This window comes from Erithacus rubecula (genome assembly GCF_903797595.1).
Source record: "Erithacus rubecula genome assembly, chromosome: 5".
NCBI lineage: Eukaryota > Metazoa > Chordata > Aves > Passeriformes > Muscicapidae > Erithacus > Erithacus rubecula.
The window spans coordinates 23,268,966-23,413,144 of record NC_136687.1 but is presented as its reverse complement, the minus strand read 5'-3'; the positions used below and the strand labels follow the sequence as shown (position 1 = coordinate 23,413,144).

The following is a 144,179-nucleotide window of genomic DNA, read 5'->3' as shown; positions in this document are numbered from 1 at the left end:
ATTCACTTATTCACTTATATAGTCACCTAAAGATATCGTGAAAATTTTGGTGAAGAGCTATTAAACTAGTTTATAATAAACAAGAAATGGTTTTTGACATTTTTGGGTTTAGATGTATAGGATGCAAAAAATGTTTGAAATACACTGCCGTTCACGAAGGTGAAAAAATGGACCTTAAGAATATGTTTGATTTAAGGAAAAATGGCAATTACTGTGGCATGACTAGCATCACTAGTGATGTTGATTTCTGCTTGTGTGACAGCAACTAATGTTTTAAGATAGTCATGCTTAACTTTCAAGACAATTAATTGGCAAATTTTGAAATATTATTTTCAATGAAAACTAAAACCTTGGGATTAAATAGACATGGATAACTCCTTCAGTTTGAGTAGAAAAAGTTAGGGTTTTTGTAAACTTTTTTCTTGAGCTCTCTAATGGCAAATATACATTTAAATATATTTTCTGTATTTTAGCATCCATAAAGAAAAAACTGGTAGGAGACATTGATTCTGCATAGCACAACAGGCTTCTACTGCATTCAAGGCCTGATTGTGGCAAACAGTGTAACAATGCTGTCTGTCTGTATGAGATATCATCTTAAAGGAGCAAAAAAAGACTTATTTTCTTCCCCTCCTTAGCTTTGTTAGGCAAACTCATCTATTAGGCCAATGCTGATGATTTTCAGCACTTGCAGAGATAATGCTGCTCAGAGTTGTGGTGGAGTTTCCATCTTTGTGGAGATTCTCACAATTTGACAGAATATGACCTGGGCAATTTGCTGTGTCTTCAGAGATTGCTCTGCTTTGGACCTTCCAAATGCTATTTTTAAACTCAGTTGTTCTAAGATTCTTTAGCTGACCACCAGCAAGACATTGAAATAATGGCTGCAGCTTTCCATCTTACTTGGAAAAAGTGAAAAAAAAAAAAAAGATTAGTATGTTAGATCTTGAAGATATAGCTGAAGGAAAAAGTCTGTGTAAATGAAAAGTTTAAACTGCTTCAGAACAGCAGGATGCACAGTGTTGTACAACCATTGAGCATATTATTCATAAGGACCCCACTGAAAAATATAAGATTTTGGGCAGACAGGCTCTGTGAAAATGAAGAGAAAATACCTTGTTTATGGTCTTTGCCACATTTTTCCTATAATCACCTTATGCTGAAGTCCTGAGAAGGTTAAATATGTGAAAAGACAGTATTTTAAAGGACAGGCACTGTATTGAATCCTTCTCAGTTTACTTTGGCAGTGTACAGGGAACTGAGAAGCTGCACAGCACTGTGTATCCTGGAGAGCAGCACCTCCTCAGGAAGCACCCAGGAACCTCTAATCACTGCCCTTCTGCAGTGCCCTGAGACACCATCCAAAGTCCCTCATGCTTTATTCTTCTGGTTTTATATTGCCTTTTTCTTTTCTAAATACCTATTTTGTCCATTCTTATAAAAAAATGCCCAACTGTCTTTTTTGCCCAAGATTTGATGAATTTACTTTATTCCATCTAAGCACAGTGTTACTCAGGTCCAGGTGAGACCTGCCAGGTAGATGCAGCTGTGCAGGTTTTTTCTGTGGCTGGAAACCCAGCCTTGCCTTGCCCTCCTCCCAGGTACAGCTGCTGACATCCAGCTGCCTGGAAGATTTCCAGTGAAACTGGATGGAGGAGGTTGGAATGATGTGAAAGCAGACTCCCAGGTAGGTAGAAAGCAAAGATTGTCCTTTCCCCACAGATTGTGTGGCCCTCCTTTTGTGCCAGCACAGTTCTCTGGTGTTGCTGACTGGTCTGAGACAGATTTGTTCCTTCTGGCAGGAATACTGACTACAGATTCCTGTTTCTCTTTTCTTGCAATGCTACCATTTCATGACTGTCTTTAAGAATAACCTTTTCAATGCACAATCAAGTGCATCCAATTTTTATAATTAATAGTGTGAAGAGAGAGAAGTATGTAATTAGAAAGGATCATGCATAAGGACATTGCATATAAAAAACCACTTTTTTTTGGCAGTATTTTAATCTGTTTTAATTGTCAGTATTATTATTATTATTACAATTAATATCTAACAGTAGCTTCTAAATACTCCAAATAACATATATGAAGTAGAAAAAAAAGCTGTTTTTCAATGACCTAGCATTAAGGTAATACAAGCCAAGGTGAGAAACCACTATGAGCAAGAAACATGGGAAAGGGAAGGAGGACAGAATAAAAGAGATGATGAGTTAAGGAGGAGGTAAAATTATCTTACTAACCACTGACCACTTTTAAGCAACTGGCAGATTTAAACATCTGTATGATATTTTTTTCAAATGTCCTTTGGAAACTCGAAAGTAGAATAGATAATAAATTTTATCATTATGGTATATGCATACATTTACATTTCTGATATTAGTGTTGGTTCAACAATGAGTCATCTATCTCAAGAAACAGGTATAGAGGATGTGTTGCTGTACTATTCACCGAATTTCTAAATTAAAGCATCAGCAGATTTTGAATGAATACTGTCAAAAGTCTAATATATTTTAATTATAAGAATCAAAGCACTTTAATATGCCAAGATTAGTCTTTAAAAATATTTTTATATCTTTTTTTTCCATGTTAATGCTCTAATGAAATTAATCACAAGCTAAAGGAAATTTTGTTTACCACTGCCACCCTATTAATAGTTTGCTTTATCATGAAGAGTATTTCACCACTAGTTTGTGGAAATTGTGTATAAATCAGAAAAATATGATTCTGCTAACCTTCCAGAAGTGGTGTTGCTATTTGGGAACCATTTATGTGATTTCTGTGTAGCACACAGCTCCTGATTTACATTCCTTAATTCCTTGCCATATGTTGAGGGCTGTTTAATAATTAGGGCATTTAACACTGTGAAGGCGATGTAAATCAATTCCCCTCTTACCTGGGATTATTGAGCACATCAGAGGGCATTAAAGACTTTAGTGAAGTTGTGCAGCTGCAGAGATTGGATCTAGTCTGGCCAAATTGCATTCATTTTTATATGCATAGATATTCTGTCCTCCCCATGCATTTCTTTCATTGAACCAGTAGAGATCACATGTCCTTATCTGCAATTTGTTTGGGAAAACCTGGGTGTCCCATGTTCCATCTGCTTAGTCTGTGTTTTTTTACAGACTGCAAATTAAGTGTTTTTAATTGTGTACTGTTATGACTAATAGAATTGATTGAAGGTAAAATTCAGTGCTATTAACATTCACCATTCACATTCACAAATGGTTCAATAGAAATCAGTTAAAAACTGGTGTATGCTGTAAAATTTTATAGACTGCTTGCATTTATGGTCTTTGATTTGAAAGTAGTTTCCTGGAGTTACCTATCTTCATGTAGCACCTGCTTCTGTTTTAATTTTAAAAATATCATACTCTCTATCCCTTAACTACCTAGATGACATTAAAGCAATGTATCTTCTGGCTGAATGATTGCCCTGAATGCTGCTAGTTCTTCTTTGTTCATCTCAATTGTTTGGTGCTGATTCTCTCATCCAAGAGAGGTAATTGTCTTCCAACGTTCCCTTCTTTTTCTTCCTTGTATCCATTCTCAGTTGATCTAAAACAACAAGTTCCTCAGACCACTCCTATCAGGAAAGTGAGATATATTAGAGCTTATTGTTATTTCCATTCTTTCAAGTATGTAAGCCTCTCAGCACAACACCAGAGAGCAGAAAAGAAATGGAACAGGTGAGAAAGTCTGTGTTTATATTCAAGAATTTAGAGATGGTTTGAAGGGACAATTCCTACCCTTAACACACCTGTATAATGTTCTAGATATTTAATTCTGAGTGACAATCTAAAGTCTTCTGTAGATGCCTGTTTATTCTCACTAGTTGAAATAAGAATCTAAAGGCTCACTGAATGAGAAGCAGCTGAAGAGTGTTAAATTATGGTGTATTTAAATGAGAAAACCAAAGGTTTTAGCCTTTGATGCAATGCTGTGTTTATATAACCCCTCTGCTGTCCTAAGGTATTCCATAGCTGAAATGCTATGGATTGTTTGTGTCAATAGTTTTAACTGAGCATCAAACAGATCTTTTTACCAGATCTCTAAATGTGAACTTTTGGTACTGCATCATCTCATGCAGTTTTTGAAAGGAAAAGGGAAGGAACTTCCACCTGGGAAAATAAATAAACAAACAAATAAATAAACAAGTAAGTAAAGATGAGAATTGTTTGAGATAAGGAAGTGGTCATATTTTTACTAATCCCTTTCCATTTGCTGGGTGTTAAAAGAGAATTCAGAGAATTCTTTATGTTTTTACTAGACATTTTGTCTTTAGTGACAAAAACAAAAAGTGATTAAAAGAATAGTGATTAAAAGAAAAAGAAATAGGACAGATAATCTGGTTTGCTACTGTATGATATTTTCAAAATAATTGACTATTTAAAAATAATATCTGCAGTAGATATTACCTGTGTTTTTACAAAGCCATAGTTTTGGTTTAGAAGAATATGCACTTTTAGAAAATGGATTCTGATTAAACTCATATTAGGCATTATTTCAAGTTAAAAAAACCACCCTATTTTTAAATTTGTGCCTGTAAAAAGCATTTTTACATGATGTTAATTTAATATTAAAATCCCAATCTATTAATTTAGTATTAAAAAGGGATTCCAGTCCCAAATATATAGCCTTTCCACATATAGAAGCCTTGTGGATTCCTGAAGTTCCGTTGACAGCCAGAGGCAAATTCTCTTGTCACAGACAAAAATAAGACAAATTTGAGGCTGCTTAATCCAAGCTCTGGGACTATCCTGGGAGTGTGTTTCAGAGGAGATTCTGGGAAACACTGTTATCTGTAAAGCTTGGGGACATTCAAGTGACTCAGCTGTGGACTTTTGAGTGCTACAGTACACTTCCTGTAGACACTTCACACAGCCTTAGACTAAAACCTTTTTTAGTATTAACTGGATAACAGAAGAATAACTGACAACTCTATAACATGCTAAAATGGGACTTAAAAATTGCTTCATTGCTGTTCATGCCAGTATTTTTTGCTTATTTGGGAGATGCTTGTTTAAGTATTAAAATGATTCACTGTTGGATAAAGCCATGAGCTCCTTGTCTGTCAGGACTCCTGTTTAGCAGGAAGCTTATTACCCATGACCATCCCCGGAGCTGTCGTGCCAGGCAAAAAATGTTAAGAATAAAAAATAAAGGACAGTTTGCAGCCACTCTGATTTGTTCTATGTCTTGAAACTGTAACCCTGCTCCATCCTTCCCTGCGTTTCAGCAGCTGTGAGGCTCAGGAAAGTGTGAGGAAAGCATCTGTCAGCATGTTCTTAAGCATGTTAGGTATTTAGGGTTTTAACATGCACAAAACCTATGGCTGATTTTAGTAATTCCTCTGGTTAGCTTTTTTGAGAACATAGAGTAGTCTGGATAAACATTAATTTCTTGTAGTTCATAGATATTTTACCTGGCTTGAAATAGGAGCTGCTGCCTGGTTGATAGAAGGATTAGGACACTGTCTAATTTTTTTTTTAATTTTTTTTATTGTATGTCACAGTCTTCTGAAATACTATTATAGAATTGCATACAGAGTTACCTATTAAAAATGTATTTGAGGATCCTGCTGCAAAGAAATGCATTAAAAGTGCCCACTAATATGCAGCTCTATTAAATAAAGACACTACCTCCTTCTTCCATTGGTTCCTGTCATGCTTGAATGCAAAGTACAAGGCTTGCAAAAGATAAAAGAGCTGCAGTTCCATTTTTAATGACTATACAATCCAGGACTATAATACCCAGACACTAAGCCAGACATTACAAATAATCTGTCTGAAAGGATCTTAATTTTCAATGCTTTCTTATGTCTGTTGATCTGTAGAGGACCTCCACCAGCCTTTGGGCCTTTGGAACATGTGAGTTTCATACTTTGTTCTGATAGCAGCAAGCCTTGGGAAGATGCAGCTTCTGGTGATGTGAGTGCTTGCCCCAGAACAAGCAAGACAGTCTTTCCCAGAGCTTCATCACAAGTTTCTGTCAGCTCCAGGGTGGCTACTTATTGCTGTGGCTGACATCAGAGACAGACAAAATCCAAAGGCATCTGCTGAAGCTGGCAGTCACTAGGGGAAGGCTTTCTCACTGACTTCAGTGTGCTCTGGCATGCCACCCAAATTCCTCATTAAATAATTAACAAGGCTAATAAGTACTGTGACAGAGTCTGTTTTAGGTTAGAAAAAAATCATGTGTAGCCCAAGAATGCAATGCTCTATGTATATCTATGTATATCTGTGTATTAACACAGTTTCCTGGCCATCCCACTGAATACCGTGGCCATTTTACAGGTGCTTGATGCAGAAGACTTTTGATGTTCTTCCAGGAAATTGTGAGAATTCAGGGGTTAATATTTAGAATGGGGGAAGGTCCTGAAGGACAGTGTCCTTTCATAGCTTGTACTTACCCTGGCAAGTTAATATGTTGCATATTGAATACATATATGAACCAAAATGGCTTCTGAAATCTAACTTGGATAAAATCTAGGTTGAGTGATCTTGGTTAGAAAAGCAGCTGGGCCTATGTGGTGGGCAAGCAAATAAGCTCTCAACAAAAAATGAAGTTTTTGAAGAGTCAATTGCCACTGTACAATAAAAGTACTTCTTAAGAAACCCAGACTTTGGTGTGCTATGACTACAAAGACAAGCTGGAAGCTGCTACTTTTTAAAAATGATACTGCTGTTAGGAGTAGATGTGGTTTGAAATGCAGGGGGTACTGTCAGAGCGAGTGTATCAAATGGGATGATTTATAAATGCTGTGACTTGGAATAAAGCACAGAGATTAAACCTGAAATTAGACTAGAAGTGTAATGCAGCAGAATTTGCTAAGGTGTTCCATGACTCTAAGTACTGAGGTCAAAAAATTCAAACATTAAAAAAAAAAAGAAGAAGAGAGATAAAGACTTCAGAGTATAAGTTTCTACAATCTGAAATAAATTTGGGAATTTTTCTGTCATACCTGCATGTTATAGTTTTCTTTCTAATGGCACAAAACCTCTAAGCAGAGAAGACAGAAATATGGTCTCATGTGGCTAATATCTTTGCCCTCCCTACTTGTGTGATGATACCAATTCAGGTCAGTTCAAATAATTGCTGCTCTACTTTCTCAAAGCCTGCTCCCTTCCAGACTTCCAGACTTGAGTGCTCTTTTTGTCTTCCTCTTTCTCATTCTTCAGAGAGTGTTGGGGCAGTCTGGTTCATTTTAGCTCTGTCATGCTCATCCAGTTGATCTAAACAATGCTGTAGTCATATCTATTACTCAGCCTGGTGATTATAAACACTCCTCATCCTGATGGAAGCTGTAGTGTCTAAAGGGACAAGGTTTAGTGCTGATGTTCTACTTTTCATCTGTGTGATGTGGTTTTGGTTTGCTGCCAAATCTGTTATGTGTTAGCTAAGTTCCTTTTGCTCAGCATTTAAGTAGCCCATTTCAGCAAGATCACATTTCTTCCAACCAAACTCAACTACATTTTAAATTTCACATTTCTATTGAACATTTTATGCAACTTTAACTAAAAACTCCGCACATTGGTAGTTTATTTTGGAGTTGAATGCTTTAAAATTGTTTTTTTCTTTTTTTTTTCTTTTTGTTTTTCCTTCATGGTGTATGAGAATGTAATGAAAAGCAAAGAAAGGGAAATTTGGTGGATTTCATGGTAGACTTATGAAAACAAGTTTTGTGTTGCCCATGTGTTTAGATTGTCCTTCCCAATGATTTAATTTACTTCTTTTCCACATTTTGTCTCTCACTTTTTAAATTTTACCACAGTCAACACTACTGTTCATAATTACCCAGTTATCACAAGTATTTATGCAACCAAAGTGTCCATATTGTATTAATACCTTTGCAATGAACCTGTAAATTGGAGGAATTAATGCTCTGTTTAAATGATAGGGAAAAAATCCAAAAAGCTGTCTAGATAGTTAATTGCTTTCTTAATCACTTGGCAGTCAATACCTCTGAGATTGTCAAAATGTTGCCGGAGGTGACAAAAGTCTGTGAAGTCCAACAGTAATGAGTGAGAGAGTATCTAAATATCTTTTTTTTTTTTTTTTTTCCCACTGCAAGGAACCAATTAAGTTATGCACTTTTGTGTTGTTTGAAATCTCTTTCATGTTGAAGTACTGGCAGGATTCAGGCTAGACACTGGTGGTTTGATTGGCCCAGTGTGATATGAGCTGCACCAGTCAGTACAGTAGCCTTCTCATTAGGGGTAAAGTACATTCCAGCTTAAACGTATTAGTTGCTCCCTACCTGATTTGGAAAAGGGATCTGAGTTCATTATTTCACACTTTTCAAACTGTGTATGTAGACATGGGGCTTTTGATCATTCTGGGAAAGCTGCTTCTTCCACTGGAGATGTCTTACTTGTTTATTTGTAAAGAATAGCTACTTATGTGTCAGAGCATGGACTGAGATCTCCTTTTCTCTGCTGGCCTTTAGAAGCATTCATTGTCTTTAGCCAGTTGCCCCCACAAGACTGAGGACTTAGGTTTGTCAGTTCCTGTATCTCCTGGACCCCACATATTGTGGAATAAATTTCTTCCAATGGCTGGGCATCCTGTGTGGAACATGGCTAAAGCTGTTGAGAGATGTTGGCACATCTCAGAGATGGTGTGGGCAGAACTGTCTACAAATGTGGTTCTTAAAGTCGATAAACTGAGTAGGAATCTGTCAAGCTAAGTAATTAAAATGCTGAAGAGGAGCATGCAACTGAAGCCTTTCCTTACCAACAACACATGTGAAACAACCAAGTTTGGGTCTGAAAATGTTACTAGTCTCCTTTTCATCTGTTCACAGGGGTGCTCCCCCTCTAGAGCTCACGTCATTCCTCCACTCCTGAAAAGAACCATGAGAGAAGCTGATAGTCGGTTTTAATGGAAACTTCTGAAATAGAGAGCAGCTCTTGTCAAGTGCATGCTCTAATTTAAAGCAGAGACATGAACTCAGTTACTTTGTGTCAGGTTCTGTCTCGACCACAAAGGTGAATTTTCTAAGATACAGGATGCTTCCTCAGTCTTTGGAAGGAATTGTTCTACTTTGTGTAAATAATTAGATCTTGAGCAGAGGCTTCAATTTAACTCTGCTCTATCCCATGAGTACTGCAAGGCTGTGGAATCAGTCTCTTGCTTGTTTTCTTGCTTTCTCTCTCAAAATCTTTCTGGCTCAGTAAATTTGTAATTATTTATAGTTTGAGGAACTTGTTGGGACTTGGTAGAGAGCCAGTTCTTTAGGCTGCTTGGCAGCACTGGGATATTTTTGCCTTAAGGTGGAAATATAAGCAGCCAGGGAATTTTAGGTACTGACAATGTTGGACAGCAATTTAGGAATAAAGGGGATTCAGATAAATATAAGTGCAAAATTTAGTCATCATGATCTGGACCATAGAGACATTCAGATTAATTTTGATTGATTTAAATGGAAACTTGGAGCTTAAATAACTTTGTGGAGCTTGTCCAATGTACTTTAAGAGATAATTGGGCACCAAAATCAGTCTTAAGCTCTATACTTGAGCAACTGTTTCAAATTTGTGGAGAAGGCATATAATAAAGTTAAAACTGCATCTCAAATGCCACTTGTACCCAAGGTTCTGCATTCATAGGACCTTTTGAAAATGTCTTTAAATTTGTGACCTAAAGTAATAAGGTTTGCAAATTAAAGGTCTCTTGAGAGAGAGGGAAGAAAAAGTAGTAAATATGTTTGTATGTGGATCTGCATTCTTCTTTTTGACTGAGAGTTAAGCCTCAAATTTGTTATATACATCTGAAAATTATCTTAGTAATGTGTAAATGTTCTGTCAGCACAGAATTTTTTTTTTTTTTCATTTGATATCTGGTAATGGTGCTAAAGCAGTTTGCACCAGTATCTTCAACTTATGGGACAAAGAGTAAATACTGACTATGATAATATATCACATTATTTGTGTTGCAGATGTCCCTACATATCATTTGCTGCACATTCTGTGGGTAACCTACACCTAAAAAAAACCTGTTAGTTTAGCTAAAAACATATCTGAGAATGTTTTCCCAAGTCATGTTTTTTTGCTACAGTAGAGAGAGCTGTTGACAGTTAAGCTAAGTTCTTTTTTCCAGGTTAGTGTGTTTTACTGATGGTCAAAAACTCTCACTCATCTCTAAAGAAACACTAATATTTAACTGAATTATTTTATTACAGCAAATTTCTGTTATTTTGAAACAGTTTCAGTTATTTCAGAATAATGAATAATACTTAGTTGAAATAAAATAACTTATATGCAGCCCAAGTATTGTTTTAGTATAAATGACATATTAGTCTTTATGGTACTGCTTTACAGGGCTGCTGAATTTCATAAGTTCTCAATATGCCTTTGGAGAGCCCCTGGTAGACTCTACATAGAGCTGTCAATTTAATAAGTGATATAATATCTGTTAATAGATATCAGCTCTTCAGAGGTAAATCAGCTGGGGTCTCATCCTACTGTCTTTCAATTCCTGTATCTTCCTCCAGACATTTTCTCCAGAATATATCCTTATTCAGTCAACACCATGAGAAATTAAATACAGTGTCTGATTCTGGTTTTATTGACACCAGTGAATCAATAGTGCAATATAATACAATATAATTATCAGAGATATTAGTAGCTCTTACTGGTAAGCTTACTCTACATATACTTTGTTAAAGATGGACATTTGAAAGAGAATCATGGTCCATATGAAGAAATTTTCTTGCTGGTAGTTCATGGATAAAGTTAGGCCATTGGGAGTGAACTGCTTATGTCAAGGGGAGAAATGAATTTTTTTCTTCTCACAGATGACTTCAATTTACAAATTGGAAGTGGTTTTATGTAGGACATATGAGACTGTTGTAATTTAATAGTGGATAATGAAAGAAGATGCTGAAGTGGGATAAAGAAAATTGTTGCATAAACGTAGACCAAAAATAAAAACGGCAGAACATGATTTTGAAATATCTGCGTTCCCATGGATTTTGCTGCTTTTACAGCTCCGTGTTGCATGACCTCCTCTGACCCCCATTCCCTGCCAGCCAGTCAGTGTCTTGAGCTGTCAACAGAACACTAAGGAGCTTGTCAGATAAGGGCAGCATGTTGAGTTGGAGCAGTGTTTGATGGATTAAGACCCTGGCTGTTTCACCTGTGCAATTTCTGACTTGTATTATGAATGACATTTTCAAGGCCTTTGGGCAACATTGCCAAGCATGCCCCTGGATACCATATTACAATGTCAGAACAATGTCAATTCCAGTTAAATAATTTTTATAGAAAAATAATTAAATTAACATCAAGCTTTTGACAGCATTTCCACAAAAACTCAGAAATCTTCAGTTAGGTTTTTTATACCACTGCAACTTGACCTCCTTTTCTGTTGTTGTTGCTATTGACATAATTAAAGAGCATATTTTATTTTTGCTTCTGTCTCTTATTTTTTTTTTGTATGCTTTAGCAGCCTTTAAGTTACAGCCTTGCAGTGTTCTTATAGGCACTGTTAATTGTACATTTAAGATAATGTTTGTCTGATTTTTTTTTTTTTATAGCATGCATTAGAACTGCATATGTATACTTTAAAGGATCTATCCCACCAAGAACACTTTTGTTGGGTTTTGGTTATCTCAGAGATTGTCTTCTATTTTAGCTGCCCAAAATTGTATTTACAGTATTTATTGTATTAAAAAGAATTAAAGGTCCAACACAATCTACTATGCCTTTTTTCTTGTGAAAACAGCCCTGACACATTAATCAATAATGTATCCAGTTTCATGCAAACAAACCTGTGATACCTTTCTGAAGATTTTCAGTGATCATACTCCTTCCCTTCTTTTAAACACACATAGAATGAGCCATGCATATTTTATCCCTACTCTGTGAAAAAAGGACTCTAGATTATTTTGGTGAGAGGGGGAATGAATAATATCCAGGTCATTCTCAAATATGAAAAATACTCTGAAAATTTATTTAAATAAAGACAATGCTTTCTCAGCATTTTCCAGGAAAGGGAGAGCTCTCAGGTATGCAGAATCCTGCATGTCTAGCTACCTCACATCACAGACGCTGGAACTCTGTGTACCCTGTCAAGGATGCAGGCAGTTGAGAAGGGACATATGAAAGAATTAAAAAAAAATTTGAAAACTGCTGTCAGACAGCAGACCGAAGGAACTCATTGAAAATTTAAATGCCTCTGTGGAATCTTAATATTTTGGCAAACTGGTAAAGGCTCATGAGGAACCTTTTCATCTGACTTTTCTGATCATCTCCATTACTCAGCCTGGGTTGCTTTAGACTTCAGCCACTGCAGAATCTCTGCCAAGCAGCGTGCTTCAGCTGAGCCAGCTCTTCTAGTGAGGAGCAAGTCAGCAGGATTTCAGACCATCAGAAAGGATATCCCAACAGCAGGGGAGTTACCATCAAGGGATTGGTGATGCCACTGATATCAACTCTAGCTGAGCTCTGAACCACTTTTCTAATTTTTTGACAAGTCAATGATGTTGATTTTTTCCAGTGTGGCTACTTGGTTTTGGCAAACATCTGTACTTCTGTACATCTTGTACATCTGATTGCATTACTTACACCTAATGTAATCCTTCTGCCTCAGCTTCCCAAGTATGGAAAATTGAGGATAATAAAATCGTTATCTTCATAGAGGACTTGTTATACTTAACGTTTTTTTAAAATCCTAGATGTAATTAAAGTACACAGCAAACTTCCAGCTAAGAACAGATAAGGTTGTATAAATCTTCTGCAGTAGGGTATATGTATTGTATTTTCTTACTTTCTGGGTTTTATTTTTTCCAGTAACGATACCTTGTTTGTTCAAGTAAAGAAAGTGAATCAGAAGAAACCAGTTCTTGAGAACCATGTGATCTTAATGATTCCTGCTTTTTTTTTTACTTCCATGGGATGTGCTTTTCTTCCTTCCTTTATAATTAATTTTATTGATTATATATTGTCAGTTTACCTTTGGCTTCCATCATCTGAGAAACTGGTCTCATCTAAATCAGATAGGACTTCTTTTTTTTAACATTTAAGACCACACCAAGTGAGAAAGGGTGCTGTAATAGCCTTTGCAGAATTTTAGATGTGATAGTGGCAGTTCTGTGTTATATTCTTTGCCTGAGATTTTTTCCCCTAAAAGAAGCATCTTAAATAGAAATTATATCCTTACCCTTTGCCATTCTCATTTCTTTGTATAACCTTCAAAAGCACTGATGCAGAATAACTTTAGAGCACACATATATAAATGAATCCACCACGCTTCCTCCAACGGAGTATTCTTTAAAATCTTGACTGTTTTTCAGTATGGGCCTCCATTGATTTAAGCACTTTTGAAAAACAGGCCTTTTAGTTACATGTTTACATGTCACTTGAAGAAACAGATTTTATAATCCAAATACTAAAAGATTGACCTTAACTTTTCTCAAAAAAAAAAAAGGTGAGATTTATATGCAAACATATGTTGCATTGAACATCTTTTAGCTGAGTATATTCCTTGGCTTTTCCACAAGAGCTGATGATCCAGAGCTGTTTGAATCTCTGGGGGGCTAAGTCTGATGACTTATGCTGTTCTTGACAGAATATGAGTTATAAAAACCTGTGATGCCTGCTGGATGAATTTTGATTCTAGAGTCTATTTAAAACTCCTTGTGCTTTTGAATTGTTTGTGTGACAAGCATATACTCCTTCAAAGCAATAGCTACAAGATTTGCTATAAAAAAGGATGATGTATTTTTTCTTTTTGTAGGCATTGATTCTGAACCCTCAAGTTCAAATTTTTAATTCAGAGGAACCTTTATTGTAGCACCACGTAACAAGAAAGAAACAAAGACGAGACTCAGGCTGCTAACACAGATGGTAACAGGAAAAATTCAAGATTTATTACCTTTCAGCTTCTTTTGTCTTTAAGAACTTGTTATCTTAACGATAGGGTATGCATAGAAACTTTTTAACAATGCAGAATTTGGAAAATAGGAGGAAAAAAAAAAATCGGCTATTTTCTCCTTAGTGTACTTTTCTCTTTCTTAACACAAACCAACAGACTGTTCTAATAGCAAAAGTTGTGGTCAATAAGTTTGTTCTCCTCTCTGTTTTCTCTGCTCATTTCTGATGGAAGAGTAGATCCAGAATAGTTTAGAAACCGAATAACAGAATATGTTTTTTTTTTTTTTTAATTAAAACTTGGAATGAAAGGCAAGCTTGAAGATTCCATGTCCTGTAGTGTATTATATGCAAATATTAAAATCATTCCTCTCTGTCAAATAATAAATGAGATAAAATAGCTGATAACAATAGAGTGAGGATCATGTTACAGGAGGATCATGTTTCCAAGCATTCAGTCAGTGGGGATTGTGCAGGTAAAGATGTGACTTTGTTGCCTATAGTACTGCTCCTTCAAGTTATACAAATATATTTGAAGTTAGCTTTGATACTCTGTTGTTAGAAGGCTTGATTGTCAGTCATATTTTTGTAATAGAGTGCTTTTAAGGGAATTATAATTAATATTTTGTATTGTCATCGCAGTACAGGCCAAATTTCACAGTTAGTCTGTGCAGCAACATTTTACCTCCTGAAGAGTGGCTCTCTTGTCACCCTCCCATTTCATTCCAGTCTGTGCCAAGTAACCATTTGGAGATAATAATCTGGGGGTTTCTTTTGGGTTTTTTTTCTTTTTCTGGAAACTCTCCCACGGGCAGCATGAAGTCTCTAGTCCTCTGGAATGTACTTGTGGCTTCTATAGGATACTTCAGCCAGATCTGGACTTTATCCTTGTTGAATACCAAAAAGAGTGCAGACTCAGCACTCTTGTTTGTAAGATGTTTGGAGTAAAAACCAACTCACCTTGTGTAAGGATGCTTCATAAGAGATTCCAGAAGTCTCCATCATACAAATAAACATATCTCAGGAAATACAGAGGAATTGTAGGAGTCAGTCTTTATTTATTTCCTTAAAAGAAGACATGATCCTGGAAATAAAGATCTTTTTTGGTAGGAAGGGCTTTATGAAGTCCTGTATTCTAGTGTTTGGCTGAAGAAGGAAGTTTCCTTATAGATGAGAACAGATGAATATGCTCCAGAAGTTGTCTGACAGCACTGTATCTTTGCAGCTACATCCCTTTGAAAATGCACTGCTCCCATGCAGCTGCTTGTGGATCAGTCCTGGCCTTTTCCTGGTGGCTGGTAGAGACTCTGCTGTCATGACTGAGCACCACTGGTTTCTCCCAGTAAAGAACAGGGCCTCAACTGTTGGCCTCAATGTAATTAGAAGTAAAATCTGTTTATATCATGTATTTGTTAAAAGGCAGCTTTTATGAAAACAAACTATTAAGTACCCACATTTAATAATGATTAAATATGGAAATATAATATAACAGCAGGATCACTTATACAACAGTTTTATTATTTTTGGGAATGAGAAATTCTGCAATGAGTCAAATTTCACCTAGTTATATTCAATTTTTTCCAATCAGCAGCTGGCTTTAAGGCAGAGATGTTGACTGTCTAGAATGCAGACTGTGGTTGGCATCTGTAAGAAATTTCCTGTGTGTACCACCCCTCTTAGTGAATATCATTCTATTTCGAGCCTAATTGAAAACTGAAGATAGAAAACTAAGCAATTCTTTTTCCCTGCAGTACAATATCTAATATTCTGATTTCATGGCTGTCTGGCTGCAATGATTAGGAAGGACATTTTCTCAATGTTCACAGTACCGCAGCAATATATCAGGAACACTGTGTATCAAGGAAAGGAACTGTTACGTTAAAATGTGTGCTACTCAAAACACACACTCAACTGAAGTGTAGGATGCTGTTCTGTTACATTTGGTGCAGTCAATAATTGCCTTTTCTCATCTTTTTCAAAGAAAAAGCTATTAAGGATGTGGAAACCAGCCTTCAACTAGGAAGGCTTTAATAGGAGAGATCTGCAACAAGTGAGGCAACACCTCTGCAATAAAGGCATTTTGTTTAGGCATAACTGTCCTTCTGTGTTAAGTCCAAGATGCTGTGATTGGTTTTGCTAGTAGAGAAATTGGATGTATGTGTGTAGAAGCTGATGTTGATGCTACAGTTGTTCAACTATAGTTGAACAAAGTGAAACAAGCTTTTCTGTGGAAAAAATGCTTGTTCATTAGCCTCTATGTTAAATGGAAGAGAAGCCCTATGTTAAATGGAAGAGAAGCCCCTGGTGTTTACAAGAGGATACTGGTAAGGGGTAGTAAGCAAAGAGAGAAACGTGTTCAAAATGTCCCATAATCTTGCATAGAGAGTTAGAAAAAATACTATTAATTTAAAATGTTTGCTTGTTTTTTCTTTTCTTTTTATATCAGATAGTATTACGGAAGTCTTCACTAACATCTATGTGACCAGTTTTGGACCTGTGTCAGATACTGATATGGTGAGTTCCTGAATCTTTTGCATATATGGGTAAATAAATAAACTTCCTCTAAACTTGTATTCTTGTTTTACTTGTTGTGGATGAATTTGAAACAATTTCACTGAAATCAGAAACCCCATGTAGTTTGGAATTTGGAAATTGAATTAGAGACTTTACATAATAAGTGTGCTTGTGTTAGCTGTTTAGTTTAGACAAGTAAATCTTCTGATTGTCCCACTGGCTGTACTTTGGCTTATATTCTGGAGTAATCTTGTTATGGATAAACTGGATTCCTCTCAGGTAGAAATTTGCAATGAAAGGAACACTCTTAATATTGGTAATAGACTAAGGGACCTGATGGGAGTCAAATTTAAATTAAACTTGAAAGACACAGATTGGAAGATGGATCATCAACATGATTGTGGTGTTTTACAGATCTGTTGTTGATAATTTGCATTGTTTAGTAAGTGTTTAAGGAAGTTAAAAAAGAAAGAAACTTTTAGAATATTGCTCTGAATCACTGGGAAATATTTGTAGGCTCTCTGCAAATAATACAGAGATTAGGATGAATGTTTCACACTGGGTAGGAAGACTTTATGGATATAGCTTCTCTAAAAGGGAAAGGAAGAACAACCTCAAACTTACTTTAACTACCTCTTATGCTCCTGTCCACTTGCCTGGTTTAGGGTAAGGTGGTTTAATTGACTCTGGGCAATGTGTAGGAGAGATTCAACAACAAACTTTCACTTGCAAAATTTAGAACATTAAGATAGAATAAGGTACTTTACAAATTTTAAAATAACATCCAGGCAAAGTAAGTACATCAGAAGCTTTAATTTAGCAAACTTAAACTTATCCAACCTTAACAAATCCAGACACAAGGCACTTACTAAGGCATTGACAGGAATTTTTTAGTCTGGCTTACCATGTATTTTTGGAAGAAAGGGAGAAAGAAAGAGAAAGAAAGGATAAGAGTAGAATGATATAATCATCCATGGCTTTAGCAACAAGACTTGATTGTTGTAATTTTGATGTCCTGATTACTCTTGCATATCCTGCAAGAAATTATTTTTGAAGTGTTTTGAACATTCTTTATTATGTATGGATGTTATAAAATACTGCCTAGGTATACCTGTAGATTACTAAAAATTACTAATTTTAAAATCAGACAACATTTATTTTTCTATTAAAAAATTCAGGTTATGCATCATACAAAACCAGGGAACCTTATGATGTTATGAACAAGTTTATGAAGCTCAATTTTACGCGGTACATTGTGCATTTTAAAAGTTACTTGCTTACTGACTGCCAGGTAATGATAGCTTTGGAGAATATATTCTGGTGGGGTTTTGTGTTTGTTTTTTGTGTGAGATAGTTTCAGTTTTCAAGCTCTGTTTTGATAGTTATGAATGCACTAGTAAGGCTTCACATGAAAGGCCATTTCATAAAAGAAATAGACTTTTGTTTTTATTACTGTATGTGTTGTTGATTCTCTTGAGGTGGTTTTTTCTAATGATTTTAGGTTTATGAAATTGTTCTTATTTTGTTAATAATTTTATTAAAAGTACCCACAGCTATGTACAATGATGATATGAACATCTCGACCTTGTTGGTCTAGTATCTCACGACTTTAGAGTGGTAAAGTCTTGCATTTATGGCAGCCCTGTGTAACAGGAAGGTGATATTAATCCACTTTTAAAGCTGAGTACTGAGGCACAAAAAGACTTACCCAAGGCTGTGCAAGTCATCTGTGCTTAAATGGAAATATAATGAAAAGTTTCCTGAGCCTATTCCCTCACTCCCAACACACTTTTGACATCAGTGGATAAATGTATGGAGAACTCTGTGTGTTTATTTGCATAGACATAGACAGTGCAGTAAGGAGCCAGGTGCTTTGATGCTACAGCTCTTACAGATCTGTGCAGAGGTGTTAATCAAAGCAGAGTGCTGAGCATCAGAACAGCAGATGTTACTCTAATGGGTAGGTTTATTTGCAGATAAGCAGATAGATAAGTAAGAGCAGTTTAATTCTTATTACTACAAGCTTCAGGGTTAATTTAGCTTGTTCTGTTGATAATTATAAAATAATTTTGCCACGTATGAGCAGTCAATTAGAAAATTCCAACATGTGAGCTTTGAAATAATGGCTTCCAAACCATCACGTATTCTGTCGAACATGAAGGTGACATTAGAGTTTTAACCATAAGTGCTTTTTCATTTAGGAGCTGCATGACTGAATCAATAATGTAAGCTGTTATACAGAGGATTCATTGATATTTTCTTCTGTAAATGTTGAAAACTCTGGGATATTATAATTTTTAAATTTTATTCCTTAAAAGGCTTCATTAGAAGAATAAGTTTGACTCTTGCCCCTGTCCTCCAGAATTTTCAGAGGATCCCAGACTGAGATTTTTTCAGGAAAGTTGGGTCCCAGCCCCTGACTTCCTCTGCTATCACAATGTGGATGGTGAGGCCCTCAGTCATATGAAGTATTTAGTCTGAACACTGCTGTTGCCCAAAACTCTCATGATTATTGCTGCCCCTAGGATTCCTTCCACTGGGGTTTCTTACAGCAGTAAAACCATCGGGTGTGTGACTGCACCTCTATGAATGACTTATTTTCCAGTTTGTTTTTTCCTCCTTGGTTAGTATCTTGTGAAGGATAATGGAGCTTAGAAGAAAAGGAGTGCTTTTGAAAGCAGGAAAGGTTCTCACTGACAAGGGAGATGTTTGATATGCATTTAGAATATGGAAGAAGGAAGTGTGACACAGGCAGTGATGGGTGTATAGGAGCTAAGGATGCAGTTCTTACAAAATGTTAATTCACAGAGTTGATAAAAAGTACTACTAACCTTTGCTGTTGAATTGCTATGAGTTTGTGAGGTTTCTGTATTCCTCACTAGCAGTTCCCACCAATGGTAATATAGAATGGTCTTCAATCTGTGATTTGGTATGATTACTAGAATGTGGGTTTTTATTCACATTCACTCTTTCCAGTATCACAACTTTGCAAAAAAAAAAAAAAAATTATGTCCAGGGGAATTTGGTCTGTGACTGATTTTAAGATAGCTGAAGTTGCCATTGATAAATTCAGGAAGTAGAAGCTGAGGCTGAGACTTTTCTCCAAATATGTTAAGAGCCAAAAACATTTGGTGGATTAACATTTTGACTAAGTTCAAAAGATGCTACTCTCTGTTCTGACCAAAATAGTCAGAAGCCACCAAATCTGTTCACCCTTGGCCAGGAGTCTGTTGCAAACTGTGCTTCAAATGAATAAAAATATTTGGGTATTTCTATAATAAAAAAAAAAAGCTATTGTATGTCAACCACTCTGATGTCAAATATGCTGTGCCAATATATAAGAATTTTCAGCTTCCTTTTGCAAACTAGTGAGAATCAAGAAAGGCAAAGAAAAACATGAGTTTAAATAGATTTTACTTTCACTCTTCTGTCTTTTTGAGCTGTTATTTCTCAGAAATGTTCAAGTTCAGTATTGTGATGCTATGCCTTATAGGCTTCCAACCCAATCAGTGATACAAATTTATTTTGACATTAGCCCGAGAGAAGAAAAGCTGCATTGTTTAAAAAAACAAACAAATGAAAAATTGGGCAGAACAACTGAAAAACGAAGCATCTCTTAATTTTCTGAAGAGCTATAGAACTAAATTATTATTACAGAAGCTAATTAAAGCATTTATCATGAAATTGACATATTTAATATTTGAAAACTCAGAGGTAAATAATGAACTGGGTTGGATTATAATTTGTAGGATAAAAAGGATTGAACATTAAACCTGATTATTTTTCTGTTTTTAAAAATGAATTATTTGAAATCTAGTAGACTGCACCATCATTATAAATCGACATGCTGGTAACTTAAATTTCATCACTGAAAGCAATGTATTTTTACCTCTTTTTCTCAGACTTGGTATCTTTCCAGACTGTCTTGACACTTTGGCTGCTCAAATTTCCCCCATAAGCAGAGACATAGTAAGTGCTGATGTCCACAATTGAAAAAATAAATATATATGTATATAATAAATGAGACTGCTTTACCCCTCGAGCAATAGTTGTTTTATGTAAGACAGATTATGTAGGTACTGAGACCCTTTAAATAAGGTCTGCTGTGAAAAAAGCTTTGCCGAGATTTAGCAAATTTTGCCTCAGAACAGTCTTTCTGATTGTTGCTGAGAATGGTCTTTCCTGCTTTCCTACAACACATCATTAGTAGGTGGCAGGACTTGAATCAGTTTTGCTTGAATATTAAAACTAAGAAGCTTTCTGAAACTCTTGTATTTCAACTTGAAGTCTCAGATTTTCATACTTATTGGGGAGTTTTGTTTTCTGTAGTTACACCTTTGTTCCCTAGTTTCTTGATGATAGACTTCCCATTTTTCACTTTGAAGTCAAGGAACAGGGATGTTTCTCTGTAGAGATCATCATACACAGCTCGTTCATCACTACACACACTTCCATCTCATCAGTTTTCAACTGAAATGTCAATAAGTGTTCCTGATTTTTCAAATCAGAATAGAAATTTTCAGTAAAGACTGAAGTCAAATACAGAAATAATCAGAAGGGTTGTTACAGCATTTATCACTACAACTGAGGATTGTTCTTTAGAGAGAGCAACTGAACCTGGAACCTTGTTTCTTTTTTTCTGTCTGTTTTTCTGATTTCCTAATTTCACTTTGTATTTCAGATTTTGTTTGGGGTTATTTTCCTGTGCAACTTGTTTTTAGCCCTGTTTCAGAGTCTAATTATTGGCTAGAATTCCTTGACTTAAGAGAAGCTTTACAGAGCTAGTATGATATTTAAGTCTAGACAGAATAAGGGAATGCATCAAAAGATTTTTTTTCAAAAATATTAAAACAAGTACTGCAATTACTTTTATGTTGTTATTATTTGAACTCAGTAAGAGAAGATCAAAGAGTAAAAGAAATTATAAATATTCTTGGACTTTTTGGGTTTTGGGGAGCATTGGGGAACATCTAAGTTGTGTTTTTATAATTGGTTAGTTTCTGAAAAGTCAATAAAAATTGTGCTTTTTTCCCTTTTATTGTTGGCTCAGGTAATTGCCTTTGCAAGTTAAATATATACACTGAAATTTTGATGAGAATATCTCACATGATCTCTTTCAGAGTTTCTGTCCTTTTATTCTGTTAGGAAGGCTTTTTCCTCTGTGCAAAATCCTGCCAAGTGGATCAATATTGGAGATGGATTTGTTAGAGGCTGTGTCCAAGCCTGTCACTGCTGTTAGCTCTCTCTCTGCCTTTGTTTGGACTCCTATTCTTGGCACCAGGCATCCACTGTGTTTCAGGGTTGCTCCTTCTCCATGTCTGAATAAAAAAGGGATAATGACAAGTGTTTTTATTTTCAATGACAGCAGTGGGAAAGATGTCCTGTAGTCTCTTTTCTAAGTAATCCCTGTTTATATCTTTTACAGAACTCTCTTATCCCTCCTTGGTGCTTCTTTTAGACTCAGAGCTCACTCTACATCAGGTATATAGAAAAAAAGAGAGAAAATTATTCAGGGAAGGTCCTTTTCATAAATGAATAAGAATAGAAAGACATTCTCTTCCCTAGACACTTTCATTCAAACTGGTTAAACACATTTTTTTCCACAGTTTTTTAATATTTTATGTTTAGACTAAATGCTCAGACAAAAATGACTGAAGTTGACAGATTAGACAGAAATAAAAGGCTTGAAACGAGTTCTTCAAATAGAGAAAAAATGTGCTGCAATTCCCTAGAAACATTCCACATATTCTTGATAGTATTAAAGGTCATATATATCTGGTAGACATTACTTATGTATTTAAAAATGAATATATGTTCCTTTGAAATGCACTGGTGGGGTTGTGTTTCAGTTTTTAACAGGGCTGTTAAGGGTTTTGATAAAAAATAACCAACAGTGCAGTTTCAAACCACAGTCCTCCTTCATCAGAATGTTTTCAAGGATTCTATTCACTAGTATGTAGGATCCACACTCCAAACGACCTGAAGGGAATTTCTGGCTGTCTGCTGTTACCTTCTGTGTTCTGTGTTGTGTACACATCAGGAGGTAGGTTTTGGAGAAGAGGAAACAGACTCAGTTTGTTTATCTGTGCAGTGAGGTTTGATGCTGATACACAAGTGCTTGTGCAGAGCCTGAAGAGTCAGTGCTCATGACTGGAGAATTGAGGGGGTTCAGAGGAGAACTCTTGCAGTCCTCATACTGTACAACAGTTGCTTCTTTTTAGAGAATAGAAAAGTAGAAAGTGAGGTGGATTGTTTGTCCAGTCTGGTGGGAGGGCCTGGGTAAAGCCAAGCAGTACAATGATGAAGAAGCTTATGCAGGCTGTGGTGGTTGTTAGTCCTTCTGTGTGCCATCTGCACCCTGCACAGATCTGCCCACAGAGACAGCCACCAAGACAACCAACTAATGGTGTGATCCTCCTACTGTAAAGCTAATTTCAGCACTCACTGAAAATATCTAGTGTGCAAGTTTAATAAATTGAATTGCAGAAGTTGCGTCACAAAATTATATTAATCACATCAATGAATATCAGGTTATGGTAAATGTGCATATACTGGGCATATTATTTTTATTTGACTAATTGCATTTTTTGAGTCTTCTGTCTAAACTCCTTCTTGGTTTTCTTGGAAGTAATTTTGATGCTTAGATGCATACCAATCATGTTAGTATTCTACAGCACTAGTTACATACTAAGATTGGTAATATTTTTAAACAAATCCAAAAGAAAAATTACATGTTTCCTTAAGGATAAAAGATATGAAAACAAGAATGTGCATTTTAAGAATTAAAATGATACTGATTTAAAAAATAAATATTAATATGCAGTTCCTATATTAACTATGTGAGTTTTAGGTCCATGAATCTGCACTATCTCATCAACCACAGTATTTCTGACTATTTTAAGGACTCAATGAAAAGCTATATGTGCCATTTCCCCTTCGCTTGCTTTTAATTTTTTTTATTTGCCTTTTGATAGTTTTATATTTTACAGTACTTAAAATTTGTTTTTGTAGTTATATATATATGTCCCTTAATGGCTTTAAGGATGGTCAGAAAAAAGACAAATACACTTTAAATAAATGACTAAGAAAAATCTTTACAAATAGGGAATGAGGAACTCTGGCTTGAACTATTCATTAAGCAAAATGTTGTGTTCCAGAAGGTAATTAATAAAATGTTCCGTCTGCGTCAGGACAAGACTGCTTGCTAATGGGCACTTACAATTTTTGAGATATTTGGAACAAGTCCATCTTTACTCCAGATGCTAAGACTGCCAAAATCTGCCAACCACTCAACTACTTTTGGAAAGGATGAGAGTACATTTTTTGTTATTTGAACTTCTCCCATACAAATCTTGCCCTAAAAAAAAAAAAAAAAAAAAAAAAACTGCCGTGTAGTAGGGATGGATTGCTTATACTCAGGTCAGTTAAAGCTTCTGCCAGAGATACTAACATCTTTTTTTTTTGTGGTGCATAATGTTGTGCACAACAACTGCATATTAAAAGAGAAATTAAATTTCCTCACCATTTTATTCTTCTGACCATTGAACTGGCAGAGGGTCAAGAGCTTCTTAAAACCGTGGCAAGAATCTCATTGTCTGTGCCTAAAATTTCATGTAAGGTAGTAAAATACATATTTGAAAGATTATGTTTAATCATACTGCATTAGAGTCTGGCTGCATATGCACCTTTTAGACACCACACAGTAGGAAGCACTTTCGTGTCTAGAAATTACCACAGGAATACTCTGAAGACCTGGAAGTATGCTCTTGTGATTTTGTGGAAATACTGCACTATATACTGGAGAGTGGTCAGGTCATATCCAGAGAGAGCAGGGTTTTTTTATAGAAGAATATCTGCAGAATGAATGAAATTAGTATCAGGTATTAATCAGAGTATTTTTTCCTAGAGTCCAGATTTGCCTTTGTCATGGAAGATTAGTCTTGACTGAAAAATAAACATTACACAGCATTTACTACAAAGTGGAATATATCAAATATATTGAATAGGAATTAGTCTCAAAATCTTTATGTAGCATCTTTTTGTAGCTGCCTTTTTATCAAATTGATTATACTCAAATTCTTTCAATATCTTCCTGTTTCTTCATTTTTAATATGGTAAACATCAGGAGGGATATTTATCATCATAAGTAGAATAGATTTGGCACAGAAGGGAACATGGGATCAGTGAATATAGCACTGTGATGCAAAGGCAGGGGCTATATTTTGCTTTAAATAATAATTTTAAATGGACAACGACAAAGCTGAGACCCCAGTACTTCCATTGAAAAACATGCAAAGAAGTATGTAGAAAGATAAGTTGTTTAAGAACTATGTGAGATTTTACTTCTATTGTGGTAAATGGAAACAGAAGGTGTTTGTCATGATTTGCATCAAACCTTGGTTTATTCCCTGTTTCCATATTCTAAATGAGATGTTCTGAAATAAAGATCTCCAGCACAGACTGGATGGTATTACAAAGCCCCCTAAAGGTGAGAGTAACTCAGGTTTTTATTAGTTGATCCCTGGGAGTGGATTAGGGTGAAACAACACTGAACAATCAATGTTTATAAATACATTTATATATATATATAAGTTATTTTTGGTACATTTTGGTTGCAGTGGGAAGGAGGTATGTAGCCATTTTGGTTATTATTATCAATAGCAATATAGCAATACAAAAGCATAAAATTAACACTGAAGAAAATGTATAAGGAAATGAAAGAAAGAGAAAAGAGAAGAATATAAAGTTATCACCACCCATGGATTCAACAAGATTTGATGTAATTTCAGTGTTGGTTAGTCAAAGTGGTGGTCACAGTTTTGATCTGCCAGGGTTGAGGGCAGCCCATAGACACGGAGTTCAATGGGTTAATACACATTCAGGTTTGCATGGGCGAGTTTTACTCTGGCTTCTGCAACACCATGGGTCTGTTGCAACTGTGGATCATGTGCAGTCCTCTGGTGGAAGATCCCAGAAATGAGTCTGGCAGCTGTGGTCTCCCCATGCCAGACCCAGACAAGGCTTATTTTCAGCACATCTGCTGAGCTGGCTTTTCTTGTGGATACATTCCTCTCAGCATTGTTTACTTCTCCTTACATCTGAGATAATGGGACAATAGCAGCACCTTTATCTTATCTCAAATTCCCATCAGGTGGCTTAACTTACTGTCCACATTTCCAGGAATTCACAGAGACATTCTGGGGAGAGGGAGAGAGGGGAGTTCTGTGGTCTCAGATGAGCAGTTGCTTCTTTACACAGTTTGCCACGGTGGGCAAAGTCCTTCTGTGATAACATGAACAGTGTTAGAGCCATTAACCATTACCTGTGGGTCAGTCAGAGATTTCTCAGTAGGATCTCTCAAAGCTGCAGCTCATTCTCCTGCTCATCCTTTCCTGCTCATTCTGCTTCCTTAGCTGTTGCCATGCAGCAGGTGTGGGCTTTTGTGAAATGTTGCTGTTTTGATCCAGTGTCTTTTCATGTCTGCTTTCTTTTTTTTCCCTATTTTATTTCTCTTGTAATTCTTTTTATGTATGTTGGAAGACAGTAAAAAAAAGCAGGATCTTTGAAGTTCTTTATTGATGGAAACATCGCAAAAAAGTTGAGATTTCTTTTCTCATCTTTTATGTGCAGGGATGTTTATCAAAAGAACCTGTAGGACATATCACTCACTCCTGTTGAATTTCAGTGGAATTTCAAAGTCTTAGTTACCTTCAGGCTCTTCTTCCTAATTCTTTATGCCTCAAGGATGTCTTACCATAAAAATGATTCACTGGTAAAGCCCCTCAGATAACAACCATGAGGAGGATCTTAGGACAATTGTTCTCCTTTAATTACCTGGTATTTATATCCAGATTTCATATACTCTCCTGCTGCTCCTGATCCTCCATGATATTATGTATTTTGTCACTTTCCCTGGTCTGCAACTGAACTGATAGGCAACTTGTTATTTGTAAATGGTATTTTATGTCACATGGTATTTAACAAATAAAACAACATATAAATCAGCAAATGCAAGAGGAGAATTAAATGTGATCTATCATAAATAAGTGGACAAAACACTTGTTATGAGGCAGTGTCTCTGGTAGGGATGAGCTGCTGAACAAAATCAAGTATAATATCAAAGGAATACATGTCTTAAAGCTTCGTAATTTTGTATTAAACAGATGTATTTACTAAAATATTTTTAGAGAATAGAAAATGGGATTAAAGAAAACCAAGCAATTTAATTTTCAGCATACTGTTGTTAGTTTTATTTAATATTATTTTAAATATTTAAAATTTTAATTAGAAAAATGAAAAAAATATTACATTAATGTACAACCTCTTGGTATAGCTAAAAACTGAGCTTCTGATTTTTGTCAGGTTAGTTTGTAAGTATCCATAATTTCCAAAATTCTCTTTGCTTTTGTCACTGTCCATAAAGAGAACTGCTTTCTCTCCTGCCCCTGCCATGCTCCTTCATGTAACAAAACTCTTTCCTTTATTCTCCTTAGCCTCTGGCCCTGACCTGGAAAAGGTCCTCTCAGCTCTTTGACTCACAGACCAAAGGAGTTGAAGGATTCTGTCACTTGTGGCTGGCTAGTCAGCACTCTCTTTGTATTGCTGTATGATGGATGGAGAAGAACCTTAAGCCTTGTTAATCAGCACACAAGGGAGCCAGCCGAAGATGATAGAGGCTGATACGTTCCTTGAAGTCACTTTTATATTGAAATCCCTTGAAAAATTTTATATTGGTTAAATTTTATCAGGCCTTGTCCATTCAAAGTAGTTTACTTGAAAATGGTTTTTCAGAGCAGTTGCAGTACTGCAGACTGTTCCAGCATACTAATATTTTGAAGTCATGAGACCAAATTTTGTACGTGTCCAACAAAACAAAATTGCACCAAGGTAGCATTTACCAATATGCTGAACACAGTTTGTTTCCAACATAGTTTTTAAGCTCTCCCATTTATATGCTGTGCTGACAGAAGCAAAACACTAAATCCATATACAGTTCCATTTTGAAGATTGCTGATGAATTTACTTATCAATGTCTAATCATTTTTTTGTTTGTTTGTGCATCCAGTAGTAGCCAGCAGGTTGGTAGCCAGCAACCAACTGAACAGCACCAAAACCCACCAGATGGGATACCCAGCACTGGTTGACACAGGCATCTGGTCTAGGCCATCAGTCTGGTTTTGTTTGCATTGTTTTTTCCCCAGCTGTTCTGCCTTCCCAAGATTAGGCATCAGAGTAAGGTTCACCAAGGCAGTGTGTGTCATCTGTTAATCATCAGCTGTTTTTCCCTACCCATGTACTTTTGTTCATAAAAGTCACACCATTACAGAGCCTTATGTTCCTCTTTGGAAGAATCTTGTATCACTCTCTTGTGTATACTGTACCCTTTATGGATTGCCTTGTTTCTTTACTTCCAGGCTCAGCCATCCTCCATGCCCTTGAAATGCTGGGTTACTCCACAAGAGAAGATACTGAAAGAACTATTTAGTGTCCTGTGTATTTTTTCCTTACTTTCCTTCCTTTCCGTGTTTACTGAAATTACCCATGTTGCAGATACTTTGTGTATCATATACAGAAATCTAAGTATTGAAAATATTCAATACAAAAACAGCAGCTAGCAATCATGAAGAATGTCATACTTGTAATACAGAAGACTGAGTTCCAGTTTATTATTCTCAGTACTATACAACTTTTTGTGATGACTGTTTCCCCTTGACAATTTTACCAAAGGAGTTTTGCAAACAAAGCTTTTCTATTTTTGTTCTCAGAAAGCAGATTAGTGTTTCATGGTGTCAAAAACAGCATTTGTTTATTCCATTACAGGAGTACACAATAGATGTTTTCTTCCGTCAGAGATGGAAGGATGAGAGATTAAAGTTTAAAGGCCCAATGAACATCCTTCGACTGAACAACCTAATGGCCAGCAAGATCTGGACTCCAGATACATTTTTTCACAATGGGAAGAAGTCAGTGGCTCATAACATGACAATGCCAAACAAGCTTCTACGAATCCAGGATGATGGGACACTCTTGTACACGATGAGGTATGTCTGTTCATCTCTGCTCAAGCTATTTCTTGATATCCTTTTTCCACTGAATAATTAAATCAGGTTTCAGGACAACCTTCATTTGTTTTATTTCTCTCTAAGCAAAATGAAAGCTAGAAAAATGTTTTCTTTCCAGTTCTGTTAAAAGTCTCTTGGCTGATAATGAGTTAAATCTGTTTTCCTATGTGTGCCTCAGTTTTCAAATGTTTGTATTGAAGATATTTGAGACCTTCAGGTAGAGTCTACCAACTCTGTCTTGGAGTGACTGACATGGTGTAGGAGTTTAGCCTGTTGCTGCAGCTGTTGTACTGAATATGTGAGCCCCTAAGCAAATTTTCATTAAGATCAGGGGTCATATAAAAAAACAGTGCAAGAATAAAGAGGTAATAAAGTCTCAAATTCTTTCCAGCAAGAGCTAAAGGGAAAATATGTCTTACACTGTAATTAGTTTCTTTATATCTAATTAAAATATTTAACATAGAATTTTAATTTTTTCATCTTGTGCATCATTTGTAGCTAAGATAAATATTTAGCCGGTAAATGTATTAAATTTGCTTAAAAATAGAATATAGAATATGAAAAAGTATAAAAAATCATGTATACACAGATATTAGTAGCATTTTTATAAGACTGATTTCTTTTTTGGCAATTCTTTTGGCAGTATTGTTACCTATGTATGTGAATTTTTCTGAAATATTTACCTAAGTTTCCAGAAGCCCTTGACTTAGGTTTTTTTTTTTTTTTTCCTGGAGAATACTTAATAAATTCAAGTTGTGAATGTCAGCTTAAAATCCCCAGCCTCAGTAAGATAGAAACTGTGAGCTTCAAAGTTAACATGTGCTGTGGTACTTTTTCCATGCAGCCATCCAGCATCCCTGAAACCTAGTTTTACTACACAGCTCTGAAATCCTTGGAGTTTGGAGTGTTGATGGGTAGACTGCTAATGACATTGAATGATGTAGTGGTTGGAGAGATTCAGAAAAGTTTGCTTGAAGTAAATTGACACCCCTGTGTTGTATTTTTGCTTCGGTTCAAATCAATATTTGAGAATTATCTACTATATAAGCTGACTGAAATTCTCTTCCTCCAGAGGGTATAATAACCATATACTATAAATAATAAGAAATACTGTTTGAAACCATTATGGAGTATAAGCTGGGTCAGGTTAATTATAATTAACTAAACATTTTTTTTACTTGTAAGTATGTTGGTTCTCAGAGTATGGGATTAATGTGTACACTGATCTAACTGTTTTGCCTAGATTATAATGTCTACATAAAATGCTTGTGTGATTTACATCAGAGGCTCATGCAGTTCTTTCCTTTGCCTTCAGCTGTTTGCTGATTCTTATCTCTTGGTGCTCCTTGAATTCAGATAAACATTCCTGGGGAGTGGAGGAATAGAAATATGAAGTATTTTTTGGTGGAAAGCTAGGAGAAAATAAAAGAGTATACAATGACTAGGAACCACTGAGAGTACAGAAGGATGTTACTGATGTTTGGGGCTGGATGAAGAGAAAGAAAAGGCATACAGAAAAAATCTCTACCCAGAGAAAATTTGCAGAATAGGAAGGAGAAACACAGGTTTTTTTCTTGGCTTTTTTTTTTTTTTTTTTTTTTTTTTTTTTTTAATAAAAAATAATGAGGAAGTCCATTAAAAGCTTTCTTTAAATTGTTTTAAATTATTTTTTATTGTACTACTCCCCATAAATGATACTGGAATATTGCTGAGTTTTTTTCACAAAATGAGCTAAAGTGAATGCTTTGTTAACATACTGTTGCACTTTACATAAATATAAAGAATAATCACTTGTAGCATGGAGAATGAGCAGCAGCACTCTTTTAAAGAACACAAATATTTTTGCTCTGTATTTTCCATTAAAACTGTAAAAAATTAAATTCAAAAGTTTGGAGTAAGGTTTTTTGGCAAGTTAATTGAATTTTAGATGCTTTTTAAGTAGGAGCCATATTAGCACACATGTTCCTCAGAATATTATGGGAAGAAAATTACTGTTCTTAACAACCTGGCATTACTTAATTTGTATTTTCCTTTAAATGACCTTTCTTCAAGGTCAGCTTTTACAGGTTCATGATGTGATAAGTAAATGACTTTCAAAGGAGCACATAAAATGGAAGAAATAAAAGCTGATTTCAATTCTTGTTAGTTTAATATAAAATTTCAATTCAGTCTACTAAATCAGCATGAACTCAGTTCAGCTCTGTGGAACTGATTTTTTTGTCCTGCTAAATGACTTAAATGCATAGAGTTCTTTTGCCTTTTAGGCTTACAGTCCAAGCTGAATGTCCAATGCACTTGGAGGACTTCCCTATGGATGCTCACTCATGCCCACTGAAATTTGGCAGCTGTAAGTATATAATGTGAAGTACAGCCTTTGGTTAGTGAATATCTAACATTTCTCAGCACAATTTTGTTTCAGTAAATTGCTACATGAGAAATGTAAACCGAAAAATGGGACTTAAAAAAAAAAAAAAAAGTAACCTGACCCATCAAAATCTCTTATCTCTACTCAAGTGTTGTGTCTTCTAGTGTATTTTAAAGATTTCATTACTCTAGTTAACATTAAAAACTTTGCCCCTGATCAACACTGCACTGGTCTGCTTTCATTGCAGTGTGCAGTTCATGCTGACAAACACAGAACTGGCTGCACACAGCCTGTGTAGTATTAGCAGAGAACAGATCAAAGGCCTCAGTGAGTGGGTTTTTCAAATTTATCCTGACAATTTAGTTCCTCTTTATTGTTAATGATATTTTTAATGTTCTTAGTCAACAAAGGCAATAACAAATAGCTTTATGTGATAAAAAATTTCATTCTTTAGTGGATCTGCATACTACAGACAGGTGAGATTTGACCTCAGTGGTATTATTTTTAACAGCAGCATTATTGCACTTTCTTAGTGAAATTGCAGCCATTCTTTTTCTTCTTCATTTTATATATTTCCTGGATTCTGTACACTAAAAGCTTTCTTGGTTTTTTTTTGTTTTTTTTTGTTTTTCATTGGCTGCAGCCTACATTCTCTGCTGGGCCCAGGAAAGGAAATTGGTTTTTTTAGAGGAAACAAGTTAAAACCTATAGATTCTGACTGACTTTACAATAATTGCAGCAACCACAGAATACAAAACAGGGGATATGCTGCCACTAAGGACATCATTAACCACATGATGCTTGTCATAGCACTGTGCCTCTCTGTAACTCTCTCCAGTATCCCTTTTCCTTGGAGTTTGTGGCAAATTAAACAAAGCTGCTCTTCTGATGATGTTTCCACACTTGAAGGAAATCTTAGCTATGGAGATAAAAGATCATTAGAATGAATACTGTTAGCAACATGGAGCCTTTTCCTGGCCCCTCAATATTATATTTGTAATACATAATGCAGCCTAAATAACTGACACCAGAGATGTCAGCCAAAATTGGGTACTGGCTAATAATATTTAGATAAATGTGCCCAGCAAGGCATGTTGGATTTATGAGGCATTGCAGAAAAAAAAAGACTCATATGTAACCTCAAAACAACTTGAAAACTCCTGTAATAGTGAAACTCATACTCAGGCCAAAAGGCTACTTTCTTCATGAGCAGTTTTAGGTTGGAATCCCTTATGACTAGGTGTATTAGACTTTGTGTGAACCACTTGCTTTTTTCTCTCTTTATTGGTCTTGATTGTTTGTTTTTCTTACCAGCTTGCTGTTTTTTCTCTCTATGGTTTTCTAATAATAAAAAGAATTCTAAATGTTTGAAATGTGATTTTTTTAAAAAGGTGTCTTTCATTTCCCTCAAAGTCATCTGTGCTCCAGCCTGTTGGCACCTTCAGTGGACTCTTATTTCTGTTCATTTTGAATGGCTTCACACACATTCTATTTCTTTACCTAGGACTCATTTTTAGACAACTGTCCATTTTTCAGCTTTTATTCTGGGATAGAATCTGAATGATGAATAGTGGTGAGAATAAGCAGGAGTCCTGAGGATTTTGGTTTAACTAAGGCAAGTTTGCCAGTGGTATATATTTGTCACAGTTCTTCATATGCTGCTAATCTTGTGTTGCTAGGAGGATCATCAGCATTTATGAATGTCTCTTTTTATACATAAGAGAAAAGCCAAACTGAATGTATGGGAGAAGCTGCAGCTTATTAGATTGCTTTTCTTTATTCTTTTCAAAAAGTCTAGCTGACAGTGAAGAGAATGGAGACAAATCAACAATTTGCCATATTGCTGGTTTGCATTAAAGCAGAGATATTTTTGTGGAAAGCTGGAAGGATAAATGGGAAGTGTTAAAAATCTACTTTCTACCCACTTGCTAGATTTTCTTAGTCATGCAATTTATGGCTAGTTGCATGAAGAAGCTACTTTCTGAGAAGCCTCTAGAGATTTCTCAAGTGAAAATGTTTGCAGACCAACAGTAATGATGCTTTACTTTTTAATTGCATAGCAATTATGGTGTAAGATTTAAAGTGTACTTGTCTTGGTCAATCAAAATGAACACACACCTTCTTCCATCAGTGATTTACCCTTTTCCTTCTATTTTCCATTTGTTAATAGATATTAGACTGGAAAAACTTTCAGGATATACTATTTTTTTTTTCTTACTTACTGGAGAAGCTTAGTGCTGTTTAAAATACAGTGTTGAATTACTTTCCTATAGTTTATTTTAAGAGACAGGCTAAATGTATATTTGATCATGAATGTACAGAGAGAGCAGCCTGTTTAATGTTGGTGTGTCCCCCCAAGTAATGTCAACTAGTGAAATTTAAGAGGGTAGGCCGGACAAGGCAGCAGGATGTTGTCACTGCTAGTCTGGATTTCAAACAATAATAAAATTTTTGTGATACATCCCCAAAGGTGAGAGTGGAGACAATGGAAGGTCAGAACTACACAGGAATGAATTTTTAAAAATGTTGTGTCCTAAATCTTGCAAATCATATCTGTTTTCATCTGCCTTATCACAAATTATAGGATACATATAGTATGTAATTTCTGGCAAGTCTTTCAACAGTGTGGAATAGATGTTGTTTGTAGTTTAATGAAATGAATTGTGGTTAGTAAGATCACAAGTGAGTGCCCTGTTCCCATGCTGCAATAGGCACTTTACAGTAAAGCTATTTTAAACAGCCAAATATACTTTTTACCACATAATTTTAAATTCTTTGGAGTGAGTTTTTATTTGAAAAATGAGTAGCTCTTATAATTCTGTGAGTTTTGATGGAAGCTGTTTAATTGAAATTGCTAACAACGTATTTCACCTTGTTTCAGATGCATACACAACTTCAGAAGTGACATACATTTGGACTTATAATGCTTCAGATTCAGTGCAAGTGGCACCAGATGGCTCAAGACTGAATCAGTATGATCTTCTAGGCCAAACAATTGGAAAAGAGACAGTTAAGTCAAGTACAGGTTAGTAAAAGATATTTTGGAGAAAAAGGCAGTTATTGTCTGTGAAAACTATATTCTGGGTGGTGTTAAAGGCTTCTGAAAAAGAATGTTGCAAGATGTGATTATTAGGCATGTACTGTACAAGTAACACAAAACAGTACTTCACTGATTCTTTCAAATTATAATTAACTGGTGATAGCAGAGGAGAACTTGCCCTCAGTTACTGTTTTTTAAAATTCTATCTGGAGCTCTGTGTTAAATCTTAACATTTGTCCCAAACCCAGGGTTGGGATATTTGTTAAATTTCATATTGTGAATGACATAGATTTTGTCTATTGAATGGTGAAGCAGACAGGTTTCAATCATGTTTTCCTTCCATCATGTTTTTGACTAGACTATTCTAGTAGTTTTTCTCTAGACTTTTCCTGCACATGCTGGGCTGTGATGGACCCCCATGGCTGCTTTATAACCATGATTAAGTTCTCAGAGAGCTCTGGTGTGAATGCAGAGTTGCTTATGAGCAGAAGCCTCCAAGGCTGAAGTACTTGTCAGAGCATACAAGGGTTCCTGGAAGTTCCTGAACACTCATCTTTCATGGAACACAGTGGGAATAAGAAATAGCTGTACTCAAAATCTTTCTTACATTCTATAGGATGTTTTCTATTACAAAGTACCTTTGGTACAATATAACCCTAGAGCATTTGGTTCTCATAAATACAGCAAACTTTCTCTAATCAAAGAAGTGGACTTTCTTGAGATGATAACCTTTTGTTTCATCGTGTTTTCCTGTCTGTGTCACCTAGGTGAATACACAGTAATGACGGCTCATTTTCACTTGAAGAGAAAAATTGGTTATTTTGTCATTCAGACTTACCTCCCCTGTATCATGACTGTCATTCTGTCTCAAGTGTCATTCTGGCTGAACAGAGAATCTGTACCTGCCAGGACAGTCTTTGGTGAGTATACTGACTAGCATCAGCTCTGTTTGCAATAGCTGAAGATGCTAGAAAGTCCTTCTGAAGTAAAGGGCTTATTCATTAAAGTTCAAGTGCTTGTGGAATGTGACATGATTTCTTGTCCAAACAGTTTTCAACTACACCTTACATATCTCCCGAGAATCCCAGAGATTCTGGAAATTTGTATGTACAAGCAAACTGTCTTCATATATCCTTGATTCTTTTAAGAGGAAAAAAAAAAATCACATAATAGAAAAACATTATAATGGCTCTATTTAAAAAGTAAATTTAGTAGACTTAGATGATTTCCTGAAATATCTTACCTTGGTATTATCCAAGTATTCTGGTACTTGGTAGATAAGCAGATTTCTAAAATTATTTGTAAATGAGGCAAATTACATTTGAATTAGTTGAATTACTTGAGTTAAAATTTCAAGTTGAAGTTCTTTTAAAGAAACCCTATTCTGGAGTTTTGGGCAAGACTTTTTCACTAACTCAAATTGGAGATTACTGTGAGGCAGCAGACAGGTTCAGCAGAGCAGTAGAAATGTGTTTCTCAAAGTTAGAAATGTCTTTCTTATTTTTGAAATAAAGTTCATATAATTTGTTTGCTTTTAAAGAAAAAGAGATTACCACAAGAAAATGAATGTCTGTGTGGAATCAGCCATCTAAAATGCTGCATAAAATTGTGTGATTAGTCATCAGTAAACATCATGTACTCTTCAAAAAATAGGCCAAACTCAAATGCATATTAAGTATGATGCACAACAAAGCATTTACTGTCACTTCTGGTAGAGAACATGCCACCCAAAGCATTGTGAAAATTGCAGGTTTGAGTATGAGTCAGATGAAACAGGTCAGTGGTTTCAGTGGGACCAGAATTCTACCATGGTTTTCCAGGCAGCTATCAGGCAGATTTTTTTCATCCTTCTTCAAAATATTCTTTGAATTTATCCATTTTTGATTATGAAAATGTGCACTCCTGTTTTCCAGCCTTGCAAGTACATTGTCAAATCCTTCAATGTCTCTGTTTTTGCCATTTTCTGTAGCCACTCCATTACACTGAGCCACTCCAGAACAGTGTGACTTAGTTTCTCCAAAAAAAAGTCTCACATCTGCTCTTCCTAAAATGCAATTTCTGTTACTGTGTCCCTTTAACAAGGCACTCCATCCATAACAAAGCCCTGGGATAATTTTCCTGAAATGTGTCCCTTCCTGCACACCCCTTTCTTTGTTCTTGATTTATTTTTTGTGTAATTTATATATATATTTGAAAGTAAGTAGTGTCTGCATGGCAGCCTGCTGCTTTGCTCTCCTGGAGTTGAGTATAACGTGGGTAATGAAGTGTCCTGCTTCAGGGTGTCTTGAGAAGAGCATAGGAGGGCTGAAAGAACAGAATCACACCACTCACTGACATGAAACCTGAAAGAACTATGGGTTTGTTGCAGACATAGCAGTTTTATGCTAGTATTTTATTCCTGCTGCACAGACATGCACCCTGTGTGCCACTCAGGGCTCTGTTCCCTCCAGCCAGGGTAGACTGGCACCCTGCACCCAGGGAAACAAGACACATCCAGGCTCTGCCTGTTGGAGAAACCTTAGCCCTAGCATGCAGCCTGTGCTCCTCAGGCTTAGCCTTTTTCATTGGGGCCATGTTACAGTAGTAATGCAACAAACTACATTAAGCAGGGAATATAAAAATTCTAGAGGAACACTTTTAGTGTTCATACTTAATTTTTGGTTTTTATATGGAGGAGTGACTTTCTAGATATCCATCTTTGCATTCGATATTAAATATATCTATATTAAAATATAATTAAACAGAAGTTATTGGTTTTGACAAAGTGTTTTTGAAAATCAATAAAAATCAGTGAGAAATTTATTTCTATGGCCTTCTTGAGAGCTGAAGATCAGCTACTGGAATACTGTTCCTTTTAAAGAAACATAACTTCTAGTTATTCAAAGCACACTTAGCATGTATTATTTCATGGGTGAAAGAAGTTACTTTTCCCTTTCTATTCTCATGCAATGTGATTTCATGTTCTAGGTTAACACTAGGGGTTGGTATAATGAGGCTTATTTTACAGTGAGCTCTTTAATCCCTTTTCTTTATGGCACCTACTTAATATTGTTGACCTACCCATCCCAAATGAATTATGGCCTAATGCTATATTACTTCAACTTTGCTTAAATTATTAGAAGAAGAAAGTTTTGTCATTGTTGATTAGATGAGTCTTGAATGTGTTTTCTCTAGCAGATAAATCTGATTGCATTCTTAATGAAAGAGAATAAGACTCGTTCATAATGCCTTCATTTACTGCAAGATTACAATCTGTTTCATTTAGTAATGTGTTTACTGTTATGTATCTAGTGTCAACAATATTAGCAAAACTAATCTTGTGCAGCTTATTGGATTCTTGCTTCATTTTTAATGGGTCATAGCATTTAGAAGCATCACATATTTGAATAGCAGCATTAAATGCAGGTGACAGAAAATCAGGAATTAGTTTTCTTAGTTCTACAGTTATCTATGTTTTAACTCACATGGAGTATCAATGATAATGATAAAATAAATGTAGTTAGGCATATATTCTTTGTTAACTGAAGCAGGAAAGAACTTAAATAGTTTTAATATTTATTATATTGTCCAAGATGAAGAATTTTAAATTCACATAGCTGTGTTCTTTTGTCAGTTCACTGTGATAATTTTATTGTTACTCTGTGTTCCTGTGTCTGTTTTCACTTGTTCTTGATGTGGGTCCTTTCCATGGGGTGCAGTCCATCAGGAACAGACTGCTCCAGCATGGGGGTCCCCTGTGGAGCTGCAGGTCCTGCTGGAAGCTTGCTCCAGCACAGGCTTACCGTGGTGTCAAAGCCTCCTCAAGGCTGTTCTTTTGTGGGGACACAGCTGCCTCACCATGGTTTTCACCACAGACTGCAGGGAGATCTCCTCTGGTGCCTGGAGCATCTCCTCCCTCTCCCCCTCCCTCTCCTCTGACCTGGGTGTCTGCAGAGTTGTTTCTGTCACATATTCTCACTTCTCTTCTCTGGCTGCAGTTTCTTCTGCTCAATATAATTTTTTTTCCATCTTAAATATGTAACCCCAGAGGCACTGCCAGTGTTGCCCTTGGGCTTGGCCTTGGTCAGCAGTGGTGGGTCCCTCTTGGAGCTGGCTGGCTTTGGATTTCCCAGGCATGGGGGAAGCTCCTGGCAGCTTCTCACAGAATCCACCACTGTAGTCCCCCCACTAGCAAAACCTTGCCATGCAAACCCAAAGCAACTTTCAAATTGTGACACTACAGAAAGTGGAACCTAAGAAAAGCTCAGATTTGTTCTCTGGTTATTTTGTACATGGGAATTGCATAATAGAGACCCATCCTTTTGAACAATTCTATAGAAAAGTACCATTTCCCATTTAATTGAAAAAAAAAAACTCAATTGACTTTATTCTTCTCTCCTTTTCCATGCTGCAGGTTATCTTTTGTGCTTTTAGAGATATCCCACCACTCATATGTTTGTGTTTATAATTTCCTAATTTGTGTTTCTTGTAAATGTGGATATAATAATACAGTGATAGGCAGTGGGTAATGGAAAACTAGCCCTGAATAAGAGACTGAGCTGGCTGCAAGCAAACTAATATGTTTCCTCAACTTATTGATGTGTGAAGACACTAGTTCATATTCCAGTGATGGCATAATTGCATGCAACTTTTCCTGGACCTTGGGTAAATAGCACTTGTCACTGGGCTTAGGGAATAAGCTTGTCTGCTGCTCAATGGGACATTGTGTTCCACTGCTCTGTATTGATGCAGTGAAGCAGCATGGTACCAACATCATATGGATGGATACCTAGCTTACTCAACTGATTGAATTCAACTTTTCTGCCTCCCAAGCTATTTAAAAAGGGTGGTTTGTGTTGTTCTTTTGGTAAAAAGTGTAGACAGAGTGCTTGAGCTATTTTCTGTAATCTTTCTCTCAATGGTTTTTCAGACTTACCTGCTGGTGTTTGATCAAAATCATGGTACATTCCTTTTGCATTGCATTCTCTAGTAACACACATACATTGAGTAAATAAAATCAAACAACATAGTGTGCAGCCAAATGTTTTGTTGCAATACTTTAATATCATGCTACATACATAATTGTTTAGCTTTTGTTTGCACTTCTAACTGTTTTGGTCTTGGAATGATAAAATGAAGTAGTAATCTGTATCTCTGAAATGGTCAACAAGTTTCTGCTTTTATTGGTGTTTATGAATCTCCTTGGGTTTTAGACTAACTTGGGATATCTAATTTCCAAAACTCACTTGCAATTGCTGTTAAAGGAATAAAACAATGAGATTAACTTCCTAAATTAAAAAAAAAAAGCTTATCAATCCTTCTGTGATACATTCTTCAGCCATTATGTGTAACTCTGCAAACTTCTGTGAAGAAAGGATAATATAGTGGGAGAAGTACCCTGAAATTACAGGATATAAAGCACATTTAAAACATTTTCTACAAAGTACTTGCAGCTTATTACAGAACTGTCCTTTGGTAACTCATTAATTAGCCTTTTCCCTTTCAAAGGAAGCATCTCCATTCTAGCACAAAAGGCTAGGATATGTTTAGTTGACTAAAGTCTCTTCAAATTTGAAAAATCAGCTAATACACAAGAAGTGAAATTAAGGTCCAAAAATTTGTCCCTGTCAAGGAGTACCCTGACTTTTGCATGTAATGTGGGCATAAAGTAGTCATCATGATAGATTTTAACTTTAATATATATGTGTTAGCTGCTGCAATTTCCACTCTGTTTCTAGTTAGATATTTCTAGTTTTTCAGGTTACCTCTTCCACTGCTACAAGCATAACAGAGCTGGTATTTTCCAGAGGTATAAGTTTTGTGCTGGTGAAAAGTGTTGAATTTGCAGCTCTGGAAAGGGATTTTCTCTCCCAGGAAGCAAATGCTGTTTCAAAAGCAGCACCATATAAAAAAGAAAAACTAAAAAATCCCAGGCAATGAAATAGCTCCAGTCTTGGCTGGAATGGATAAACTTGTAGTGATAGAAGATATTTAGCTTTATTGGCATGCACTGCTGAGAATGAACCTTGTGAGGATGTTTACTGTTAAGTAAGAAAATGCTTGGGCTTCTTTGGATAAAGGAAATGTCAATGGTTGATTTTTTGGATCTTTTTCAAAGACAAACTGATGACTGCTCATGGTCCCTTACAAAATAATATGTGACTGTTTCTTCTGGCATCAATTCAGTTGCCCCATCTGTGGGTGCTGGGCAGTAGGAGATAGTTCTTGACCTGTATGTAAACTGCATTTTTTCTACAGTATAGAAAATATGCAGTCTTTACATAGCCTTTTAAATATTTTTTTTGACACTACTTCATTGTAGGAGCTACACTCTACTCACTGTTCTTTATACCAATTTTAGTTCACTAGTGTTATGAATTGGATAAGCAATGAGGAACAGTTTTGTTCTGACCAGTGCATGGGTTTTGTGGGGTTTTAAGTTAAATATTTGTAAAAGAAATGAGTTTTGTTTCACAAGTTGACCTGTTCTTCCACATTAATAACTTTTCAATCCCCTCAGGTTTAGCACTGGCAAGGAGGCAGGTTATTTCTATTCAGTGCTTTTTCATAAAAAAAACTTGATAAAACTGGTTTTCCAAATTAACTATAATGTGCAAAATCATCTGTCTTTTCTCTGAAGAATAATAGCAATATAAAAGGACTAGAGAATCCTAAACTGACAGATATTACAGATTAAATTTTCTGTCCAATTTTTTCCCATTCACTTCAGGTTAAGTGACTGTGGAGCTTGAGCATTACTGGATTTATAAAGTGAAGGAATAAATTAAAGTATGTCAGCAATGGTCTGACAGTGTGCTGCTTGATTAGCATTTGGGTCACAAAGTGGTGTAACTTGCTGAACTTTTTAGAGAAATTGTCAAGTGGTAACAAGATATAAATTCACAATGTTTTAAGTGAGACTAGGAAAGGTCAGCAGTAAATCTTAAATCAGATTTCTGAAGAAGTCAATGTGGTTTCCAGAAGATTAATTTATTCTATAAAGTGGGATTTAAAATGAGCAGTACCTTAGCAACTGTATATATTTACATGTAGATAAGGTCACCTTATATCTGAGAAACATTCAGTTTACTGATAATTCTGTATAATTATAATGATTTATCTGCAGCTTAGGACTGGTGTTAAAGTTTACATGTGATAATTTTAAATGTAAGATAGGCTGTCTTTTCCCTGAGGTGCTGAAAATAATTATGCCATATGTTCTGTAAGTTTTAGGAGAGACTAAATTTTTACAAAATATATTTTGTCTACAGATTTTCATAGTGTACTGTATGATGGCTGCTTTCTTTTCAGTGTGTAGGCTTGTAGATACCAACAGTGTCATGGCTGATTCCAGGACAAATCCACTTATTTAATTTATGGAGGCTGAAAAAACAGCAATTAGAGATTTATATTTGCTAAAGTGTCTTGATACTGTGTGACTCAGCAGGATGTTTCTGTGTGTTGCCTTCCCTGCTGCACAGACCACAGAAAGCCCTGAGGCTGAGTCCACTTAGCTTTGCTCTGCCACCCTTTGTAGCACCTTTAGAGATGGAGTTTCTTTCCTGAAAGGATGAAAATTGTGAAGTCTGAGGAGGTCTCATATAATTGCTGCCTCTCTTTCACACGGTGGTTAAAATTGCTTCTTCTCCTGATGGAAAATCAGAGCTATGTCTGTCCTCCAGAACCCAGGTGACAGATTGCTGACAGCAGATCAGGCTTAGGGAGAGTGACTTTACTTTCTCTTGGGAAACCTCCTACAACAATTTTATGAGTGTGCATTTGTTGAAGCTGTGATGTGCTGTTACTAATATTTCTGCCATGGCATCTCCTTTGCCTGTCACAGTGAAGTGTAGGCTTGCTGATCTGTGCTAAGTTTATCACTTTGTGTCACTTTTAATTCTGGAGACGTCCTTAATGGTGTGCCACAAAGGGAATAGTTTAGTTTGTCTAAGTGTGATTCAGCCTGAGGTGGGAGAACTGATTTACTTAAGGATAAGGCTATGGATTTCTGCTTGCTAAATCTGATTCAGAAAAAAGTTCTTCTTTTCCTTTCCTCCCATGTATCTTCTTCCTGATTCTTTTGGGAGGGATTTTTTTTTTTTTTTTTTGCATTTAATGGGTCCTAATTATGTAAAAAGTACTGCAAAGTTCTTTTAGTAACTACCACAGTGAGTGCACAAGTTCTTGCATCACCAACTCTTGTCTTCTGATACATACTACAGTTACAATAATCTGTCATTTCAAATCAGTGCTGTTCTAGAAAAGAATCCAAGTTACCTGAATGAGAACTTACCTTGTTTATGTCTTTGGGTATGTCACTGAATGGTTAGTAAGACAGCTACTTTAAAAAAGAAAGAAAAGAAAAAATTCTCATAACAAAAGTATATTTGTGTGGTAATTTCAGTAAATATGGGTGCCCGACCTGCAGCACTTGCAGAGAAGCCAGCTACCAAACATTAACTTAATATTCATTATTACTGTAATGTTGCTAATTATTATGAATCTGTGAAGAAATTATTAATTTTGTTCCTTAAAATATTTATTTTTTTAAAAGAAAAATTCTGTAATCAAAATCATCAGCTCATTAAAAAGGGGAAGTTTAGACAAAAAATTGAACTGAAACAATTTCAAAGGAAAATCCAGATACAACATTTAATGTAATTTAAGCAATGTTTGTCACCAACTCAGAATAAAAATTTGCATTGTGTTTCAAAAACATACCATAATGTTTTTTGGTCTATTTTTGCTAACATTCAAAAGCCAAGTGAAATTGTTGATGTTCTGTTTTTGTGTTCCCTTGCAGGAGTAACAACTGTGTTGACAATGACAACACTAAGCATCAGTGCTCGGAATTCACTCCCCAAAGTAGCATATGCAACAGCTATGGATTGGTTTATTGCTGTTTGCTATGCATTTGTATTCTCTGCATTAATTGAATTTGCAACTGTAAATTATTTCACAAAACGAGGATGGGCCTGGGATGGAAAAAGTGTAGTGAATGATAAGGTAAGTCCTAAGGAAATAGTTCTATTTCCAGACAATTGCCTAAACCAGCTCTAATAATATTGTTTTGATATTTTGCTATATAAAAAAAAAAAGGAAGATGCTTTAAATCAAAAGAATGTAGATGTATTTTCTGTCCTGAACAGAAATATATCTGCCCTTATGTAGCTAATCTTATTTTGTCTCACTAATGCAGATTTAGTTATCAAGAACTCTTTTTTTTTTTTTATTTTGGGAACTGTCTGTCTTGATTTTTGACTCCTCAGATACAACTATTTATCTGGTAATTCATAAAATTTAATCCAGATTATATTGGTTGACCGCTTTTAATTTTTTTTTTTATTCAATTGGGTTGGAAATAAGAAAAAAAATTCAGAAATATGTATATTAGTTTTCATGGTATGTAAGTTTTTTAAAACCAAATTAAAATCCATATATGTAAGTACTATGAGTAAAAAAAATCTAGAACTTCTGAACACTTCCAGTAATCTGAAACTTATTACTAATGATAGCTAGACACTAATTTTAAAGCTGCGTTAGATAACAGATGTACAAAATTCCTCACCCATGATATATTGATGCTTTGAGAACACAGAAACAGTCATGCCTTAATTTTCTGGTTTTCATAATGGTGTAGCCATGATGGAGCAAAGGATTTTAACCTGACAGAATTTCTCATTTCACACACATAATGAGCTGGTGACACACCTAAATTTGTATGTTTGCAGTTTAGAATTGTAACAACACAGAACAATTATTAAAGCTCATTCATTTTGATTGAATATATTTCATCCTTTTTTCTATCTCAGTCCTTGATTTTGCCAATGAAAACATTTCTTCTGAGAAATGCACAATTTCTGTGATTCCTCTTAAAACAGAATTTTATTTGCTTCCCAAATGATTGTAGTAAATGTGAAGCAGGTTTCATTAACTGATTTCTAAAAATTTTGAATGCATAAAGAAGCAAAGTGTTCAGTTAATAGTAAAGGAGGATTAGAAGAAATGTTTGTTCTTTATAATTCCCTGTGACTTCTGGAAGGGCATGAGCTATCCATAACTTCAGGATCAGTTTATTCATGCTAGAGGTAAATCAGGGCAAGTTTATCAACATGTCATGAGTGAAGCTTTTCAGACTGGCACACTGCCCTGGCATTGTAGTAATGTGGGAAGCCCTTATCAACTCTGATCATCCTCTGCTTATTCCCTTCAAATACTGCAGGGTTGTTTTATGATTTTAGGAGTGGCAGTTGTTTAACAGCTAGGCAGTATTCCTTCCCTAGGAGTGACAACAGTATCCATTATATTCTAAGATTTATATACCGTCCCTATGTCCCGTTCTCTACCTTTTTCAAACTGACTTAACAAAAAACCAAGTTTTAACATAGTCATGGTTTCTCATACAAAAATATGGCTCAGCTTTATTGTGCAGGTCTCATTAATGGTATTACAGATTTTTAAGAACACACTAATTGTGCCTGAAAGGAAGGACTTATAGATGAATTAAAGTGTTCCTTTCATAATTTGATTTGGTAATTTGCTCCTGTTTTTTAGCTGAATGCATCTGTACACCTAAAGCCAGCCTTACTCTTCACCAATTAAAATGAAATATGTTTCCTCAGTGACAGTCATCTGTGTTCATATTATATGGAAATTTTTGTCTAAATGCTGTTGACATGGAATTTGCCTCAAAGAAAAGCAGGTGCAGAAAAAAGCTACATATTTGATCAACTATTTTTCTCCAGTCAATAGGGAACAATACTGAATTCCCATCTGATTCCCACATTTTCTTTTTATGTGACACCATCTTATAAAACAGGATATCTTGGGCACAACATCTAACCATGAAGATCTTAGCAAGATTTTTAGATGGCCCAGATAAACACCAAATTAAATGTAATTTAAAACCAAAATTGCAAGTGGAATAGATGCCTCCCAGTGGAAGTAAAAAATTGAAATGCAGCTATATGAGAAATGTCAAAAGAATTCTCTTACTTGTGTCACTTCCATCAGATTAAAAATCAAAACCAACCAATACAACAACTGATGAGTTCTTATATGATCCAGAAGTTAACTATTTCTTCATCTGCTTAATTCTGTGTTTTGTGGAAGAGATGGATTAAATTGAATATTTATTTGCTTGTCTCTAAATTACATACATATATTTTAAATCACATTATTTTATTTTATTATGTTTTATATATAAATGATATATGTTAGTTTATATATATGTAAACAATATATATATATTGCTTCCTGAGAAGCTGCCTTCCATTCTAGTAGGTTATTAGAGATTCCTTAGTCTGAGACTGCTGCAAAGCACTGGATCAATTCACATCATTAAAATCTTATTGCAGAGCTAGTCTGTGAACCTTTGTATTGGTCTAAAACCCCAAGCCTGAATTCATTCCCTACACATCCCTGTGCCCATGTGTGCACATGGACTCTCCATTGCTCTGCCCCCGGTTGAACTTTAGCCCTTTGAAAGCATACACAATCCCAAAACAGCACACAATCGGTGAAGTTGGAATTGACCTCTGGAGATCATTAAATTTATCTCCCCTAGTGCAAGCAGGGTCAGCTAGGGGTGGTTGCTCAGGGTCATTGTCTGGGTATTTTTTTTAATATCTTTGAAGATGAAGATTCCACAACTTCTCTAGGTAACCTGTGCCAGTGCTAGATCATGCTTATAATAAAAAATGGAGGCTTTTTAATACTAAAGTGGAATATTCTTTATTTCATTTTGTGCTCATTGCCTCTTGTCCTTCCACTGGATTTCACTGGGAAAAGTCTAATCTTCTTTATTCTCAGATATTTGCATACATTGATAAGATTTCCCCTGAGCTTCCTCTTTTCCATATTGAACAGCCCCAGCTCTCTTGGCCCTTTATATTTCAGATGCTTCAGGCTTTAAATCATCTCTGTGGTCTTTCACTAGACTAGTTTCATTATGTCCATGTCTCTCTTGAACTGGGAAGCACAGAACTGGATCCAGCACTCTAGATGTGCCTCCCAGAGCTGAGTCAAGTGGAATTATGACTTCCCTTGGCTGGCTGGCAGCACTCTGTATTGCAGCCCAGGAAGCTGCTGGCTTTTGTTTGTGCAAGGGCTCACTGCTGACTTGTGTTCAACTTGGTGGCCACCTGGACCTCCTGGCTTTTTCTACAAAGCTGCTTTCCAACCCATTAACTTCGACCTGCACTGGTGCATAGCTTATTCCTCCTCAGGTGCAAGGCTTAAATTACCCTTTTCTGAGCCTCATTAAATGAATTCCATCCCACTTTCCTTATCTTCTGACATTTTTTAGCTTCTGTTTTCATCGTTGTTAAGAGTTTTTTAACCAATAATTTATGAAAAACAGAAATAGTTTTATGACTAAATCTCAGCTCAGTTCTAAAACTACCAGTCTGGATTCCTTCTTCTACTTAATTGCCATCTCTTTTTGACCTCTCTATATGTGTGTCTATATATCTATATCTATATCTATATCTACATCTATATATATATATATATATATATATATATATATATATATATGTAAACACATTTCCCCAGAGCCTCTAAAAAATGTATACCCTTAAGTGAAACTAATTTATTTTTTAGTGGTATGTTATGATGTGCCCAAACAATAGTCATGCTAGTTTTATGGGAGAAAAGTGGCCTAATTTTAATTTTACTATAACGACATGCAATCTCCACAAAAAACATTGTAACTGACTTGCAATTCTGTTGTAAGGAGACAGATGCAAAGCCAGTGGAGAAAGGCCAACTCTTTTCCAGTTATGTTTATAATCACAGTAACAGAGACTTCCTCACGTAACTTCAGTAGGGCATTTGATGGTGCAAGAGCAATCTTATGTCACTTCAGCTTTTTTGGATAGACTGGAAATGTCTTTATATCTGAATTTATCAGCATGGTATTTATTTTGATATGCTCACTTCTTTCTTTTACTTTTGAAATTATATTTAATTAATTCTGTTCTGGCAAAGATACATGAAATATTTAACTTCCTGCTGTCTTCCAATAGAAAAAAGAAAAAGCATCTGTCATTAAGAAAAACAATGCCTATGCAGTGGCTGTTGCCAACTATGCTCCAAATATTACCAAGGACTCAGTGCTACCAACCATCTCCAAGAGTGCTACAACTGCAGAACCCAACAAGGCAAAACCAGAAGCGAAGCCACAAGAAGCAAAGAAGACATTCAACAGTGTTAGCAAAATTGACAGAATGTCTAGAATAGTGTTTCCAGTCTTATTTGGTACTTTTAATTTAGTGTATTGGGCTACATATTTAAACAGGGAGCCTGTCTTACTTGGCTTTGCACCATCAACCTAAAAGCTGACTTGCACTGAGGACTTCAAGCATCATTCTAATCAGATAGGTTGTTCGCTATGTACAGTCCGACTAATAACTGCTAATCTGTGAACCATTATGTACAGTGTGTATATAAATGTCTTGTCTGTGTGTCTCCAAAGGAGGGACACAGTGTTAGTTCATGGGTCTGTAAACAGATAGCACCCATGGCAAATACAGCCAGCTCTTTAAAAGTTTAACCCAGGGGACTTCTGTTAAACTAGAATTCAAATATACAGAATTATATTCTCTCCGTACAATGAGATGAAGATGCGATCCTACATAATTATTTAGGAGCAGTATTTTTTTAATTTAAAGTTAAAATATTTTTCTATAAAGTAACTAATTCTACTTTAGTGAAAGAAACTGTCATTTAAAAAAGTGATTTTTTTAAAAAGGTGTAATTGTTTCATACAACAGCAGTACCCATGTACATAACAGAGTACGGAGGTCGTGCAGTTCTGCTCTTCACAAACTCTCTGGATACAAGTTAGACTGAAGAGGTAGTAAACAACTACTATGTGGCAAAAGCCACAAGTTTCTTACTTCTGTCCTCTTTGAAGTTGTTAATAAATTTACCTAATTGATTGCAGGGAAAAGGGTTAATCAAATTCAATATCAACCAATTTCTGCTAGTTACATACTTATTTTTTCGCTGTTTTATTTATTTGATATTACTAAGCTGGATGTCTGGTTCAGCAAAACTGGATTTTTTTATTATTATTTTTGATTTTGTTCTTAATTGAATTATTTTCAGGTTTATAGAATGACTTAGAAATTTTTCACGTTTAAGTTTATCAGTAATATAATATTATTTTTTTTTTCTTTGCTTAATGTTTTCCTAAAGCCTGCCATTAAAATATTTACCTGTATTTGTCCCAGGAAGCACTGTTTTCAAGGGAAACAAGAACCATGATTTAAGTTCAGGAATATGTCCATATAATAAAATTTACTGCTGCTTTTGTAAATTGCAACTTTACATTTCGCTGACATAACTTTACAACAACTTTGTATACTAGAAATGATTTTGCTAAGATTTGAATGTTATTTTTTTAATAAAAGGTCATGCATCATCAGTAGGCATCAGCTGTATTTCATATAAACAAATACAACAAAATTGGATCTGCCATTGGCAATTTTATAAGAACATTTAATACTATCAGTAAAATTGTTTTTCTTCTGAGCCTTTGCAAAGATTCTTTATGCCCCTAAAGGCCTGGTAAATCATAGCATAAATAATAATTGTGTACTGTATTTAGATTTTAGTATACTTGGCCAATCAAAAATATTTTGATTCACACATACATTAGCAGTTATTAGTTGACCTTTAAAAAAGATACACCTTTATGATGATGTCTTCTAGTAGAGACATATGTAGTCGTATAGTGTCATTTATTGCAGTTTTGTACAGTAACTTGAGTATAGTGCATAAAATAGATATGTTCAGAGTTTAAAAAAAGTTGTACAAATATTTCTAAAATCAAATAAAAGAGTATCTTAAGACATGGAAATGTGCTAAAAACAACAAAGAGAAACACTGCTTTCTTTTGCTGTTTTATTTTCTTGCTTTTCCTTTGCTTTTGATGTGATTCTGTTTTGTACTTTGTGTGACAGTATAGATGCCAAGGTCACAAATGCATATTATAAATAGAATTAATAGTTAAGACAGAGTTGACATCAGTCAAATAAAGACTTTTAGTAGGTTATAAAAGAAAGGGAGAAGCATGGACAAGGTGTGTATCCCTTGAATTCCCTCTAATTAAACTGTCAGACTAAACCTTTCTCATCAACAGTAGCTTAAAAATGAGCACTTTACTCAGAACATTAAAATAAAAATATCCTTATTTTCATATATATTTATATGTAAATGTAGATCTTCCATGTAACATGGAGATGTGTGCAATAGTGTGATTATGAGCAAAAGGCTAGAAGGCAAGCAATAAAAAAGAGGTTTTTTCATGGGATAAGCATGCATTTTTAAAATGTTTTATTTGTAAATTATAAATTTTCCCTTCAACACCACATTGTCCAGGTATGAATAAATATATAAATATGTACATATGTACAAATAATTGTAAATATTAGAACTATAGAAAAATCCCTTCACTTTTAGCTCTGTTTTTGGCAAAGGGCTCTGACTGTATAGTTTAATGGAGGCCCCTGCTAAAATGCTCTTGAACTTGAATAGCTTGATTGTGTTTTCTGTGACTGAGGGCTCCTTCCTGTGACCTAGTGAGAGTTCTTACCTTCTGTTCATATGGGCAAGATCTAGGGACTCTCCAGACCTCACTGGGTATGAGAAACAGAGGTTTGTGTTTCACCCTTGGCTACATCCCAGGTACTCAAACCCTTCCCAGTGTTGAACTCTTGTGAAATTCTCCATGCACGACCCTGTATAGTCAGAATTCTCCTCGTGCCAAATATGAGTGTGCTCAGTCATGTCCAATCACCTGATAAGGAAGGATTTATCCTTATCCAAGAATGGGACCTTCTCAAAGGCTTTTAATGGTCAAGTCTTCAACAAGACTTCTCTGGAAAATAACATCTGGGTACTCAGAGCATGCAAGAAGCATATCTTCAGTTTGCACAAGAAGCCCGATGCTGTCTTATGTTAGTCAGCCCTGCTGCTACCGCTTTTGTTGGTACCAATATTTTTTCATGCACTGACTCTTTTCTCTACACTTGCTTGAGTCAGTAAAAAACCAAACAGGAGTTTATCACATGACAAAGTTACATTTATTGCCCACTTGTATAGAAAAGTAGGCATACCTTATAAACTCAGTGAAAAAAAAAAAAACCCAAAATGTTTTAAATATTTACATGCAGTTATTGTGGGCATTAGCAAGGCTTTTAAATGGGCACTCTGAAGATAATTTAGTTAGTTGGTCTACATTAAAGCACTCTCCTTCTGTGGGAAGGAGGAGTATGCTTTACTGTTTCACTGCTAAACATTTACAGGGGCCCAACATAAGTTGCAAATTTGTGAGATTATCAATTGGTTAAGTGAATATAAATGTAAAGATTTAAGTGAATGAAGCATCATGCAAGGAATACCAGAATATAAGAGTTAGGCCTTATTTTCATGTTGGGGGCGGGTCTGTGTTATTTCATTTAGTATAGAATTCACATCTGGGATTTTAAAAATAATGCCACAAATCTATGTGTCAAATATGAAGAGGTTTCCTATAATTTGAGTAAATCTTGCAGGTCTTAAATACTTAATGTGGGGAGTATGAGTGAGAAAATGTGAGTCACTTCTCTATCAAGGACTTGCACATGGAATCTGCCAGTGAATTTTTTGGTTGAAATATTAATCTAATTTACTTCTCCCATTATTCTTGGGTCAATGTGTCATATTTTATGACTTAGGAAATTAATAAAATAAATAAAAAGATAAAACACGGTGTTAAAGATAGATTGAATTACTGTAATTCTAAATGAGGTTTATGAATAGACTTCCAGTGTAGTACTGGGGCACATATTTCTGGATGCATGTGTCAGTTAATTTATAAATCAGCATGAAAAGTAGAGATCAGCACAGTTTATCAGGTAGAGTTGTCTGCTGGAGACTTCATGACAGAAGAGTAGCTTTAAAACTTCTCAGTTATGCTGTGGCCAATTAAATTACCTCCGCCTGTCATGTGTGACCTAATTCAACTTGTAACTGCTGCATTGTTGAGCATCTTTTAAAAAAATAGTATGGTAGGCATTCTGAGATATGAGCTTTAGTTTGGGAGACTACTCATACCACTAGCATTATTCTAAATTAAGAAGCCACTTTGCCCATACAGTCACAGGAAAGAGCATTTAGAGACCCATCAGGAGCCTTACTGAACCACCTTCCCCTCTCAGTGGTTACAGATAACACACAGGGTGGTGACACTTTTCAAAAGTAACCAAAAACTGTCTGCATGAAATCAGCCAGAAGCAGCAGGGAGGAGTAGGGATGTATGGGGGAGGAAAGGAGAAAAGAGAGCACACAAATGGCTTTGTTACCATGGCAGTGGAATGTGACATAATTCAGGAAGAAGTCACTGAGGGAAGTAATGTGTATTTTTGTTTCAGCTTCAAGTCTGAGCCTTCACTGCCACATGTGAGTTGTGGACAGTAACTTCTAGAGCACATAAAATGGAAATACTTGCATAAATTCTACTGAACTTGAGGGACACTAGTTGTGCCTTTGAAAGGGAGAGGCCTCTACTGACTGCTTTGTGAAAAGAGACCATGCAATGCTGTGTGTCTCCTGCTGTTTGGAACATCTTGGGTGGAAGGAGAAAAGAAGGTTCAGAAATTAAGTGGAATTTTGTTAATTCTACACTTTGTTTTCTTAAAAAGCATGGCTTTCACTTGAGCACAGAGAGTCAGCACTCATCCTCCATACCTCTCATTCCTATTCTGAAAGCTTAGTGCAAGGCTTTGCCTTGGCCTTCACAAAATAGATGAACTCTATGCTGCTGGAAGCACTCCTAAAAAATTTGTATGAAAGGTTATTTCAGTGTGGATTTGAAGCTATCATCCTCTATGCCCAATTATGTGCAGACATAATGCTAAAATTTATAAAGCCATGCAATGAGTTTTAAAGTAGAGGAAGAAAACATTTTAGTATAAACCCAGTAAGTGAAATAGTTTCATTAAAAATACAGAGTTTGACAATTATACAAATGTCTAAACACACCTAAATAGACTCCCCGAGTGTGGTGTAATTTCATGTCACATATAAAGTTTTTCTCTTACAGACATTGAAATGCTAAAATAATTATGTGAGTTTATGTAAAAGTCAGATCACCCTTCAGTCTTGAGTAAAGCAAAATGCTTCTTTTTAAGGCAGTGTTAGCATTCCTTCCATCTCATCCCAGCAATGATGGACCTTCTGCTAGAATGCTCTTAGTGTGCAATAAAAATTCAAGCTACATCTCTTTAATATCTCATATTTTTTCTTTTTAGTCAAGGAAATCTCCTTGTATTTTCTGTAGATGACCCAAACTCCCTAATAAATAGAACTTTAAATTATTTTCTAAATCAAATTATTAATTGAGGCCATCTGAGAATCAGTGTGGGACATTAGGCCTTTAGCAGGAGAAGTTAAAGGCTCAAAACTTTGTTGCAATGCATGGCATGTGTTAATCACATGAAATGTTTTTTCCCTCTACTTTATACCACTTACTTTTCCAGAGTTAGATCCTTCTAGGTGAATCTTTTAACACATGTTTTTGGGGTCTGTGACTATATCTTACTGGAAGAGGATAAATTTTGAGGGCTTGACATCTCAGATGGAGATCAGAGCAAAATTTGCACTGAATTTAAAAAAAACCTAACTTATATTCTCATCATGTTCATCTCTGTCAATGAAGTCAGGACTTTTACAGAAAAGGAGTACACCTAACTACACCTGTGCTCTGCTTTGTATTGGGTTGTCAATTCTTTAATCCATGAAAATAAGCCCTTAAAAAAAGTGTCAACCATACTGAAAGACAGGACTTACATCTATTTCTTCCTTGATATTTATTACTGTCCTTTAAGAATATTTTGAAAGTGCTATAGCTTAGGATGAGGTGATAACACTAACAAAAAGGAATTTGGAGGATACTTTAAAATATGCAAGATGATGTATACTCTTCCTCTAGTGTTGGAGTCTACATAAATATATATGATTATATTTTTATTGTTGGATAATTTAAAAGTTCTATTTTGCTTTCAAATTCTTTACATAATGTTGTGAATACTTTACTTGATAAGGTGTTCTGGAGTGTGTCCTTATGCATTCAAGGTTTTTAATGATTGCAATGAGTGCTTTTATTCATCTGATATTAAAAGGGATGAGCTTCAACAGCTTGAAGTGTTATATTTGTTTTCCAATACTTTATCCATCAAACTATGCCATTGAGGACGGATGGAAATAAGATATTACTTTGACCAACTGCTTTTGATATTCTTTATTAGATGTTCATTTTGGCTGAATTTATCAGTTTATAAGCTACTGTAGCTTAGCAATAGCACGGAATGCAATGTAGTACTTTACATCTATTAGAATACATATGCACCGTATCTATAAATTGTTTAAAAATCACTTCCTAAACTGCACCCCTTCACTCTTTCCCCTCCAAACAGCCACTTTATTAAGAAACATTGAAGGCACTCTAATTTTAATGGAAGTGATTACACTAAATGCTATTATACTTGATTAAAAAATAGTAAAAATAAAGTGGTCTCTGATTCATACATGGTTTGCAATTTCTCAGCTGGGCTGGAGTCAGAAAACATTTATGCATTGTATGACAAATCTACTTTAGTGAGTCACTTAGGTGTGAAAATGTATAGGACTTGGAAAATAGGCACTCCCAGTATATTAAAAAGAAATAAGGGAATGGGAAGAATGAAACCAATAATTTTGAAATTAAACACCAATCAAATATGCACAGCAAGAAACTGCATGATAAATGTAAGTATACTTAACCTTGAACATCAATGTCATATAAAATCTTCTGGGTGACAGTTTACTTATTTAGTAGGTTTCATAGTTATAAATAATTAAAGAAGATTATAATATTCTGTAATTTGTGACCTTGTTTTAACTGGGAAAATTGTTACTTTTCTAAAATGTAAAAGAAATAACTGGATTTATGTTTGAATGTGTCACTGCTTGCTGTTGAAGAATATTTATTAACCACATGCAAAATATTGCTTAACATTATCTTTTTGTACTTCTTATTAAAGTTAATTTAAATATAGCACATTTTGTATTTTTGTTTTTAATGCTTTGACAGCACAAATATTTAATTTCCTTCATGTCATTTCTCTTAGGACTTGTGTGGGTTTTTCATTTTCTTGTTTTAAACAACCCATTACAGCCTCTATGAAGGTGCTTTTTTATTAAAGACAGTATTTCCCAAAGGAAACAAACAATATATTGTAAAGAAAATATTCCTCAGCTTGGTGAGAGTTTAACAGATTTCCTCTTTATATGAGAATACCCTCATATATTCATATTACAAATGGCAATGTTTCATATTTTCTGAAGGTTATAAAATATGTTGCTGCTGGGTATACACTAACAACCGAATGATGTGGAGCATAAGAAACCTCCCACCAGACAGCTTAATTTGTCAGAGGGAATATATAGGGTAACAAAGCTTACTTAGAAACAAACAAAAGACTATAGTAAGATGCAGATTTGAGTTTGATTTTTTTGTTTTAAAATGAGTGTTCTGATTCCAAGTCTTTCAATAGAAAAGCTATAGATTTTTCTGGGATGACCCTTTCTTTTCCTGTAAAGTCACACGTTCTCACAAGAAACACATAAATGTTCTTCATGGGTGATGAAGAACACGACATCCTTCTGTCCAAATTGGAGAGACATGGGTTTGAGATGTGGACTGTATGATGGGTATGAATTGGCTGGATGGACACAGACAGAGGGTTGTCATATATGGCTCAATGTGCAGATGGGGGCCAGTGACAAGAAGTGTCCCTCAAGGCTCTGTTTTGGGATTGATACTCTTGTGTCTTTATCAAGGACACAGACAATGAGATCCAACTTTGCCCGTGGCACAGAGCTGAGCAGTGCAGGTGACACAGTGGAAGTAAGGGATGCCTTTCAGGGTGACCTGGACACATTTGGGAAGTGGGCCCATGGGAATCTCATGAGGTTCAGCAAGTCCAGGTGCAATGTGCTGCACCTGGTTTGGGGCCGTCCCAGACACAAGCCCAGACTGGGAGAAGAGGTCACAGGGAGCAGCCCTGCAGAGAAGGGCTTGGGGGTTCTCATGGGTGAAAATGTGGCCATGACCCACAGTGTGTGCTCACAGCCCAGATGGCTGATGGCATCAAAAACAGCTTGAGGAGGGAATTCTGCCCCTCTGCTCTGCCTGCAGAGACCCCAGCTGGAGTGCTGTGTCCAGGTCCAGAGTCCTCAGCAGAGGAAGGACATGGACATATTAGAGCAGGTGCAGAGGAGGCCATAAAGATGCTCAGAGGGCTGGGACACCTCCTGTGAATCTGGTGTTGGGAGGGAGCTGGATTGTTCATCGTGGAGAAGAGAAAGCTATGGGGAGATCTCATTGTGGCCTTTCGGTACTTGAAGGGGGCTTAGAGAAGAGGAAGGACTTTTAGAGAGGCAGGCAGTGATAGGAGAAGGGGCAATGGTTTAAAACTAAAATACAAGAGGCTTAAATTAGATATTAGGAAGAAATATTTTACTCTGAGGGTGGTGAGGAACTGGCATAAGTTGCCCAAAGTTGTGGATGCCCCATCCTTGGAAGTGTTCAAAGCCAGGTTGGATAGGACTTGGAGTAACATGGTCTAGTGGAAGGTGTCCCTGCTTATGGCAATGGAGTGCTGAGGGATTAGCAGCACTGTAATAAATATAGTATAAAATATAGCATATTTCTTCAGGATACTTTTAATCCAAAAATCAGACTGCAATGAATATGCATTTAGTTTCATCAATGTGCTTTATGTATGGATAAGAAGCAAACAGGGCCCTGAGTAATATTTGCAGAGTTCACAAGCCATATGGGAGAAAAGAACCATTTAAGTAGATCCAGCATGGAAAACATTTTGAACATTTTGTCCTGTGCATTTGTGGTGGATAGGAGTCAGAGTAAAAGTGAAAGATGAATATTCGTAACATTTTAAATATTGAAAAGCAACTCAGCTTTCAAGTTCTTTGCAGATCTTTTGAGACCCTGGTATAACTTATTAAAGAGGAAGGAATTTAATGTCTCTTTAACTTTCCAAGGTTTAGCATCACTTTTTGCTAATGCTGGACATAAGTGACAATACAATGAATGTGACAGTTTTATGAAGATTACTGTTTTTTGTAGAGCAATATATTTAACTTCTGCACTCCTCCCTCTCCCTAATCTCCCACCCCCAAATTAATTGCTAATATTGGAGGTAGTAAGAACTAGCATTAAAAATTGCCCTCAAGTTGTGACTTGACACAGTGCTCTTAAATCTTTCTGATGGAACACATTTTCCTTTCAAACACCTTTCTGTTATTCCTTTCTACCACAGCCACCTGACACTAAACAGGTTAGTGTTCTCAGAAATGACAGTGCTGGGAGTTTAGAGTCAACCATGCTTCAAGTTTCATTATAGGCAGAGTTCAGCTGTTTTACTGTGGGTTGTGTACAATAGCCAGTGTTTCTATTTTTTAAAAAGGGTTCTGACAGCATTAATACACTAGGACAAGTGTCCAGTAACGAGCCAGTGATCAGGTGATACTGAGAACATCAAAGGCTAGATCCATCTGGCAACTCTGCCACTTACCAATGGTGAGAGTAACTTCACACCTCACACGAAGACTTAGTATTAAACACCCCCCAAAAAAAGAGTTGAAAAAAACCAGGGAAATATAGGAGGCTTCTGAACTGCATTGATGACAACTTCCTGCCTTAGGTAGTATCAAGGAGCTCAGGCACCTCTGCTGCAGTTCATACTTACAAAAGGAATGTACAGGATAGTGATGTGCAACCCTTGGGTGACCATGAGATGGAGGTGGTCAGAATCCTTAGAGGAGGAAACAAGGCAAAAACCTGGATACCAGTCCTGGACTGCAAGAGAACAGATTGGCCCTGATCTCTGCACAGTACTAATTATATTCACAGCTCCAGGCAGCTGAGGGGTAGGCTTGAAAGAATCCCTTGGTAGGTGGCTCTGGAGACAAAAGAGGTCCAGAGCATCTAGTTGATTTTCAAATACATTCTTCTCCAACCTCAAGCAAAGTCAACTTGGCAAGCAACAAGTCAAGCCAAGGTGGCAGGAGGCCTGTATAGATAAGTTGGCCTTGAATAAACTCAAATATAAAACGGTGGCAGCAAGGCTGGGTGACCTGAAAGGAACAGAGACACTGAGTCTTTAGAGACAGGCATGGGAAAACACAAGTCTGAAGATGGGAAGAAAGAAAATATTATTCTTACCTTCAGAGAGAGGTAGCAGGAGGGTCTAGTGACCTACAGGTCATCTTTACTTTGATTCTTGATTGTTTTTTTATTGTAATGAAACAAATACTCCTGGAAAACACTTTCAAACATCCTAAAGACAACAGACCCATTGAACTCCATGCCTGTGACATTCCATGTGAAAATCTGGCATCAAGGCAGCAGTCCTGGTAGTATATATAGGGTGCTAGGATTTTTTCTGATTCTGCAGACACTTTTTTCCTACATTAAGGAGTTTAAGAAAAATTAGCAGTATCTCTTGTATTCCTACAACAGTCAGCACAGTAGGCAACTCTTCACCATTGTCCCCTTCCCTATCTTGTGTGCTGATGTCTCATTTTGCCTCAGAACAACAGTTTCCTTGCAGCTGCAGAAAAAGCCTCAGAAATGTATGGTCAACATCAGAAGACAGAGCACTCCCTGAATCTGCAGACAATCTGACTTAATAGATCACTTCTGAGAAGTGTCATTTTAGTGTGTTGTGGAAAAATCAGTTAATCATTTAATTGGTACTCCAATTAAGACAATTCAAGTAATTTGAGCATGGAAGAGGGTTTGTTTCCTCTGCTAGGCTACAAATACATATTTTTAACTTTAGTGCCTAGGAGATGGGAAAGAGAAAATCATAAAATAAGAGCCAACTGAAATTTAGGCAGTGCTACACTGTAATGAATCCAAAGAGTTTTGAAGGTTGTAAGGCAAGGAAGGACATGTTTAAAAGTACCTTTAAAAGTTATAAAGCTATAACTCATATTAGCAGTACAAACACCTGCTCTTTGATAAGGACTTCTTCCCATGGTAGAACACATGCTGGAATTGCAGGTCCATTTTGGTGTTGGTGAGGAGAACTCCTCTGCCCATCACAGAAAATCAGTGTTGAGAAGGCTTTTCATATGTTTCATGGCTTTAGTAACTTCTTCTGTATTGAATGACTAGATCTCTTATTAAAATTTGGTATCTTATGTTTATGTTTATGCATGAAATAGTCCTTTTAATGCTAAGATGCTGAAACTGAATCAACATTTTGCCTTCTTTCCATTCTCCATTTTCACAAAAATTTCAAAATTGTCCATTCACTTCCATAGAAAATTCATGGCAACAAGATGATTTCTGTTTATTGCGAGCTAATTGCAATGTCATAAAAAGATGACTACTTGAAATTATTGCCTCATACATCACACTTGTTGCTAAAGCCTAAGCATTTATGTTTGTAATGTAATTTCTTTGTTGACAAATAAGGGCAAAACTTTCAGAAACTTTGATCATGATGCACATACCAATATTATTGTAATTATTCCACTGTTGATGAAATAGTGATCATCAATGATAACTGAACAACCACAATGAAATGAGAATCTTCTATGAGTAATATTTTGTGAATTTTAGCAGTGTATTTGGGTTATGACAAGAAATATGCCTCAGCTTGACTTCCCTCACTAACTCCCATTGCAGATCTTATTCTTTTCCACTCAGAGTTTCTACCTGGCTTTATTGACTGGATTTTTTTTGTAAATAAAGGTGAGTAAACTGTTCCCTTTCCACATAGAAGTATTGCTTCTGACACTTATTTTCTTATGTATGTCAGCATTTCTTTTCTCACTGCGGTAAATATTCCTGAATCCCTCTCATCTGATCAAGCACCAATTGTTATATCCTTGCATCCAATTCCATTTTTCAGGACAGTTAATTTTTCTTTCCAATGTGCTAAGTGCTGCAATCATAAATGAATGTTATTTTTCAGAACATAGGTAAGTGTCCTTCATCAGAATTTATTTTGATTCATGGCAAAGGAATCTTAGAATTTTCAAATCTCTGATTAATGATAGATATATTATTCACACTGATTAATGGTTTAATTTGCAAGTTCATTTATTGATTACAATTTCTAAAATGTAGACCATATGTAAAATCTGCAACAAAAGCCTGTCTGTCTAAAGATTTCTTCAGTGGAGTAGTGTGTCATTGCATATCATAATTATGGAATAATTATGGAATTACCATGGACATGATAAAGTCTGCTTCCTGTCTAGTGCTTGAGGAAAACCATAGATTTGAGTGTGGGTAAGTGCAGCATTCTTCAAGCAAACAAGAAGGCTGGAGTGGCACAGGGCAGTAAGCATTTTTGACCTTCACACCTCTCTGTCCTACACCCTTTGGTGTTCTGGTGACCTGTGGCACTTCACTTGGTTTGATAACAGAGTAAATGAGCCCCCAAAAACTGCCCGAGGCATTAGAGCCCTGATGAGCTCCTCTCATGGGGCAGGTGCACCATGGCAGGCTCACAGCACTCTGGCCAGCTCATCCATAATCTCAGCTGCAGTCCCAAAGGAGGCACGATGGGATGCAGGGAGGATGAGGCCAGTGCTCTCTCCTCCCTGAGTAGTGCTCTGTAATGGTGTCTTGTTGCAGTAAATTGAATGACTTTCCATAGGTGTTGTACCAAGAATTGTTTTCAAACTGCCTAATCCAGATCAGTGCCAGCAGTGAAGCATAAAGGCATTGTTCAGCCTTCAAGGACTGTTATGTTTTACAGTTTGCCATTTTGCATAAAAGATTTTAAAATATAAAGAAATGTTGAGGCCATAAAATAACCTGGGTAGGAGTTTAGCAGCTTTTTGACATGGTATCTCAGTGAATTCCCCTACCCCATGCACCATTCTTCCCCCCTAAAAATGGTTTAATTTAAAGAGCAAAAAGCTGTAACACATCTGTTGTGTGGTACAGTACCACAGAGGATAAAAGAAAATGAAATATGCAAAGCATCTATGAAAATAATTACTTTAATTGAGAAATAATTGGAAGAGAAATTGTTCAAGTAGAATACTTCAGGATAATGACTCACACTATTTTCATAGCAAATTATAGAAAAAAAATCTTAGCAATTTGGCATATTATTTGTGTGTTTGAATATTTTGTAAGTATTTTAAAATTAAAATGTTAGAAAATGTTCATGTTTCTAATCTAAACTGCCTCCCAGTCTGACCTTTAAAGAATTGATGCTTATAATTTTCTTTTTCACTTCAGAAAAATCTGACTATGTTAAGGAACATGATTTATTGATACATCTTTTTTAAAAAGCAGTTCAGCACAAAGCACAACAGGCATATTTCTTGCCAAGCCAGAAATATGGTAATTTCAATAAAGTCTTAGATTAGGGTTAAAAATGTAGATTGCACAAGCTAATTGTACACAGAAGCATGAAAACTAAGTTTCTTATTCCTAGGGAGAACCTATAATAAAAATAAGTGAGATAAATCTTTCATGAAAGAGATCACTGGTTCTTTAAGGACTGCTTTTGAAGTAATCATCCTTGATATTTAGAAAATAATAAGAAAACCTGTATAAGTTTTCCATCTCACCTGCTCATGCAACTGTGCATTCTTTAAAGCACAAAAATATTTAACAGGCACTTGGATTTAAAGAATTTTTTTTTGGGATAGCAGAATGTAGTTTCATTTCATGGAATATTTCCCTTATTGTGAGTCAGAAACACAGTCTAGGTAATTGTCATTAGTTAGATAATTGGGGAGTAACTCAAAGTTATCTGACACAGAAACCATCAGTGTGTGAATATCAGTACCTGTATTATTTGTGAATAATTTAAAATTAGCATATAAGTGTATAAGAAAAGTTATTGCAATTTTCAACACACAATATTTTGAGGCAACTCACATCCTAATGCAATCACTGAATAAACAGACCCTTGACTTCCTATCTTGCCCCAAGCAGATGATGGTGCAGATGTGCAGCTCCAACCTGGGCATGGCTCCTGCTGACAGAGACATGCATAAGAAAGATGAAGTGCAGATTCTTTAAAATTACTGAAGAAAAAGTATTTTTTGTGAGTTTTTCTTCTTCTATACTGTTTCCTTCCCCAAAACATTAGTACTTAGATGTGCTTTGTATTTGGAAGCTATCCCACAGAGATTTTGGAAGAGGGGGCTGCAGCTGAATTGACTTCATACTTAACAGGGAGCTCGTGCTGCAGCTGAGTTTTAGAAAATCTTCCTCTACTTAAAATGTATCCCTTTTATTCTTGCAGTCTTCTATCAGATTACAAGAGGCTATATAACAAAGGAGAGATTATGTAATAACGTGCCTCTTCAACTCAAATGTGTTTCATATCCATTCTTCAGTACCATATATCCCTTTCATATAGTCATATTTCAATAGTCTTACTTCACAGTCACCATAAATAAATTCAGGGTTAGATTGTACCTCTCAAGGTGACTTGTTCAGGATAAAGGCAGTTGTTGTTGTTTCAGCTCTTTGTGATGCATGTACAAGGCAAGGAGGGTTTTATCAAAAGAAAAATACTTTATCTTTGCGCTTTTTTCCTCATAATAGAAAGACAAACAGAGAGCTATTGAACTTGGACTTTCTCAAAGAAAACTTGCTAAACAACTGAGGAAGAATACCGTTTTACAAAGCCAGTTTGTTTAGATTCCATTTGGTTAAGGGGGGTTGTGTTTGCTTTTGTTTTTCCTAAAACATTTCATCCCAATGAATTTTTCCTTAGTTTAGTTGAAAAGAATGGTTTTTTTAGGGTCAGAATTTTCCAGTAATTTTTCACTTTTTTTACACCTTCAAACTTTTCTGAAAATTTGTTTAAATTCCATTCATTCTGGGTTTTGGGGATTGTTTTCTATCAGATTTGATGTTGGTTGCTTTCCTGACATGTTTCATTCTAGTGAATTCCTTCTCAGCTTAGTGAAATGAATTTTCCTTTGGATTCAATACATAATGTCATATTTCTTTCTATAAAAGTATGAGAGCTTACAAGAGCATTTCTGAGTCCCCTATCTCTCCTCCAGCCCAAGAAAGATTAGATTCAATGCACCTCTTATTTGTGAGGCACAGAACTCTGGGAAAGAAACATTTTTTGTTTACAGAAACTTCTGCATGCACCGGAGAGAAGTCAGGCAAAATAACAGGCAAACCTCAACTACATAATACCCTTTGCAGCTGGTTTGAAGGTATGAAGGCATAAGCATTTATAATATATGTAAAGCCATAATCCTTTCCTCAGCTCCTCTGAATCATCTGGGAAACTCTGCCTGGTTCCTGCAGGCTGGCTCAGCCACTGGCTCGGGGAGGGGGAGACACCCAGAGGTTTTTGGAGCTGCAGATGGGTGCAAACAGCAGAGTGAGCCTCCCTTCCTGCAGGGCAGAAAGGGCAAGGGGGGAACTGCCCAGCTGCCAGGCTGTCTCCTCTTTTACCTGCAAACTGACTTTGGGCTGCACAGGGCTGCATGCAGGTTAGTGTGACCCATCCTTTTGCAGCAGGAAAAAGGGCTGGAGAAAGGTGAAACAGCAGCCACGAAAGTTATCTCAAAAATCCATGGTGAAGAATTACAGAGAGTTTGTTGGAGACAGTGGGAGAACTTATCAAGACATCAAAGAAAATATGCAGTTAAGTCAAGCAGAGGATCCATATCATTAGATGTTTTTTCCTACAGAAACAAAAATTTGCCTAGAGACAACTCAAACCTCATTAATTCCCAGAAAATCCCATGTTAGTACTCTAATAAAGATGATGGAACACATTTGTTGTCTTATAAGATAGTCAGGTGCCTTAGAAGCACTTTTGGGAATAAAATTCCCTCTAGATGCATCAGATGTAAACCTGGTGCATTGTGGCAAAGTAGCTTGCTATATTTTTTCCATTGAGAAGAAATTGAGATTGTTTAAGTATTGGAATAATGTGGGAAAAAATTAAAATTGTAGCAAATGTTAAATAGCCCTATAGGATTTCCTTGGCTCAGTAAACTCACAATATTTTTATGAGGGATATTTAACTTAAAATTATTTAAAATATTTTCTACCTCTTCCAACTTGCATAGTGTTTCAAATTATTACTGAAATGTTGTGTGGGAGTGTATATTAATTCTTGCATATTGGACTGATCTCCAGGGAATTCTCTTAAAGTAGATCACATTTTAGCTCTTGATAAAACACAGCTCAGAGTTTTACAATTTCCTTTCCTTCAGTATTTCCATTCCCAGTTCAGTTAGTATGAATTGCACGAAAAATAATTTTATCTTGTTTGCCCTTTACCTTGCCTCACAAGAATTCTTCCCACTTATTTTGCATGCACAAAGAATACAACTGTACTTTCTTGTCTGAGCAGGAAGAGTGAAATGGTCCCATCACTTCCTTCTCTAGAAATAATAGCAAAGAAAGGTCAACCTCAAAGTCTCATTTCCTCAGATACCTTTTCTTAAGTTTGATTTTGAGATTTATGAAGCTTTTGCTAACCCAAGAGGCTCTTCCCTCCAACATTATAAACCTCCTAGGAGCTTGCAATGCCCTGCTGCTTGCACTGCAGCCATGGAAGAGTAATTGCAGGAGTATTGTGCACAGATATAATTCCTCAGTTCTGTCACACATTTGTAGTACTAGTAAGTTTAACTGCATTACTAATTTTAGTTGTGTTTTCATTGGCATGAGCATTTTATGTTTATTGGTAAAAAAACACTTCTAGCTCGTTGTCTGCAAACAGTTAATTGTTTTGTTGGGATGTCAGGGCTGCTGCACAATATCCAGTCATCACAGCATCTTCAAGATGCTGTCTTTAAAGCCCATCTGGTAACTAATTTTAAGTGAGAATGGTTTGTTTTCCATTAGAGAGGCCTTTACACAGCAACAGGTAGAGTTGGGAGATGATTAAGCATTAGCTAAGCTCAGTCCTGAATACTGTAAACAATTAGGGAACACAAACAGCCTTTTTTTCTCCCAGACACTTTCATTTAGGCTATGAAAAAAGGCTGGAGACATATATTAATACCCAGGTAGTGACTTTGCTCTTCAAGAGCTGTCTTTTAAAAGACTTGTTTGTCTACCATGGTATCCAAGAGGTTTTTTTTTCCTAAAAGGACTTTTCACACTTAGATGTCATTTCAGTCTTGAAGGACTATTACTTTAATCTGCTGAATGCTGGATAGTCCCTAAGGGATTTCAGGACACCACTTAAAGTCAGCTTTTATAGGTCTTTGATGCTTTATGACTAAGACAGTTTTTTGAAGTGGAAAGAATGTCTACTAAGAAGATACAGGAGAAAAAGAAATTTTTAGGCAATTCAGAATGGGGAAAGTAACAAGCAAACATATTAATAATTTGCAATATTTAATCCCAAGCTACCATGTTACTCCTTTTAAAAGAAATTTCTTGAAGATACTCTCCTTAAAAATTAGTGATTTATGTTAGGATGCAGATTATTTAAGAACTCTGTAAGGAATCAGACACATCAGGGAGGTAAAAAGACATGGATTCTCTGGAAAGAACTTTTGCAAGGTTATGTATTCCAGGGTTTCTGCTATAGATTATTTTAAAAAGTGTTGTGGCATACAAAGTGGTTTGTTGTCTTTCAGTAACTCTGTCTCTGTCTGACTGGCCATGATTTTTATAAGGGATTCCAGCAAGTTCATTTAATGAGCATTTATCACTAATTTATGAATACTTGGTTTATGTAGTATGCCTCTACTTATGAAAAATTATAATTATACTCAAAAAAATCCTCAAAGATATAAGGAACAATTTTTAGTGTGATTTCCTCACAGAAAAGCCTTGGAAATGTAATTTTAGATAGAATTCTTCTGCAGACAGTAGGAAGTAGGACTTTCTGTGCAAAGGGAAGAGTTTGATCTCAGGTGCTTTACAGGAACATTGGAAGAGGAAAAGAAACCCTCTGGCCACACTTACACCAAGATGGGATTGCATATTCTGCATTTGCAGCAGCTATAGCATGCAGGCCTTCCAGAGATGGACAGGAAGTCAAACAGTGTCTGTATGAGTGAACTGAGGGTGCAGGTTATTTCTCTGTGTGTCACACAGGGTTCTTACTCGTGTGAGTGAGGAAGAGCCACTCAGTGCTGGCAGCTTGTGCTCCTCCCTTGCTGTAGCTTGTGCCCTTACCCTGTGCTGTCCCTGCTCCTTTCCAGAGCATCAGGGTGTTAGGACAGCCTGTGGCAGAATTCCCACTATTCTCATTTTGATTGTTGTGGCATCAAAGGTGATGAAACATTCCATTCATATGTGCACAGCCTTTTGTTAAAAGAAAAGCTGTCCTATTAATTTGTCTATCATTACATTGGATGATTATGTAGAGAAGAATAAAATACTTGAGATAGGCCACGTAACTTAAAAGAGCAGTGCATTGAAATTACAGCTAAGGCTAAGGCAGCAGACCAAATGCTTTCTGTAGTGCATCTGGGTAATGAAACACACACCTCATGCAAACTCAGGAATATACTGTTGGTCCAATTAAAGTATTAGAAATCTAATCAAAAATTTATTCCTAATCTAGCTGTGGTGCTAGCACATATAGTTGAAATTAGCCAATTGCAACAATTTCTCATTTGCAATACATTTGTTGAACACAGATTTCCTAGTCTCTTTTACACACACCTCTATTACTCTGGGTCAGTAGACAGATGGAGTTACTATTAAGCAGAATATAATAGGAGAGTGTAGCTGTATTATGGGTCCAGCAACTGAGGTGCTTCAGTGACAGGACTCATCATTTCTGTTTTCTCTTGGTATTATATTTATGTGTTTGCTAACAAACTTATTTTCTCTTTCTTCAATGGTTTGCAAATTCCGTGTTATCATTGGTTTTTATTGTATATAGTGTGTTTTCCATGTCTTAGGTACTTGACTTTTGCTGCCTTGAATATGCATCCATTACTCCCATGGTCTGGCACCCTAAAAGTTCTGATGCCATCCTTCTTTTTCACTTTCAAGGCCTGTTCTGCATCTTGTGGTGAATTTTTGGAGACCACTGTTTTTCTTTAAAAGCCTGGGGCTGTTCCTTCCCAGTAATGTAGCATTATATTAGTATGATCCAGTCAAGCACACAGCCTCATTCAAGGGTAACTCAAGGGTTCATGCCACAAGGAGGAATCCTCTATGGGCACATCTATTTGTGTACTGATATGTTTTGGCAACTATTTGTTATAATACCTATTAGTTATCACTTTTATGGAAACTGCTTTACCAGAGGAGGGATTTCAGCCACTAGAAATGGAGTAGCAATTTAAAAAAGTTTGCAGTGCATTACTTTTGGTGTTTATAACTTGTCAGTATGAGTTAGTAGCTTCTAGAGCTAAGGGCACATTTGAACAGTTGAACTCAAATCCTTAGTGCACTTTGCACATTGTCAAAACTGCCTAGGATTAACTGTGGAGTAATTCTGTTTGAGTGCACTGCGTGTGAAAAATTCATTGCTAGGTAGGACTGGGATGCTATTTCTAACTCATTGATTCCATCTTGTTGTTATTATAACGATTTAATTCTAGTCACAAACTTAGCAGTTGTTTCAATCCATTTATGTTTTGCATAGGTATTTACACCACCTCAAGCAACAGAATGAGGGCAAACAAATATATTGATTAACAAGCCCTCTCCCATTCAAGATCAGACATTTTGATAGTTGCATATTTAAAATATTATTTGGAATTTCTTAGTGAAATCCGTGGACTAGCTATATTAGAAGAAATAGCAATAAAACTAAAATTTTGGAAAGTAGTAAGACTTGTTGCAGAAAAGACAGAGAACTGGGAAAAAACTTTCCAAAAGCTGCATTAGTGGAAGATCTTCAAGGTAGTGAAGTTTGAGCTGATTTTTTCAAATGATTATTTGAATAAATCTGGCAAGGAGTTAAAAAAAAGATTAATGAAAGATTTAAAGGCATTAAAATGTACTAAAACTTACAGCAATTGATGGGAAAATAGTGTCACCAAGGCCTGGTGGCAGAACACTCCCCTGGTAATCTGAGAAATCAGCTCCAAAAAGCCAACTCTTCTTCAGACCTTCAGGCACCAATCATCAGCTGTCTTAGTCCAGCAACCAAATATTCAGGGGGCTATTCAAACCTAAAGTTCAAATTGAAATCCACATTGCAAATTGATCCTTAAATCAACATACCTCATCTCCTAACTCCTGTAGCTCTTCGTTGAACAAGTCCTAAGTGCTCTTTGCTTTCAGCTTGTCTGTTTGACAAATACAACCTTGGTAAATCCAAAGCAAGTGCACTTTATCTCCTCTTTGCTTGGAATTTTTCACAATTTTTCAGACTTGTTGAAGACATGGTATAATTCCAAGCTTTCTCCAGCTATTTTAGCTGCTCTAATAGACTATCTTACATCTATTTCACTCCAAAAGGACATAAGTTGATACAACAGATGTGTTTCTGCTATCCTGTCTGTTAGAGCTGTATGGGGATAAGGATGAAGAATCTGCATGCAGCAAAAGGTTCCAGGCCAGCAAGCCTGAGCAATAGTTTGGAATCCCACACAAAAATAGAAATGTGAAATTTAAAACAAGACTGGAAACTACTGGAAAGTCACCATTATTTAGAGATATGAGGGCCATAAATAGTTCTGTAGCCAAGGATAAAGGACTGAAATGGAAAACTTGCATGACTGAGTGCTGCAATGGATGGCTACGTGCTCTTCAGAAGGGGCAGGCAAAAAAAAAGAGAGAGCTGTTGGAATACTTTGTGTGTTAGGAAATGTTTTAATTGTGTACTATTGCAGTGATGGTGATGATAGAATTGTGTATTTATTATAAACTACCAGGGTGAAGAGACAGGTAAAGTATTCTATGGGTGGCTGGCTGATGTTTCATAATTGCTAGCCCTTGTTCTTGTGGGAAACTTTAATGTGCTGGATGTGTTCTGGAAACTCAGCTCAGAGGAGAGGAGGCAGCACAGAAGGTTCCTGGAGTGCATGGAAGGAAACTACCTGATCCAGCTGGTGAGTGAGCCTATGGGTGGGACCACATTAGATCTGCTGTTTACAAGATGAGAAGGGATGGTGGGAGATGTGGTGGTTGGGGGCTGTATTCATGAAATGAGAGAATTCTCAGTTGTTGGTGAAATAGGAAAAGTGGTCAGCAAAATCTCTGCATTGGACTTCCACAGGGTGGTCATTGGCCTGTTCAGGATTGGTTCAGAAAGTTCCTTGGGAAAGAGACCTTAACAACAAGGAGATCCAGGAAGGTGGATCAAAAGGAAACTACCGCTTACTTTCAAAAACTATGTACTACCTACTTTCAAAAGGAAATCTTAAAGGTGCAGGAGCAGGCTGTCCATATGTGCTGAAACACAAACCATCATGGAAGAAGACTGGCCTGGTTGAACAGAGGGCTTTTGCTAGAACTCAAAGGAAAAAAAGGAGAATTTATGACCTTTGGAAGAAGGGGCAGGTGACCCAGGAAGATCTGTTGCGTCTTGTTGCACGGATGTTGCTAGGTCATGAGGAGAAAATTAGAAAGGCAAAACTCAACTAGAAGTCAATCTGGTTACTGCTGTGAAAGATAATAAAAACTGATTTTGTAAATTTATTAACAACAAAAGAAGGGAAAGGAATATCTACATCTTTTATTGGATGTGGAGGGCAACATTGTCACCAAGGATAAGGCATGATGTACTTAGGTATTACATGCCTGTCACCAGGGATGAGGTACTTAATGCCTTCTTTACCTCAGTCTTCAGCAGAAAGGCCAGTTATCTTCAGGACAACCAGCCTTCAGCTGGTACACTGGGACAAGGATCTCTGCAGCCCAGGAGGAAGTTGTTAGTGACCTGTTGTTCTACTCAGACACAAATCTATGGAGCTGCAGGGAATTCACCTGTGGGTACTGAGGGTGCTGGCAATATGATTTTCCCTTACTCTGCAGGAAAATTACTGTTAAAAGTCATCACCACAATTTACAATGTAAGAGCAGTGCTTGTGTGTATAGTAGTTACTTTTTTCTGCCCCATTCATTCCAGAAGCACTCCAGCAATGCAGTCAAGACCCTTTACTTACAGATGAGAGAACAGGACCACTGCGATGGAGTGCTAAGGCATATGTGTTAACAAAGAAATGTGGTACCTTCAATAATTTAGGATAATACATCTGCATTATGTATTGCATCAATAATAATGTTTAATTTTAGATTAGATCTTGGTTACTGAAAAAAATTTAGCCTGTTCTCAGGAGCATCTTTCAGTTTGTAGGCATTGATATTACTGAGGTGAAGCTGTGTCGGCCTGATGATCTATAACTTGGATTAAGCACTTTGCTTTCCAAACACACATACCAGTAAACCATACTGATGACTTTTAAAAACTTTACTTGTTTTTCTTCCCTAGGTAGAGATGAAAAATCAAGATTGTTTCAATACAGTGATTTTTTTTTTTTTTGGTACCAGACTGTTTCTCTATGGAAAATTTGACATTATTTCAGGGAGCATTCTTACAGGATAAAAGCTTATTGTGCTATCATGAAACACCTCTAAACAATAAAAAAACCAAACATTAACAGATCTAAGGTATGATGACATTAGGCATATCTAATAACACATCCTGCCATTTTATGTTATCCAAACTCTTTTTAGATGCAATTTTATCTTCAGGTTTATTTTCAATGCATTCTTAATCATCAATAGTTTGAACAGGATTATGAACTCATGTGTCCTCAACAGATGTAGTGTATCAGGTCACAAGTCGTCACAAGTCTTGAAGAATTGTGTGCTTTTGAATAGGCAGCTTATTCTGAGTCTAAGCAAGAAATATGTGCTCCTGGCTAACACATTCACATAAGATTCCAGCCAGAATACTTGCTGCTAGCAAAAGTCTCCATCAACCTGAAAATGCAAATTGCTTTCCTTCTTAAAGACAATTGCTATTTACTCACCATGACAAAATTGTTCTGTGATACCAAATTTGACTGGGGACTACACCACTGCTATTCAAGGGTATCTTGAATTTGCAGAAGGCTCTGGCTATCCCTGTTTTTTGTACAGTTATGATTCATTCTATCTGGGCTCACACATGGACTACTGCTTGGAACAATGTGACTGTGACCCAAAGCCAAGAGGCAGCAGGAATGTGTCTTTCCATTGGTGTGACATTCCTGCCTTGATTCTGAGCAAGATGGGGTCAATTTTTTGCTGTAGCTGTGAGAGGGTACCCATACCAGGGGAAAGGGACTCTCTCTCTTCCCAGGAGATGGGGATCCCACCATTTGAGTAAACAGTGGAGGATGGATTGGTCTGGTGTTTGTTTATTTTTGGGAGCTTTCCATGCAAATTGTTTATTTCTCTTATACATTTTGTTATTGTTATCGTTGCTGTTCATAGTGTTTTTTCATCTCGTTGCTGTTTCCAGCAAATTGTTTTTATCTCAGCCCATGAGGAGGGTGGGAAGGGAAGCAGTATGTGGATTTAGTGAGAATGTTGAATTGGAGAATACCATTCCTAAGCAACAATCATTTATTACAAGGGGCAGATTTTACTTTGTTATAAACCCAGCATGTGGAGCTACAACAAAGATAAGAGAAAGAAAAGTCTCCCATGCTTGCCATGATTTCTCAAGAGAGCACAGCTAGAGTTCAGGTAATGCTCACAGCCAGGCTATTAATGTCAAAACCTGGAGGCAGGACTTTATCAGATGACAACTAACATTCTACTGGAAGCAATTTATGAAATGAGAAAAGCCAAACAAGGTTCATGATGGACACAGGCTCTGCAGAATGACAACACTGAAAAGAGTGACTACCTTCATATCTTCTTTTTCTTTTTGTCTTTTCATAAGACTTTCCATTCAAACCCTACACTTTTGACTGAGTGGACTTTGCACAACTAGCTCAGAAATTTAATGAGGTATTTTAAAAAATTATACAAAGTCTCTGATACTTCAATGGCTACTTTGAAAAAGGTCCAGGGTGAAAAAGATTCAGGTTGGAAAAATGGAAGTGGTGGTATAATCTTCTGAAAAGAATCTTTTCATAGCAGAAACGGTGATGCAGCAAGAGCTGCAAATTCTGCTGGAAATAGGCATCCAGATTCCAGTATTGATCTGGAATGAAGTAGGAACTGTCACAGAATATTATGAGTTGGAGGGCACCAACAGAAGCCAACCCCAAAAGTCACACCATGTGTCTGAGAGCATTTTCCAAACACTTCTTAGAGGATGATCTCCCCTTCCTCTCGTGAGGGACCTTCCCCTCCTCTTCCTCTCGTGAGGAAGTTGTAACTGCAGTGAGGTCTCCCCTCAATTTCCTCTCCTCCACACTGAACAGGGCAAGTGACCTCAGCCACTCCTCACACAGCTTCCCCTCCAGACCCTTCATCATCCTCATGGACATGTTCTGAAGCTGTCTAATACCCTTATTTTTTTTTTTAATTTTGGTGCCCCACACTCCATAGTGATAAAGATAAATGGAAGATAGATCATGGAAATTCCTCAGCTCTGGGACACTGCAAAACTGCTCAAATGGCAGCTTCTGCTCAACACCAGTCATAAACCTGTGGCACACTGGACTGGCAGCTATTAACATGCTGCAGCCTCTGCAATACTTCTTAAAAAGTAAAGGTAAGTCTCTGGTGGACAATGTTTTTCTAGGAGCTAATGAGAATTTAAGAGAAAAGATTATTAGTTTAGAAGAAATATTTTAAAGCAAAAGAGATATGAAACAAAATAGATGAGAAAATTAAATTAAATCAGACTAAATTATAATTTATCAGACTAAGTAAAGCTGTTTTACATGGATAATACATCGTGATCACTAAGGTGAAACTTCAAAAAAGCATTCAATGCTTTTAGCACTACTAGGGAAATCAAAGACTGACTTGCAGAGTATCATTTGCAACACAGCTGAAGCAGAAGATAATATAAGTATCACCAATCTTGTCAGTGGTATTATTTTAGAAGATACTTTCAAGAAAATGGTTGATTTGCTCCAGAGAAGGATCATTCTTAAGAATAGTCATCAATGATGCAAACCAAAGCAGCTGTTTCATCAGTCTCCAATCAAAAGAGTGAATTGGTATTGATAGTCAAAACAGATAATGGCCTTGCTGAGAGCATATGATAAACCATAGGATAATTTTTTCCACTTTCAAGAATAGTTGATTTCTCTGTTATTCACTAGAATTATCTCTGCACAGCAACATTTTTTTGTCATGCTAGAATGATGAATTTTCATCATATGCAAATCCTAGAATATGCAAGTTGATGATTAAAGACACCCACAGAAAAAGAGTTTGTCTAGGAGCAACAGACCTAAGACTAAGGGTCTTGTAGCCTTATTTTCTGGTATTGTTTGAGAGGGAAAATTATTCTTCTCTGGGACATGTTTAAAAATATAAAAATCAAAGCACTTTCATCCTGATGATGCAATTAAGTGGTTTTGAAAACACACCAAGAAATATGTATTTAAAATATTGACAGACTTGTGCATTGTGACACAGTGGACTATGCATATATTCTTTAACCTCCATGCTATCCCAATGCTGTTAAATTTTTATCTGTTTGATATTATCCACAAATTATTTTTTATAATCAACAGTATTTACCTTACACAATCTAGTGAGAACCTGTCATAATAGACTACTTTTCTCTCAATGATTAAACTAGGGAGCAATGCTGGTTTTACATGATGTATTCTGATTCACCCCTACAAATGTAAATAAATCTATTGACATGACAGATGAGTTTACACCAAGGTATATTGTAGGACAGTTCTATCTGATTATGTATTGAATATTCAATAACAATTAAAATAATTTGAAACTCAGCCAGATCTCTGTTTATTTCTCTAGAAAGCACAGGGGATATTTATGAGTGTGATGTATTCTTCTGGTTTATTAAACATTTGTTTCATATGTAGTATGGTAACCAATAATTGGAAGATGGAAAAGGAATCTTATGAAAAATGGAGATGCAAAAGGATAAATTTAGTTCAACTTTAGAGAATGTAAAAAGAAGCAAAATACAGTCTAATATACCAAAAAAGCAATCTCTAAATATCTGAGACTTGTTACAATTGGGAGACCTAGAGGTCAATTAATAGCAATTGTAGAAGTTCAGTAAGTGTCATAATATATTGCAGACAGAGTGTTAATGTTCTGGATAGAATTATTTCACCCTTCCTTTGGATTTGCTATGGGATACTGTTGCCAAGAGTTTGAATTGTCATTCTGGAGGAAATGTTTTCCAATTATCAGACAGACCAGTCTTCTGAAGAAACCTTTTTATCTCTTGTGCTTTGCAGATTAAAAAACTTATACTCTAAGGAGGATTGCTCAGGATAGGGTATACTGAAAAGCCACTTTCAACTTTTAACAAAGGCTGAGCCAAGTATCAACTGAATCCTTTTGAAACTGGAAAAAGTACAGACCACAGTCTTTGCCTGCCCCAATATTTTTCATTTTCACATGTCTTTGTCCTCCTGATCTGGCTGGAACAGTAAGTGCTCACAGTAGTCAGGTAGAACAGCTGCCCTGTTAGTCTCTAACAAAATAAGACCAGACAGATAATCAAATAGTATTCTCCTGAGAGCATCCTATAAGCCATGAAATTATTCTTATTCTTAGCCACTTGAAGGGAATTTTCATCCTAGCTGCATACAAGAGGAATCAGCAGAAAGAAAATTTCAAACTATGGGTGAACATACACTGGCATGCTGTTTTGCCATGATTCATACCAGGGTCCTAGTCCTCTAATAATTCACAGGGGCTTTGGCTACGTTGCTCCACAACAGTAATAGACCAAGGGAATGTTTGTGGTTTGAAATTATGTTTCTGTACCTAAGCACTCCAGCCTAGTCACCATAGATGTGTCTATACTTCCATTTGTTTTTCATTTCATCCTAACTTAAATGGAGAGGGAGTGTAGCATGCTAAATATAAAGGAATATCATCTTACATGCTGTAACACTTACCCTTCCCCTGGATGCAAAGATAGGTGCAGTCTTCTTTCTTCATCAGTTTTTCTCTACTTCGGATTACTTCCCTTGCTTAATTTTTAAGTGCAGCTGAAGATGTGTGTGTGTGTCAGTAATCATTTTAATGAGTAATGTGAGTGAGCAGTTAAATCAATGTATTGGAGATTAAATCCTAATTAAAATAGTGTTTAGTTATGGAAAGTGAGAATTTTATTACTTATTTTCTATTAAGATGTTGACTGTTTCACTGAAAGCAATTATTTTGTGGTTTAAATCACAATATAAAAGCTGTACTGAAGTTAACATCTCTGCATCTTTCTGTTCTCCTCCCATGGATATCCACCACCTTTTAAAGGCCCCTTTTAAAAAGGCCAGTTTACATTAATGTTAACATGTTTACATTAGTTTTCTTTATTTTTGAGATTTTTTTTAATTTATTGCAGCATTATGCTACTATGCTGTTTAAGATAGCTTTTAAAATTTATATTAGAGTAAACATTCAGGTAAGATTAACCATGCTGATGTATATTTGAAACCACATTTTCTGAACTTCCCTAAGAAGAATGGAACTGTTTTCATTTGGGTTGCAGGTTTTAAACCATGCGTGTGACTGTTCTTATGTTTGTGCTTACTCAAATGGAAGCACACAAAAGACATGTGTATACTCTTTAAAATTGTCCCTGCCCATGGCAGAGAGATTGGTCTAGATTACCTTTAAAGGTCTCTTCCAACCTAAAGTATTTTCTAATTCTATAAATCTAAGGTTTGAGATTCACACAGAAAACTGTTTTCTAAATACACAGTTAAGGTCTACATATGCAATTTTGTCAAAATATTGTTATGTAAACCTACCCTTTTGAAGACATGACTGCAGTGGTCCTTGAGCTCTTGCTGTTCTATGTGCTTTTTTTGGTGGAGGACAGAACACCATAAAAATTTGTTCTTCCATCTCCACACGCTGGATAACTTTGCTCTCAGCAGGGTAAGTGCTCCTTACAGAATTACATGAGAGCAAGTAACTCCCCTCAAGCACAGTGAATGAAGATGGGCCATCCACTAAGTCTAGGTTTTCAAAGCTCTTATGCACTCGAAATGGTATGCAGGCATACAAATCTGGCATCAATTCTCATATGTTCCTGTCAGGGAAGTAGCTATAACCAAGAGAAATACAGCAGATGTGGGATGTCAGCTATGTAAAATTACATATGAGTGTTTTAAGTTCCTCAGTGGTCCAATTGAATTGTGAAGAATCAAAATGCTCTTCAATACTAAGGATGAAGACTCCCAGGTGAAAAATACAGTGGTATTTGCTATTTATATCTTAATGTGGCAGACTTTTTCCTCCTTCTGCTATTGGACTTCAGCTTTAAGCATGAATTTTTTTTCTCATCCTTTTAGATGAATTACAAATTTTAGGTACTTTGTTGAATAGGTGGCTTCCAGACTGAAAATCAAGAGCTTGTGCTAAGTGCCTTTGCTCCTTTTATAGTGCATGAGGTTAGGTGTGTTACTATGGAATCCAAATCACTATAACTAATTCTTTCAAGAAATTAGGGAACTGGTGATCTAGCATGGCTGTGTTTTGGAGATCTTTCACTCTGGATCTTGCACTCCTTAAATCTGAAGAGTAGAGAAAGTTTTCCAATGAGCTTGGGCAGCATTTAGCTGCTGAGCTGCTCAAATTAGTGCTCCACTTGTTTGTATGGGTATTCCTCTACAGTCCTGGAGAAATTTCAGTTAAGTCTGAATATATGTCTTTGGATTTTCCACTCCTAAGTAGCAGAGCTTACAGCTGAGATGTGATTTTACATTTAGGTGCTTACAATCTTTACCCAAAATTCAGCCCATGAATTATTTTTCTCTTTCCTTTCTTTAGCATGCTATCACTCCAGAATTTATAATTGATAATCTACACTGTGATGATTTAACAATATATTTGGTTATTTTTCTATAGACTTTACCAATCTGAAACTTTCATCTGCAAATTTTTGTATTTCTTCTCTTTGAAACCATTAGTTCAGCGAGCAATCAGTTAAATGCAATAACCTCAAGAGCAGATTTGTAAGAGCTCAACTCTTTAACATGGAAAGCTAATTGCTGACAGTATTCTCAAGCAGTTTCTGAAGGATGGCTTTACTTTCTTTCCTACTGATTCCAGAGCTATGCAGCTTCTTTAACAAATTCCTGATAGACTTGAAATGGTTTTGGAAGACAGTGAATTATGAAGCTCTGTTCTCCTATTGACAGACTCATTAAATATGACTGAAGGAGATAGAGACATGGTTTTCCTTTGCAGAAGCCATTCTGGTTTGTTCCTCTTTAGTAACAGTAGTGATGTGAATCCTACAGTTTTGCTTAACTTTGGTCAATTTGATGTTTCTGAAATGATGCCTAGCAGCTCTGAAGTGACAGGATTAAGTCCTTTCTTCACCTCTGACTTTTTTTTTTAAGATGGTCATCTTACTTCCAGCATCAGAAGGTGTTTTTAACTGAGAATTTAAATTCTACTGTTACGTTTAGTTGTGCAAGTACCAAGCAGATAAGAAATATCTGCGGGCCTTAGTAACTAACTCACTATCTTTTAGTGTATTGTCCTGTATCAATATCTCCTTTTGACACCCAACTAGGTGATTTCCCCAACTTTTCTTTGGTAGTCTCTTTTCTATTTTTCAGTTTTCATTTCTTCATTTCCTGTTTTCTTCTGATGGTGAACGATTTTTCTGTTATTTTCTGTTCTCTCTTGGCTTTTCAAAACTTTTATACCCATTTATCATCTAGTATTTTACTTAATCATGGGATAATTTCTTGTCTAGTTTTTAGTGGGATCGATTTCTATTGCTTACATGAAAGTACAAGAAAAATTCAGATTTGGGACTACCTGAAATCAGCTTGTCCAGATGTCATCCTTAGTTTTGCATCATTTGAAAACTATTATAGTTGTTGCTTTATTTTGTTTTTTAATAGTACTTCTATGTGCCTTAGTTTTCTCAACCCTGAAATAAAACGAAAAATTCCATTTTCTCACTATTCATGCTACATGTTATTTTAGCTGTAATTTTCCACCTCTTTCACTGCTAGCAAGCTTCTGGATCTACACAGGGGTGAAATTAAGTTTTTAAATAGATGCTCCAAACTGCTCATGTGGAGAGAAGAAGTCTTGGAATCCTGTAAGTATGTTTTAACTTCTTATATCAAATTTTCGCAGTAGTCACTTTAATTGCATATCTTTTAGTGACAGGGTGGAATTTTATAGACTGGTAAAGAGCATTGATGATTCTGTAAACATCAGAATGCAAAGACATAAGCATTCATTGCTTGTTTTGCAGTATGCAGTCAATTTCACAGATCGATTTATAATAAACCTAAGGACCATGGCCATTTTCAGGGCAGAAGGACTTCCCAGAGAGAAAGGGACTTGGGGGTATGTTGCATTGCACTAAGTTATGGGTTTGGGTGGGCTGTGTTCATTGTCTTGCTGAGGGGGACAGCTATCCTGCTTCTTGGAGCTAGTGCCACCAGCAGCAGCAGAGGAGCTGCTTCTGCACTTACTCTGTAATAAATGCATATGCTCTCCTCTGAGCTCATGCCTCTGCCATCATGCTAGCATGCTGCCTGCTGTGTTAATCCACCAGTAAAGAGACCTCAGGTCATTCAATAATATGTGCCTTTACCGTCTGCCAGTACCCCCAGGACTGGCTATTAATTTTCAAGTCATTAAATTTTCATTTAATGTACTGCAGCTCTCTGAAGCATGGTGAGTTTCTTTAACCATTAAAGCAGCAAGCTGTATATATAAAATAATAACCAGATGATGATGTGTAAAGAAGACAAAACACTGCCTTTAATCGGAATAACCAGTGGATGGGGGATTATTTGCATTTCTGTACAGTGACAACTTGACTCGAAGGAGGAGGATGATGATGATGACAGTAAAAGGGTTTGCTACTTGCACCGAAAACTCGGTGCACAGGTTACTCCGTAGGTGCCCTATAGAGAGCTGTGAACAAGGGCATCGCCGGGGCCAGGGGTTTGGGGTGGTGACAGCCTGAAGCCCAGAAAAGAAATACGCGTTATCTAAGCGCTGGTCCCCTCGGCCCTCGAAGGCTGCGAGCGCGGAACCTCTGCTGTCCGCCGCGGCCGCGGTGCTTACCCTGCCTCGGGTGCGCGGTGTGTGCGGGATTGGGGGGGCACCTCTGGCTACTTCCCGCGAGAGACCAGCAGGAGGGAGCAGCCGGGAGGAGACAAGAAGGAAAAAATAAATAACCCCCCCATACCCTTGCGTTTTGCATGCCTATTTCCCAGCGCAGCACCGCGCAGAGCCGCCCGCAGCCGCCGAGCCTGCGCCGCTCGGGGCGCGCAATTCCCGCGGCGGCCCCTGCGCGTCCGGCGTGCCTGCCTCCGCACGGCTGTGGGGACTGCGGCTGGAGGCTGTGCTCCCGCTCCTTGGGACCAAAGAGCGGATGGCGGATGCTCCTTCCCCGCGGCTGGGGCCGCCTCCCTCAAAATCTCGGTGCCCGCGGATGTCCGTGCGCATCCCCGGGCGCTTCTGCTCCCCGCTGCGCGTCTCCGCTTGGCAGGGCGGACCGGCTGCCTCTCGGAGAGTCGCCCTCTGAATAGCTTCAAAAAATATAAATATTTGAATGTATATGTATAGCTTTAAACGTGTATGTACCATTTTTTACATTTTGCCTATTTATATTTACATGTATATATATGGTCCATTTCATTTCCCTCCTTGGAGAAAAATACCAAATCAATGCCATTCTTTCTCCCAGGCATGTTTCCCTTCTAGTAAAGGAGGCTCCACCTCTGGTAGGGATTGATTCGCCCAGCAGTTTTTAGGATAATTTATGAAGCAACCTGATGAGCCTATTGGGCGAGTTGCTCGGTCCTTGCAGAGTGGTTTTCTACCTGTTTGGGTGTTTTATTTAATTTTTTTTTTCCTCCTTCCCCTCCCCTCCTCTCCCCTCCCTCTGCCTGCCGTGCGCCGGGGGGTGGTGGGATTGGTAGGGTCGCTATTTCCCAGCCTCTCCGGAGAAAACTCGGGCAAGGGAGAGCTCCTGCACGCTCATGGATGCGTGGGGGGGCCCCGCGCCCCGCTGGATCCGCCGCCGCGGGGCCCGGCTGCTGCTGCTGCTGCTCACCGTGCGGCTGGGGAGCGGGTGAGTACGGCGGGACCCGCGCCCGCCCGCCGCACTCAGCGCCTGCGGATCGCCCACGCCGAGCTGGGGGCAGGGGCAGGGGAGGGGCAGGGGTAGCGGTAGAGGCAGGGGCAGGGGAGGCGGCGTGTTGCGCCGCCAAACTTCAACCAAAAAAATCTGTTGGTTCTGCCGCTGTGGCTCCTGCGGGCGGCTGCAGCGGGAGCCGGCACGGGCAAAGTTAAACTTCAGCCGCATCCCACTTGTTCGCTGGGCTGGTTGGCGAGTTCAGGCTCGGCTCGGTGCTGGAAAAGCCGCCCCCGCCGAGGGCGCCCCGAGCTCCCTGCGCGGTGCCGCCCGTCCCCGCCGGCGGGGCGGGCAGCGGGGCAGGAGCGCGGCTGGCGCGGCCGCTGCTGCAGCTGCTGTGCGGGGCATCGCTCCATCCCCGCTGCGGGACCGGCGGGATCTGCAGCTGCTGCAGCTGCTGCGGGACACCCCTCCATCCCCGCTGCAGGGCACTCCTCCATCCCCGCTGCAGGGCATCCCTTCATCCCCCCTGCGGGGCACCCCTACATCCCCGCTGCGAGGCACCTGCAGAGCATCCCTCCATCCCCGTTGCAGAGCACCCCTCCATCCCCGCTGCGGGGCTCCCATCCATCTCCGCTGCGGGGCACCCCTACATCCCCGCTGCGGGGCACCCCTACATCCCCTCTGCGAGACACCCCTCCATCCCCCTGCAGGGCACCCCTCCATCCCCCTGCAGGGCACCCCTCCACCCCGCATCCGGACCTGCCCGGGTCTTGCTGCTGCAGCGCTCCGGAGGGCATCCGGCTCACTCAGCTGCTCAAGTCCCAGAAGTTGGAAACGTGCGTTTTAAGGGAGAGTTAGAAAATTGAGCTGGAGACCTCTGAAGAAACAACAGTTGGGTGCAGCTGTGTACATGCGTTGTTAGTACCAGTAACAACGAAAAGCAGTGTGACGATCCAACTCCATCAGTAATGCAGAGCTAATGTGAACCGCTCCACAGGTTATACTCATAAAAATCACAGAACGGCACGTTAGGTGTAAATAAAGGGTGTTTGACTGTTGCTCAGGGTGTGTTTCTTTTAAATGAAAGGCAAAGTTATAATTCTAGAGGATACAAAAATGTGTAGTGTATGGCTGACCAAAAAAAAAAAAAAAAAAAAAAAAAAAAAAAAAACAAATGGAAAAAAATCTATTAAACATTTTTTAAAGTCTGTTGCACTCTAGACCCATTCCCCATACTGAATGATGATTTATCAGTCTGTGTGAGGTATGTTGATCTCATCACATCTCTCATCTTCAGATGACTGCTGTTTTATCCTAGTAGAAACACCACTGATTTTTCTTTTCTTAACCTGTGTCTTCTAAAACCTTGATAAATTACGGAAATATTTTTCAAAGGCATTGATGAAAATGATACCAGTGCAGCTGTGCATCTTCAGAATGTTTCTTAATGATCATAGTGTACCTCAGGTGTGAAAGAAATTATCAGGTGGTTTGAGAGAAAAGAATATGCATGCTAATTTATCAGTTCAAAGACATAGTTACAAAGGAGGAAGACTAGCTAAAAAAATTATATATTTTGCTTTGCTTGTCAGACTGTGGTTGGGATTATAAAACTAGGTGTAGATTATTATGTATGCATCTCATTATCGTTGACATTTATAAATAAGTTGATAAGAAGTAAGAAAAAGAGGTAACTTACATGCATTCTTTTGTTCTGTGTTCCAGGACATCTCAAATAAAAGGGAACCTTTGGTATGAATATCCATGTATCTGAATCAACTATTTTCAGCCTTGACTTTTTTTATAGTTTACATGGAAAAATTGTGTTTGAAAGATTCCCCCTCCCCTCCTTTTTTTTTTTTTTTAATTTTATTTTTTTAAATTTTTTTTCTTTTTTCTTTTTTTTTTTTCTTTTTAAGTGACCTCAAAAGGACATGTGTTGCAGATCATGAATCTCTGGTATGTAGTGCATTGCAATTCATGGGTGTTTGCAGGGAGCTCAGGACCTCTGGTGCTCTTTAACAGTCTGCTACAAAGTAGTATGGAAATACTATTTTTCTGCTTCTTTGGATGTCTCTCTATAGTTTCAGCCCAAGGTTTTCCTTGAAGCTCAAACTAAAATACAGGATTAATGCTTTTTCTGAAGAATAGACCAGGCTGCACCAGCTCTGTCAGTTTTCCTAAAACCATCTTGCATGAGCCAGTCTGCCTTTTCAACACATGCTTTTAAAAGGACACAAATTGCATCATTTTTAGTATGCATGTATACACAAACTACTTTGTGCTGAGTATGAGCAAAGTTGCTTCAGCTGTAACAAATTGTGCTGAAGCCTAAGCAAGGACACTGGAAGTTGAGCCCAACCAAGAGTTTATTCTTTTAAGACACTGCCCCAAAAGCTGTTCCATAACATTACACCAAACTTCCCACACCAAAGTGTGGGAACTCTTTCCTGTAAAGCAGTTGTTTACCCTCAGTTCACCTTCACTAACAGATCAGAATGTCCAATGCACTTGATTTAATTTCATGGGTCAGTATTTTGAAGGACTACTTTTGTCAATAGCAGATTTCTGTAGCAGAAATTGGGCTGTGAGCCTTTCTGCAGGATGTGTGCAGGGAAAGAATACTTACCCAGCAGTCACTGCAGTCCTAAATGTTCAGCAAACCCATTATTCTTGTCAAATTCAAATAAACAGATAATTGATAGGCAGAGCATAAGAACTGACAAAATAATTAATGCTGTTTTCTTAGTACCAACCATACAGGTGCACCATAACTGCAACATTTCTTCTAATTATGCTTCTTTAAATGGTACGTTCTGCTCAGCATGCCTAAAAGTATATTGTAAGCTTAACTTAATTTTGGCCATATCTTCTCTTTAGTTTTGTAATATGACGATTTAAAAGCAATTATAAATGCTCTATTAAAATGCAACTGTCAGCAGTGCAAATGCCAACTAATATTTTCTTTTCGAAGTATCTCTTAGGAAAATATATAATACAGCCTACGTTTTCTTCTCATATGAATTCCTGGATCAGAGTTAAGCCTGTCATAACAATATTGGTTTCTTAGTGCTTGATAATAGTGATTTACTGTTTCATTTGAACATCTGTGATGTTTATTCATTATCATCCTCACTGTTATGTGCTTTGTTCATGATGTGACAACAAAGAACTTGTTCAGCAGTCCCAGTGGCTTAAAATCCAGTTTATTTTACTGAAAGTTTGTTAATATTTTCTTTTGTTGGTATAAAGTTTAAAGATACATAAATACTGGGAAATACTTATATTCTTTGCACATAATCTTCTTACAGTGGTTTCAAGGAAACCTTCAAACTGTCGATTTGTTAAATAAAAAAAGCCTCTCAGCAAATTGAAATAAATTTTCATTCACTTTTAACTTTCTGTTTGTTAAATATGCCTGAAGTTAAAAACACTCTGCTACAAATTCAAGCCTTTTTGAGCTGGACAAAAAAGTTACAGGTGAGCACTTGTTGAGCTTGTTCAGCTTCTTTTTCTGAACACATAAGTCTTTCTACAGAGTAGATTACAAGGGGATCAGGGGAATAGGTGTTTTTTCATTGAAGCTCTAGAATAATTTTATTAATCTGTGTCAAACAGAACACCTAGTAGGTAGGACCACTTAAATGGACTAGGTGTATGCACTGTTTGAAAGTGAGTTGCTTTGGTTTGGGCTATCATATATATATAAACTAAAATAGTCATGTGTGTTGAATTCACAGAAAACCAAAAGTAATCATCTCATACCCCATTTTTGTAGTACCACTTATGACAGAAGAGAGTAGCACTTTTTGAATTACCTGTATAACTCTTTCTTGCATGCATCCTAAATTGATCATGTGCACAAGTAAAATAATGGTATCATAACTTACTTGGTAAAGAGCAGCAGAGACAAGTACTAATTATAAATGACTGTAACACACTGACAGGAACCTTTAAGAGAGTGGTGGATGACAATGACACTAACTTTTATTTCTTAACAATTTCTCTGAATAGTAATAATTTGTACAGAGTAATTCAGATGCAGTTGAATTAATCTGAAGATGACACAGAAGTCCTGATTTTGCATTTTTACACATGCAAACATTTTTTAAGACTGAAAATAGTGTGGTGAGTTCAGTGGCCTACAGGTGTATGTAAAAAATTGATTCTATATATATATGAATTTAAATAGTAAATAATGGAGCAACACTGAACTAATAGAGGTAACTAGAGAGACTAGGAAGGTCATCAAGAGTTCATGAGAACAAAGAAGAGGGCAATTTCAGTGACATGGATATGATGGAAATAAATATTTTCTAAAATATCTTTTAATTGGGGATTTTCCAGTCAGTAGGATCTGTTGAGATAATCTGATCTTATATAAGAATATATAAGAGGCTAAACAAAATTGGAGAATTCACCCTGGCTTCTCTACTAGGTTTGCTCCTTGAGTTTAACTAAGTCCCTGCATACAGACTTGATGAGGAGGAATCTGATGAAATATTATACAGTATTTCTAGTCTAAGGTTTCTCTGGCTTCATCTGACTCAGCCACTGGATTCCCATACCCATCTCTTTGTAAGGAAATCCAGGTCTTCTTTAATACTTCTGGTTCTGCAGGGTATCCTCAAGGTACAGACCAATGGCTGCAGCTGCTCTTCAGGAGCAGTGTGGTCTGCATCCATCTGTTCTTCAACAAGAAAACCAAAACCAACCAGTCATCAAAGCTCTTCCTTGTTCTGATTGTCTCTGCCAAGTTTTGCCCTGACAAGGGCTCGGAGCATCTCAAGTGAATCCTGAAAATTCTTCAAGTGAATCCTTAAAATTCTTGTCAGAAGACATCCTGGTACCTTTCTCTTTCCAGCCTAGTCTTTCATAACGTTGTAGAAACCTTCTCATTTCTGGGTGTCAGAAAGCTCTGGTGTAGTTAAATTCCAAGCAGTTGTTGCAGGATGGGTGATCTAGTCCAAAATGAAAGTTCTATACAAATGTGTCACAATTGGAGACACTCTATATGGAGTGGAAATTTCCTCTGAATTGGATTTACCCATTCTACAGTCATGCAAACTAATCTTCAAAGCACATCCCTTCTATATGGAATTTAAGAGACAACTTGATAGCTGCTTACACTTTCCTCTCACATAAGTGATCTGGGATACCTACATTTCTTCAGAAAATATTTAATTATTATTAGTTATATTTAACCACTTTATAGCACTTAGCTTTTTTTTTTTTTTTTTTTTTTTTTGTCTGAAGAAGTGATACACACAAAATATTGCTTCACTACTACTTCATACCTCTCAGATACTCTCTCACATGATTAGCTCTGATACTCTTCAGCTATAACTCATGTTCTTTTTGCTTTCTCCCTTGGTTGTCAAATCCTGTTCTGTGTCACTACATTCATATCTAGTAAGGTGTGAATGGCTAATTCTGTGTTTCTAAATTTATATGCTGCATTTTTCCTTTGTTTTCAGGAAGGCAGCAGACACAGTGAATAGGAGAAATATGAGGTAGAAGGAGATACATCTCCTTTGGATTAAATTATTTGATGTCTCAAATAGATTGGTCCTTTCCTTTAATATGGTTTTCTTCTTCTCTAAGGCAGTGTACCATGAGGTGTTAAGTAGTATTATTATTAATATTGTATTATTGCCCAGTTTTTCTTCCTGAATAAAGTTTGACTGGATAAAATTTATATTGGTAAAAAATTGTAGCATCAACTGTCCATTTAGGTGTCACACTGTCAATTTAATCATGCAAATTTTTTTATGTCCTCGTCCAATGTTAAATTTGCATGACAGAATAAATCATGTAGATTTTTTTCTAAAATAAAGTGCCCTCAGTGTTTTCTGTGGAGAACAGTTCTTTATATCATTACCATACAGCCATTGGATATGTATTGGGTTGGGCCAGACCTGCTGCAGGTGACCTATGGACCTGTAACCTGTACCTTGGCTTCTTGCTTTGCCAGTGAGGGCATCCAGCTAAAGCCTGTGGGTTGTGGGCAGCAGGCAACAACTCTGACTACCATACATTTTAGTCACCATCTAACAAGAGGTGTAATTCTCCTGTTTTAAAGATATGTGTTACATGTAATACACAATAAGTTACATCAAAGAAGACATAAATTTGTGCATAGAGAGAAACAGCAAGCTTTTGATTACATGGTTTAGGTATTTCCATTAGTCCTTACAGAGTATATTCACCTTTCTAAGCAATTCATTAGCTTAAGTGACCTTTGGATTAGTCCATAATTGCCTAATTTTACACTAAAATTTCTGTAGAACCTATCCATTGTATTTCTACTGGGAACATGTTGTCATTGCCTAGTTATTGTAATTGCATGGTTTTTTATGTGATTTTATGTGATTTATTTATATGCAGCAAGTGCAGTGTGCAATTCAATGCAAATCTCTGGTCCTGCTGCTACTTCAGTCCATGCATATTTCTTGGCTCTTGTGGGAGGAGGATGGTACCTGCTCACATGTATACCAGAATTTGGAGCTATTTCAAATAAGTTTGGTTTTGTGAAGGGTTGTAGTAGATTTCTTATCACCTGAAGATTTTTCAGGAAATAGGTGATGAATTGTGTTAAAACAAATGTTCGAATGGATATGTTGAAATACATTCAGCTTAAATGGCTGAAAATGCCTTATAAAGGATTGCTCATTTGATATATCCTTTGAGATGCTGGTGATATTTTAAGGTAGAAAAGGTCACTTTGCAATTTGGTGAATTTTGTAGTTAGTGTGGGATGGCATTTAATTAGGTTAACTGCATTTTATTGAGGTTATAGTTCTCAGCATGCATTTATCAAAGCTTTGTTTTAAGTCTAATTTCACTATGGAAAGTATATCTTTGATCAAAGCACTGAGCCCATCAGCCCATCAGTCTATCTGCTCATTTTGGGCTTGATGGCAATTAACCTTTCATCAGTCAAGTGTAGATAGTGTGTGAATGGTGTGCTGACATGTGGCACATGGATTTATGTGAGTCTATCTTTGGGTCTTTGAGTGATGATCAGTCTGAAACCAGGAGACCTGGTTCTGCCAGATTTGGCTAGTACATGTTTCACATATCCAGAGAAGTTACCTCTGAAGAACACTGTGTCCTTCCTTAGCAGTTTGGGGATATTTTGACCTCTATTGTTGCCCCTCTTCAGTTATATCTACTTAAGTTCTATAATTTGCTTTAGTTATCCTCTTACTTTCTATTCAAGCCTTAATTTGTTTCCTGCTGTTTGGTCTAGATGAACAGTGGATTATGGCTGTTTACATTTTAATTATTTGATTGCATAGTATGGCCAAAACCCACAAAAAAGATAAAACTTAACAACTGAGAAAGTAAGATTGCATGTCTAGTCCTGTGTTCACCTTTTGGCCCCTCATTACAAGAAAAACATTTAGGTGTTGGAGTGTGTCCAAAGAAGTGCAATGGAGCTGGTGAAATGTCTAGAGGTTTAGTCCTATGAGGGAGCTGGGGGTGTTTATCCTGGAGAAAAGGAGGCTCAGGGGGGCCCTTATCACTCTCTACAACCACTGAAAGGAGATTCTAAAGGTGGGGGTCAGCCTCTTGTCTCAGGAAACTAGAGACAGGACAAGAGGAAATGGCCTCAGACGATGCCAGGGGAGGTTCAGGATGAGTTTGGTCCCAGAAAGGTTGTTAAGCATAGGAAAGGGCTGTGCTGGGAGGTGGTGGGGTCACCATTCCTAGAGGTGTTCAAGAAACAATTTTCTGGCATTTAGTATCATGGTCTAGTAGACAAGGTGGTGATCAGTCAAAGGTTGGACTTGATGATCTCAGAGGTCTTCCAAACTAAATGGTTCCATGATTCTGTGAAAAGACATCATACGATATGTTCTGCAAGTTTGTAATCAGAAGATGGAATAATTGCTGCAAGGAAAGAGAAGTGAGAAGTGTATCCTATTTCCTCCTTTGTCTGCGGTAGAGTGAGAACTGCTCAGAGCATCAGGAATAAAGATTTTAGCATAATGTTTCTTGAAGACAATTTTTTTCCATCTTGAAATATTGATTTTTTACCAAGTTCATAGCTTTGCAGACAGGGCTGCTGTTCTGAGGCAGCAGAAGAGCCTGGGGCAATGGGCTGACAGAACTTTATAAAATTAATCAAGGTCATGCTAAAAGTCCCCTCAGGAGGACTGGAGCTAGCTGGCTGGGGAGCAGCTCTTCCAAAAGGACTGGAGTTGCTGGTGGGGAGCATGGCAGCAGAGAGGGACAGCAACATCCTGGGCTGTGGGATCAGGCACACATTCAGGAAAGTGACTGTCTCTTTCTGCTCAACCCCTGTGAAACTGCACCTAGATGCTGCATCCAATTTGGGGTGTAAACTGGAGGGAGCCCAGGAGAGGGCTACCAAGCTGGTCAAGCAGCAGCACCATCCTAAGGGGCAAGGCTGATCTGGCTGGAGAAAAGATGGCTTTGTGTGGATTCAGCACCAGTCCCCAGCATTTACAGGGAGAGGATCCAGGAAACACAGGCAGGCACTTCCTAGTGGTGCGTGGTAAGAGAATGAGAAATGATGGTGATGAATACAACAGAGAAATCTCAGCCAGATATAAAGAAAAGAGTTGCTAGGATGATAATTAAACAGCAGAACAAGATGTCCAGTGAAGTTTTGGGATGTCTTTCCATGGAATTTTATATTCCAGCTGGGTGAGGCAAGCACCCTGGTCTAAATTCGGTATTGGCTCTTTTTTGAACCAGCAGTAAACTTCTCAAGATCCCTTCTAAATTTTATGTGAAAACTAATTATTTCTTTGGAAAATTGCAGTAATATTTTTGTTTTGTTTTGTTACTTGTTCAAAGTGCTTACTCTTTATTGTGTAGCACAAAAAAGGGGTCGCAGAAATAAGTAGTTTTCTGCCTCAGGTCTTAAAAACTGAATGTTTTTGTCGTTGCATATGGAGGTAAATACATGGTCAAAGTAAGATTGTTATACTAATCAAGCTGAATATGTTTGAGAATCCAGCAGCTCTGAAGTGGTGCAGAGAATTACCTGTACTTGGCTAGAAAAATTGTCAATTGATTTCTGGATTGCAGCTTGATAGGAGTAGAGGCAGCAGTTATCTGGTCTGACCATATCAGTGTTTGGATGAACTTTCAAGGAGAGAAGATAAACTTTGTATTATTTTGTGAGAAGGCTGATGGATAAAGTATATCTGAGATGCTTTGAGTGTTTATGATAATTTTGTGAGACCTGTAAAATCCATTTGAATTAATAGCATTTGACCAGTGTAATTTCAAAACAGTATGCAACATTATGTGAAAATTGACTTGGAGAAGAGCAATTTGTGTGGATTTCAGAACAAAATTGTTCTCCTAGAAGATAGGCTTAATAGTATCTGTTGTCCTTCTTGTTAAAAAACGACATTTCTATAAATATTCTTTGCAGTCATATTGTGCCTTTATTAAGTATTCAGAGTTAAGTCTGGTTTTATTGTTCAGTAATTTAGGATTAGCTTTTAGTAGATAGGTAAGTATCACAGAGACGTTGAAGATTTTAGGAGAAATGTCATAATGCTTTTTAGTGAGGTTATTGCTGAGATTAAATTTAGTTGGACTGAAATTACTGGGTGTTGGAGAAAATGTTTCATATTTTTCAGAGATGTGCTTCAAAGATGTAATGTCTCAAAAGGTATTAATCCCTTGATGCTTGTGATGTGTATGAAGTTATCACAAGGTTAATTGTCTAAACCCTCAGATACGAGGCAACACTTTTTGTTACAGGGAGTGAACACCACAGGTACATGTTTTAATTCTGTTATTGCTATGATTTCTCATTTTTTTTTACAACAAAAGCTTATTTAATACCAAGTCAGCTTCCCTAGGTAGCTGATACTTCTAATCTGGTGTTCAAATGTTTCTATGTAGGAATTCCTAATATTATTTACACAGTTTTCCTGACAATTAGTGTCAAAATTAATCCTTTCACTAAACACTAAGGAAAAAGAAGGGAAAGAAGAAGCAAGGCAGGAAATTATAAACAGCCAAATATGAAATAAGACAAAGAGCACAAGGCACTATGTGTGTTCAGAAGAAAAATCAACCTAACAGTATGTGGTAGGTGTACTGTAAAAAGGATATGGGGAATAGGTAAAACACACTTCAGTGGGAGAGAAGAATACATTTTGACACACAAAAGAATATGCCCAAGTCTGGCAAGGCAGAAAGGGTGGGAAATTGATGAAAACATCGGAGATGGAATGGATGGGGGGAAAATAAATTTTTGTCAAGAGAATGTCTAAACCAGTTTATGAAGGATAAAGAGGAAGGACCACAACATCAGTGGATCTATATCCCACAGGATTAAGAGAAGTAATGTTTTTTGGAGACATCTTTAGTAGCTGTATTTTTTTGCTTGCACTTACATTTATTTTCCAAAAAATTTTCTATGACACATAAAGCATATCAGTGAAGACTGATGATGAAATGCAAAAGAGTTCACATCCACAGAATTGTAACAGAACTACTGGCTATGAAGTCAGTCTTGAGAGAAGAAGATAAGTCTTGAGAGATGTTTAAACCATTCACTACTGACAGCTTGCAGTGATAGTGAGCTTTCAAGAAAGTCTTTTGTAGAAAAATGGAATTGAGTTCTATTTCAGCAGTCATGACTATGTGGTACTACGTTTTTTTTTTTTGCTATTTGAGAATAGTATTTACACACATGAAGGAGTCACAGTAATTTCTCAGCTTCTGGGGATACTACAAGTCTATCTGAAGTCTATGTTTTATCTTAAAAAGATTCAAGAACATATGCAAATATGTAATTTAAATTGCTGACATGAGAGTAATTACTCATTCCTTCCATGTTGAAGTTGAATTTTTCTCTGTATTTAAGGGATTTTGCTCAGTTACAGGCATTTCTTAAACTTATCCTGCTAGATGATGCATCCTACTACATCTGGTCCCATGCCTTGGTCATTCACATGACACATGAACTAAATACTTGCATTTTTAACTTCTGAACTAAAAATATCACCAGCCTCTGTACAGATGTCTGACTCTGGACTTAGGTGTGCCAGAGATCTTTTTTTTATGTGTGGAATTTGGCTAGGTCAGGTGAGCTCTGACCTCACATTGATAGGGCTATGAAATACACTTCTTTACCACATACAAGCATATAGTGCTTGGTGTCCTGGAGCAAGCTAGTGTCTGGTTACATGATCTGCTGGAAAACTTCCCTGGGAACCTGACCTGTCTTGACTGACTTGTTATGAATGCCAGTCTGGTTAAATGCACTATTTTGACAAACCTGTGAAGTAGTACTGTTGCTAACAAAGTAATCTGTCATGTTTACACTTCAAGAAACATTACAATTTTTCGAAAGTTGAGATAATTAGTTAGGTTTGGTATTTTTTTCTTTTTTTTTTTTTTTTTTTTTTTTTTTTTTTTTTTTTTTTTTAAATAATAGAAAATGAAGGTTAAATTGCATTATATTTAGACAAAGGACATATCCTGGGAAGCACAGCCAGTGAATAACAGCTGTTTTATGGCATATTTATTCATTTAGGTAAGTGTCTCTGTGCCCTACCACTGTGTTGGTAAAACTCCTGAAGCAATTGAAGATCCTCAGGTAAATAGTAAGTAAAAGTAACAGAACTAACCTTACTGTTTTCATTCACATATGTAAGGTAACAAGGAAAGTGTATTTGTTTCAGCTCGTTCAGCATAGAAATTATCTGAAACACTTACTTTCCTCCTTATTTATTTATTAAATAATCATCAGAGTATTCCTGGTACAGAAGGATCACTATCTCCAAAGAGCCACTGTGAAGGTTGTCTGAACCTCACAGGTACCATGAGCTTGATTGAGTTGCTTGTGCACAGACTTGAAGCTTCAGCAGAGATAACTCAGGTTCTGTGACAAGTCTCTTCTTTTCCAGAGGTCTACATGTTCCCTATAGATCAACCCATCTCAGAAGACTGGATATCCTTTCTTGTGTTGGATAGGAATAGGAGCCTGGGAGTGGAAAATTGATGCTTAGCTATGTTCAAATACTCTCACTCATGCTATACATGTACTTCTGTGTGTAATACTTTGACATGGATGATGCAAATAACAGTCAGAACAATTTCACTATATTCATTTTTCTTCCAGTTCATTGCATACCTTGACAGATGTTAATTGCAACACAAAGCTCACCTGACTGATTTTTCTCATATTTTAAGGAGAACAAATACCCATGATATTAATGTCAGAAGAGGAGCATGTTCCCTGATGTTGAAAAGACTTATTTAGTCCTTAGTCACTTGTGAGATTTATTAGTCATGGTAATGTCTCCAATTAGTTGAAGGACAGAGAGCATAATGGGGGCACTTTTTGCCTAATTGCTGGTAGCTGTGTACAAGCAGTTTACTGTTGAGTTTATGAGGGTAGCTGAAGTGTTACAACAGCAAGCATCTTAATAAGTTAGGTCTCTTTCTTATTTATAAAATCATTAAAATGAGAATTAGCACCTGCATTAATAGATGCAAAGTAGCACTCTGTCATGGAACAGAAATGTGTCAATGTTTGATGATGTATTTTTGTTCTAAATCATAATCTCTCTAGACATTCTGAAAAAGACATTGAGTGAATCTAGCTGGAACAAATATATTTTACAGTAAATGGAGAGATGATCAAGTATTATGTTCTGTGTATAGTGAAATAACCTTTAGATGAACTTGGAAAGGAAAAGAATTCCTCTTTAATTAAGTTTGCCTTTCTTCTTGGGGCTGTGAAAGAGACGGGAAAGTGCTACCATTAAAGGGGGAGTGGAGTTAATTGACATTAATCTTCATAGGTTTCTTAGATTTATTTTAATGGCAAAGATGTAAAAAGGTCCTCAGCCAAAGTTAACTGTCACTAAATAATTGAATGGCATAGCTGAATTTAACATTTGATTTTCTGATTTGGAAGGAAGTTTTCTGCCTTCTGTCTTTCCTTCTATCACATTGCAAATCCTGGAGAAAATGCTGGAGATACATAGAAACTTGGTAAAAGATTAACAGTTTTGACCCATTTTATTTTCTAAAGTGAATGTTTCTTTATAGAACATGGTCTAGCAAGGTCAATCAGATCCCAATAACATCAACTGATCCTGCCAACTTTGTACATCTGAAGGGATTTTGATCTTTAAAACAAACTAATTCAACCTGTTTTGCATGACAAATATTGGTAATTCGGATTCCTAGAAGTGAATATATACACAGTGCCTGTTCTGTTGCCTTCACATGACTAGATGCTCTTTTGAGGGAGCTTTGTGCAACTCCCCCCAAACCAACCAGATTGACAATCCAAGTTGGCAGGTGGTGTGCTCTGCTTCACTGGAATGTCTACAAAAAACTTTCTAGATACTCTGGTCACTTCCTTCTTCCATCCAACATCATTCCTTCTTACCACAGTCTTGTTGCTGCACATCAGTGGCTGTGTTTTAGGAATCAAAACTGTAGAACTGGATGCCATCAGTATTTCAGAGATATTACAGTCTTTATTTCACACTTAGTGATCTTGGGCACATTTTAAAGAAGAGTTAAAAAACAGTATTCACGTAGTGAGATGGATTAATCTCAGTCAATCACCTCTGAAAAGGAATAGGGTAAGAATAGTTGTTTTCACCCTGTAGAACAGCATTAATTCAGGTCTTCCACATTTGGTTACATTATTGTCTGATTCATGTTGGTTTCTTTGCCAGTTAAGTTGCATGGGTTAGTGAGTCACAAGCTCTTGTTGACCTTGTGTACTAGTAGAGAGGTCAATTGTGCTTCTTTTCTGGTGGTGGGCTCCTTTTTCAGTGTACAATAGATAAAATCAAATAGTTCCATGTAAATGTTTAGAAATACACATTTTAAACCAAGACTTGTCAGACACTAAGTGGCCTCTAATAAGACTATCTTAAATGGATTTATTTACTAGTGTGAGGAAAATAATTCAGATGTTGGGATGGAATTTTTCCCCCTCCCCCAGGAATTGCATTAATAGCAATTCTGTAAGCTGTCATTGTATTTGTAGTTCATAGTTTTAAAATTGGAGGAGGACCAGAGGTCCTCCAAGTAAATAAGACAGAAAGTGAAAAAAATGAAAAGGGAAAATTTGAAACGTGTTTTTTTTTTGGTTATATTTTTTCTTGTTAATTTCAATGTTATTTAAATATAGTAAATAGTAGAAAAGAGTCAAGTGGCGATCAGGTTGCTCAGAGAAGTTTTGCAGCTTCCATTTTTTGATGTCAGCAATAACCAAACTGATCAAGCCATGAACAACCTGCTGTTCCCTCAGAGCAAGCCCTGCTTTGAGCAGGAGGCTGGACTAGAGAGACCTCTCATGATGTCTTTCTGATGTGATTAGTCCTGTGAACCTATAAATGAAATTAAGGACTCTTAGAAATGTTAGGATGTTCAAGTGACTGTGAGTTGAGGTGTTGTGGCTGTAACTTCTCTCTGGTTTAGGTGGGCATTGGCTAAATCTCTGCTGTTTTCAATAGCATTGTGGAAAAAACATTAAAGCAGAACAAAAAAGTGCATAATCACTTCAAATTCTCTGCAAATAACTGGGCTGACACAGAGAATCAGGTGCCCTGTATCTGTAAGGAACTCTGGCAATTTCACTATTCTTTCTACTTTTTATGGGATGGAAGACAAAAAGAAGAAGGTCAGTTTTGTGGTGGTTATGTCTCTTTCCTTAGAGAGCTACTTATAAATTAACTTTTAACTCTTCATCATCTCAATGCCTCCGGGAAAAGGCTGGGATTACCTCTGCACTCTGAACAACTGTCAGCTAATTTATAAAGTAATTAAATGCCAAAAGATGCAAGAAGACCATAAATAGATATATTAAAAAAAAAAAAAAAAAAAAAAAACCAAATGTGTGGCTACAAAATATGAAAGAGATGGCAATAGGTAGCTCTGAGGGAAAAAGAGTATACATTTACAAAACTTAGCTTCGTAGTTTTAGTGCTCCCATTAGCAGGATGGGAAATGTTAAATATTTAATATCTGACATTTCTCTAGTGTCTATGTAGTGCAGTAAAGATTAGGTATTTTATGGTGCATTTCAATGTAAAAGAATGGAAGCACTGTTCAGGCTGTTGCAGGGAAGCTGTCAGTGAGTCTTGTATTTAGACTGTCTATTACTTTCTGCTATAATAGACTCTTTCAACTTGTTTGCAGCAAGCTAGGTATGAAAGCTCTGATATCCAAACAGTGCCTTTTGTTCATCCTCTGGGAACCTACTGAGCTGTGAGAAGGTTTCTGTCATACCTCCCAAATGAAGCAGGCATGCCAAAACCACTGAGAGTTTCCACAGCCATGACGATTTGGATTTTCAGTGACACTTGCTAGTGCTATCCAAGAGGTGTTGCAAGGCCTTGCTATTACAGACCTGTTTGAGGCATTCCCACAAAGGACTGCAATAAAAGGCAGGCATGCCTTCTCTTACTCTGTCCTTTCCTGACTTTTTCTGTCCTTTCTTCACATGGAACATGCCACATGGAAGGTGGTGTTCTTTCCTGAAGTAAGTTTGCTGAAAATTTCCACTTTTAGTTTTGAGGGTTAATTTAGAAGCCCTTAATAAAGCAGTAACATTTTTAATTTTGGTGTACAATGTGAATTGTCACAAGGATAGTAATTTAATTCTTTTATTTTACTGGAATATTGTACTTGTGTCAACACTGGATCTGATTTATAGGGGCTGCATATTTTCTGTAATTGCAAGCCAGTGCCTGTTTGTGAAGGTGTGTTGTGTGAGTGTTAGTTACTGCTATCAGTCTCATGGACTTTGCTTGACCTCAAGCCTGTAGCACTGCCTTGAAATAAACTGCATGACTAATATAGATTGCAGTTTTTAGCACTGGAGGAATACTGAGGTTCATACTCATTTGATTGAAATGAAAAGAGAACTACTTTCAGGCATTCTTTGACCTTTTGGAGATATCTGAGTGAATTTGCAGATGTAATGAAGGTATTTCAATTTAAAAAAAATTATCTAGGGATTAGCTACCTATTGCTGCTTGTCTAATTAAAAGGTAATTAAAAGGTAATAAATGAATGTGTAATTATTTTCCTTGTGCAATTGTTTCATCTTGATAAAATATTTAGCTAACAAAAGGTCTGAAAATGGTGTACCATTCCTTTCAGTTAGCTATACCATGTACACATCCAGATACAGAAATGACATATGTCTGCAGCTTCTGCTTCTGCAAATGCTTAGTTGTAGCACATGGATGTAATGTTTGCTTGCTGAAAATGTGAATGAAGTTTAATAAGTGTGCAAGTCTAATTTTTTTCACATCATACAACAGAGGCTACTAGGAAGGAGATTCTGTTGATGCTCTTTTAAGTAGCATGCAATAGTTGTGCTATTACGAAGATTAGGCATCTCTTAGAAATCTTAGCAGCATCACTTGTAAAAGAAATGCATGTAGGGAAAAGCTTTGGAATAACACATTTGTTTTAAAACAGGAAAAGGCTCATGGTAAGATGATGCCTGCTGTTGCTTTTATGGGTTTGACTCATGGCTTGAGTTTTCTATATGGGTGATATGTAAAATGCCTCTATTACCACTTACACTCTCCCATCACCATAAAACAAGGTGTTGGTAAATATATATGTATTGTAAATAAAGGCCTGCTTCTTTCTTTTGGCACCAGAATGCATTTGTGTTTTCACAAACTATTCTAAATAGTGTTCAATATCTTATCTATTGCTTCTTCAACTCTTGTGTATCCAGTTTCACTGTGTCTTGTGTTTTTCCCAGTCTTGTTGTTTATTCATTTTTTTTTAATCACACAACATAGAGCTGACAAAACAGATGATGAGGATGATGAAGATCTAATGGTGAATAAAACATGGGTCCTTGCACCAAAGATTCATGGTGGTGATGTAACTCACATACTGGACTCCTTACTTCAAGGATATGACAATAAGCTTCGGCCAGATATTGGGGGTAAGCTTATAAAATGATTCAATGTAATAGAAAATGTGAACTAGAAATGCTGTGCATTTTGTCAAAGATGGAAAAACTAAGATTATTGCAATGTAAAACTCAATATAGCAAGATAAATATAAGAGTAATAAAATGCAGTCATTTTCGGGAACAAGTAAAAAAAATTCTATGCAATATGAAACTTCATATTCTTTTTTTTTTTTTTTTTTGTTATGGAAAGTACTGGTTTTGGGGGGCAGTGAGCAATCTCTAATAAATCAATAAAAAGGCAATTATAATTTACTTTTTTTAACAAAGATCTTCTGTCAGAAAGAATTGTAGATATAAACCAGCCATGGTCATTTAAAAAATTGATCTTAAGTCTTTAGGACTTCATTAAATAATTATCCCTAGATATTTTATTCTTACTGTAGGAAATGCATTGTGTCTATTTTGAGCAAATATAACTCAACTTAATTGTCTTCTTCCCTTAACTAAGATTTTGAAAAAAATTTCAAGAGTCTGAAAATATAACTTAGGAGTAATTTTTTCTAGTGTAATATAGGAAGAAAAACTGCATTGCCATAGATGAAACTTTGGAGTGAGTAGGAAGGCAATTTTGTCTTTCAATAGTCAAAGCATCAATTTGCATATAGCTACTAAGCATATATATTTGAAAGAATCTTGTTTTGAAAACATGAGGTACATGAAACTTTCCCAGCTCCTGTCTACCCTTGCATGCAGGATCAAATAAGAAAAACAATGTATTTTCTCTTATTTGTTTCCTGAAATGTAAGGAAGAGGTGGAGGACATAAGTATTTGTGATGTACCTGGCACTCCCTACCAAAGGAATGCCATGTGAGCCTGTAAGCTGCTAATACATTAAACATCTCAACAATCTAGACCTGTCTCATTTATGTGAGGGAAGAAAAAGATGCAATCTCAAACTGTGCATTTTCCTTTGAAAGCTTCTGACAAATTGCTTTCTTTCCCAAACTTCTGTGTCTCTTTTATTGGTGACTGTTATCTTGGAGATGTTGAAAGGCAATAATTCTCTCCCTGTCATAATATAATCACATGTGAATCTCATAAATTTTGGTTAAGTCTTTTTCTTCATGCTCATTTAATTGAATTACTAAAAACATTTAGACAACACAAGAAGTCCTCCAACATGTTTTTCCTGAAATTCTCAATGTATGACAAATGTATAGCTTACTGTTGGTGTTTTCCCATTTGATGCAAAAGACAGAAAAGTGACTATGAGGAAATAAACTGTCTCTTCTAGGATTCCTTCTAATGATTAGCTTGTAGGTGGGGATGAAAGAAAAGATAATTCTTTTTCTCTTCTTCCTCATAAAACTTAGGAGTAAATGGAGCAAATACAGTGGAAAAATTTATTTTGACATTTTGAATGCATTTAAATAGGCATGGAAAAATTGTGATGCAATTCTTGCCTTTATTTTTCAGGTTATATTCTGAGTCTGATAGGACAAAAACTCAGTCTTTTTGTGAGTAACTCAATGTGCAGCTTTTTGGATTCAAAATATCAGTTCTCAAAGGAAGGCATTTAGTTCTAGCTTCTGTCACATAAATGTAGCCTTTCTCTTCTCAAAAGTTCTGTACCAATCTCACTTTTGCTGTCTGGGACCTGCTTGCATCCACTATACTAGAACATAAAGTTCATGAATAATCAACCAGAGTAACGAAAAAAAGGAAACATTTGGGAGCATTCACTTTGCTTTGAGGAGAACAAATGTCAAGTATGCTTCTGCCACAAGGAAGAAATTTTAGACTGCATAAGATGAAATTTCTGACTTCAGGTGAAGGCACTGCATTCTGTCCAGTTGTTTGGGAACTGCAGCAGATATTTGATAGAGAGAAAAGCAAAATCAGGCTATAGTTTATTCATCTTAATCCGCTTCAAATGCGTGGATAAAATCTGGTGTCAGATTCCTTTCTTCAGTGTATGTCAGTTCTTGTACAACAAGGTTATTGAACTGGATTTTTCTTTATATTTCAAACCATTAGTATCCCACAGAACATTCTTATGATTGAATTACAAAGCTCATTTACAATTGCAACATTTTTAGTTTAGAATTTGGACTTTTTTGGGTTTGAATCCCAGAGCAGGATTTTGTTTTCTTCCTGGTGTTGACACAGAATTTCAGCATCTCAGAGTGAGATAGGAGTTTCATTGTTAAACATGTAGTTAGTTGAGGGAGATGCTAAAGGAGAGCCAAATGAAAATTGAAACTTTGGAGGCAATACTGAAATTTAATAGGGGAAAAGCACTCTGTCATTTTCTGTTTGTCTCATTCAAATTACCATGGGTTTTAGTAATTACTTAACTTCTACCCTTTGCAATTTTAATAATCTTACTAGTCTTTAACTCAATTTATGTGGTAGGCTTGAGAAGGTTTGGAGCATAAATGTTCTAGCATTCTTCTACTCAGTATGAAGTAATAGTAGTTATCAGATAAAGTCTCCGATCTGTGGTATAAATACTTTTAATTACAGACAAAACCTTGGGGTGTTGATGTACTAACACAGCAGTATTCTTCTCACTGTAACATTACCTTTTGGCTGCATGATTTTATAACCACACTGTTCTAGTTCTAGTCCTGCATCAAAGTAGCTATTATTTTTGAACTTTCATTTTAAAGGAAGGAATTTTGGTTGCTCATTTTTCATCTCTCTCACCTTAGGGACACTGATATATTAATATTGTCTTATCAATGTTCAGATCATTTTTTCCAGCAGTGACGTGTGTATGGGTGAAACACTGCTGCACTATTTGAAAATTTAATTAAAAATAGGAAACAGTCATCAGATATCTACAACTTTAGTGTGTGTTTTCAACTAACAGGGAAAGGCAAGTTGTCATTGATTGACATTTTTAAAACTGTGGGAATTTAAGGATAATTGCTCATGGATGTTTTTGGGTAGTTGTTATTGTCCTATAAGCAGGGCATGGGTAAATAATTGTATCTTTTAAGTGCACTCATGTGAATAGTCATGTTCTAAGAGATATAAAGAATATATGGAAAATACAGGACTTTCAAATAGAAGTGCTAATTCTCAAAAAATAAAGGTGTTAGAAAGTATTCTGGTGAACAGGTGCTCTTAGCATAGCAGCAATAAAAGTATGATATAGGCAGAAAAGTAATAAGCTCAAACTAATGCCTAAAGATTTCTAGATTTTTATATATTTTGCATATATTTGTAACTTTGCAGACAGTTAATACATAGTTATAACTTCTAGTACTTACTAATACATTCTTGAAATTCTGTTTATTAGTCTAGCAAGAACACTTTGTTTTGCACCATACACTGTAGACACAACAAGGTGGAGGGCTAAAAGATTTGGGGGAGGCTCCAATGGGGCAGAACCTGGGGGAAATTACCTAACCAACTGTTCTTCTAACTGGACAATATTTGTTAGATATACTAGTTAAGCAGCCTTATAAAAATTGTAATATACTGTATCACGTGTGCATATTGCCATATTGTACCACTGGGAAAGCTTTCCATTAAAGACTTGCTTTTACATTATCATTTTAACACTATTTGGAAAGGTTTTGAGTTTTATTCCAGGCAGCAAAACAAGTAGGAGAATATCAAGGAAAGGTAGACAGAGAGAGAGAGACACATATTTTGAGTTTAAGAATATCTTCCAAGAACTGAAGAAAATCAAAATACAAGAGCAACATGTAGAAGAGCATATTCAAGGGAATCTTGAAGGTATTGGATGTGTGCACTGCATAGAAAACCATGGAAATAATAAAAGTGGTGGATAGGAGTATCTGACAAAGTTGGATTTCTTTTAAATAGAAGGGTAAAAGTTTTGGAGAACAGGGATTTGCTTTCATCAAAATCACTTTGAAAAAATTCTTCAGAGGTTGACCTGGAATTTTGCTGTAAAGACTAGGGTGAATTTTCAATACAAGTAGCCATGCAAGTAATAATCTGAGATAGGTGATTGTGAGAGTTGTATTATTCCATTAAAAGCTGTCACAACCTGAAGGACTCTGTTATTCCTGAATATGGTGTTCACCTAATTTATTTGCTGAATAACTGCTTTATCACAATAAGGGATGCTTCTTTAGGCAAGTAATGAGCAGTTATAGAAAACATGCTCAAAGAAAATAAGCCTGGATGAAGTTTCAAAAGTGGTCTTAGTTAAAGAGCATAGTAAGCACTAATTAAAAACAAAGGTGATGTGATTTTGGTCTTCATTAGAAAATGAGGGAATTGTGTTAAACTATGGGGACTGGTCAGTGAAATCAGAAAGACTACCATGCTCTTGGTTAATGTACTGAAGTAATGGATTGGAGGAATGAAAATAGCAGTATTAAGCCATAAAAAGTGCAATGTTCTGGACATTTACAAGAATGGTAATTATTTCTGTCAGGAGCTAGGTGTTTATAGAATGAGAATAGCTGATAAGAAGAGCTTTTAAGTGTAGCAAGAAGAGATACATCAAATATCAAAAGCTGAAAACGGAGCCTGCAAGAATAGAGGCTAAAAACCAGGCCTTTGAATGTCAGGGGAAACTAGTAAAATAATTTATCAATGACTGAGGTAGATTTTTATCACGATGACTTACTTTTTAAGAACAAATATTTTTCAAAATTTTTAAACCAGAAGTTTGGGCTAGTGAAAAAATGTCAAGGTAGGAAATCAGAAAGTGAGTATGTCTCTCTAGATTGGGCTTACCAAACAGGCTCCCTGTGACTGTGGTCAGCTGCTTCTTTTTGCTCTTCCTTCTCTGACTCCCTTTCCCTCTTTAATCTGCACTCTGTTGCCCTCTCACCTTCTTGCTTTACTCTAGCCTGCATCACACTGCCTTTCAGTGTAAATATTTAAAGTGTTCAAGCCCTTTCTCCTCTTGTTTAGGACACTGATGGTCTGCACTACATGCAGGATGTGTTAAATAGCCTTCTTCCTACTTGTGGTGTTTTCAGGGCTGATGCCAAGTTTTAAAGTAAAATAAGAAGCAGTCAGGGTAGGAAAATCTTCAAAATCTTCTCAAAGTATCAAGAAGGTATTTTCCTCCAGCATTCATCATTTTCATGAACTCTTGTCACTTCTACTTCAGGAACACAGGAAGCATAAATTAATCCTTCTAATTCAGAAGTACATTTCTCTGTACCATACAGAAGAACGAAATTAACAAAATGGCTTCTTCCAGTCCTCTTGAATTGAGTTGTCTTCTCTGGACCGTGCATGTCAATTAAAATAATTTCAAAAGAGGCAGATTTTCAAACTGTTCACTGTCTCTTAATACCCCTAATAATCTTACTCAGAGCACTATGGAAAAGCAGTATGGAAAAGCAGTATGGTGAAATGAACTGTCTCATTACAGGAAAGCCCTTGTGGCAGAAAAGTACTGCATGATGCAAGTCGGAATTTCTTAAATTTGACACAGCCCCCATTAAAAACTGTGCCACTGACAGCTCAAAATTTAGTTAGTGATTGGGATATCTATAGTGTGGTCTCATAAGAAAGTTTTGATCAAGAATAATGATATTTTGAATTATTTTAGCAATTAATTTCTGTAGTAATGCTGGCAGATGATACAAAGACTGTTGGAAAGGGAGTGGCTGCATCTGCAGAGTATTTAGCTCCTTCAGCATAACTGGAATTGAGAGTGGGAAAAAAAGGAGGTGGAGGGGAAGAATCCTGTGAGTTGTATTTCAAGTTGAGAGATTCTTCTTAATGAAGTATTTAACATTACTTGTGGAATAAGACATGGTATACTTTAATCCATCCACTTGTATTCTGGTCTATAACTGGGGCTGATGGTATAAAAATAAATAGGATTGCAAATTAAAGGGAGAGAATATCTGTTTGTAGAATGTGATGTATATTAAAAGGATTACATTATATATATAACTATATACACACATTATAAACTTTTTTCTTACTCTGATATTTCAGTCTGTGCATGAGCTCTTGTGCTGTCTCCCTTCCTTTGTGAACTCTGCAGAAATTGGAAACACTTGCAGTTCAGAATCAAAGAATAACAGAATTACAGAATATTTTGAGTTGAAAGGGATCCATAAGGATCATTGCAGGAAGTACTTTTTTTTTCCCCAGGGAATAAATTCCAGAATATGTTTAAATTTTCTGTGAAGCATGCTGGGGACAGGATGGTGACCAAGTGACTCTGTGCTCTGTGGTCATACAGAAAACCCTTTGTGCAGCTTCACTAGTGTGTCTTCCTGTCAGGCTTAGGTTCCCATCTTTAACCAGATCTGGAATCAGGGAGAATTTCCTCCCAAGTGAGCTTGGCAGGGAAAAGGTATCTTGGGATATTTAGGAAATGTATCTTTCCTGTTGTTGTAACAGGCAAAGATGTCAGTGTACAGTCTTTCTTTCTGTATATCTGTTCAAATTTTCAGAAATTTGAAACATCTTCTAACTTAAGATTTTAGGTTTGTTGTTAAACACTTGGGCAATCTCTGAAGTTTTGCTGTATAAAAAAAATTAAATCTGATGACCTAGGGTCCCTCTCCTATGAAATCAAATTTCTTTTTGTTTGTACCTTCCCACTTTTTTTATCTGCAGATTGAAAGAGATGGTTATTTTTATTGTGTCATATCATAAAAGTACCATCAGAGCTCTATCATTATTATTATCTCTCTTCATTCCATTGGGTGCAAGGACATATATCCTCTTCTGTCCACATTCTGGTTCTCCAGCACGAACTTGAAGAAAATTCTTGGTAATACCATGAAATTAAAATGCTTCCTTTCCTCTTTTATTTATGCCTTTTTTTTTGTTTTTTTCTTTTTTCTGTATTAACAGTTAGGAGAAAAAAAATGAGCTTCCTGTACTTCAGGTGTGCCTTTCATGGACACTCTTGGACTTTGTGTCCTTCAGTAAATGCACAAATTAGAGAGTATGTTGTGTAATGGAATATATTTGTAAAGTTTTTGGTCTTTTGTCTGTACAGTGGCAGTGTTTTCCCTGCTTTTAAAGAAAAGTAAGTTTGGTAATGTTTAACTTTTAAATTACTGTCATTGAGGAGCTTTCAATTTGGTGTTTTAACCAGTCTATTAATCAAGCTGATAAAAGAACATTAGTAATCCCTAGGTGTAGTATAGCCTCATGAATTGAAGAAAGTGAAAAGAAGTGGTGAAAAGTTATTTTTTATCTGTTACACATTCTCAGTAGGAATTGATAGAAGGCACTTCATATTGATTTCTTGCAGCTGATTAACATGTTTGACCTAGTCCTCATGGTTTTTTGTATGAAAAAAATGTTCTAAACTTGTTTGCTGTTTAGGATTGTATTTTTATGTTGGAAGACAGTTTTAGGGTTTTTTGTTTCATTTTTTTCACTTGTTTTACCTTTTAAATCCATCCTATAATTGATCAAAAAGCACAGGTGGAGATTGCATTATGAACTAAAAAGTTCAAATTGATAATTCTAAAAAGTCACATGAAATAAGAGAGCCAAGTCATATATGATCCTTCACAAAATGAATAAAGCAGAAATTTAATTATTCTGAATCTAATAAAAGAATACCAGATACGCTGTTCTTTTGGTTAAATAAATTAAATTGCACTAACAATGTGCAGAGTTAATTAAATATGTAATTATTGTGGTTACTGTTTTGTTTAGTGAGAACTACAGTAATTGAAACAGATGTCTATGTTAACAGCATCGGTCCAGTCGACCCAATCAATATGGTAAGTTCTGATTATTGACAGAAAACATCATCTGCATGTTGCTATGAGTTAATATTGTGAAATAACTCTTATCCCATTCAAATAAGTTTCTTTATTTCTTACTGTGTATTCTTATGCTGTTGGATTGTAGTTATTTCAGAGCTACATTTAGTCTCTGTGTTTGAAACTGTTGTAATTTTAAAAATACAGTTTTTCTTTTAAATCTGTGAGGTCACACTGAGTACATTGTATTGGGTCCTTGTGTTAGTTTGCATTGAACACTTCCACAATCTTTGTATATACCTGATTTATCTCTGACACAGTTTGATTTCCTGGAGCTACTCTTCAGAGCCAAAAAAACCAAAACAATTGACACAGCAGTTGTGAACAAAACTATTTTCAATGAAGTGATCTATTGTTTGTTTGGTTTTTCTTCAAATTCATAGAAAGCAAAATTTGAAATTAACTCTTTTGTCCTTCTTTTTCTATTTAGTCTTCTGTCCTTTTCAGTGTGTGTGTGTATATATGACTGGTTTCTTTGAAGCAAAGAAATGCATCTCTCCTAGTTTGTGGTACACCTGTTGAGATCTGACCTATCTGTTTAGTACCAACACTGAAGTAAACAGCACTTATGAGGAAGCTGAGGATGTGATATTTTCTTAGTTCTTTTAGCTTGTGTGTTGTATAAAATGGTGGAGGCTTTAGAATGGCCTTTTGGAATGGCTTCTGACCAGGACTAAGATGGGGACTTGTCCTCAGGTAGTTTTGAGTTTACTTCCTTTACTTCCTCCCTACAAAATTGCTGACAGTACTGAATTTACACGGCAGAGAGGAGCTTTGTTCAGAGGCTGGAGTCTGCCAGTGCAGAGGGCTTCTGAGCATTTTCATGAGAGTGCAGTAATTCTCAATTATTATTAAGGATCTTGTGTGGAGAACAGTGACTTTCATTGAGAGGAAGCCAACCAAGAAAAACCAGTGGTATTTAGATACTGTGGAAAAAGATGCAGATCTGTGGCAAAGGACTTTCATTCTAGCATAATGGTCTAACCATCTTAGGGCTGTCATTACCTGGGGCTGTGGCAGGGAAGTCATGTCTCAGGCCAGGACTGTACATAATGAAATGTGTGACAGATCATAAGAATGGCTGAGTGGGAAACATTTTCCAGCTTCCATGTCTGGCATAGGTGGTGTCTTTGTTTTTGTCTGTCTCCCTGCTGCAGTCTTTCCTCTTTTGCTTCTCTCTGTTCAATCCTGTTCTGAATTTACTATGGAAGCAAACTGTGAGGGGCAATTGGTTTCACTGGACTTACACTCCAAGAAAAGAGCTTGTATGAGCATCTAAACTCAGTACAGAGACCAAACCTTTGTAAAAATAAGTAAAACCATTTACTTGAAAAGAATTTGATTAAGGTTTCAAAAAAAAAAAAAAGTTTTTATTCTGGGGAACAACTTTCTCAGCAAAATAAATAATACCAAATTTTACCTTGTAATCTCCTTTTATGTGAGCTGCTGATTCCATTAGGAAGGCACTTTCCCTGGAATCAATATTGTTTGAGATTTTTAACCCATAATCCAAAGTTTGCTTCCATTTCAAGGGCTGTCCTTAGCCCCTAATTTGATCACTTAATAAGAGAATACGTTTTCTGTGATTTCCAATCTTCATTGCATTACTCATTTTCCTGATACATTAATTCACTCTGGTAAATGATGTTCTTTGACTATCAAGTTTCGATACAAAATGACATGATGTAGAGGGGATTTTTTCTGACAGTGATGCTGAAGCAGCATATCAAAGAAGTATGTTTGAAAGCTTTAGAGAACACATACTATGAGAGGAAACAGATTGTTTTTTGTCTATTTTCCTCTTGCTATTTGATAAACTTCCAGTTTCATAATTGAGGTCTTTGCATGACATTCATTAGAGTTTGTTTTTGAGGGTTGTTGTATTTTGGCTTTTACTATTTAGCAAGATCTACAAAACATTTTAGATTCTGTAGTCACCCCATGATCAAGATACATTTTTCTAGAGCTTGTGTTCTCTTCAGGCATCTGCATCCTGAGTAAACACTTTAAACAAGTGATGGACCAGTAGAGTTTTTAGGCTTAATAATACTAAGTCTAAAGATTTTTGAATCTGTCTTTTGGAGCTAACCTGTGCTATGCATTATGCAGCAATCATGTAAAATGCAGCTGAGTGCCATTACATGGCACATTCTGGACTACCAGAGTATCAAGCCCAGTCAACATGGACTTGTGAAAATAAGGTCCAGGTTGACCAACCTGGTCTCCTTCTGTGACAAGCTTTTCACTGTTTGGATGGTCAGGCACTGGAATAGGTTGCCTGGGGATGTTGTGGAGTCACCCTCAGCAGCCACCTGGTTTTAGGAGGTATTTAGGAGTGTCTAGATCAGATGCTGGGTGATGTGGTGCACTGGTTTAGGAGCTACATTTCTGGGTTGGTGGTCAGACTTGATGATCTTACAGCTCTCTTTCAACCTTGATTTGATGATTCTAAATGCATTTTTATGAGCAAAATCTTAATCCTCAGTAGCTCTGCAGTGCTCTAGGGATTTATTTACAGAGTTTAGATATGCAGTGGATATCTAGACCCTATTTTTACTATGTGTTGAATACAATAAATAGAATAGGCTTTTACTTTCCAAATTTCCAAATTAGGGCCAAGATGAAACAATTGTTTGGTGGTAACACTAGTAGAAGAATCTGGTATGTGGTCAACATGCAGAAATGCATGTTGATCCATGCTGCCTGTTGGCCTCATTAGCTTTGTCTGCCCTGTACTCATCCCCCAAACCCTGTGTATTCATAAATATTCATAAATAAGTTTTGTGCTACTGATGCCCCAAGCTCTGCAGGGGAGAACCACATCTCACCACAGCTCTTGTGGCTGTTCAGGTCCACAGTTCAGTTGGCTAGGAGAGGCATGGCACTCCTCCAAGATATTTCTGCCTTCCTTTAACTAAGAGATGACCTTTTCTTGTAATTTTTGTTTGGTCAAAACTCTTATGACAATAAAAGACTGAAACCACAAATGAGAGGAATTTTTTGAGAAGGAATGCAGGTGTAGCTCCTTAAGTAAGAAACAGAAGTGGATCATTCTGTCAAAACTGAAGAGCAAAGAGATAAGTTTACACTTTCTCTGTATTTGATGTATATTTACTCAAGTTTCATATAGTAAACAGATAGAAAGAAGCAGATTGTTTCTATAGAGATTCACAGACATCGTGACTGATTGACTAAAAACTGAAAGAAAGTGCTCTACCAGATTGTTTATATCTGTCTGTATAACACTGAATATGTATATAAATATACAGGTTTACAGAAACAAAATGATGTTTTAAAATTTCTTTGCTTTTAAAAGAGTTTCTAAATCATTATTTAACACTTTGAAGCATTCTGATATCATTTCCATTTTAGTGTGTTTGACAGCTACTATTTTTTATTTCCCTTCCTGTGGATGAGATGATGCTCTGTATTCCCTTTATGTATTTGTTATTGGAACTTGCTGTTAGAAGGCCCAATCTGAAAATTCCAGGATGAATTTTTAGGACACAGTTCACTAGAGTAGTTCAGTTTTCGTGTTGTTTTCCAGAATTTCTCTCCTGTGGATAATTTAGCTTTTGTAACATAATCTTTGCTTATTAACCATTGAATGCTACTCTGATCAGAGGTTGAAGCCATACCTTAAAGCCTACCACTCTTATTTTTAACAAGAGAGCTAAAACATTTAGCAAATCAGATACTTACAGAGTATGCAATATGCTACTTTGGTAGGCAGACTGCATGACCTGAACATTGGTAGGATACAATTTTTCTTGCATATTGCACCATGTATGAATTTATGTAGAATGTGCTGGCGGTGAATTTTAAGTATCCTTTGGTTTCTAAATTCCAAGTCACTCTCTAGTTGTAGTAACTAGCTGCAGATTTTTTACTTTTATTTTTTTCAAGTTATCTGGGTATTAATGGGATCAGCATCATAGTACAGGTTGCTCAAAATTATTGTACTTATGGAGAATTCTTTGTGGCCAGGTGCTTTGCTGCACTTATTCCACTGGTCACTAAATTTGTATTGAGGGTTTGAAGGTTTGTACTCTTACTTTAAATGCAATTTAATTTACACAAAATACACTAAAATATAAGTAATCATGACCTGAAGACACATTACCTGAAAGTACCCTGAAATCCAGTACTTAAAGGTACATACTCTTTCTGTGCATTATTCTGTAAAACAATATAGTTTATACTCTGCTTCTGAATTATATTAAATATTATTTAACTCAATGATGCTGGATTCAGCAAGGCCCTGATCCTGCAGATACCTAGTCAATTTACATGTATGAACACTGACTTCACATGTCATACTGATTTAAGGATTTAACAAACACTACAGAAAAAATACAAAATAGGAATTGTCTAAAAGGAAAGATATGAACTCTGTCTCTTCCTCCTTGTCTGTCTGCTACACAGCTGTATGTCTAAATGAACACAGCTCCATATGAGAAATAATACACAATACATCAGTGCTACACAAATGCTGCAATAATTGTAATATTTCAGGGCTGGGTGAATGCTGCTTGATAGGTCTTGTCATGGTTTGTGAAATGCACCTGAAGCTTATCCTGGAGGTTAGAATTGCTTTCATATTTGAAGAAGACTGTTTCGAGGAGAACCACTGTCTCTGTGAGCTTTACACAGACTGACTGAAGGGGAGATAATCAGGGAGCACTTTGGACCATATTTGACAATTTATGAGGTTTTCTAAAGGTTGTGTGGATTCAGTGTGCAAGCAATAGAAATTTTTGGAAAGTCAAGTATATGTACTTTGTGCAAATTGGTTTAATTCTCTTTCAAATGGCAGGAATTCTGTGATCAATTTGTTCATAAGACAGGACAAAATACCAATGAGTCTTTGAATAGTACCTGCTCCTTATTGCACAGTATCTTCCTTGACAGAAGTTAGAATTATATTTTTTTTCCCAATGTACACTTTTATTTCAATTAGAGAAGATAGATTCCAATCATTGTGGTGCCTGTCAGCCCTGCAAGTGATCATGGCTAATTGGCTTACTCAGATGACTGTTTGAGATTGATGGATGCTGTTCGTGTACAGCAGCTGAATAAATATTTTTTCAGTAGCCTTGAGCATTGTGGGGCTTTGAAAACAGAATATACTTAAAAGTCAAACCCCTCAAAGTCATAAGTCAAGTTCTGCATTTCTTATGTTACCATCTCTAGAAACTGAGTAATACTTAACAAGTCCAATTTCATGATTGTTCTCTCTCTTTTTTATTCTCCAGAAAGATTAGCTTTAATTGATGACTCTGGTTCTTGCAGTTTAGTTGCTGCTACTGGAAAATAGCTCTAAGCTTGTCTTGTTGAGGGAGAATTGGCCAAATACATGCAATATTCTGCTCATACTGAAACACTATAGCAATTGCCTTGTTGGTCCAAATTCCTGTGATCAATTTGAAGGGAATGGTGAGGGGTGAGGGAAAATGCAGTTACTGTACAACTGACAAATCTTTCTGTAGCCTTCTGAAACCAAAGCAGAGAACAGACATCTTTTCAGTCCCAGCTTTAAACAGCATTCAGTTTTTTTTCCTGTTTTCAGCTGCAGTTTGCCAATTGTCCCTTAATAGGTATGAAGCCAGGAGAGGTACTGAAGGTTCCACACAAGCCACTAGGAAAATCTCTGCTCATTGTTGTAAAATATGGCCTAATTCCTATGTGCCATATAATAGCAATGCTATTATTTAAGGCTGCAGTCTTTTTGTGCTGTGGTTGGTTCTTAAATCTAAGATTAGTTCATGCTTTGGGAAATGCTGGTTTTGTATTTTACCACTGCATCACTTAAGCTGCAGCTGGCATGGTTACAGTAATGATAATAATCAATATAGTAATAGAAGTAGTAGTAGTACTACAACTACTGTTTATTTTTTTTTCACTCCCCTGATTTCAGTAGAGTGTGCCAGCACACTGATTGGGAATCCTGTTTGTTTCATCTCAGACTCATAGCATTCACAGCCAGAGCAATAACCAAACTGCCTCTGAAGTACCTGAGATTTCAGACCTAAGTGCTCTGTAGTTGCATAGGGCTCATCTGTGATTCTGTAATTTGTTAAAGTAATTGCTGGAGTGCTGAGCTGTGGACGTGAACAGGGCTAGGCAACAATTCTGAAAAAGCTTTCTTTTTATCTATGGTCAGTCTGCCAGTGTGCTGTGATAAAGTCTTGTAGTTTCTTATGTTCCTAACACTTGATCTATTTAAATGTTGATATGGATGTATTTCTTAAAGGTTTTCTTTTGTTGCTTTTGTACAGTATGTCTTCCATGATCACCTTCTTTTCTCCTGTGCTCAGTTCCTTCTTGTAAAGTTCCATGCACAAATTTAGCCACCTTTTTGTGTCAGTTGCCTGCTATTCTGTCTCCTTTTGTCCAGTCTAAATTCTGTCTTGTGTCACTCATATGTGATCACAGTTGTTTTGTTAGCTCAATATGGTTGAATCACAGTTTTAAAGCTCACAACTTTTAACCTCTTACACACTCTCAGTTGCTGTGAATAATCATTATTCTGTGCCTGTGAAGACAGAAATCTAAAAACTTTCTATGATGTGATGGATCTTACAACCAGGAGTAGGGTCTCAGTTTTAGTCTTGCAAATTCTGAATGCAAAGGGATTTTACATTCTTTTATTTTTCAATCTGTCACATGAAAACTCTTGTCCAAATTCCTGTGGTTATGCTAATGTATTTCTGTAACCTTTCCAGTTGCAGCTTGGCTCCACTCATATCATCTAGAGATGTCCTATAGATAGAATTTTCCACTTTTTCTACTGATTTATCTCTTGCTCAAGTTCTTCTTTTGTCTTCTCGTTCATTGGATCTCACACATAAACTGCTCCCTTTCCCTTTCAAGGCACTTCAAAACCTGTCCTCAGCGATTTTTAGTTGTTTTTGTGGTTTTTTTTCCCTCAAGAGGCCATTTCCTGCCTCAGATCTTGCTAGTTTCTGCTCCCATACTTTCAACTTTTGATATCAATTTATCCCAAGCTCTGCCTTTATGCTTGAAAGAAACTTCCTATGAATGTCTGCAAAGCCAGTTCATTGTTTCTCATTTTGTTTCTGTTTAAACTTACTTTTCCTTTTGCTTGTTTCCCATTTTTTCCTCTCTGTGAAGGTTACAAAATACCACAAAGAATTAAGCTCGTGTTGTGCTAAAGTTGCTATCTGTAATTATGCCCCTGTTGGCTTTCCAAATCTTGACTTTTATGTTAAATTCAAGTCATAAGCTCCTTGCAGAGGTTATGTATCCTGTATAAGCAATACTGAGTGCCTGCATAGCTCAGTTGTGATCTGAGATGAACTAAACCAAGAGTAATGTTAGTGTAAGTATTGCATAGCACTTCATTAAAAAGGTAAAGGTATTGACTAGTGTCAAAGCTAACCCAAACAGCACTTTACTCCTCCTTTTCATCCCAGAACTGCACAGACTATTTGTCTGCTCTGATGTACATTTTATTGTTACTTCCTGTGCCTCTCCAAACACTTTCTTCTTCAGCTGTGTTGTGCCCCTTGTGTCTGTAGCTAAGACAAGATACATTTAATATTTTGTCTGTACCTCTTTCTCTGTGTCAGCTATAAGACAAATATTTTGAAGAACATTACACACCTGTTCTTTATTATTAATTCCTTATCAATCTGTCTATATGGACACATGTCGTGTTGCATTCCAGTTGTGTGGACAGTTCTGCTGGCCTGGATTGGAAGTGGGCTTTGGAGAAGAGAGGCTGAGGGTGTGCTTTGTTGCAATAGCTCACAACAGCTTGCTGCAATAGAGGCTGGCCTCAGCAATGGCTCTTGTCACAGAGGTTTTCACAGCTGCCTCTGCTGCCGTGCACCAGCGAGAGCTGCTGTAATCCACTGGCCCCTACAAGGGCTGCTCTCAGGATCTGTGCTGACACCACAAACCTTCATTGGCTCTTAAAAGTTAGGCAGCCTTTCTCCTCACTGGGTTCCTCACAGCAAAAAGTTCACTTTGCTGGGAGGGGAGCATCTGGAAGCCTTTTCCTGCAGCAGCACCTCCAGGCTGTTTGCCAGGAAAGGAACCCTGGAAAGATTCATCCTTGCCTTGGCAGGAGGGGTGACCTCACTGACCAAGTAGCTATTAAGAAATGGAATATGCTTTTGCTAATAAGTGAATGCAACTTCACTGCCTGTGGATCTTGGGTTCCATTTTATTCTGGCTTTGCATGATTTTTAAATTTCACCAAGTCTTTCACGTCTGGGTGCTTATTTAGACCACCATGGAGAATACATTTTTAAAACTCTTTCTCTAGGGCTATTTTGAAGTGTGTCATTCACCAGTATGCAGAAAATGCTGATTGAGATGTTGCCTTTTTGAATAACAGTAGTGTTTCTATTGCAGAGGTTTATCTCCACAACAGGTTATGTTCTTGTTACCAGTAAATAAGAAGAGACTCTTTTTAAGAAGTTCTTGATGGCTCTACATATTCTTATATATCTTGTATAGTGTAGCAGATGATTGATGTTTGGAGCTGCTTTCTGCCTCAACCAGAAAACCAAATAGATATGCTGTATTTCATGTAGGATTATCTATTTTACAAGAGCTGCAGAGTAGAAACCAAGCCACAGATAAGTCTGTTTGCCATCATTACTGGGATTTGGAACCATGGCAGGAAAACCATGTACATTAAACAGTAACTGTGAAATTAGTCTTGCTTTGAAATACTGAAGTATTCCCTTTAAATATACAGGGAAACTACAAAACCTTGTATGCTCGAATAATGCATGGCTTTGTTGTTAAAGTTTCCTGTGATTCCTATTTTGGCTAGTGTCTCTAATCACAGGAAGGTAAATGTAGCTGCTTACTTTAGAAAGTACAGTCAATGGAGCTGATAAATCACTATTGAAAATCTCTAAGCCAAATCCTTAATCCATTTATTCCTGGGTTTTTGATATATATGTATTTAAATATGTTTATTGGTTGATTTGTTTTTATTTTTGTGTTTGGGTTTTTTTTTTTGTTGGTTGGGATGTTTTGTTTCATTTTTTTTTTGTTTTTTTTCCTGGTTGTTGTTGTGGGCTTTTGTTTTGTTCTAAGTTCTCCTCTCTAGCTTTTTCTCGAGTTTAATGTTTCTTCATTACAGCTACTGACTGAAATGCTCAATTTTTCTTTGAAAAGTAAATCAAAACTTTTTACATACTTTTTACCATGAGAATGTATATAGATTATGTATATAACTTATCTACTTCCTCTTCTTATGCTCTCTTCAAATGACCAAAATCTAAGCTGATGAAATAAAAGCATAGATTTTGCTGAAGTGCTTTAGTTACTTTTCTAGCTAATCTTTTCACTATTGGCAAGATTTTAATGATAGTTCATAATCTACAAAACATTGAAATAAGTCTTGCCTTTTATTCATATAGCTGTTTGCATCTGTCAATTTGCATGTTCCAAATAAGGCCTAGATTAGCACAGATGCCAAATTATGTGAAGAGTGAGATTTTTTCAGAATTGTGACTATGTAGGTCTTGCTGTACTCCCTTACCTTCTGTAGATATGATTTGCCATATTTCCACTTATCCTGTGCATATGTTCTCATAGCATCCTCCAGTGTGATTATCTGTACAGCTATAGCAATCTGACTCATTAAAAGACTCTGGAAGCAGAGGTTATGCACTGCAGCTCACTGCATTTCCTGCAGCCCTCACCTCTTCCATGGCTGCAGTATCATTAATGTAATATTACAGGTATGTGTCAGAAGCACTGTGGTTTGTTGGATCTATTAGGTTTCACCCTAAGGTCAGTAAGTTCAGATTGCTTTAGAGAACAAACTAAAATAGTTTACTAAACCAAGAAACTTTAATTTTTCTTTGGTCTCAGCCATGGGCACTATGTTCTGAAACCATCATTGGCCCTGAAGCAGCTCAAAAAAATCTCTTTAAAGGGCTTTAAAAGTAACCTACTAAGAAGGATAACCACATTTTCAACATTTTGCTAAGAGTGCTTATACATCAAGGATAGGTTAAGTATTTTAATAAATTACTTTATGGCCCCTTATTGATGTCAAAAGAAATTTGAGTGAGGGAAAAGGTAAAGGTTACAAGTGTTTATTGGCAGCACCCTGGGAAAATGAAGATAAATTGTCTAATGCTCAATGTTTCATTTTGTGCTTACCTTTTAGCAAAACAAGAGGTTACTGGTTTTTGTCTATGACTTTTTTTGTTTTTAAAATCTTTTCATCAGAATACTAAATTGATATTTGGTATTAAATCACATCTCTTGTTTTGGAAACATATAGACTGGTAGAATGCTTTCCTAAGTTTCCCCTTCTTAATTTTTTTTCTGAAAAATTCCCTGACATTGAATTCCAGTTTAAGGAATTGGAATGCTGAATAGAATAATAAAATAACTGACTGAAGTGAACTCGTTAGTTGCACTGCTTTGAGGGGCTCCATATGAAACAGTTTTCAGGATGTGCCTTTAGAAGAACCTTTAGGTGCCCTTCGCACAAAATTTTGAATCTGGAAGAAAAATGGGTAAGTTTCTGAGCAAAGATGAAGTGATAGGAATATGTTTTTATTCATTTTTCTAGGAAATTCACTGGCCATTTGCTGCATTGTAAGTCTATAGCTTGCAACAATTTTTTTAGTTCTGAGTTTGATTCTGGGACTCTTCCTTGATTTTCTGTTTGGCCTCATGAGACTAGACTGTTTTCTCCTGTTCTCAAACAAAATATGTTGTATTTAATATAATCCAGCCAGCAATTTTGCTACTTATTACTTGCCTTCTTCACAATCCTTTTATTGTGCAATATCAAATCAGTTGTTGGATTGTCAGGAAAAATATCCAAGAATATTTTTTTTCTTATTTGCTAGATGTTTTCCTATCCTTATTGACATTCTATCAGAATTTGTGTGATGCAGTTTGTAATGAGAAACAGTTGTATTAGATGATATCTGCCTCTCTTTCTTTCACAGCTTTCCAGTAAAAACAAAAAACCAAAGCCATCCACTGACCTGTTTTCAAGGCTGACTGTAATTGAACATTCATGACAATGAAACATATTGAAGATTCTATTTGTCCCCCTTCAGTAGATGTTCCTGCTTTGTTTGAAGTAATTGTTTTTATATATTAAATTGCTTCCACTCAGGATATGAGTCTGTTTATCAATAGTCACAGTTTGTGTCCTGCCTGGCCCTTTAATGGTAACCTCTGATTAGCCAAACTGTTCCCAGCCTTTGGAGTTTGTTACCATCTTTTAGAGGAAAAGGATGGAGGAGGATTGAAGTTATCTGTAAATAATCAGGCAGGTGGGCACTTCATGCCAGCTGTGAAAAAAAGTTACTCAGCAATTTAATCAAATGCCAAATACGAGCCAGTATGTGCCATTGTTCTTGAACCCTGTGAGGCTAAATATGAATAAGCATGCATTCTGCTATGGCTGTGACTAACACAGCCATGGATGGATTTCACTTTTCTCTGCATGGCTATTTCTTCATTAGTTTAATTTGAAAGAGAAAGTAGAAAACCAATTTTTCTGGTCACAAAGTGGCATTAAATTGTGAGCTTCATGAAAGACGCGTGGAAGTGATAAGTGTTAATTCTGAATTTTGTAAGAAAACAAGGAAAGCAAAATAGTTGGCTAAAACAATTTGTTGCAGTAAAAGAATATTGAATAAATCTTGTTGTTTTTGTTGTGTGGTTTATGCAATCTCTAAAAAAAGATAGGGCTTTTATTAAACTTGTTTTAGAAATAAAATACTCACAGAAAATATAATATGGTGATTTTTTAATCTAATTTTTAAAGAAATTTTAGAGATCCGGATTTACCCTTATTAAAAAGAAGAAGGAAATATTTTGGGCTAAAAATGTGATCTCATGTAAGATGCATTTTGTCAAGAATATGTGCCACCTCAGGATGTATTATGCACCTTCAAAAAGAAAGAGATCACAGGTATAGGAGGTATAGGAAAAATAGATAAATTGTAGAAGTAGATAGAGATGTCACCAAGGCAGATGGTAGAAGTGCAGTAACTTCTCTTGGGTGAAATCAGAGCACTGTCTCTGGGTCCCTGCTGAAGAGCAGGGTGAGCTGCTGCTGCCACCCACTATGAGGTTGCAAATCCATGTCTTTCAGGTGGGATGAATGGTTGGATTACAGATTATGGATTATGGATTATAGATTACAGATTATGAATTATGTTTGTAGTTGGCTGATTCCAGATGGAGAGGGAGCAAATATTTCTGAGTGCAGAAGTGTGAGTTTATAAATGGAGGACAAGTCTCTTCAGGTGTGTTACAAGAAGCTAGCCCTTGGGTTTCTTTTGACATTCAGCAAGACACTTGGAAACAAGCAGCTACTAACTTTCTGATCTTAAATTATTCTGTACTACCTTATTTTTGAACAGTTTTAAGTATACCATGAAGAATTGTTCTTGGGATTTTTTTTGGTGTTCCCTTTTTTTCCAAAAGTTTTCTAAACAACTCCCCTTAATACATGCCATGCTGGTTTCATCTGGGATAGAACTAGTTTTGTTTTTAGTAGCTGGCACAGTGCTGCTGTTTGGATTCAACAGGAAACAAACTTGCACATTTAATACTGAAATGTAGAAGAATACAAACATCTGAGTCCACTGAGGCTATTCTCTTATTTTTTGTCTTTAAAATAATCTTCCTTTTTTTATTCTAATTTATTAGGATGTTTGATATTCTATGAAAAGCTGTGCTTTCTTGCTTGGCTGGATTTGCTACTGTGAAGTAGCTGCTTAGAGTAGCACCTTCAAACTCAGATCGTCTTAATTTTTCATACATTTCATCATGTCTGTCGATTTAGCTCACTTCTTTTTTTTCTTTTTTCTCCCATTTGTACTGTAAAGGAAATGCATAAATCTTCGTTCATTCTGTTCCATTAAAGCCCATTAAAACACTTCTCTTGTGAACTGCCTTGGGCTGTCCTTTGTACTACTGCAAGGGAACTTTCATTTTCAGATGTAACCACTACAGATGAGCACAGAAAGCTGAATTTTAAGGTTAATCAGTTCCAGGGTTTTCACAGGTATCTGAAATTCTGTTTATAGAAAAAAAAAAACAAAGATCAAGGACTTGTTATGACCTGCAGAATCTTCCTCTGATGGCGGTGACTCTCAAGAAATATGCAGAGTATTAGAACAAAGTCACCTTGAAAATGCATTTTTAAAGTCTTTTTGTTCTATCTGTCTCTCCACTGTTTGCCTCATGCATTAGTTGTTCATAACCTTTGAAAAACACTGAGTTACCACAGTTCAGGTGGTAATTCATCTTCTATACATCACAGAGCAAGAGAAAACCTCCCTCTAGCATATCTGTTTTCTGAACTTGCACTTCTCCCATCTGGTGAGGTGGGAAAATTAAAGAGATTGAGATAGCCCTGAAATATCTGCCATGGTACTTCTCAAGGATGATGTGCCAAATTTCTCAAACTTTCCTGAGAGATGGGTGGGATCTCTTGTTGAAATTAGTGAGGAATCTCTAACTTGTACAGTTGGCTGCTGTGATTGCTTAATAGGAAAATGAACAAAAAAATCCAGTCCAATCAATGAAGCCTTCAGCTTTTATTTAAAACAGAGTTGATTTGCTGCACTATGCATTTTTAATGACCCCGTAAACTAGTACTAACCTCTTTGGCTCAAGCAAGAGCACAAACACTGTCTCCTCCTCACTTTCTCCTGTCCATTCAACCCCCCTGTCCATTCTCCTGTCCATTCAGAGCTGCTGCATTACCCCTTTCCCTGAAGTGCAGACACAACTGACTTGATTCTTCAAAAAGCAGAATTCTTTTATGCATCTGTATTCCTTACCTCTCTCTAATTCAACTGTGTCAAGAATTACTTCATAAAAGGGGATTTGCTTTTAGTGATTTATTTTGCTTTTCACCTTTCTTTTCTGGCCATAAGTCTACAGAGGGATTTGATTTCCTATTACAGAAGAAGTTTCCTAAAGTGGATTTTCTTTAGGGAAATTTCCTTCTTGATTATGATCATATATACACTTTTGTGTGTATGTTGGTAGGCATACAGGGCAGATGGTAACAGATAGTTCTGCAAACTGTCATGTTTAATTTCCACGTAGTCATTAATTCTTCATAATCTGAATTTTGTCAAAAAACATTAAATTGTGTCTTGAAAAATTTGGGGGAAAACATAGAAATCTTGCTTTGTTTGGTTCTTAAAAGATTAGAATTTCTGTCTGAACAAACATAGTATAGCCCTGAAGTGCTAAGGTTTCCCTTAACTTTCTGTCTAGGGTCCCAGAGGTAATTGCACTGTGTGGGGACCTCGAGTTACATTCCCATCAACTATCTTCTTGTTGAAGTAATCAGTGTGTGTCAGGGAGAGGAGGTAGGGGCAGAAGGCTGTGTCAACTTTTGTCTCTCATTCTTGGTTCACTGGCTGCTGGCTGCCATGCAAACAGTCATCCAAAGGAGAATAGAGGAAGTTTGGATTTATATATGAGTCAACAACCAGCTGGCTTGCAGACTTTGGTAAACACAAACATAGTTTTGGTTGTTTCTCTGTTTTTAGGAATACACTATAGATATAATTTTTGCCCAGACTTGGTATGACAGTCGTCTAAAATTTAACAGCTCAATGAAGGTGCTTATGCTTAATAGCAACATGGTTGGAAAAATTTGGATTCCAGACACTTTCTTCCGGAACTCAAGGAAATCTGATGCTCACTGGATTACAACGCCAAATCGCTTGCTTCGAATCTGGAGTGATGGAAGAGTATTATACACTCTAAGGTGGGTTTTTATTATCTGGGTAGAAAAAAACCCAAAACCCTATTATGACCAGGAATATGAAAATGGTGAATATGAATCAAATTCCTGTCATCTCTTTTGTTATGGACCACAGGAAGTTGCAAGGGGCTGAGTAAACATGAAAATAAAAAAAATATAATTTGATCATGAAAAGGGTGAAATTCATGACATTGAAAGATACTGCAGAGATAATTGCCTAAGGACAACTAAAGGGGATAGCAAATTTTGGTCTCATTTATGTACTTGCAAGATTATAAAAAGGATCTTGTGTAGTATGCAATATCATGGTGGTGTGTCATTAATATACTGCAGATAATTTTTTTTTGGTCTAAATACTTCATAATCTAATTTCCACCAAACTAAATTCTGTAAGTAAAATATTAAATTTTTCAAATAATAAAAGTTATGAGAATTTTGATTGAAGCTAAGGTTCCATTCCTGCATGTACTTCTTAACATTTTTATGCTTGCAAGTTATTAAAATCAATAGATCTGTTAATCCAAAATAGGCATGAGCAAACATATTGGTGATAATTCTACTTGGCAAATGGGAGATGCCTGTGCTGCTTTTAAGTTTAAGGCTATCTCTACTGATTTTTGAGTCACATTTTTTAAACAGTTCTTGAAAGGCTGTAGTCTACAAGAAAGTATTTTAGGGTCATCTCTGTCATATTTTTCAAATATGCCAAAAAAATCTTGTAAGAAGCCAGGAGCTGATCAAGAAGTATTCCATGCAGTGGATGCCATAAATATGATTTTGCTCTTAAAAGTTTATTTATTTATTTATCCATTTAAAACAAAAAGTGGCACTTTTAATTGCTTTATTCTCAATCATTTACGCCATGTTTATATGCAGTCTATGTTGTATGAACAATTTATAAATTTTTCCTGTATCAAATGGAAGAAGAATTAGAATGATTTACAAGGATTCTCTTCACTGAATTTTTTCTTAGTATGCATCATTTGAGAGCATACAGACATCCCTGAACGGGCACTTTTTAAACGGTTTGTTATACCAGTTGGTGTTTATAAAAGCCTCTAGAGAGCCCCTTCTGTTGACATGCTAATTCTGTTTTCTTTTTCTAATTAGCAATTGTAGAGTCATACTTGGACTTTACCCTTCCATTGTCCATTCATTTTGAATGCAAAATTTCTTCTAAAGAGATTCAAAGCAACAGAAGGAAACAAATATGAGCAAAAAAATCATGTGAGCCCTCACAGAGCAATAGGTTAGAATTACTCTGTCAGAGTATGAAAAATAAAGTGCAGTGATCTGGTAATAGAACAGCAGAACAGGCTTTCACCCAGCACTGCAACATGAAACATCTGTATGGGTGGGTATATGGTCTGAATTTGACCTAAGGTAAAACAACATTGGGAGGTTAATACCTTGCTTATTGAAGGAACAATAATATGATCTGACACTGCTCCAGGTTAGTGGGCTGCTCTGTGTCACCACTCCTTCCTTGTCAGTAATTCAGGGGGCAGATGTGGTGGAAATGTTAATCATCCTTAGTGAATCTCCTCTGAGGGTAGCCCATGGTCTGTCCATTGCACCAACAGTGATTCCAGATCTAGTTGTGGTGCCTTTAACACAAGACTCAGCTTGTTTGCTTTTATTTGAGTGTTTAACTACCCAAAAATTGAAAATGGAAAGTAAAGGCAATAAGTGCATAAGTCATAGTTGACAAATTTGAAAAGCATGTCCATAGTGATGCAAGTACTCTGCTTAAAAATTTGGGGAAGGGTCTTTCTCCCTCTCTCCCACAGTGTATGTTAAGAAAAACACTTTTCCTTATAAAACTTTGGTCAGGTCATAGTGGAAGCTAGTGTAGAATAAATACTTTGTTCAAAGACTTAAAGAACTATCTGGCAGCATGTCCCACAGTCTTTTCCCATCTCCTCTTGTCTAATATGTAAGCATTGCACACACTCAAATACTAGAGCATTATGTCAATTTTCAAAGTTGATTTTAGAAGAAATTCTGACTTTCTACACAGTGTTGCCAACAAAGGAGGAGGTGTTTCAAATGCAAAGAGTCAGTTTGGAGTCTAGCCCCCTACTTTGGCTTACTAGTGAAAGGTAGCAGAACTGGTTTTGCACTTACTGCTTGGAAATCTGTGATAGCACTTTAAAAAGCAGAAAGTGATTTTGTTAGGAAAATTATGAGTCCTAAACCAGTTCTAAACTATTTATAAGTTGTGAATTATTTGAATGCCTTAGACATTTAATAAAAAGAAACATTGCCTACTTTTTCCTATCCAAATAGTCTGTACGAGAACTTCTTCCATGAGTATAGAGCAAATCCAATGTGCCCCATGATTTTTCACTTATGTAGAGCCACCACACACAATGATGCTAAATGCAATTTGACTTGATAAAAGTGTTCTACAAAATCTTTCTTTATGAGCTATCATAAGCTCCTCTTTTACCCCCATCTTCAGACCCTACATTTTATCCCCTGTTTCCCACAGGGTTGAGAGGTCCCCCCAAATCAATTGAAATTTTTGAAATGGCTTGAAATACCAATTGAAACAACACAGATCCTCAAGTTGCATGCAATAATAGTGCCTGTTTCATTCTTTGGTCCTAATGCTGGGTGTTGTTTTTCTGATACACGTGAGACTATTCATAATACCCATTAATTGGGAAAATTTATTTCTGTGCATGTTCTTCACTATGTAGTCTGAAGTATCTGAAGTCTTGAGTATAACCTATTTTTTCCCCCTTCCTTTTCTAATTAGGTTGACAATTAATGCTGAATGTTATCTTCAGCTTCATAATTTTCCTATGGATGAACACTCCTGTCCTCTGGAGTTTTCAAGCTGTACGTAACAAAACACTTTTTTTGTCCTCTTTACATTCAGGCTTTAAATTTACTTATATTTTGGCATCAGGAAAGCAAATGTTTACTTTTTAAAGCCTGGCAGCAAAAGAAAGAACTGACCATTCATATTTTGACTAGATTTATTGCATTTAATGCACTAATGTATGAATTGAATTGCATGCATTTTTTTTGCAACTTTAAAGATAATGTTATTACTTAGGAGGCTAATACAATGCCTATTCCAGTTAATGGAAATGAAAAAACTTTATTTCCTTATGCCTGCAAGACTTGACAGATTTGAAATAGTTCAATATGGTATACTTAAAAGAAAAAATATGTATATATAACTTCTTCAACCTGCTCCTGTAAATGCTGAATCAGTATAAGAATGCCTTTTCTTTTGAGTGGGAGTTACTTTATATGAACCTTCAGGCTCTATTTTTTAATGCAAGCTATGTTAAAAATAAAAAAAAGAATCCAAGGGAATTCTGCTGTTGTAATCATAGAATCATTAAGGTTGGAGAAAAGCTCCAGGGCCATCAAGTCCAACCTAGGACTGAACACCAACTTCTCAGCTAAACCATAGTACAGAGTGCCACGTCCAGCCATTTCCTGAGCACCTCCAGGAATGGGGACTCCACCAACTCCTGAGCAGCCTGTTCCAATGCTTCACAACCTTTCAGTGAAGAAATTCTTCCTGGTATCCAGCATGAACCTCCCCTGATGCAGCGTGAGGCCATGTCCTCTCATCCTGTTGCTGGCTGCATGGAGAAGAGGCCAACTCCCATCTTATTACAGCCTCCTTTCAGGAGGTCATCCCTAAATCATCAAATTATCTGCTATTAAGGGTCTGTACTTTGAAGCTGTTTCTGATCATCTAATGATAATGTAATGACATTTATGTTTTAATAGTGATGATTCTGAGCCAGTTTTTATTACTGGAGTTTGAGAATACCATGTAGATATTTTCTAAACATTTATATTTACACAGTTTTTGATTGATCTTACATTTACCTAGGCTATTTACCATACATTTTGTGGTTAAATTTTAAGTGCATCAGGTCTCAGATCCACTTTATGTATAGCCCTGGTTTAGTTTATAAGTAACTTCAGATAACATGCTTTGGTACATTCAATGGCTGAATATGTGATTTGTTTTGTTTTATTCAAGATGGATATCCCAGAAATGAAATTGAATACAAATGGAAGAAAACCTCTGTTGAAGTGGCAGATCCAAAATACTGGAGATTGTATCAGTTTGCATTTGTAGGGCTACGAAATACAACTGAAATTTCCCATACCTTGTCTGGTAAGGATAAGTGTTAAGTTTTATTTTGTGCAATATCTATTTCGATCAAGACTAACAGATGAAGATACAACCAAAAACCATATTAGAAGTCATATAAATATTGTTTATTCTTCTTCTTTTTTTTTAATTTTTAGGTGATTATATTATTATGACAATATTCTTTGATCTCAGCAGACGCATGGGATATTTTACTATTCAGACATACATTCCTTGTATACTCACAGTTGTTCTTTCATGGGTGTCATTTTGGATCAATAAGGATGCAGTTCCTGCAAGGACTTCTCTGGGTAAGAATGTCTTTTTCAGCCTTGAAGGATCTGGTACTTCCAAAGAGTACAAATGTGCAGCAGGGAGTAATTAACCACAGTTTATTCCCCTTCAGACTGTGACCATTGGTCATTCTCTTGAACTGCAACACTGGGAGTAGAGAATCCTGCTGTAGTTGCATGGCAGAGTTTGAGGAAGATATGCTGAGCATGGAAATCTTAATCCAAGTCTTGGTCTGCTCTTGTTCACATAAATACATATTTTCTTCTTTGTTTTTTTATCATCTCCAGGGACTGTCATGTGGCAATTATTAGTCTGACACTTAGCATCATGGAAAAAATCAAGTAATTACTACATGAGGAAAATGGTGAAAATCTAGTTTAATTTTTTTATTTGGTTTTTTAAATTTGTTTTTTTTTTTTTTTTTCTTGTGTTGTTTGCATTGATTTTTTGGTTGTTTTTTGTTTGTTCATGTTTGAAGGGGTTGTTTGTTTGTTTTTAATATAATGATTCTATTATTCTTTTAGACCCAGGATAGGACAGAAAATTTGCAATCAAATTTGCACTTCAAGCAGTTAAGCCTATAATTCACAAAACCTCCTGCTTTTACTACAGACAGTAAAGAAGCATGTTACAAGTTCTAATACAAAGATAATTTGTGTTAGTGTCATCTTGGCCGACCTGTTTAGCATGGCATCAGTCTGCTGAGTGTGACTGTTCAGGATTCATGTGCTGCCTTAGAGAAAAACTGTAGTCCCCACATAAAGCCTGATATACAGGTGCGGGGAGCAGACAAGACACAGCTTTGAGCTTAGCAGGGACAGATGCATATAGCAGAACTAGTGACAGCAGACCTCTTTGGGGGAGAGGACAAGAGCTGAGTTGTATCCTAGGAAGTTAGAGATGTGAGTTAATTTTCCTCATCAGTTATAGTGTTGTGAACACACTATTCCCACCCTACAAGATCATTTACTGCCAGGAGCATGAGTCCACACTTTAACTCACTGCCTTTCCCACTGAAGCTGGGACCACCAACAAGCCTACCAGATTAATGGGTTAAGAGAGAAAGAAAGCAAAAACAAGCATGGCCCAGTAGCCTAATGAAAAAATAAAGGAAGAAAATCTAAGTTTCAGGCTTTATGTTATTTGACAATGTTGCAAAGTTTAGTGAAGAGAGTCTAAAAACCGTGAATAAATAAGTGAAATTTATTTTTGATAGTTTTAGACCTTGATGCAGAAATTTCATCAGATTTCTTTGACTGACTAATCATTGAACATCATTGTGTATTCTGACTAGTTATAATAAAATAGCTGTAACAGGAAAAAAAGTGTTCTATTAGTATTCTTCTAGTTCTGTTCCAGTTTTTTCTTTTTACAAAGTACTTTTTATGTGCCATGAACCTAGATCTCTGATGTCATGGTTAAGTTGAACTCACTTCAGCAGTACTAGCCTTCATCTACTTGAGATGAGATGCAAACATTTTTATTATCTTATTTGCAGCTCCCTGCAGGTAGCTCTGAACTCCTTTCTTGTAAACACACAAATGCCATCACCTGACAGATTGCAGGATGACTTTTCTTGCATGCAAATGTTCTGGAGAAGGAGAAAGAGGGTACCTGCCAAATGGACACAATTTTATGGAAAGATAAATTAATGCAAGAAAGCCAAAACTAAGCAAGGTTTATCATGGCAAGCAGCTGTTTTGCTGTTGAAGTTCTGCTCCCTGTGACAGCCCCCCATGCCTTTCACATAGCAGACAAGGCTGGAAAAACTCGTGTCTCTTTTTGTCCTCTCTGAATGGAAGTCAGTACAGGGAATGGTGGCTGCCACCTCTCACCCAGAAGGTGTGCTGGAGTCTGGTACACTGAAAAGACTTTTTCTCTCTTATATATTGGAAGATTCTGGAAGATTCTGGCGATAAAAAAGATTTGAGGCGATAAAAATATTTAGATATTTAGCTATACAGAGAAATGCCAAATTGATTTTCAAAAGTATCCGATGGGAATAAAGCACTCTTGAAGAACTCTTTGGTTATCTGTTTGCCCTTTTAGGCATGTAATTTCTTTGGGAAAACTCTTGGAAAAAAGATTTCTTTGGGAAAACTTTGGGAAAACACTACTGCCTTCCTGCTGCAGGAACATTCCATAGCGACCAGTGATTCCATGTTTTGATTTTTTGTTTGTTGTTTGTTTTTGTTTTTAATAATCGTGTGCACATAAATAACAAATTATTTGTGTGTTCAAGTATAGCTCTCTAAAGGAAAGGTCACACTCTAATTTTGGACTACTATGTAAAAGGCTTTGCATCTCCCTGAAGCATCAAATATAAGAAGAAAGTGTTAAAACCTTACAAATGTTAAACTAATGAAGAGTGGTATAGTTGAGATTTTGAACACATAGCTACTAAGTACAGTTTGTTCTTTTAATTAGCTTGTATGTAAGTGGATTAAGGGAAACCTTTTCTATTACTTAAGACACGATGTTGAAAGCACATCTGATAATTTAGTGAATGAGATCAGAAAACCGTGAATGTCATCAAATTTGATCTTCTATGTCTTCTTCAGAAACAGACAGTTGGAAACATTATTCATTTTTTTGTGTTTGTCAAAAATTTGAAATCATGGATAAATAATACACCTTTTATTTCTGAATGCATAGTTTAAAACATTTAAATTTTTTGAGCTAAGGGACTTCTTTTTGCTTATAAAATTTTCTGTTCTTATTTGTGCCTGTTTTTCTACTGTATTTATGTGTACATTTTATGCCAGATTTATAAAATTTTGCAAACTTACTGTTTTTTATTTAGTGTGTGTTGAAAATAGGAGGGATTTAAAGGGAAGGTGAAAAGTGCTGCTTTCTCTATGATCCCATGGAGGCTGCTGCATCCATAGGGATACATTCTTGTCATAGAACCAATGCACATGATGTAATCAGTGGTGAACCCACTGACCCCTCCTGTGGGTCAGTTCTTAAATGACTCATCAATGATTTAAGAGCTAATATGATTACTTTTTTTGGTGACAGTATAGTTTGATTACCTATTCATTTCCCTCTTTCTGTTTTTTTTTCTCTTCTTTTCGTTCTTTCCTTTCCTTTCCTTTCCTTTCCTTTCCTTTCCTTTCCTTTCCTTTCCTTTCCTTTCCTTTCCTTTCCTTTCCTTTCCTTTCCTTTCCTTTCCTTTCCTTTCCTTTCCTTTCCTTCCCTTCCCTTCCCTTCCCTTCCCTTCCCTTCCCTTCCCTTCCCTTCCCTTCCCTTCCCTTCCCTTCCCTTCCCTTCCCTTCCCTTCCCTTCCCTTCCCTTCCCTTCCCTTCCCTTCCCTTCCCTTCCCTTCCCTTCCCTTCCCTTCCCTTCCCTTCCCTTCCTTCCCTTCCCTTCCCTTCCCTTCCCTTCCCTTCCCTTCCCTTCCCTTCCCTTCCCTTCCCTTCCCTTCCCTTCCCTTCCCTTCCCTTCCCTTCCCTTCCCTTCCCTTCCCTTCCCTTCCCTTCCCTTCCCTTCCCTTCCCTTCCCTTCCCTTCCCTTCCCTTCCCTTCCCTTCCCTTCCCTTCCCTTCCCTTCCCTTCCCTTCCTTTATTTCTTTTTCTTTTTTTTTTTGTTTCAAACAGGGATCACAACGGTGCTGACCATGACAACACTGAGCACAATTGCTAGGAAGTCACTTCCAAAGGTTTCCTACGTGACAGCAATGGACCTTTTTGTTTCAGTTTGCTTTATTTTTGTGTTTGCTGCCTTGATGGAATATGGCACCTTACATTACTTTACCAGCAGCAGAAAAGGGGACAAAGGAAAAGAAAAGAAGGCAAAATCTAAGCCATCAGTAAGTTTAGTCTAACAAGAAAAAAAAAAAAAAGAAAAAAAAAAAAGAAATACAGAGTTTCTGTTTTTTTTTTTTTTTTATTATTGCAGCATTCATTTTGAGAGACTGCTTATTAAGTAGAAATGCTAATGTTTAAACATAATCAACACTAAGGTTTTTTTTAAATTTATTTTGCAGTTGGGGGCTTGTACTAATCTTATGTAAATACAACTAGTGAGCAAGGGTTTAGGTGATTTCACATATGTGAATGAGGACACATGAGCCTAAGGTGGAGAGTGGTTTGATATAATATTCATGCCCTTGGTGCTTCTAGAACTGCCCATGAAGTGTGTGCCCATGGAGATGGTTCTGTAGGGGCACAGTGCTTCTGAAAACAGCCCCTGGCAGAGAACCATAGCTAAAACTGTCGCAGTAAAGATAATGTGAATGGATTGAAGGTACGAGCATTTCTTTGGATCTGCATCACCTAAGTCTTACAAAGCTTTGCAAAGGAAAAAATTCTTATTATTGGCCAGTATTCTGAATCCCACTACAGAAATTCTTTCTTAATTCTTTCCTCAATTGGCTTCTATGTTTCCTTCTGGTTAAATTAACTTCCTTCTTTTACAAATTAATGTATTTATGGTAAAGATCCACATATCTCGGGATCAAGTATTATTCAATTTTAAGAGGCTTTCTGTTTCTGCATTAAGAATATAGCAATGTCCAAAGAATTTAATGTTGGAAGTTAGTTCAAATATTGAAAGGCAGTCTTTAAAGTAAGAAAACATTGGAGAGAATAGAAGGAAGGATAGTTTTGTAAAGTCCCTTTCGAAATTATTGCATCAAAAGATGCAGGAGCATACCTGAACCATAATACCTCTTGCTTGTCATTTCTGGATGAAGGCTGTATACCAGCTCCGTGTGAGGTAAACCAGAAATTGATATGAAATTACAGAGGTAATTGCAGATATGGAAGTGCAGAAATCCTTTTATGGACCATATCCATTCTGCAAATCATGTCAGCAAAAATTGATGCACACATTCTGAGCAGCAGTGCTGTGGGTCTTTCTCTTATGGGGGGCACTGTGAAGCTGTTGGGGCTTGATTCCAGGGAAATGAGAGCCCTTAGGATTCCCTTGGTGAGCTGCTCTAAGGGGATCAGCTGTGTAGTTAGGACAAGGCTAGTGGTGAAGTGTAAATATTTCCCTGTGCTGCCATAGTCAGACTTCACTCTGATCCTCAGGGAATTCTGTACAGCCAGGAAAACTGGAAAATGGGAACCTCAAACCTGCTTCCTGTTAGTGGTAGAGATAAATGGGGGCACAACAGAAGAGGCAGAATGCAGGCTTTGGCAAGGGCCACAGCTGGGTTATGGGGATAAAAGGTATCAGTGGCTGTGGGGATGTCCCAGTGCCAGCACAGCAGATTCAGTTTTGTGTGGGGCTGTAGCGAGGTCTCAGCAATGAGCAGGGAGCTGGGTAGGGCATGCACAACACAGAGAAGGTGAAAATATCAGGTAACAGTGCTTTATTCAGACCAGGCAGAAATTAAAGATCAGCTGCTGACAAATCAAAAGACACTGAAGTAGTTTGCCAGTATGCTCTATTGAATGAAATAATGACACTTTGCAGAATCTGTTCACACGTCACCCATGTGTGCAATAATCCTCCAAGTGCTTTGAGATTTTCAGTGCATATGAAAATTTAAATGTAGAATAATGATGAGATAGAAACTATGAAACTTACTGAAAAAAATGTTGGAATTTGCACTAAGATTAAAATTAGCAATATAATACTAAAAATACGGTTCAATTGTGTTTTACTGGGTTCTTAAATGAACCCAGTAAAAAGCTTTTTATTTCTAAGAAGTTGAAAAAAGAAATAGTTTTGCACAGAATTCTTTAAACATGTTATGGTTATAAGACCATAGCAATAAAGAGATTACACTAAAAAAAGGGAGAATTAAATTTATACTTTAAATTAATTAAATTAATTAATTTAAGAATTAATTTAAGAATTAAATTAATACTTAGATGCTAGGGTTCTAATTTGATAGGAGTTTCTCTAATGATGTTTTATAAAAATCTGTGATTTTTCTTGCTCCAGTTAAATAAAGAAGGAATCTAATTATTTATTGAGAAATAATTCCATTACAAATGCTTTTATTTTTTTTTCTTTTCTTTTTCCCCCTTTATTTTTGACAAAGATTTTTATTAATTCTTTCTGTTTTGTAGCCACAGATATGTAACTCAAAAAAAGCAGTTTAATTTTAAAAGTCAGTTAAATTCCTTCTGAAAACTCATTTAAAAGTGATTTTTTCCTTGGGAAACTCGCCTTGCATAGATCTTCTATTTCTACTGCAAAATGCAATAAACAGTTACTATTCCAGGAAGTGGTGCCAATAAGCCACGATAAATGATCTTATGAAAAAAAGAATGAGATTTTACAAATTATTTCAGTAGTTTTATCCTAGAAAATATGTGCTGGCATCATTCAAGAAAGGTAATATGAATTGGCTTATGCAAATCCACATTAGTAAGGATAATGAGTTTGGGCAGGAAAGATTAAACTTAATTAGTTGTGGATCTTGTTCTGATGATCATTTCACCTGAAATGAGTGTATCAACTGTGCCATGATCTCCAAAGACAATGGCTTTCTTTTGTACTTGTATTAGTGTTATTGCAGAATAGGTGGGGTTTGATCATATCAGAGTGTATTATAAATGATCTCACAATACATGAAGTTTAATCTACAATTTCAGTAGGCATATCCATAAGAAATCAGGATGCAATTTTATATCTACTTGTTGTGGGTGTTTTGTTGTTTCATTTTGGGTTTTTTTTCAGTTTCTGCCAATTTATATAAAGGCATTTTTTGTGAGGTGTTGGTCTTTCTTCCTCCTTTCCCTCACATTGCCTCTTACACACATTTTATGTATTTCCTGTAGGTAGTTAAGCCTACAGGATGACTGTGTCTGCCTCTCTCAAGCCACCTCTTCAAACTTGTAATTCAGTAGCCACCTCCAGTCTGTGCTGGTGATGAGAACAGTGGAAAGCAGTACTGTAATTTTTTTCTTCTCCCATGGTGTTTCTGTGTTGAGGATTCCTGTTTTATCCCACAAGTAAAAACAACTCATGCCATAAATCCTACATGGGCAAAACCAAGTGAGAAAATTCTTTGTAAAACCAGAGTAGGTGTGCATCAGAAAGAGGCATCTTTCTCTGTTTATTTTCAGCAGAATAGAGATTTTTTTTCTTAAGTTCAGAAAAGATTGAACTATTTTTTCATGTTTTATAAAAATAAGCTCTCTTTGCAATGCCTCAGATTAGGATAGAAGCATGTAACACCTGTTTCTTAGTATTGTCAGTATTTTAGCATATCTGAAAAGAATAATGAGGTCCTTTAGGATGACAATTAGCTCCATAGATTATGATGTATAATAAGTTTTGAAACAGCAGTCTGTAAAACTTCCTCTGGTAAAGATACTTATTAAATAAAGCAGTTTGAAAACATGGTGGATGCTGCACTGCATTAACACCATCCCTTGGGATTTTGGATAAAATGCCCCTGAAGAAAAAGAATGTCACCTTAACAATGTATAGAGATCTGTGTCCTGGCCAAAGTAATTGCCAGGAAGTGGGTCTTTAAAGCAAAACAAGAAGCTAAATGATGGCTTCCAAATTTCCATATTTTTTCATGTGTTTTCATTGCTTATCATGTATAATTGGTTAAGAGAACTTAAACATCCAGTTAGATTTTCTCACTACTTCCTTTTCTGCTGTTTTATGTCCTTACATGACAAAATATGAAGAATGTAGAAAAGACAGAATACAATATAAGAGTAGTGTTAATGTAACTCTTCTCTTTGGGCTGAAGATTTTAGAAGAGATGCTATTCCATAATATTCTAAATGTGGAGTGGGGTGGGGTGGGGTGGGATGGGGTAAGTTGAAAGAGGATTATGGAATAGTTTAAAACAGCCATGAGATTTAGAAAGAGAAGATAAAGGACAGATGAAAAAAGAAAATATCTTTTGAAGCAATCAGGAAAACATGGATGATGCATATAAGATGATGGATAAACAGAGAAATAGAAAGGGGAAAGGTGGATTGTGTTATTGCAAGTAAAAGGAGGGTGGAAAGGTAGAAGTCACAAACAAGGGAATAGCAAACACTATATGTACTAAGCAAGAAGCCACACAGATTTTTTCAATGAGAACTATTAACATATATCACACTGAGTTTTTGTCAGATACAAGAAGGCTGTTATGCCAACAGAAAGTGAAAGTAAGAGTTAAGAACTGAATGAATCAGTGACTTGAGTGGAATTCTCCTAAGGAGTTGTGTCTTGGATTCTAAAGGGGGGCTGTGGTTGTTCAGGGATTTAACATCTGAGGGTAAGACAGCATAGCCTGGCCTTATGTGTCTCAGTCTGCTAAATTTCACCAGTGATGCTGCACTAAACCCATTAGCTTTTATATATTTGTAAAAATGCAGCTTCCAGGAACACATCCAGTCTCCTTGTAAAAACTCCAAAAGATGGGAGGATCATAATTCCTTTGTTAGTGATGATTATAGCTTGTGGACTTGGTTGTGACCCAGTTGTCAAGAAGTGAGTGACTTCAAAATGTTTGTCTGTGTTGTGTAGATGGGATCAGCTAACCCTGTCTGTGTAACTAATTATCTACTATTCCCAAATCCCAGCACAACCCAATTTTCACTGTGTCAGGTAAAAGTCGTTCATGATCCTTTGCCTGTATGTGCTAATTACATGCAGCAGTTCACAATTTCCTAAGCTTCCCAAACTGTTTTCTTTAACATAAGAATTTCTATATATTGTACTGAAGGTGATTATATTGCCAGGGAAAGCCTATGGAATTACTTAATATGAGAATAAAAACACACAAAACTGTATTTCCTTTTTTTTTTTTTCTTTTTTCTTAAGAAACCACCTGCAATTGCTGTTCGACCTGGATCAACACTAATTCCAATTAATAACATTAATCATCTCCCTGAACGTGATGATGATTATGGATATGAGTGCCTAGAAGGAAAAGACTGTGCTAGTTTCTTTTGTTGTTTTGAAGACTGCCGCACAGGATCTTGGCGAGAAGGAAGAATACACATCCGTATAGCAAAAATTGACTCCTATTCTCGAATCTTCTTTCCAACTGCCTTTGCATTGTTCAATCTTGTTTACTGGATTGGCTATCTTTACCTGTAAATTTCAGAGGTTGGACAAACTCAGAAAAAACATTACTGATTGAATAGTCATTAATACTTTTAACTGAACAAAGATTAGAGCTGGCCCAAAATGACTCAAATTGTTTGTATGCTTTAAAAATTTGAAACAATGAGAGGAAATACGATGATGTAGTCTCCCTCTTGTGATCAACTGTAGAACTGATACTGGTATTTTGAAGAGAATATTTTAAAATAAAAATCCCTGAGATTTATCTTCCCTGAACACACATAAATATATTTTTTTCATCTCTAAGAAAATGCAGAATCACAGGCTATGCTATTCAGCTGAACCATCTTACATAAGCTCTCAATTTTAATCCTAAATGACAATGCAGAGCGATTTTGTAGCATCTCTTACACCTTTATAAAGAAAGCCTTAAATAAATGGGATTAATTACTGTCATCCATTTCATACACAAGGTGATGATTTTATTAATCCCTAATTTTAAAAAGCTGAAATATAATATTTATCTTTTAAATCAGCCATTTTTCTTTCCAGTATGTTAAAAAGTGTGATTAGATGATAATTAATCGATTCAGATTTATACAGAATGCAGGTATTAGAGCAGCAAAGAAGGGATATATCAAAACACCTGAGGATAATTCTGAGCTTGTCTTATCCTGATCATGGATAGAGACTTTTGGCTTTCAACCTTAGATTACATTTATATCTGTGATCCATTTCCTGTTACTTCAGTGTCGTGAGTTCCCCGGCTGTCCAAGAGGTCTACAAATTTCAGAATCCAGTTGCCATTGCTTGCTCTTTTCATGGAAGACAGACTGGTGTTGGCCAAGATTCTGACCATTAAGCATGATGATCTTCACATACTCAGTGTTGGAGAAAAAGTCATAACGCTACATTTGGAGGAATTTGTACCAACAGAATTTGGAAGGCTGGTAACAGTGCTGTAGTCAATGTACTCAAAGTCACTGTGTTAAATCCCCAGTCCTAACAGTGCAGTGTGTGCTCTGGTCCACTTTTCATACAGCATGGTTTTGTAGATTCAGTTTGTCACTGCACATGCCACTGACTGAGCCAAAGCCAAGTGGTATTAATGTATTGAATGTGTGGTATGGATTGCTGGTAATTACCTTCTTGATATTTGTTTGTTTCTAACGGAAATGACGTGTTATGGAGGAGGAGTTAAAATAATCCTTATGCATTGCAGAACCTTCTCTAAGATGGGATACATCCCCCCAAAATCATAGGACCAGTTCTCCATCCTTTCTGTGGCGAGAGCTTTGGTAGAAATCCTTCCATTTTTCTGGACTAGTTTCTTGTTGCTGGCTACTGCTGGCTGGCAACAATTGGTATCTAATTTCTATTTCTAAATCCATTGTCTTCATTATAGAAAAGTGTAGTCTTTCCTCCTTTCTCAAAAAGAAACTGGTCTCAAGTGATCTTGCAAAAATCATTGTAAAATTAAGATATACATTAAGTAAAAGGCAGCATTACACAGAAGACCTTACAGATCTTTAAAGAGGATTAATGGGATTAGCATTTGGCTGTAGGTAAGGATGTTCAGTACTAAAGATAAAGACATGATTAATTGCTAGAATAGAAAATGCTACATGAAGGACTGCGCCCTCCCCCCAAATATTTCTGTTGAATATGCTCCCACCTCTGAATTTCTCAGATAGAACTACTGTATTTACAGCCTAGTTGGTACCATACATAATAAGATATTATATACAATACACATTTCAGAGGAAATGTTACTCCAGTGTTCAGCCTCAAAATTCAATAGAGAATGTGAGATTACGTGCAGTTGTACTGGAAGGAAGTGTGACAGAAGATCCAATTTAAATGAACATTTTATTTCAGTATTTAGCTGATGAAATGTGGAAGTGGTCTGAGAGAGTCTGAAAGCCCAGATGATGAGGATGGCTGGCATTATTTGTGGAATGACCTTTCTGAGTACCAAGCTCTTCTGACTGTTGGACTGAGCATAAAGTGCAGTTTCATTAACAAAACTGACCTGCTATAATTCACTGGTCTTTTAGAGTCTCATTTCATAAAATGTTCAGTCCAAAAGAAACATGTCAGTTTTAATTCCATAATGTAGGTTGATGCTTTTTGACAGCATGCTGAACACATTCCTCTGTAGGAGGGATGAAGGTGGCTTCAGCAGTATGTTGGGTATGTGCTTGAAAAGCAGACAGCTTGATGTGCAACGCAAGGCCCAGATTTAGTGAGTTCCTGAGTTTCATTAATTCACCTTTAAACAAAGGAAACTTAAAAGAACTTGGCACATCACAAGTGGAAATACAAATTTCACAGCCTGCTCTCCTCTGGCTCATCTAGTTAGTTTTTTCTATTCATGTGGTTGTCAGTTGCCAATCAGCCTCCAGTGAATGAATTGGAGAACAGAAAACATTCAGAATTGGCAAGGGATGGATAAGAAGTCTTTCATCTCTAATTTCTGTGGAACAATGGAATGCAGTATTAAACCTATTGAATGTTATGGTTGTTTGGCTTATGGATACACTTGCTTCTGTCTGTTGACAAACTTTTCTATGTACTTCATTTTTTTCTGATGAAATAATTTCAGTTTCTCATAGTACTGTGAGTGCAAATAGGAATGAGAAGGCAGTGAACTGTAACATGGAATGTAATAAACATATTGTTTTAGTCGTATGTATTTTCTTTCTATTCTGCATGTAAAGACTTGATTTCAAGAACTCTAAGCAATGCTTTAAAAAAATGGCAAGAAACAAACAGTATAATTAATTGGAGTTAGATGCTGCAATAATTTTTCAAACTTACCTGGATAAAAAGTTTTCTTACTCTTAGCTGGGATCACATTTTTTGGGACTCATGTTTTTCTGACCATCACTGCAAAGCACACACTTGAACATATTTCTAATTAGTACTGTTATTAGACCAGAATTCAGAAAAGAGAGTGCTTATGTACTGTCATAAAGAGTGATGCTATCATGAATTGATGCCATTAACACATGCTTAATTTGCACTAATTTCAATAATGAGTGTTCAGTAGCTCAAATAATTGAACATCAAGGATGTGAGCCAGAGCCCTTTCAAGAAGACATTTTCTCACTGAAAGAGAGGGACATGAGGAGAAATTGCTGTAAAGGCAGAGTGGAAAAATTCTGGGAAAACTGTTTTATACTGCACCTATCTTTGGCATCTCTTGAAATGTATTTTTAAAAAATTAGACTTTTCCTCGATATTTCTGTATTAGTGTTTACCACTTGTCTGTTTTAGTAGTGAGTACAGAGCAGTGTGTTATTTTTGCTAAGGTTCTGTCTATGATTGTACCTCACTGATCTTCAGTGCATGTCTTCTGTGTCTGAATGAATCTGTTTTATGTGGTGGCAGTGCAACCAAAGCATGAACTCTGGGTGACGTATTTTGTATTCACATGTTGATGTGCTTCAAAGACTTTAACCTTATCCAGTTTTCTGGCATTCAGAGACATAAGATTGTGTAAGACTTTGAAGAAGAATCTCCTCCAACAATATTTTTATAACTTTCTATTCTTTATTTGGTATGGTAGTAAAACATTTGTTCAAAATTGATATATGAACTGTGCTTTGTAATTTGTGAACATCTTACAATTGAAAGTGAACAGGAGTAGCCTGGATTTAAATATCTATCTGCCTAAAGTAAGATATGTTTAATTTAATTTTATCAGTCATAATTTCTGTCTAGTGTTTCCAAATAGCTGAGAACTAGTGCAAATACCTTTTTCTGTTAGCATAATTATTTTTCAGAATTAATTGTAGTTTATCTCAATTATACCTTTAATGTGATCGTTCATGTTTATGAAATAATATTGTATTTTTTAGTCATTATAATAGATACAGAAGGTAGAAACTAATTCAGAATTCCACAGCTGAAAAACACAAAGCCAGGAATCAGAAAGAATTACTGTGCTTCTGTTCCTGAAAAAGCTCCGTGGATGTCCTCATGTCTCATGAATGTGCAGGAGAGGGAGACTGACTCACAGGAAGAGGTAGAATAGACTCCAGAGTGTAGAAAAGGCTTTTACATTGGTTCATGCAATGAATTTGCTACACAGGTGGTTCAAATGGAGGAAAGGAATATATCTGTCCTCCCTTTTTCAGCGATCTCTTGTTTCTGCTTCATTTGCATCAGCAACATCAGTTCTAATGCTCTGTTGCCAGATGAAGCAAAACCTGAAAATTATCTTTATTTTGCTTTTAGTTAGTTAATATTTCACACAAATGGGTGGGATCATCTGACTGAACACACAAGATTATGACCAATATTTTCTCCAGGCAGGTGGTGGGAGTTTGCAGCTGGAGGCTGAAGGATGGCTTCATGTGATGGGCATTTTTCATTCAGTTGAGAATCTGCACTGAAAACTGGTGGGAGGAAAGGAAGCAATGGTATGAGGGAAAGATTGATAGTGTCAGTGATCCTAGAATCAAGTTACATGAATCTGAATGCCTTACACTTAGTCTGTAGGTTTCTCACTGGTATTTGTGTTAATGCCCTTGATTTCTTTGCAACAAAAATAAATATTTTTAATGTTTTAAATAAAAAGGAAAATATTATGTATTTTCTATGCGTTAACTACAGACTGAATGAACAATAAGAAGTTATATTGAGTGAATATTCTGGAGAAATGTCAGACAGAAAACAGAGATCAGGTTAAATGAGAAAAAGGTTTTTTTAATCTCTATTTATTATTAGAGGTTAAAACCATTTTTAAAATTACTGAGTAATAATTAGTGCAATAGGCACTGGGAAAGGCCTAGTACTCAGTCTAAACTGCTGTTGGTCCCCTCAAGGGCTAAAATATTTGAGAACAGAAACCTGACTCAGACTGCACTCAGTTATCATCCTCTATTTTCATCAGGAAGTGAGAAAAATGAATTGTGATTATACAAGACATGAACTAGAATAGCTAGGGTGCTCCAGGAGATTGGTTTCTGGTTAAAAGGAAGGGTCATTTCTGCCTGAGACTGTAATAGAAGATGGATCTGTGCTGTGACTTCCACAATGATGGAAAAACATCCCTGAATTTAATGTTTATTTTTGCACAAGAGCAGTTCCACTGAATTGACTGTCCTGCTATGAGGCACTGAGGTATTCCCTGCTTGGTATGGAAGAGTTTTGGTGGCACTCCTGGGCAAAATGTTTAAATCTTGTCACAGGGATCAGTCACAGTTGCCTTTTGGATATTATGATGCTAGTGAAAGCCAAAAAAACTATTTGATTTTACTAATAAAGCTCACTGAGAAAAGCAGAGGGGTAATGAAGGTTTTAGCAGAAATCTCAGATGGCCCTTGGAGACAGGAGATTGGCTAAAACTGAAACAGATCAAATGATATATCCCTTTTTTAATGATGTGATATACCAGAGATGGGTCCTGTTCACTAGTAATATACTGATTCTGAAAAAAATCTGAAAGCCCCATGGCATTTTAAAGGGGAAAAAACCCTGTAAAATTCTTATTCCCCTTCCCAGTGACAAATCTTGCTTTGCCTGCAGATTTTGCCTATGGTACATCAACCTCACTTAAATTGCCTGAGGAGAGCCATGGGGACGTAAGACAGAGCTGTAAAATGTTCTGCCTTGGTCTTTCTCAGTTCCTTCTCTTGAGTCAAGGAAGGAGGTTCAGAAGGGTAGGCATATGGCATTTTCTACTGGAAACAGGGCCTGAGTCCCAGTGGCAGGATCAAAGGCATGAGACTCACAGTAATAAGGCTTCTCTTGTAATTCTGTGTAGTAGCTACTTTTCCATACATCACTGCAGGCCTACCTGAGGTTCAAAATATTTTTCAGGTTGGAAACAATTTTTTGTGTGTTTCTGGCTTTATACAATGTCTTCAATCATCAGGGTTTGAGCCTTGCTGGATTCAATAGAAAAGGTTTCCTCTTGAAGTTTCTTTGTCCAGGCATTGCAGGAAGGAGATGCCTTCCTGCCAAACATTGGAAAAATGATTTTCAGTTGATCCTGCTGAGAAGACAGACTGGGTCTCTGGGATGGCATTGGGGTTCCTTTGTCATTTAGACCTGAGAAGGTTGAAGGCTTAAGAGCAATGGTCAATTCTGCCTCCACAGAGGATGTATTACTTTTGCTAATTTGTTATTTAAAACAAAATCCAAGACTGTTACTGGGGGTGGGAAATGAGGATGAGTCATCATTTCACTAAAGATATATATTTGCCCTTGAATTGTTTTTCTTCCTTATGAAGATGATATATAGGAGTCTTTTAGTTTGTAAAATATTCAGGAAAGAGATGATGATCACTTTAAACAGTAAAGCCACATTAATCCATCTACCCAACAATGGCCTAAGAGCAGTAGAAATTAAAGCACTTGCCCTATAGTTCAGATTTTCCAAGAAAGATAAGTGTGGAAATTTGCATATTTATAGGCTCAGTAATAATATAAAATCTCTGTTCACACTTTTATCACTGAAAAAAATCTTAATGGTTTGTGCATCTTCACAGTATCTTTTGTATTTCTCTCTGTTCTCCACTACAAACACTTGGACTATTTGTCTGAACCTGTTGTGTTATGATACCTTCAATTACAGTTTAAATTGCTATAGAATATACTTCAGAATCTGGTAATCTCATAGTGATTGCTATATTTTAAAAAATAAAATATTTTTACTTAATTTACTTAAACAAATAATACTGCTATAATTTATATTTCCCGACATTAAAGTTTTATAAACAATTGCAATTTATGGTCTAAACCTTAAGTTTACAGATATATCTTTGAAAAATAATATGTATTGATTTATGATGTGTCTCTGTATTTATTATATTGAGGGTCCAGTACTCAAATGCACCCTTAATCCAAATCTCTGTCTTGGCATCTATAGGTCACATAATGTTTCAGTTACTCAGATTTCATGCCTTACAAGTACATCCTTGTTTTTTATTCACTGTTTAAAAAAATGCTGATATTTTTAACTACCTATGTGAATATTTATACTATGCATTTAATTTGATAGTGTTTTGGCATCAATGAACAATATTATGTATCAATGTTCCTTTTAAAATTATTTATTAATGCCCTTGTGGATAACTTACTGTAAGAAATATGGAACATAAGATAAATGTTGTAACTGTCTGTGCTGCTTCTAAGGTTTATGTATAAAGTACATGATACTGATAAAATTTATTCTTCATTTCAGTTTTCCTTCCAGAAACATCCTTGGTTGGGTTGTTATTATTATTATCATTATGCTGATATTTACAGTTCTACTCAGTTAATTTGGTACTTTTCCAATAGTACTTTTCCAATAGTATTCATCCATTATTATATTCAATTACCTGGAAACATCAAGGTATTCTCACAGTCTTTTAATGTGACTAAGCCATGACATCCTCAACCTCACTTAAAATGCCATAATCCTTTGTGTGCAATACCAAAACTAAAGCATTATCAGGTATTAAATTGAGTTTTACTCACTTCTCAATTTTGAAAAAGCCTGTCTGCTTGGTTATAATAACACACTGATATAATAATTTTTATACTTGACATTATTAATGAGCATGGCTGAACCAGAAGACTTCAGAGATGATAAACAGATGATGCTCTTGGCTAAATCCCATACACAGCTAGAACTTCGTGGGTGTTATAGAAATTATAATGGCAATGGCAACAACATATATATATATATATATATATATATGTACATATATATATATATACATATATATATGTAGATGTAGACTGGAAAGTTATGAAAACTTGTACATCAGTTTCTGATTGTCATTTTAACAAGTTTCCTACTGCCAATAAAATTTATGTTCTAAATGTGACCAAAAAGGTCCTAAGAAAACCCACTTATTTTTGTACATTTAGAATGTAGGAGTGGTTCAGAAGCTTAAAATTATTATAGTTTTTTTTGATGGGTCTTGTGGATTAGTTTTCAATTTTGCTCCTTTTTATTGAAGAAGAAGGAAAGAAGAGATAGGCAATGATATAACTAAAAGTAAATATAGATTTTATATTAGAGAAAATGCCATCTATATGAATAGTATTTCATACATACATATCTGTAGGTAGGAGCAAATTTCCTCTTTTACATCAGCATTTGCGGAGTAGATGGATTCTACTTTCCATTTTCAGAACTCTGTTGGTATCATGGTAAAAGATTGACTCAGAGTTTTGAAATTTTTAGTATACTCTTGTTTTTTGGATGCCTCCTTTTCTGATGTGCAGTTTAAGATATGAAAGAAAAAAATTTGCTTTTCAGAAGTTTAGCCCTTTTTAAAAATTATCTCTTGGGCATTCAGTTTTAAGTACTTCAAAAGAAGTAACTAGGCACCACTGAGTATTTTAAGTAAATTAGATTGCTATAGAGTAGTGCAGAAAGTTCAATTACAGTTCAAGGCTAGAATTTTGTAGTCTTTGGGGGAATTTTCTTTTTTTTCTTTTTTTTTTTTATTAATTTTCTTGACATCTTGGGAAATGTGAAAACAAAGGGAGGGATTTCATCCTAATGTTGCTTGGTTTTGTTTTGTTTTTAGCAACACAGTTTAGGCAGAACAGTGTATCAGCTGCTAAAAGCTGATTTTATTGAAGTTCAAATGAGAATTTGAGACTGGTAAGAGGAATACTAGCAACAGGCTCTGAAAGGAGATGCTGTGGCCTCATTATCAGAAGGGGCTTGTACTTGGTGGCACAGGGCTTTGGAAAAAAATTTTGAAATTTTTTCCAATTTTCTTTGGAAATTCTGAAGTAAGAATATGAGAAAGAGTTGGCTTATAAAGACCTCTAGAGAAAACATCTCAGAAACCTTTTGCCAGGAAACTAACAGTGGTTTGAAGGATAGGTTTTATAGTTCATAACTCTACTGTGAATGTTGACATCTATTGAATTTTCATATAAATGTTGCACTAGTCCTTGTGCATTGAAAGGAAATGTGCTGGCACCCTGGTGCATGGCTCATACAGATGTTACTGAGATGTAATCTGTAATCTTCTAAATGTAAAACTCTGAAAGCCATAGTATTAAAAAAAAAAAAAAATTATACCCTACCATTAAATAACGTGTGTTCTGTGCAAAATAAATAGATTAGATGTTTGTGCTCTGATGTCTCTTAAATTAAGAAGAATCAAGAGAGTTTCAACACTGAATTTTGTAAAGCAGTTGTAATGCATTGTTTTTACTGTATCTGCTGTGAAGTTGATTAGTTACACTGTGAAAAAATAAATAGTGCCTGGCTACTTACTTTCTTATGCTATTTATTTTCTATATGCTGTACATTCTTTTCTCTTTAAGACAATGATAACAGTTGTCATTCTGGTGAATTTCTACGCTCCTCTGATATACAGCAATCTGTTATTTGCTCTACATATTGTCCTTCCCCTCCTTCCTTTCCCCTCCTCTTTCCTTCCTTTGATAATAATGTAGAAACAACACCAGTCATGCCAGAGAAGAAATAAAGCTCTGGAACTAAAATTCCACTTTTATCAACCTTTTTTCCTTTTTTTTTTTTTTTTTTTTTTTTTTTTTTTTTTTTTTTTTTTTTTTTGCCAGTTTTATAGCTAACCAGTATGTCCTGCTTGTAATCTTGTAATTGCCAAGAGTAGTGGTCTTGCTCTCCCACACAACTCTTTCACTTCAGCCAGCACTGGTGCTTGGCTAATTCCACTCTCTTTCCTTTTCCAGAAACCCTCTTGGCCATGATGTGTGGCTCCCTCTTCCTTGTTCTGTCATTTTAGGAACAGTTATAATGCTCTATTAGACATTCTTCAGGTCAAGGAGAAGCTCATGCTGAAGCAAATATCCAGGGCAAAATCACTCCTCATTATTTTCTTCAAATACATTCTGTTCCCTGGCCTGACTGTCCCACCAGAGGATCTGCCTGTAAATGTTACCTTCCTCATATACTCAGTCCCAGAAAATATTTTTAATGCATTCTAAACTGACTGAGGAAAGGTGATGAAAAAGGGATTCAGTCAACCTGAAAACCCTGGGAAAGGGGTCAAAGATATTTAAAGTCTCTGGTAGCTCTGGAAAATGCCACAGATTTCTGCAGCCTCTTACACATCCTTTTCAGATTAAATTTAGAGATCCCTGCATTCCCTTTAGCATTTTATGTTCTTTTTTCCCTGGTAACTACATCCAGTATCATGTCTTGACAGCTGTTACTTAAATTATTAATATATTTTTCTTTAAGATTGTTGATGTCCTGTCCATTGTACACACAGTGAAAAGAACTGTGGATTTCATAACAATAAACCTCTGAGTGCAAAATGTTTTGAAAGGTTTTTTAGGTCAGAAGAATCAAATCTCTATCTTCCATAGTGGTGTTGATGAATGAAGGAATTAGGCAAAGCCTTTATGTACAGACTTCAAAGCAAAATCTGTCATCTGGCAAAGATTTTTCAGTATTATTGTCATTAGGGTAGCATCAATAGTTATACATGCCTGTAAGGAGCTGAAATGAATTTTTTTCTCATGAAATAAGCAAAGTTTATTATTTTATACCAAACTGAGACTACTATGACTTGGGGTGACATAAGCCTTGCTGACTGAAAATACTAAATGTCTGTGCAAAGCCAGAACAAGAAAATAAATTTTAAGAATTCCCAACTACTTAATCTTACTAATATACTTACTAATAACTTTTTATTTTGTAAGAATTGTAAACAAATGTCATAATAAATAAATATTACTTCATAATGTCCAATTTTATTATTTGCTAATAATATCTGCAGTAGAAATTAAAAGAGACCTTTGCACACACACCATGAGCAATCAGACAATGCAGTATATCAGCCTCCTGTTGTGTGAAGAACACCTCAGAGACTTTTGTCTGGTGTAAGATATCTGATAAGAAATAGAAAATTAGCAGTGGATCTTTCTTAACACTCTCCTAAGGTGGTCATAAGACAAAAAAGGACCAAATATCCTTGAGAATGATTTTTGTTAGGTTGTTAGTTACTCAGTCCTGCTGTTGAGGTCAGTGGGCTCCCAGCAGAGCCTCCAAAGGTGGTTGGGTTCTTGCATGGGAATTCCTTACAAGGTTTGGACAGATAACCTGGCCAAAGTTCAGACACTTTTGTAAGATTCCTGCCAGCTGCACCTAAAGAAAAGGGGGCACCAATACCTCAGCAGTGGCCTTATTTCCCTGCTCCTGACTGGTATTTTCCATAGAGACCCCTGCAAGAAGCCCTGGGGGCTGGGATCAGAGCATGAAACAAAGGTTAGATATGATCCTTAAGACTTGGAATTCAAAGCTGTCTTTTTTCCTATACTGACACTGAATCTGCAAGGCTCAAATATTTTCTGTTTTATTTGAGATAAATAATTTTGTGTGTCTCAGTTTGTATCTATAAGATGCCAATAATGCTACTCATTCAGCTTTTAAACATAACATCAACTTAATGAATGCAAAGTGGTCAGCTTTTTTTTTTTTTTTTAGTAAAGAACCTATCAGAAAACAAGAACAAATTACATTTTTGAACTTAAATTCTGAGAAACATATGTATCCCCTTAGTGAGAAGTATACTGATGAGTGATATTTCTGTGTCTGGAACTTTCCTAAGGTAAATAAATCAGTAATTAATGAAGAACAACCCTCAAAATTCAGCAATCAGGATTCCCCTCAGGAAGTAATCAGGAGCAGGGCTATCTGACTAGTAAATTCTGAATCTGAAAACTCTTCAGAAAGAGGTGTGAAACTAAGAACTCTGATATCTTTCTGTTATTAATGTTAATACACAAGAGCAATTTTATCTTGCTTATCTGTTGCCTGTTTTGGGTCTGTTGCTGATAATAAAGCATGTTATCTTAATAATGGGCTTATTTGTAGTTTGCCCCATAGGCAGTATTGGAACTCTAAGACCTTCATAGTTGCAGTAAATTAAGCTGTAGTCACAAGTACAGTGCATCACTGCCTGAGGACTGAATAAGTGGGGAAAAATAAAATCTGTCAGCCAATAAATAAAGTTAATAGCAAAGTTTAGTTGCTGTAGTGAGATTGCTGATCTAATTTCATTTGAAAGTTGACAGGACCAGAGTCTCAGTGTAAGGCAGCATTGCTTCTCTGCAATCAATAGAAGTGATTTACAGCTGCAGCTGCAGGTCCAAAATTATTTTGTAACTAAGATCTATATGTTCTGATGTGAGTGAAAAGTATAAGCAGTGTTTTGCATCAAAATATTTTGTTTGGAATTACAGCCTTCTCAGCACATAGTAAAGTCACAGTGAGATCACATGTTCATCATTCATCTGTCAAGGAGCATCCAGCACTGTTTCCATCAGAAGCTGCTATTTAATCCATGCAGTCAGTTGCACTGAGCACACACACATTTGTGGCTTAAC

The 144,179-nt window shown here is 36.5% G+C and overlaps 2 protein-coding genes across 3 annotated transcripts in view; both read left to right on the top strand.

Annotated features, from left to right (window-relative positions):
• Positions 1-48,703, top strand: part of GABRA2 (gamma-aminobutyric acid type A receptor subunit alpha2) — a 58,468-nt gene extending 9,765 nt beyond the window's left edge. For both annotated transcript variants that reach the window (XM_079306925.1, XM_079306924.1), the window contains exons 4-10: positions 16,318-16,385; positions 28,206-28,426; positions 30,712-30,794; positions 33,694-33,837; positions 34,620-34,772; positions 42,635-42,837; positions 46,860-48,703. In XM_079306925.1, the coding sequence (XP_079163051.1) occupies positions 16,318-16,385; positions 28,206-28,426; positions 30,712-30,794; positions 33,694-33,837; positions 34,620-34,772; positions 42,635-42,837; positions 46,860-47,168 (1,181 nt within the window). In that variant the 3' untranslated portion in view covers positions 47,169-48,703. The remainder of the gene's footprint in view (positions 1-16,317; positions 16,386-28,205; positions 28,427-30,711; positions 30,795-33,693; positions 33,838-34,619; positions 34,773-42,634; positions 42,838-46,859) is intronic.
• A 30,206-nt stretch (positions 48,704-78,909) lies between these two features.
• On the top strand, positions 78,910-134,525 carry GABRG1 (gamma-aminobutyric acid type A receptor subunit gamma1; the record flags this gene model as incomplete). Its single annotated transcript, XM_079307405.1, has 9 exons — positions 78,910-79,001; positions 95,804-95,952; positions 103,562-103,629; positions 118,212-118,432; positions 121,194-121,276; positions 122,448-122,585; positions 122,720-122,872; positions 126,455-126,666; positions 131,592-134,525. The coding sequence occupies 9 exons, from the start codon at positions 78,910-78,912 to the stop codon at positions 131,868-131,870; spliced, it is 1,395 nt and encodes a 464-aa protein (XP_079163531.1). The 3' UTR covers positions 131,871-134,525.
• Between the last annotated feature and the right edge of the window lie 9,654 nt (positions 134,526-144,179).